The sequence below is a fragment of the Balaenoptera physalus genome, assembly GCF_965194825.1.
Source record: "Balaenoptera physalus genome assembly, chromosome: 7".
NCBI classification, from domain to species: domain Eukaryota; kingdom Metazoa; phylum Chordata; class Mammalia; order Artiodactyla; family Balaenopteridae; genus Balaenoptera; species Balaenoptera physalus.
The window spans coordinates 94416806-94538701 of NC_138886.1; the positions used below are offsets into that span (position 1 = coordinate 94416806).

The 121896-nt window shown below is 41.7% G+C and overlaps 2 pseudogenes across 2 annotated transcripts; one reads left to right on the plus strand and one right to left on the minus strand.

The window, feature by feature from the left end:
• The first annotated feature begins 7402 nt into the window (after window positions 1-7402).
• Window positions 7403-13852, plus strand: LOC309664499 (dendritic cell-specific transmembrane protein-like; annotated as a pseudogene). The gene is made up of 3 exons: window positions 7403-9079; window positions 12447-12753; window positions 13680-13852. The product of its transcript is annotated as a dendritic cell-specific transmembrane protein-like (transcript).
• Window positions 13853-42268: 28416 nt separating this feature from the next.
• Window positions 42269-120634, minus strand: LOC309664497 (dihydropyrimidinase-like; annotated as a pseudogene). The gene is made up of 8 exons: window positions 119418-120634; window positions 105524-105682; window positions 100025-100204; window positions 98545-98767; window positions 85000-85224; window positions 82775-82917; window positions 52413-52620; window positions 42269-42403 (listed from the first exon to the last, which is right to left on the minus strand). The product of its transcript is annotated as a dihydropyrimidinase-like (transcript).
• Window positions 120635-121896: the final 1262 nt, after the last annotated feature.

Below are 121896 nucleotides of genomic sequence, written 5' to 3' on the forward strand. Positions count from 1 at the left end.
TCTCCCTGCCCCGTGGTCTTTTTCTATCCCACTCTGCCCTTTCTCCAAATCCCCTTTAAAATGAGATTCCCATCAAGTCCTGAGGTCAATGAGAGGCTGATGTGTTAGACTAGGTTCCCACAGGGGATTAGCAGAGCGGGTCGGAGAAGCAGAGAAAGAGAACATCGGCAGTGGGGTTTATTTTCCCCCAGGCTGTCTGCAGACTGTATCTGGGCTTGTTGAGCATAAGCCACTGGCTTCTGCATGGGGAGCCGGGTCAGAAGGAGCAGGTCTCACTTACTGGAAATCTCAGGCTGTCAGACAAGGTGAGGGCTCCCCACTTGGGGAAGGAGGGAAGCAATAGGACCGCGTTGAGTTCCCTGTCCTCTGGGTCCTTCCCCAAAGAAGGCTGCATTGGTTTCTCCTGCACTTGCAAAAGCAATGATCCTGTGGGTTTCTGTTTGCCAGCGCCAGAGCGACACTGGTGACGTGCTTTTTCAATATCCCCCCAATCTTGAAGGCGCCCAGGCTGGGCCACTTTGGAGGCTCTAGTTATTATTGTCACAGCTGCTGACTGGGCCTTGTATCTGAAGCAAAGGATGCGTTCTTTGCACCTCGAGAGTTCATCTGCGCTCAAAGGAACCACAGGACAACACAGGAATGTTCATCGCCCTGACTCCCCAGCAACGTGGGCGAACAGGGCTCTGGGGCTGGGGCTGGGGGCTGGGAGCCTGTGTCCTCCGTGCCAGGGCTTTTGCTGCTGCCACTGACGTTTAGTACCCCCCGGGGAAAACAATCCAATCCACTGCCTATGCACCTCACAGCCGGCGTTTTGCTGGCGTGCGCAGGTTGATGGAGAAGCCTGGCCGCTTCTGTTTCCCATGGCAGCAGCTCAGCTCTGCGTGAAAGCAGATAAGTGTGGGCTCAGGCTGGATACACAGACCACACAGTTCTGCGTGGCTCCGCGCTTGGACCAGGAGCTTCTCATCACTGCCCCTGTTCCGTAACTCGTTCCCTCCCACCCAGCCACACAAAAACTCCTTTCATCCCGTGAAAGAGAGATGGGTCCTTGGTGATATTCTCCTGTGAACTGCAGCTGTGGTTTCCTGGCCCCGGGTTGTGGCGCAAACTGGAGTTTAGGGATAAAGGCAGAAAAGTGGTAATTATTCTTGGGATATTGCCATTGGTAAAAGCAAAAAAGCAGGTACACGGTCCTGGGGAGACACTGATGTTGAGATAAACATTACTGATAATGGAGGCACCGTAAAGAGAAACTGCAGGTTAAAGGGATCAGGTTAGCCTTTTAGCTGCTGCTGGAAGAAGCAATGGAGAGAGAGGGAAGGGCTCAATCCAGGAGAGCAAGAGAAGGGAATAAAATAGAGCTAGAGATCTTTGGGGAAAAAATATTCCCAAGGCATAGAGAAAAACCTTTATGCATGAGACTGGAATCTGGCCTACAGCATGATTTTAAAAGGTACCAGGGAATAAAAAGAGGGTAAAGTAATTCAGATGACTGGAGAAGGAGAAGGGGAGGAGGAAGGCCGGGCAGAGAGAAGAGGAGGAAGTCACGTGATGATTTCCCCAAACACCAAGGGTTGCAAACTGACAACCAGTAGCCAAAATCAGTGTCAGACTATTCAAAAATAATTTGAGCCAAACTTTTTTTTTTTTTTTTTTTTTTAATCAGGAGATGCTATCCAAAGAAAATTAGGTTTCTGGCTTCTCTTAAAAAAAAAAAAAAAATCAGAAAATCTGGTAACACTGGGTCTGTGTACAGCCTCGAAGAAAATCTGCTGGGCTGGACTCCTGCAACTTCAGCTGGGACATGGGCTCCCAGCCCCCCAGGACCCACTGCCCACACCCCTGCCCCCCAGGAAGTCTCTGTATCTCTTGATTTTCTTCACTCTTTTCAGAGCCTGTCTGACCCCTGCAGGCGTGTAAAGGCTCAGTGCTGCCCACACTGCCCTAATTTACCAGCAAAGGGAAAACCCCGACCCTAACCCCCAGCTCAGCAGAGAAGGTGGGGACCAACACTGAATGCTGCTCTCATCCCCTGACGCTGGGAGAGACGGTTCAGTTGAGAACGAATGCCTTGCAGCCTAGACCTCAGACCAGGATGGGCCCGACACCTGATGGAGATCTGTAGTCAGCTCTGGAGGGTTCAGTTAGGCTGTGCTGACAGAGGAGGTGGAGGACACCCCATGCAGATGACAACGCAAGGAGAGTTTATACCTACAGTGTTGAATGGCATTTCAGGATTCGCCCATAATTGGGATTCTGGGAATATATTTCAACCAAAATTAGAAGCAACTCTTTGAGGATCATGTTAAAGAGAGTCTGAGAAACTTGCCTGTTCTGAACCCTCAGTGCCACGTAAACATGGGTTAGAATCCTGGCTCTTCTACTTACTCGCTGTGTGACTTTGGACAAGTTATTAAACCTCTCTGAGCCTCAGTTTCCTCATCTAAAATGTATCTATATAATCATACAGAGCTACTGTGAAAATTAGGAATAATGTATTTTGGATGCCATAACAGTGGCCAGACGCTTGGTAACAACTTGGTAACTATTATCTATTATTATTACTATTTTGCTTGTCCACTTTTCTAATTATGTATTTTGTGATGCCTAAAGGCAAATTTGGTATGTGGGAAATTTTAACTCGGTTGCTTAGGAACTCTGGTAGGAATTTTAAAACAGGTTTCCTGAAGAGTCAGAAATGAGATGTTGATGTGATGGGAAATGTGTCACATTGTGGTAGAAAACTGGGGTCTCCCTCCCACTGCTGCCTCTAGTCTAGGACAGCCTCGGCCAGCCCAGTCGCCTCCTTGGATTTTCGTTTCCTCATCTGCGGAAACCAGCCGGCCAGGTGTTGCTCATCTAGAGCTGTGCCGTTCAGTAGATAGAAACCAGCCACGTGTGACTATTTAAATTTAAATGAATTAAAACTAAATAAAGTTAAAAATTCAACTCCTCAGTTGCACCAGCCCTCCGTGCTCAATTGTCACATCAGGCTAGTGCTGACCATGTTAGACAGCACAGATACAGAACGTTTCCATCACCGCTGAACGTGCTATCAGACAGTCCTGAATTCTAGAGATTGCTACACAGTGCCTGGTCGTCAGATGACCAGCATCAGTACCGCCTGGGACTTGTTAGGAAAGCAAACTCTCAGGTGCCAGTCTAGACCTTTGAAATCAAAATCTGCATTTTGACAAGACTCCCCCAGTGATAACATCCTCAAGTTTAAGAAGCTCTCACCTATAATATTTCTTCCAGCTCTAAAAGTAAAATTTAAGAATCTGGGTATCTGCCTGAAAAAGTCTTTGAGAAAGGAATAAATAACGAGCTTGTCCAAATCCTGATTCCCTGATTTTTCTAAAAGGAAAGAACTGGGGCCGTCTGGAGAAAGAAAGACCAGCAGAATGACTGCACCTCTGCAGGAGCGAGAGGATAGAAATCAACAGACATCTAAAGGCAACGTGTCAAACATTAGTGCTGGGAAGGCGGTGCAATCCAGCTCCTGCCTCTGAGCCTCTCATCGTTGGGACATTGAAGCCTTGCCTAAAGAGCCTCAGAGGAGGGACGTTCTCAATTTGCTGTGGCAGCAAAGAAACAAGAAGAAACGGGTTGCATTTCCTAGGCACCTTATCTCCAGGCCATCTTAACGTGCTTGCCAAAGCTTCCCTCCTTAAACCTCACCAGGAAGGAGCTCAGGCAGGTCTTTTATTCAAGTAGGGAAAATGAGGAACAAAGATTGGTGAAGAAATCAAGGCCACATTCAACAGTGAGAGGAAGGGCAGACTGGAACACCAGCCCTGAGCTTGTGGTCCAAACGCGCCTCTGTGGCTCGAGCTATAAAATAGGAGAGAAGGCATTTGGTCCTCTTGCTGCAGAAAGTTTTGATGTCTTTTGGTGACATGCTGTTTTCAGCACAAAAACAAAGGGGAATAATATTAGATCTGTTGCTTGTTAAGAAAACATGTGCCTCTTACAAGACAAAACTGCAGTAATATATCTTATTTGTTATTAGATTGTATTGCCGAAGGCTAAAATTTTAATGTATCCATAAATCTGTTTCTCACTTGCAGAGAAATCTCTTTATAAAGAACACACTGTACAAGGATGAAGGCAAGAGGAGGGGAAAATGAATCTAAAATCTGCATTATTAATTTTTTAGACAGCAAGCAACATGGTACCTCATAAAGGATATTAGAAAAAAATGAAACAGCTGGGATTTTTGATTTGCTGTAGAGAAAAATCTGCTGATTTGAGAAACATTCTTACAGGGTAAACTATTTTGATGCAAAAAAATGAGCAGATAGAAATGGATTTGTGATATACAAATCAGCTCTTAAACAGTCACTGACAGAAAGTGTGATGTGTTTCCAGCAGATACAGTAAGCTGAGCATCCTGTCACATAACCCAGAGCCGTGGAATCTGGGCGTGGCTCAGGGGACAGGGAGACCTGCTCTGAATTCTGCTGTGCCACCTACTCTCCGTGTGATCGCTGACACATTTCAGCAAGCACTCTAAGCCTCGGCGTCCACTGTGTGAAAAGCAACCTCCAGAGGCTTTAGGGAGGATGCAGAGAGATGCTATATATAAAGTGCTCCTAGGACATAATAGACAATTATTATCTATTAGTGTACCAATTACTCAGATAATGGTTTGGGGCCAAATCCAAACCCATACCGAAGAAAGCAAATGGGGACACACCTAGGAGGAGAGGCAGCACCTCCCAATTTGCTGTGGTGCTGGGCATCCTGCCCACTGTCCCCCTGCTCACGGCTGACTGATCAAGTCCTCCGACCCAGGCAATGAAGCAGGGCTGACTCGCACCAGCAAGGCTGGGGACAGTTCAGGAGCACAGGGGCTATCAGTGATTTCTGGGGCTCACAGAGGCATAGGAGTGGATTTGGTGCGCAGGAGTACTGCCAACCTCCAAATCAACCTCCAGTTCTGAAAGGCAGCAAGCTTGCAGGAAAAAAGAACTCTGTTCTTTTGCTGGTCCCCACTCTAATGTCCATTTCTTCCAATTTCCTTTCCTCCGGATGGAGTAAGACCGCCTTCTTAGGGAGGATCTCGAATCTTCTGTAAGGCCAGTCCCACATGGTAATGACCCTTCTTCAACACAATGTCTCCCTGTATCTCTTCTCTGCACTGAACTTTACCATTCAGATTATGTGCAGGAGCTGCAAGCCCTCTATATTATTGCTGAAGATACTTCCACAGGTTTGTTCCTAACCTGCCTATTTCCCCATCTCATTTCTGTCCTACATTGACCCCATTGCGCCCGAACCCAAAAAGAGAGCCATTTCTTCCCTTCAGGTTGCTCAGTTCATGCCCTCCCGCCAGTGACTGGATACCTTTCTCACATTACCAGTGTAATTCACTGGCTCAAACAGTATTAAGCTACTCCATAAATCCAGCCCCAAAATATTTGACGTGAGAAGGGATTTATTTGAGAGTGTTTAAAAACTGATCAATGTCTTCGTTAAAATTCCATACATAGGGTATAATGCTCATTAGATATTTTCATGTCAATTAAGATAGCTCAAATTTATTTTGTATCATCCCAAATGAACCCAAGGCTCTCTGAGTGCCTCACACACCTAAATCTGCATGACAGACAGGGCAGTAGCAGCCCCATAGCACCTTCACTTTTGTTATGCCAGATCTGGGAAAAAAGAAAAGATGATTAACTCGGTGACAAAATATTCTCATTTTCCTTGTAAGATTCTCAGGAGAGAACTGCACGCAGAGGGTAGGAGCAAGGGAGGGAAGGCAGAATGGTTACAGAGCTGAAAACAATGGCCTCAGTCCAATGCCACGTTTAAGTTTGGATGCCTTTGGTTTGCTTTCTTGTCTGTAAACTTAGGGCACAAGAAAAAATAGATGACTGTCAGAAAGTGATCTTATATAATGCAGTTTGTTGAAATTTCAGCCTGTCCATCAACCTAAGGTTTGTTTCAATTAATAAGACCCATGGCACAGGATTGCTGCTTTTATCAGTTAACAATCGCTGTGCAAAAAAGCAGCACAGATTTCAGGGGCTCAAAGTAAATAAGCATTTCTTATTGCTCAAGTATCTGTGATCAGCTGGTGGCTGGGGCCTGGCTGGCCTAGGATGCCCCATTTCACGTATCTGGCAGTTGACTGGCTATTGGCTGAGTTGATGGAATAGACTGGTCATGTTCCTCTTGTCATTCAGCAGCCCAACCTGGTATGACATGATGAATGACCCCACCCCCCGAGCCCCTACCAAAGATGTCCATGTCCTAATGCCCAGAACCTATGACTATGTTACCTTTCATGGTAAAAGAAACTCTACATATGTGCCTGAGTTAAGGACCTTGAGATGGAGAGATTACCCTGGATTACTTGGGTGGCCCCAGTATAGTCACAGGGGTCCTTTGAAGAGGGAGGCAGGAAGATCAGAGTCATGAGAGAAGATATAAGGATGGAAGCAGAGGTCAGAAAGAAAAGAAGATGCAACATTGCTCTCTTTGAGATGGAGGAGAGTCCACAAGCCAAGGAATATAGGTGGCCTTTAGAAGCTGGAAAAGGCAAGCAAATGGATTTTCCCCTAGAACCTCCAGCCCTCTGTAGCCCTCTGGACCAGTTTTAGACTTCTGACCTCTAGAACTGTGAGAGAATAAATATGTGTTTCTATAAGCCACTAAGTCTGTGGAAATTTGCTACAGCAGCAATAGAAGCTAATACACCTGGAGTTGTCAACAAGTTAGTAGTAGGGTTCCAAGAGAGGCAGGAGGGAATCATAGACTCAGGATAGGCATACTATTACTTCTGCCACATTCCATTGGCCGATGATGTCACAAGGCCATCCCAAATTCAAGGACTGGAGAAATAAACCCCACCATGTGATTCTATTTCTCTCACTTCTTGATGGGAGAAGCTGTAATGTCACTTTGCAAGGATGTGCAGAAACTGAGCAGGACCCTGTGGGGCCTCCCCAGGGACAGACCCCGTGTCCCCCACCTCTTGTTTGTAGAAAAGCTTTAGCCTCGTAGGCCTCCCCCTAAGTCCAAAGAGCAAATTTAATGAGAAAAGTGAGAAAATGCAGAAACAAAGGAAAAGAGTCAAGTAAGACAAAATAATAAGAGTTTAGCCATAACACAAAGTCAAGGACTTTTAGTGCCTCCTCAAGGCTGTAGATAATAACCTGAACCATATCCTTGAGGTGTTTTGCAGACATTAAAACCCTCACCAGGTGGAAGAAGTTAACTGCATGTGACAATAAGCATGTAGACCCCAGAGGGGTTGGAACCAGAGGTTGATGATGTTAATTCCCGAAACATCACACTGTTACCTCACCACCCACAATCAGAAGGATGTACCAAGCTGATCAGGCACCTGCAAGCCTCTCCCTCACCTTGCCTTTAACAACCCTTCCCCGAAAGCCACTGCGGAGTTCAGGTCTCTTTTTTTTAAACCGTGTTTTTTTAATTGAAGTGTAGTTAATTTACAGTGTTGTGTTAGCTTCAGGTGTACAGCAAAGTGACTCAGTTATGCATAAACATTTGTATATATATTCTTTTTCAGATTCTTTTCCATTATAGGTTATTACAAGACACTGAATATAGTTCCCTGTGCTGTAGAGTAGGTCCTTGTTGTTTACCTATTTTATACATAGCAGTTAATCCCAAAGTTTTAATTTAGCTCCCCCGCACCTCCCCATCTCGTTATCCCCTCTGGTAACCATAAGTTTGTTTTCTATGTCTGTGAATCTACTTCTGTTTTGTAAATAAACTCATTTATATTGAGTTCGGGTCTTTTGAACGCAAGCTGCCCGTTCTCCTTGCTTGGCCACACTGGGCACCACCTTGCAATAAACTCTGCACTTCCCTTCAGCACAATCCAGTGTCAGTGGATTGGTGGTGAGCGGGCCCAAGTTTGGTTTAGTAATAGTGTAGAGACTGAGAAGGGTAAGAAATTACGGCCATTTTTTGCAATCAATCTATCATCGTGCCCTTTACAAAGTGACAGAGGACATTTAAACGTAACATCTGACCCTGTTTCTCTTTCATTTCCAGGGACACAGGGAGCATGGGTGTCTGGGCCTCAGGCACCAATATCTTCCTCAGTCTTTGGAGGACGTATGTGTCTCCAAGGAGCCTTGGATGGATGGACTTCACCCAACATTTGGGCACTTGCTGTTTTGTTGCTTTCATTTCCGTGGGCCTCCTCTCTGGGGCCTTCTCCTGGCTTCTGTCCTCATTCGTAGTCTTCACCACCTCCTGGATGGTCACGTGTGCTCTGCTGTGCTGCTCCAAGCACGCACGGTGTTTCATTCTGCTCTTCTTCCTCTCGTGTGGCCTGCGTGAAGGCAGGAACGCTTTGATCACCGCTGGCACAGGGATAGTAATCTTTGGACACGTGGAAAATATTTTTCACAACTTTAAAGGTCTCCTGGACAGTATGACTTGCAACCTAAGGGCAAAGAGCTTTTCCATCCATTTTCCACTTTTGAAAAAATATATTGAAGCAATTCAGTGGATATACGGCCTTGCCACTCACCTAAGTCTATTTGATGACCTTGTTTCTTGGAACCAAACCCTGGAGGTCTCTCTTTTTAGTCCCAGCCAAGCCCTGGAGGCACAGCTCAATGACACTACAGACAGAGCCCTGCATGTCTTGTACCAGGTAGTGACGGCGACAGAGGTGTTGTCTTGCCTGGGGCGGCAGCTATATGCCCTCACAGGGCTTCTGCTGGTGCTACTGGGCACTGGCCTCTTCATGAGGCGATTTTGGGGCTCCTGTGGTTGGAAGTTTGAGAACATCTACATCACCAGACAATTTGTTCAGTTTGACGAGAGGGAGAGGCATGCACAGAGGCCCTGCGTCCTCCCACTGAATAAGCAGGAAAGGAAGAAGTATGTCATCATCCCATCTTTCTGGCTGACTCCTAAAGACAGGAAAAACCTGGGGCTGTTTTTCCTCCCGGTGCTTACCCATCTCTACATCTGGGTGTTGTTTGCAGCCATAGATTATCTGCTGTATTGGCTCATCTTCTCCGTCAGCAAACATTTCCAAAGCTTGCCAGGGCTTGAGGTTCACTTGCAGTTGCACAGAGAGGTAGGTGCTCGCAGGCCCGTCTCACTGTGTATCCCAGCTGTTTGCTGTGTGTTTGCAAAAGCTCGTGAACTTCCCAAGGCAGGGCAGTGGCTTATTCCCCTCTGGATCCTCAGTGCCTGGCACAAAGCCTGGCATGTAGGAAGAACACCCAAAATGTTGGTTAGATTGAGTTGAAACCCCAATGTTAGAGTATGAGAACACGCTGAACATTTTTGATCACTGTATTAGTTTCCTGTGGCAGCTGTACTGCAACAGAGGAGACCATGGTCTTTGTTCATCCCATCTTTTCTCTTTTCCATTTTTCCCTGTGGAAATTTATGATTATGTAGACATTTCAGAGGATCTGGATACTGTCAGATACTTGTCTTATTTGTTTTTAAACGTAGCGTTCTGCGCTAGGTGGAACGTGCACGTGTGTCTAGTGTGTGCCTCTGTGTGCATGTGCACACGTAGTGTGTGTAGTTGTGTGTGTGTACATGTGCACGTGTGTGTGTGTGTGTGTGTGTGAATGTCATGCGCGCTGGGTGGTGTGCACTAGCCTGGGCTGGTGAACATGCCATCTACTGTTTCCATATGTCTGATTTTTCCCTCCTCTTTATCGAGCCACAATAGACTGTGCCTCTGCTGGGGCAATCTCACAGGGGAAGAGCAGAAGGGGACCTGGAAACCCTCCTTTGAAAGCCCATTTGCTCCTGCTGCATCCACACTCTCCCTCCCCTTTTCTCCTGGCTCCGCAGGTACTGTCTGGCCCCTGCCCCGCCTAATCCTGGGCTGCTTCTCAGAGTTGATTACTCTGAGCCCTCTGCTTCCTCTGAAGTCTTCAGTTAATTACAAGGACCCCCCCCCCCCCCCCCCCCGTTGCTCTACATATCTGGAGGAGGGTGGATAATGGAAACAGTGTTTCAGATGAAAGCCAAACAAGATTTTCAGCCAGGCTTGATACGGGGCAGCGGCTGGTAAAAGGGCTTCTCTCCTCCTCTCCCCCATAGTGCATTCCCCTCCTGTAGTCCCTTTTTTGATCTTCCCCTCTCAGTTCTTCCTCTCCTTCTTTATCTTTTTGCTCCTCTCTCATCTATTTCTCTCTGAGCCAAAATCCATGCCTGTTTTGTGAATTCTCACTGTTTTAGATAGACGAGTGGAGAAAAGCAAGTCTGCCTTCCAAAAAAGGCCCAGAAGCTTTCCAATGACAATGTCCTGGCAAATACATCTTGGGGTGTTGCTGGGTCCTGGGGATGCAAAGTTGTCTAGACCGTGATGGCTGCCATCGAGGGGCTCACGTCCTGGCGGGGGAGGCCACCACGTATGCTCACAATGACAGCAGGGTGGTGGGCGCAGAACAGATGCGAGCGCGAGACTGCTGTGGGAGCTCGTCTCAAACTCTCTCCTGCCGAGCCTGGGAGGCTGTGCCACCAGCAGCCGGCTTCCATGTAACTGGCAGTGCCCTGCCCTTATCCCACGATGCCCTTGGAGGTTCCTGGTCTCTCCATTGCAGCAGATTTGCAAAGGAGAAGTCAAGCAAGAAAAGAAACATTGGCTCAAGGTTTCTCCCACTTTTATACAATTTTAAATAAAGAAGAAAAGTGGGAAACGACGTGAATAGACCTGGCTGGATGGGTGGACACTGTAAGTAAAAATAGCTACAGTCGCTACTTATTGAGCACCTACTATGTGCCCAGCACTGGTCTGCATTAACTTTTCAGGACTGTCTGATACCAGAGTGAATCTTCCATCCATTACTCCCTACCATCTTGGCAAATTGTCTACTTGAGAGAGGCAAACACATTTTAAAACATTGGGGTACCATTTAGTACATTGCTCGGTATTTTGAGAGTTTGTTACCCTCCACCAAGCCCGTACAAAAGTGTTGACAACCTTTCTGAAGCCCTGACTCCCAGCTGCAAAATCCCCAGTTAGATTCCTAGACTAAATAACTTCTTCCCAGACCGGACACCCGCTGCTTTCTTATTGCAGGATTTCTCATCACTGACTCAATCGATGTGTTTGTTTCTTCAACAGTATTGAAAAGAATGCATGCCTCTGCTCTGGGGACTGAAATCTCTCTATTTAATCGTAGGTGAACTGTCTTTTTAATAAGAGAAAAGGAGAGGCAACACAAATGCTTTCTAGTGCTTAGCCACAGTGCTGGGGAAATTGCAGATCTGACTTGACATTTGTGTAGAAGTCCCAGGTTTTGGAGTTTCCAGATTTTTCACAGGTATTGGGGTAAATCGAAGGTGCGCGGTGTTCTCTGGGTGTGACTGAGTTCTTTTCAGAAGTCATTTTCCTCCTCTGGGCCCCAGGGCTCTAGGGTGTTGGGGTGATAATAACTTACTAAGTACTCCAGTCTGTAACGTTAATGCTCCATCCCCAAGGTGCTTAATTTACACTGGGAGTAGTTTATTCATGGGCAGGATCTGGTCCATTAATTCCTGTTTTACCAAATGGGAAAACAAATCCACCAAGAGAGTATATGGCTTTCTCAGGTCAGGGAAAAGTAAGAGCTGAATCAGCACACACTTCTCTTGCTGGTGGCTTGGCTGGGTGGCTCAATGTCATCTGCCCTCTGGGTCAGCTTGTTGAGAGCAACTGGCTTATTCTCTTGCCTTCAAGCAGGAAGGAATGCGCCCCTCCTATCATCTAAGAGAGATGCGAAAATGTCCTATTTTGAGACCTCTATAAATAGGATTTTAGAGCCACTTTCAGTAAATATACTCTTCTTTGTATTCTTGCATCAAGAATAATTCCACCCCCCCACCCCCGCCACCTCAAGCTCTAGAAGGATGACTTAGAACATAATTTAATGCCTCCACATCTTTATCACCTTGTGGTCTGCTGACAAGGTGTTTGTTGAGATGGAGAGGCTATGACTGGGTCTTGAGGGGCTCTGCTACAAAAAAAACTTCTCCCCCAGTTAAGCGAAAACCACCTTTCATTAGTCCCACATGCTCTGAAGTGTAGAAATAGGTGTTCCATAAAAATGGGTTATGCGGTCAAAATTAATAGGAGAATCGTTGGCTGAAGTTAAGCGAATTTCTCTGCTTTCTTCTCAGCACCTTCAACAGTCTCATGGCCATCGTGACTCTCTAAAGAAAGGACAGAGCAAACAAACTTATCTGATATCCTTCTCTCAAGGAAATCTATATTTCCACAGTCCCACTTTGGAAAACTCTGCAGTGGCTACAACTAAAATTCATCCCTTCTCCTTTATTCCAATCATAGCACATAAAAGGAGCAGGGATAGCCCCTTCAGCCAAAGCTCCCTGCATATTTTAAGATAAATGTTACGTGCTACGGGGCAATATTGAGAAAGATAAGGACAGAGTATGAAAATGGCATGGATCTTGATGATTTTATTCTTTCATTTTAGAAACAAGAAGCTCAAGACATCATCCATGATTCTTCATTTAATATATCTGTTTGAACCCAGTTGCCTCCCTAAACCAAAGCTACTTCTGTCTAAGACCTGGATTCCTCTCAGTTTTATTCTTGTGATACTAGTGATGCTAGGACTGTTGTCCTCCATCCTGATGCAACTTAAAATCCTGGTGTCAGCATCCTTCTACCCAAGTGTGCAGAGGGAGCGCATCCGATACCTACATGCAAAGCTACTGAAGAAACGATCAAAGCAGCCAGTGGGAGAAGTAAAAAGGAAACTGAGTCTGTACTTCACAAAGGTAAAGCCAAAATAGGGTTATAACCTGTAATTAGGGAAATTTTGATTTTGAAGGGCAAATGGAATTTCAAAGCACTCTTCAACTTTACATTAGGGCTTATATCCCCAGCAACAGATAGGACACTGTTTTGGGGCGGGTGGGGGGGGGGTAGGATGGGTGGGCAGTGACGGGGAATGGATGTACATGGCTAACTCCAGAAGACTCTACAGCAATGACGGTCCAGAGGATTCTACAAGATAGCCTTCAAAACACTGATTTTTTAATTGAGTACATTCGGTCATATTGTAGAAAAGCTACTGGGAAGGCCCTAATGGCTGTTAAAGAACAATACCCAGTCAGAGTTACTTTACCGGGATAGATAAATAACAGAAGGGAAGTATCTACTACAGCTTGGTAAACGCCAAAGAATTTGCTCATCCTCCAGCATTAAAAAATATATATGATGAGATATATATATATGATATGTATATATTTATACATATATATGATAACATAATGACTTCCATACACATATAAAATGAACACTTGTCAAAGATTTTATTCAACGTATTAAAGACGGAACAGTAAGAAACTCCAACCAATTCAAAGAACGGTTTAAATCACACATGTATACAGGCCATCGTGAATACCAAAATGAATTTGCTTAATAGATACAAAACCGGCTTCTTCCACAAGGGAGGATGGGAGGATCAATTGTACTCTGCAGGGTGAAATTCATTTGCATGTTCATAGACAAGAATCATTTGCATTGTTGCCATCAGCTATCTACAACTTCCAGAACTGGAAAATACTTCATAGACAATGAGAGACCAAAATAATACCTAAGGATAAGCTTTTCTGGCCGTTTGAAAGTCTTGTGAAAAGTTTGTGTCAGTGGCATTTGAAATGACTCTAATGCTCATTCATCCAGCTTCGTGTCTTTTCAGATTCATTTCTGGCTTCCAGTCCTGAAAATGATTGGGAGGAAACAAATGGACATTGCCAGTGAAGAGAGCCCGTGAGAGGCCCCATGCAGCTCCTCAGCCACGCTGCTCCAGCAATTCTCCTTAAGTCTCCTGATGGTGACCCTTACTCATGCCCAGCAACAGAGAACTGCACTGCACGGTCCTTCAGCAGTTTGAGTTTGCAGCGCCAAGCTACTTTTTTCCATAAGGGCCAAAGGGCTACCAGATAAATTGTTGTGTTGTCTGTCTCACAAACAGGGCACATGATCTGGACTGTATCTCAGTGTAACACGACTAGAACCAGGCCCTTCGAGGAGAGTCTCAGCATAGAGTAATATTCAAAGAAAAAAACTGGAAAAAATCAAAATCTCTACTGCAGGCTCACAAACAAATATCAAGGAGAACATACATGTATGATGCCAGCAAAATATCTTTAAATGCTTCTGTCCCTTCTCTGCCCTTCTTAATATCCTTCATAGCTATTTCCTACCCACAACTGTCTGGCCTCCCCCTGCCCCTTTATTCAAGAACTCTTTCCAAAACCCATCTCCAGCAGCTCCTAATTTCTTCTCACCACCTGCTCTGCTCCTATCCTCTACTTTCCTGGATCTCTTTTGTTCTTCCTCTTCTACCAAGTCCTCTAGCCGCATTTATTTAGAGAACACATTTATTAAAATCATATGAGAGGCTTCCTACAATGTGCATCTTGGGCCTCTTTTTCACTATAATCGATGTACACTCTACAGTACAGGGGCCTATTTCCCCTATATTCAAAATACCTAAGAGGGAAAAAATACTGATTCTATTATCTCTAAAGTGCCAGAATGGGAAGAAATGAAGAAACATTAAAATTTTAAAACAATTTTTTAACTTTTCATTTTGAAAATGTTTCAGCCTTACAAAAAAGTTGCCAAATAGTAAGTACAGTGTTCCATTTACCCATCACCCCTCATCCCCGAACATTAACGTCTTACATAACCATAGCACAATTGTCAAAACCAGATAAATACACTGAAAAACGCACAATCTACAAAACTCATTGGATTTTCACCAATTGTCCCACTAATATCCCACTAATGTCCCAAGGGCTAGTCCTTGATCCAATCCAGGCTCATGCATTGCATTTGGCTGTCATGGTTCCTTAGGCTCTCGTCCAGTCAGGGACAGTTCCTCAGTCTGTCTTTCTTTTTTTTTCATGACCTTGACATTTCTGAGGAGTGCTGCCAGTTATTTTGTAAAATGTCCTTTGCTTTGCGTTTGTCTGATGCTTCCTTATAAGTAAACCCAGGTAATGGATTTTTGGGCAACAATACTACAGAAGCACTGACATGCTCTTCTCAATGCATGAGATCAGGGGTATGTGATGTTAATATGTCTCATTACTGGTAAGGTTACCTTTCTTCACTTAGTTAAGTAAGATGGGGTCCGCAGATTCTTCCACTGTTGAAGTTACTATTTTCCTTTTGGAATGAATAAGTATATTGTGGGAAATACCTTCAGACTATATAAACATCCGGTTTCTCATCATACATTTACCCTCTAATTTTAGCATCCATGGATGCAAAACTGTGCCAGCCAGTGATTTTCTATTTTAATAATATCTTCTACATTTTAAAATTGAAATTCTACACTCTCCCCAGAATGAACCATTTTTTTCAAAGACCAAATTTTGTTTTGGGCACCAGAGTAGGCATTTTACACATACAGTCTCATTTATGGTTCATGACAATCCTGTGAGGTAGGTAGTATTATTTCTATTTTATAGATGGGAAAACTCACCCTCAAAGACCCTGACTTAGCTGGCCTGGGCTGGGGCCTGGGCACTGGCACGTTTAAAGCTCCCGGGTGATTCTAATAGTTGGCCAGCACTGAGAACCATCATTCCAGGAAGTTTTACTGAATTGCAGGTCTTTCAACACAGGTCTTCAGTGGTGAAATTTCTCTAGCAGAAGGAGCCTACATTAGAAATCTGAGTCAGCATTTCCCAAAGTGTGTTCCTCAGACCACTAATCCCTTAGTTGTTCCATAAAAGAGTTCTATGATGTCAATAAATCCACACCATCTGCCTTCCAACCTTGAAGATTCATAATGCATGTTGGCATAATTTTAAAACTTTGAGAAACCCTATAATAAAGAAATCTCATTTAACCTTATTTCACCCAAAATTTTCTCTAATTATTAAACCATGGAACAATTTTACCTGTAATAACAGTTAACAGCACATAGGACCAGTTCTACAGCCCATACTCTGGTAAATACTGATATAACTGGCGTAACTTTCAACCAAAAAAGATCTGAGAAGGTGAAGATGAATTTTTAGTTTTGGCTTATTTAAATATTCTGATGATTTTATGCTTTACTGTGTTTTCTAAACAAAACAAAACTGTGTTTATTAAAATTATATATTAATAAACTAATACAATATGTGATTTTTTTTTTTTTACTCATTTTGCATTTATTCCTCCTACAGAGAAGGGATCTGCTCCACATTAACTAGGCAAAGAATCAACTGCTCAAGTTAGAATGCACCCTCTCACCATACACAAAAATGAACTCTAAATGACTTAAAGAATTAAACATAAGACATGACACCATAAAACTCCTAGACGAGATCATAGGCAAAACATTCTCTGACATAAATTGTACCAATGTTTTCTTAGGTCAGTCTCCCAAGGCAATAGAAATAAAAACAAAAATAAACAAATGGGACCTAATCAAACTTACAAGCTTTTGCATAGCAAAGGAAACCATAAACAAAACAAAAAGACAACCTACAGAATGGGAGAAAATATTTGCAAATGACAAGGGCTTGATTTACAAACAGCTCATACAACTCAACAACAAAAAAACAAACAACCCAATTGAAAAATGGGCAGAAGACCTAAATAGACATTTCTCCAAAGAAGAAATACGGATGGCCAACAGACACATGAAAAGATGCTCAATATCGTTAATTATTAGAGAAATGCAAATCAAAACTACAATGAGGTACCACCTCACACTGGTCAGAATGGCCATCATTAAAAAGTCTACAGATAACAAATGCTGGAGAGGGTGTGGAGAAAATGGAACTCTCCTACACTGTTGGTGGGAATATAAGTCGGTGCAGCTGCTATGGAAAATAGTATGGAAGTTCCTCAGAAAACTAAAAATAGAATTACCATATGATCCAGCAATCCTACTCCTGGGCATATATCCAGAGAAAACTATAATTCAAAAAGATACATGCATCCCTGTGTTCATAGAAGCACTATTTACAATAGCCAAGACATGGAAACAACCTAAATGTCTATCGACAGATGAATGGATAAAGATGTGGTACGTATATACAATGGAATACTACTCAGCCATAAAAAAGAATGAAATAATGCCATTTGCAGCAACATGAATGCAACTAGAGGTTATCATACTAAGTGAAGTAAGTCAGAAAGAGACAGACAAATACCATTTGATATCACTTGTATGTGGAATCTAAAATATGACACAAGTGAACCTATCTATGAAACAGAAACAGACTCACAGACGTAGAGAACAGACTGGTGGCTGCCAAGGGAGAGGGAGTTGGGGGAAGGATGGAGTGAGAGGTTGGGGTTAGCAGATGTAAGCTATTATGTATAAAATGGATAAACAACAAGGTCCTATTGTATAGCACAGAGAAGTATATTCAATATCCTATGATGAACCATAATGGAAATGACTATTAAAAAAAGAATGTGTATATATATGTAAAACTGAAGCACTTTGCTGTGCAGCAGAAATACATTATAAATCAACTATACTTCAATAAAAAGAATTCTTTTTAAATCAACTGCTCAAGTTTTAGAGAAAATTGGATCCTTTGGTCTTTCGAAATTCTATTAATTAACTAACTTACTTATTTACCTAAAAACATCACCAATATCTACAGGAAACATTTGAACAGGGCACACAGAAGGTGCTGGTGATGCCCAGACAGCTCGCCTTGGCCCCTGCCTTTGGGATGCTTCCAATCTAGTCAGGAAGACACACAGATGCTTAGACAAAAAATAACAACATGTGGTAGCTTTTGGTAAGTGCCAAGGGCACCGGGCAGGCAGTGCCTTGAGGGAATCATGGCCAGTTTCTCTGCCCTCGTCTATTACGAATGCCCAGTTTACCCCTCTTCTCTATGACAAGGGCACTGGAGGGGTTGGGAAAAGGGTCTTAATTTCCTTGAAACCAAACTACCTTTCTGAAGTAGCATAATCTCTGTTGTTTCTAATGGACCGTGACTTTGAACAGTTCTCGAGACTTCTAGAGAGTGACCTGCTGTCTTTATCTGTTAGGTATGCTTGCCCTTACTCTGAAGTGCTTGTCCCTATTGGAAGGACAGACTGGCAAAGAGGTGCTGTCACAAAAGGCAATTTTGATCTTGAAAACAAGATTTAGACTTACTCATTAGGGCCAATCTAATGTAGGGCATAAAATGTTTATTTAATTGCAGCTTACCCATGTTAGATTTAAACAAATGGTTAGTTAAATTTCTTGAGACATCTATTGCCAAGTGTGCTCTGTTAATCTTGTAGAGGAAGAAAGATATTGCCCCAGGTAATTTAATAGAACTTCTTTTTCACCTCTAATGTTAATGGCTTATAAAACAGTATCACATTATGGTCTAAGTCACTATTTCTCATCTAACGAATCTCAGCTTGGTGGCTGTATTTTGTTATAAGCGTCATTATGATGTCCTCATTGACTCCATATTTGTTGTCAGTTACGTTGCTCTTTGACAGGAAGGTACAATAATTCTAAACACCTTCATAGTAATAGATCTCTTTTACTGTTCTACTCAGGAAGTAAAACCTTGTCCTTCCTCTTAGATCCTATATCTGCTGCTTTCTCTGTTAGAACCTAATCAATCCTAATTATAATACGGGATATGTTGACATATTCACACATCATATATTTTGTCTTAATTCATCTAAGAGAAAGAAATAAAAATATCTTCTTTGTTTTTTTAATTTTTAAATTTAATTTTATTTATTTTTTTATACAGCAGGTTCTTATTAGTCATCAATTTTATACACATCAGTGTATACATGTGAATCCCAATCGCCCAATTCATCACACCACCATCCCCACCCCTCCACGGCTTTCCCCCCTTGGTGTCCATACGTTTGTTCTCTACATCTGTGTCTCAACTTCTGCCCTGCAAACCGGTTCATCTGTACCATTTTTCTAGGTTCCACATACATGCATTAATATACGATATTTGTTTTTCTCTTTCTGACTTACTTTACTCTGTATGACAGTCTCTAGATCCATCCACGTCTCTACAAATGACCCAATTTCGTTCCTTTTTATGGCTGAGTAATATTCCATTGTATATATGTACCACAACTTCTTTATCCATTCGGCTCTCGATGGGCATTTAGGTTGCTTCCATGACCTGGCTATTGTAAATAGTGCTACAATGAACATTGGGGTGCATGTGTCTTTTTGAAATATGGTTTTCTCTGGGTATATGCCCAGTAGTGGGATTGCTGGGTCATAAGGTAATTCTAGTTTTAGTTTTTTAAGGAACCTCCGTACTGTTCTCCATAGGGGCTGTATCAATTTACATTCCCATCAACAGTGCAAGAGGGTTCCCTTTTCTCCACACCCACTCCAGCATTTGTTGTTTGTAGATTTTCTGATGATGCCCATTCTAACTGGTGTGAGGTGATACCTCATTGTAGTTTTGATTTGCATTTCTCTAATAATTAGTGATGTTGAGCAGCTTTTCATGTGCTTCTTGGCCATCTGTATGTCTTCTTTGGAGAAATGTCTATTTAGGTCTTCTGCCCATTTTTGGATGGGGTTGTTTGTTTCTTTAATATTGAGCTGAATGAGCTGTTTATATATTTTGGAGATTAATCCTTTGTCCGTTGATTCGTTTGCAAATATTTTCTCCCATTCTGAGGGTTGTCTTTTCATCTTGTTTATGGTTTCCTTTGCTGTGCAAAAGCTTTTAAGTTTAATTAGGTCCCATTTCTTTATTTTTGTTTTTATTTCCATTACTCTAGGAGGTGGATCAAAAAAGATCTTGCTGTGATTTATGTCAAAGAGTGTTCTTCCTATGTTTTCCTCTAAGAGTTTGATAGTGTCCGGTCTTACATTTAGGTGTTTAATCCATTTTGAGTTTATTTTTGTGTATGGTGTTAGGGAGTGTTCCAATTTCATTCTTTTACATGGAGTTGTCCAGTTTTCCCAGCAGCACTTATTGAAGAGACTGTCTTTTCTCCATTGTATATCCTTGCCTCCTTTGTCATTGATTAGTTGACCATAGGTGCATGGGTCTATCTCTGGGCTTTCTATCCTGTTCTATTGATCTATATTTCTGTTTTTGTGCCAGTACCATGTTGTCTTGATTACTGTAGCTTTGTACTATAGTCTGAAGTCAGGGAGTCTGATTCCTCCAGCTCCACTTTTTTCCCTCAAGACTGCTTTGGCTATTCAGGGTCTTTTGTGTCTCCATACAAATTTTAAGATTTTTTGTTCTAGTTCTGTACAAAATGCCATTGGTAATTTGATAGGGATTGCATTGAATATGTAGATTACTTTGGGTAGTGTAGTCATTTTCAAAATATTGATTCTTCCAATCCAGGAACATGGTATATCTTTCCATCTGTTGGTATCATCTTTAATTACTTTCATCAGTGTCTTATAGTTTTCTGCATACAGGTCTTTTGTCTCCCTAGGTAGGTTTATTCCTAGGTATTTTATTCTTTTTGTTGCAGTGGTAAATGGGAGTGTTTCCTTCATTTCTCTTTCAGATTTTTCATCATTAGTGTATAGGAATGCAAGAGATTTCTGTGCATTCATTTTGTATCCTGCAACTTTACCAAATTCATTGTTTAGCTCTACTAGTATTCTGGTGGCATTTTTAGGATTCTCTATGTATAGTATCATGTCATCTGCAAACAGTGACAGTTTTACTTCTTTCTTTTCTTTACTTCTTCTTTTTCTTTGTCTTTAATTTTTGCCAGTTTGATTACTATGTGTCTCGGCGTGTTTCTCCTTGGGTTTATCCTGTATGGGACTCACTGCACTTCCTGGACTTGGGTGGCTATTTTGTTTCCCATGTTAGGGAAGTTTTCGACTATAATCTCTTCAAATATTTTCTCTGGTCCTTTCTTTCTCTCTTCTCCTTCTGGGACCCCTATAATGCGAATGTTGTTGTGTTTAATGTTGTCCCAGAGGTCTTGTAGGCTGTCTTCATTTCTTTGCATTCTTTTTTCTTTATTCTGTTCCACAGCAGTGAATTCCACCATTCTGTCTTCCAGGTCACTTATCCGTTCTTCTGCCTCAGTTATTCTGCTATTGATTCCTTCTAGTGTAGTTTTTATTTCAGTTATTGTATTGTTTATCTCTGTTTGTTTGTTCTTTAATTCTTCTAGGTCTTTGTTAAACATTTCTTGCATCTTTTCGAGCTTTGCCTCCATTCTTTTTCTGAGGTCCTGGATCATCTTCATTATCATTATTCTGAATTCTTTTTCTGGAAGGTTGTCTATCTCCACTTCATTTAGTTGTTTTTCTGGGGTTTTATCTTGTTCCTTCATCTGGTACATAGCCCTCTGCCTTTTCATCTTGTCTATCTTTCTGTGAATGTGGTTTTTGTTCCACAGGCTGCAGGATTGTAGTTCTTCTTGCTTCTTCTGTCTGCCCTCTGGTGGATCAAAATATCTTATTTCTGAGTGAGTAGGAACTAACTTTTTCACCCAAAGTCACTAATACTGACAAAGACCATTGAGGTCAATTATTTTATTATTATGATGTTATCATTATTATTATTCTTGCATTTAAAACAAAATAAGGTTTAATGATAAGGTTAACTCATTTACTTTAAGGAAGGATACACACTAGATTGAATCTGACATAAATGATTAGATTCACCAATCCCTCACACTGCCTCCAAGTAAAAAATGTTAAATGTTCTCAAAAAGATGTTGGGTACTACTTATTTAAAAGAAATCTTTAACATTACCCTAAGAGGATAATCATTAAGCCTATGGTCATGGAAGAGGTGGTGGTATGCATTTATATAAGTATTAATACAAAGTTCATACATCAGAGAATTTATAAGGTCAGTTTTTTAAAATATTGGGTTGGCCAAAAAGTTCGTTCAGTTTTAAGTAAAAATAAAAGACATTTTTCATTTTCACCAAGAACTTTATTGAACAATGTATTCATTAACCAAACGAAAATTTTGGCCAACCCAATATTACTTTGAAGGATGCCCAATATCTTTTTACATTTACAAAAGTGCTTACATAAATAAAACATTCCAAACTTGTTTTAAATTGTAAGCAAATTTGTTTAAAATTAATTAGTGTAGAGATTTATTAATAACTATATTTGGCAAAGTTAGTGGGGGAACCTCAAAAGATGAAAAAGCAGCTTTGAAAAGATTCCCATATAATTATGGTCAATGCATGCAGAGCTTTTGAAATGAGAACTTTGTTCTTTTAAATAAAATGACAAGTTAATTGTTTGTTCTTAATAATATATCATGGGGAACCACTCTATCTGTGAAGTTTAGTAAGCAAGAATTGAAGAGATGAATATAAAATATCTATTTGGACAAGCACCGATTAGCAAAGTCAGTCCATGAACTATTGCAGGAGAGCACAGGAAACACAAGGAGGGTAACCCATGATATTCATAAATTTATTACTCACATACACATTAGAAATCAATGCTGTGCTTGGTAGAGCTTATGCATAGCTCTTTAAGAGAGTTTTTTTTTTTTTTTTGGTTAAACAAATATTGTATTTTAAAATCACAATACAAGAAGAAAAAAGTCAATACAGATTCTGAAAATGAGCTTCACAGCGACTAGAAGGTGGCATGAATGAAAAAGCCAATGATTGTTGGTGAGATTGTGGAAGATTATTTTTCATATTTAGAGTTTTCTAATGTGCTATATTGTGGTATGTGATTAAGAAGCCAGACCTTCAGGCAGCAGCTTTTAAAGTATGCAGGTATATACAGTCCTATGGGACTGCAAGTGTATGCTTCGCTGGACACCATCTCGAGGTGTCCCCCGGGGAAGCAGTCCCCCAAATTGGGACTCCAGAGGAGTGTACAAACTCCTGTCTGTGAGCTCTAGCAAGGCAGAGGGAGAGCGCAAAGATGCCTTACACTAGCCTACCTTCCCTGAGAGCACATCGACGTCCATAGAGCCCTATAGGTGGGCCTGCACCTCGGACCGGAGGTCCAGGACCAGCAAAGAGGCTGCACTCGCAGAGAACCTGGGGAGGGTGCCTCAGACGGCTGTCTGCGCACTGCCCCAGGTGGCAGACCAAGAACCACCTTGCAGATTACCATACTCCCAGGGGACCCAAGGACGCCAGCCCCATTCGCCAACAGAGCCAGCCAATCAAGGAGTGGCTCCTGGGCGGCAGCCAGACGCATATAGAAGCTCCGCTCAGGCGACCCTGGCCCCCGGAGGCTGCGGAGGGAGAGCCACGATGGCAGCCGCCAGCCCCCACCCCTACCCCCAGAGCTCCAGCAAATGCCTGTCTGATCAGATGCCTGAGCCGAGGCCAACTCCAAGACCAGCACGTGGGCCTCTCCCCCTACAAGTCCCGGCACCCTGCATCCACGCTTTGCCCTGAGCTTTGGGGCTGGTGCATCCCAGTGCGAACCCTTTAAGAGCCCAGGTCCGTAGAGCCTTGTGGGGCTTGTGGACAGAGCCCCCGTTAGTTTTCAAAGCTAGATGTTTTGGGGGCCCGTCTCTCAGGTGCAGATCTTAAAAGTGGGAGGTGCCCAATGTGGGGTTTAAAGCTTTTGCTCCTCAGTGAGAAGCTGTGGGTGTCCACACAGGGGTCAAGGAGGAGGAGGAGAAGGAGGAGGAAGTGGGGTTTATGGCGAGATTGTATCCCAGCCTCTCCTACCGGGGGCTTCCGCGTGGACCTTCTCTCGTGCGCTGGATGCTAGGAGTGGCTCAGCCAGTTTTTAGGTTTCTTCCAGAGGAAATTGTTCCATGTGTAGTTGTAGACTGGGTGTGTCTGTGGGAGGAGGTGAGTTCAGGGTCCTTTTAGGTCCCCATCTTGAATGGGAAGCTTGTAAATCTCTTTTATTTTTTTTAACAGTCCTGATTGACTTTTTTTTTTAAATTTTTATTTTATATTGGAGTATAGTTGATTTACAATGTTGTATTAGTTTCAGGTGTACAGCAAAGCGATTCAGTTATGTATACACATATGTCCATTCTTTTTCAGATTCTTTTTCCACATAGGTTATTACAGAATATTACGTAGAGTTCCCTGTGCCATACAGTAGGTCCTTGTTGATTATTATTATTTTTTTTTTTTAAAGATTTATTGATTGATTGATTGCTTGCTATGTTGGGTCTTCGTTTCTGTGCTAGGGCTTTCTCTAGTTGCGGTGAGCGGGGGCCACTCTTCATCGCGGTGCGCGGGCCTCTCACTGTCGCGGCCTCTCTTGCTGCGGAGCACAGGCTCCAGAGGCGCAGGCTCAGTAGTTGTGGCTCATGGACCCAGTTGCTCTGCGGCATGTGGGATCTTCCCAGACCAGGGCTCGAACCTGTGTCCCCTGCATTAGCAGGCAGATTCTCAACCACTGCGCCACCAGGGAAGCCCCTTGTTGATTATTTATTTTATAAATATATAAACAGCTCATTCAGCTCAACATCAAAAAAGCAAACAACCCAATCAAAAAATGGACAGAAGATCTAAATAGACGTTTCTCCAAAGAAGACATACACACGGCCAAAAAGCACATGAAAAGATGCTCAGCATCACTAATTATCAGAGAAATGCAAATCAAAACTACAGTGAGGTTACCACCTCACACTGGTCAGAATGGCCATCATTAAAAAGTCTACATATAATAAATGCTGGAGTGGGTGTGGAGAAAAGGGAACCCTCCTACACTGTTGGTGGGAATATAAATTGGTACAGCCACTGTAGAGAACAGTCCGGAGGTTCCTTAAAAAACTAAAAATAGAGCTACCATATGACCCAGCAATCCCACTTCTGGGCATATATCTAGAGAAAACCATAATTCGAAAAAAGAATGCACCCCAATGTTCATTGCAGCACTATTTGCAAGAGCCAAAACATGGAAGCAACCTAAATGTCCATTGACAAAGGAATGGAGAAAGAAGATGTGGTACATATATATAAAGGAATACTACTCAGCCATAAATAAAGAATGAAATAATGCTATTTGCAGTAACATGGATGGACCTAGTGATTATAATACTAAGTGAAGGAAATCAGACAGAGAAAGACAAATACCATATGGTATCGCTTATATGTGGAATCTAAAAAAATGGTACAAATGAACTTATTTACAAAACAGAAACAGACTCACAGACATAGAAAAGAAACTATGGTTACCAAAGGGGAAATGTTGGGGTGGGGGAGGGATAAATTAGGAGTTTGGGATTAACATATACACCTTACTATATATAATTATTTTATTGAATTTATACTATGGGAGAGGAACTGGTTAATAAAATGAATGTGGGTTGAGTGTGGTTATATATGTATATTTAAAAGCCTGTTATATTAGGCTAATGTAAACCCTGTACAGTGGGGAGGAAAGATTTAAATTAATGCGTCTCTGAAACCACCAAACTCTCAGGGTACAAAGTACCTTTTGATTTTAATTGCTAATGGTTGCAGTGACATTTTTAAAAGTTGGAAAGGACAGGGAGATGAATAACAGGGTACAGGGGATAGTAGCCTTTTATGATCAAAATTTTGGGTGTCTATGAACCTCACTTTTTAGTCAAAAAGCAGAAGTTAGATTTGTATCTGAGGAAATTTTGCAAATGCAAATGAAAAGCAAAAAAAGCAATGAGAAAAATAAAAGAATAACTAAACACAGTAACTACAATTAAGGCAGAAAGTGTCTGCACTGCTTTACTGGACACTGAGGAAATACATAGTGCGGTGTGTGAGGTGCCCTCGCCCCCAGCCTCATTCAGCAAAGACAAGGAACAATGTATCCACTGATCACCGAGTGGAACTCAGGAAGAGGACAGGTTAGAGGACGTAAGGGAAGACCAGGAAGGACTAAGACAAAGATACGAACATCCATCCCTTCATGACCTTACAGAGTAGTGGTTCCCAGAGCTGATTAATCATCAGAATTATCTTCCGAGGTTACAAAATAATGTAAAATTATGGATTCCCAAACCTAAACCCAGATATACTAACTAGAGAGTCCTGGAAGGGTCCTGGGACTCTGTCTTCTAAGGGTCTTCACGGGCAATTCAGATGATTAGGCAAATTGGTAAACACTGCTTTAGAGAAGTGTAGCCAACTTTGGAGAGGAGGAATTGTTGGTTAAATAAAAACACATCTATGTGGTATCTATGTAATTAGTTGTGTGGACATATACATAAGACTTCCATTCTACAAGTTGCTGAAGGAGCTATTAAATCCATCAAGTTTAGCCAATAATGCAAAATGCTAATTGTCAAAAAATATACTCTTATGTTCTGCAGTCCAACTCCCCCACTTGTGTAAATGAGCACCCAAAGGAAAATAAAACCCATGATGGCATCATGAATTAGACAGTTGTAACCAGTATTTAACTATTTATCAAATATGATTTGGTATCTAATATTATTTTTTAATTCAACTCTTTCAATTTAAGGGATGGTATATCACATTTTGAAAAATAGAAGGTAACCTTGACTATGACAATCACACGGTACAGAAGAAAGAACAGAGATTTTTAGAATGGGGAAGGCTGGATTCAAACCTTAGTCCTGCTAATTATTAGTGACATGAACTTAGGCAACTTGGCTTTTATCTCTCTTAGCCTCAGTTTTCTTATTTATAAAATGGGGCTTAAAAGAGCAATCTGACAGCATCTTTTTGAGAATTAAATGGGGTGACACATAAAAAGTCTCCCCCAATGAGACAAATAAATGTTAGTTCTTTCCTTTCTCTTTCTTCTTTCCCATTCTTCCCTGCCAAACCCCACTTTATTCAACATTGACATTAGGGTCTGATACAAAAAGAATAAAAACAAAAAACAGAATTTCAACTAGACTTGATATACGATGGAAATTGACACAATTTTTTTGTGAAGGGACTGATAGTAAGTCTTTCAGGCTTTGCAGTCATGTGGGTCTGGTGCAACCCCCTCACCTCTGCCACTGTAGTGAGAAAGCAGCCATAGACAATCAGTAAAGGAATGAGCATGGCTGTGTTTCAATAAAACTTTATTTGCACAAAGAAGCAGCAAACTGGATCTGGTCTGCCTGAAACGCAGGAAGACTTTTCAGAAATCCATGAGTTGATGCAGGACATGATGCAATGCCAGAAAAAAAAGGGGGTGGGGGATCAAAATCCTTCGTTTTTTTCAAAGTTAGAAAAAAAAAATGGGATCAAAATCCCTCTTTTCCATCAACTAGCTGGATGACTTTGCAAAAGTCACTTCACCTTTCTGAACTGAATTTTCTCGTCTATAAAGATGAAGGAGCAGGGATACGGAATCTCCGAGGAAGCTGCCATCTCTTAAGGACTATGATTCTTCGGGAGACCACAGTCTCCTGGAGAGAATCACCAATAAACTGCCACCCAAGTTTCAGTATTTGATTTGTTTGTTCTTTTATGGTTGATCAATGAAGCATAAAGAATAACAGACGCTCTTGGGTCATAAGTATGATTCATTTGATGAAAGAGGGAAAAGATAACATTTGGTAAAAATAAATGTTTTCTCTCCAGACACAAAGAAGCAATCAGAATAGTTATTATATTCTAAATGTCATATGTAATTTCTTATGGTTTAAAGTCAGGCTGCAATGTCAGTTGCCTGAAGACCTGAAAATTGAAAGACTTTCTTTTTCAAAGCAAACAGTGCAGTCACTCTAAATGTGATATATTAATTAGAGAGTGAAAGAAATTGATCAAAATTCTTTTTCCAAAAGGAAACCATTGTAATGATTGTACACAAAGAATAGGAGTGCTATGTCTTGCAAGTCGAAATGCTAATACATACCAGAAAATAAATAATCCATTGTTTTAAAATATGATACAATGAAAGAAAAAGAATGTTGAGTTAGAAATTACAGGAACTGACTCCTAATTCTGGCTCTGCTATTAACTAGCTCAGCCAAGGCACTTCTGTCTCTTGAGTCAAATCAGTCCTTAGAAATCATAATAGCTATGATTTATTGAGCCCTTACTAGATACTAGATATTGTTTTTGGTGTATTATTTCCAGTAATCCTCACCAAAATTTCATGAGGGAAGTTCTGACGCTGTTGCTGTTTTGTAGGTGAAGAAACCAAGGCACAGAGAGGCTAAGTAACTTGTCTGCACTGTGTTCTGGAAACAATATTTGAGCATAGTTACTTTCTGCCATGCTGCCTCCTGCAGCATGGTTCTGACCTATTGTTGCCCAGCTCAGAGATTTGCATCATAGGTCCTGGGGAGTTAACATTCTCCCCATTGGGCATTCAAACTCCCCTCCAATCTGATCCCATCCTATTTTGCCACCTTATTTCTCACTCCGCTTCTGCCCCAACCTTCCCTTTAGTCAAAAAGCTCTTCCCACCTGGCTTGCGAAGAGTCGCCGGCATTCCCCCTTCACACCTTTGCTCTCTTGGACCTCCTCATTGCACGCTCCAATCTTCTCTACCCATTCACTTCCTCCCATTCTTCAAGTCCCGCCTCCTCAGGAAGTGAGCACTGTGGGAAGAGCACGGGTGGGAGTTAAGTGAATGGGGCCTTGTCCTGGCTTTGTCACCGACTCTGTGTGGGAACTGGGAAATGTCATTTAATCTCTCTGGGCCTCAATTTCACGATCGATTGAGTGTTGGACTCCATTTGAAATTTGCAAACGTATCAACTACTATTCTTTTAAGCAGTAAACCCCCCTTCCTCTAAGTCACCTTTTTTTAAACCTATATATTTTTATTTTGTATTTTTTATTATGGTAAAATATATATAACATAAAATTTGCCATTTTAACAATTTTTAAATGTACAGTTCAAAGCCTACAATGTATTTTTAAAATAGAAGTATAGTTGATTTTCCATGTTGTGTTAGTTTCAGGCGTACAGCAAAGTGATCCAGCTTTTGTTTTCAGATTATATTTCATTATAGGTTATTACAAGATATTAAATATAATTCCCTGTGCTATACAGTAAATCCTTGTTGTTTATCTAGTTTATGTCTAGTAGTTTGTATCTCTAACTCATTCTTTATATCACCAGTTCCTAACCCAACAAAGACAGAGGTGCCATGATTGAAAGAGAGGCTGATGACCTGAAGCCAGCTTCCCTTCCTCTCCTCCGTCTTGGCAGTTCCCCAAGCACCTGAGGGATCTGAAAACAAAGCAGGAGACCCCAGACTAACTTTAGTCATTCATGTACAACCTCCACCATTTTTTATCATATTAGCATAGTGCATGTTCTATCGTGTACTTAAATGTTCTTTAAGTCAACTCAACATTTTTACCTAAATAAGTTCATTCTAAAAGGAAACTTCAAAAGTCAGAAAGAGAAAGACGATTACCATATGATATCACTTATATGTGGAATCTAAAGTATGACACAAATGAATTTATCTATGAAACAGAAACAGACTCACAGACATAGAGAACAGACTTGTGGTTGCCGAGGGGGACAGGGCATGGGGAAGGGAAGGATTGGGAGTTTGGGACTAGCAGAGGCAACTATTATGTATAGAATGGATAAACGACAAGGTCCTACTGTGTAGCTCAGGGAACTATATTCGACATCCTGTGATAAACCATAACGGAAAAGAATATGAAAAAGAATGTATATCTATGTATAAATGAATCATTTGCTATACAGTAGAAATTAACACAACATTGTAAATCACCTATTCTTCAACAAAATAAATTTTTAAAAAACAAAAGGAAACTTTATAACACCACTGTAAATAGAAAAACAGTATCACCTTCCGTAAATAGAAAGTAACTTATATAAACATCATATATACATTAGTTATTATATACCCATATTTACATATATACATTAACATATACAATATATACATCTTATACATATATAAACTATACATACCACACACACAGACATACACACACACATTGAAAACAAAACAACATTATTACATTAACTCTAGCAAGATACTTGCCTGCCAAAGCCTGCAGCCTACTTTCTCTGTGTTAGCAGCTTGTAGAGCTCATGCCTAGGGGTTATCCCACTGAGGGGTGAGGGCCTGGGGTATTTAGACACCAAGTCCTACCAGTTCCTGATTGTGGGCCACTGCTGCTTCTGGGTGGTATTTATTCCCTGGTGCATCTGGCTTTCCTCAGTTATGAAAAAAGCCCCCAGTCAAAGAGATTTCAGAGTCTGGCCACTGGAGGACAGCGGGAACGCACAGAAGTGGTGAGGCCTGGGGGGGCCGGGGGTGAGGAGCAGGGCCTGCACACCGTCTGCAACAGTTCCATCTCCCCCTCAGTAAAGTGAGAAGGTTGCCTTCCATGATGGCTGAGCTCTCTGCTGACGTTCAAGGCCTGCCATTGTCATGATGTGGTTCTCATCCATAACGCATTGACAACGCTTTGCTTTCATCCCTGATTCCTTTTCTCCAATAAAATGCCTGTTCCTGGGGCAGGGATATTTATACAGCTAGATAATAGTTTTGCTGAAAAAATCAGCGTAATTCTCCAGCTAATCTACTGAAAAACTCTCATCACTGTACTTTGGAGTCCAAAAAAGTCATGGATCATTAATTCAGCTTTAATAAATGAATGATTTCTCTTTGAATGTCTGCCCCATTCAGCCATGAAATCCTAGACAACTTCCAGAAAGCTGTGGCCCAGAACACCTTGATACCACTCAGAAGACTATTTTTAAGAATGCCCTATGTGCAGTAGTCTTTACAGGGTTTTTTTTTTTCCTTCTCAAATGTTCTCTAGCTCGTGTAGATGACATTTATGCAACTCAGAGAAAGGCGCCTCAACAGGATTAGTCAGCAGCCAGTCCTCTGATGCAGCTTCTGTGATCTAGTTAAAAATAGGAAAAGAGGATGTAGTGCATAAGTCATCCCCATCGCGCAGTATGGGAGAACTGACCACATTTTTGGTTTCCACATCCTGTTGCTTTATCTAAAAATAGATGAAAAGTCTGTCCCTGACTTTTTGGACAAGACCTTAGCTTCTGTGACCTAGCCTCTCTAGTCCTCCTAGTGCCTGGATTTCTTTGCCGGGTTCTTTTCACCCCTGCCATTAACAGTCCCAACTCTGGCCTCGGCCTCGGGCTCAGGGCCTCTGCCTTTCCTCACCTCCCAGGGATGGCAGACTCCAGGGCCGGCAGGGGCCAGGTAGAGAATATAAGTTAGCAAAGCCGGCCAGGTAGATGGGCACACCCGCCTGGGCCTGCCTGCCTGCCTTCCTCATCTAAACAGAGGGCAGCTCTTCCTCCTTTCACATAGTTCCACTGACTTTTCCCAGAGCAGCTAGACAGCCAGAGTTTTAGGGGAGTTCACTTACTCTTTTTTCTTTTTTTAAGGCCTTTTATTATTTTTTAATTAATTTATTTTAATTTTTTATTAATTTTTATTGGAGTATAGTTGCTTTACAATGTTGTAGTTTCTGCTGCACAGCAAAGTGAATCAGCTATACGTATACATATATCCCCTCTTTTTTGGATTTCCTTCCCAGTTAGGTCACCACAGAGCACTGAGTAGAGATCCCTGTGCTGTACAGTAGGTTCTCATTAGTTATCTATTTTATACATAGTATTGTATATATATCAATCCCAATCTCCCAGTTCATCCCACACTCCCTTCCCCCCTTGGTATCCATACGTTTGTTCTCTCCATCTGTGTCTCTATTTCTGCTTTGCCACTAAGTTCATCTGTACCATTTTCTAGATTCCACATATATTGCTTACTTTTTTAAATGTTAGTAATCAATTAAAAAAATTTTTCTTTGGCTGCGCCATGTAGCTTGTGGGATCTTAGTTCCCAGGCCACAGCAGTGAAAGCACCAAATCCTAACCACTGGACCGCCAGGGAATTCCCAATAATCAATTCAAAAATTAATTTAAAAAAATAGAGTCGAGGTCAATCCATGAGCTGGTGGTTTGTGGCCTCTGCTCATACATTCTTTTTCGGGAACCGTGTTTGTTACCAGCTATAAAGCGGGGTTCTACAAAATCTACATGCTTCAGCCTAAAGCTTCCCACTTTCTTCCAGTCTTCTAATTTGGAAAGAATACAGGACGATGATAGGAGTCCTGGATTCTGACTTGGGCTCTGTCTGTCGCTGGCCGTAGGATTTTGGTTGAGTAGTTTCCCCTCTGTGGGCCTCAGGGTGACCCTTGGAGTCAATGAGTTTGAGAGCCCTACAAGCTCTATTAGCTCATGAGGCTGCTAGATCCCCATCCTCATCACCCTCTTTCTTGCCCATCTTAGTCTCAAAGATCAATTCCCCATCACGATCAGTGACCCAAATATTTTCCAGATTTTCTCAGCGTAGGAGTCAGTTTTATTTGTAATTCTGCTTCTATCCAACACCCAACCAATTCCCTTGCTGCACATCCTTTGAATCTCCTTTTTTTTTTCCAGTGTTAACTGCCAATATCATTTCCTTAGCAAACCATTGCATTTGCTCCCATCCCTACTCCAGCTTCTCCATCAAGCCTCAGCTCTAGAACTCTTTCTCCCAAAACAACAAACACAAAAATAATCTAAAAAGCAATTTGTGCGGAGCTTTTCCTTGGATGAGGATTTACAATGGTCACTTGTAATCCCCATTACTTATCACATCCAACCCCCAAGTTGCCTGCTGCCCTTGCAGATTAAGGAGTCAACTCAAGCAGTCATGTTTAATTCACTAGCTGGGCATGGAGGGAGGGTGCAAAGCTGAACATCATGGTCAGGGGTGTGTCTCTCAAGCAGCCTCTTATCAGGATGTTAGGCATTCATACTCCAGGAGGAGCTGTAAATATTTAGGCAGTAGCTCAAATATGATAGTCTAATATATTACGGCTAACAATGATACCAATGTCAGGGGAGGAAAAAATGTCTCTCTTTTTTTTCTCATATCCAAGAAACAAACTGGGCAAATTCCCATTTATCCTTGGGGGATTTGAACCTTGGAGGCAGGACAAAATTCTCAAGTTTCAAACTTCTTGCCTTTATTTAGTTTTCCAGTGGTGAATGTATTGGTTTCCTAGGACTGCTGTAACAAATGACCACAAATTGGAGGCCTTAAAACAACAGAAATGTACGCTCTCATAGTCTGGAGCCTGGAAGCTGAATTCAAGGCATTGGCGGGGCCATGTTTCCTCCAAAGTTTCTAGGAGAGAATCTTCCCTTGTCTCTTCTGCCTTCTGGTGGTAACTGGCAATTCTTCACATCCTTTGGCTTATGGCAACACAAGTCCAATTTCTGCCTCTGTCTTCACATGACCTTCATCCTTCTGTGTCCAATATTCTCCCTTCTTTTAAGAACAGCAGTCGTTGTATTCGGACCAAACCTAATCCAGTATAACCTCATCTTAATTTGACTACATTTGCAAAGACCGTATCTCCAAATAAGGTCACATTGGCGGATAATGGGGATTAGGACCTGAAGGTATTTTTGTGGGGGACACAATTCAACCCAGTACAGTAAACAACCAGCACAGACTTTCCCCTAAAAGAATCACCCCTTGTACGGTATGTCCGGCATGCATAACCAACCCTTTAGAAAATATCTTCTACTGGGTTATAGCATAGCTGCACGGTTAGGATGAACTTTACACATCCTCTGATGCATTCTAACTCTAAATGCAGGCGTGAAAAGGGCAGGAGAAAGCAGAATTGATTTTTTTTCCTTTTTTTTTAATTGAAGTATAGTAGATTTACAATGTTGTGTTAGTTTCCGGTACACAGCAAGTGATTCAGTTATATATATATTCTTTTTCAGATTCTTTTCTCATATTGGTTATTACAAAATATTGAGTGTAGTTCCTTGTGCTATATAGTAGGTCCTTCAGAACTGAATTTTATTTTCCTCTGCACAACCAGAGGGAAGTTGTTCTATGGAACTTGGAAGTATATCTTAGCCACAATAAATGTTCTGCTACACAGAGTCTCACTGAGCATTGAGGAAAAGATCTAAATGAAGGATCCCAGCAATACACTGAGCTGAGCCATGAGGGACCTTATAAGTGAGAGACACCAAATGTAGGAATCCATTTGGTGCTTTATGGGAAGGTAAGGAATGGTGAAAGGCCGCAAGTGAGGAACAGGATGAGCCGCTGGACCAAGGACAAGCCTACCCACACTGGTTACAAGTGGCAGGTGTGTGACAGACAGTTCTTCCAGCAGATGTGAAAATCCGCCTTGAAAAGAAAAGACGAGGTGATCCTGAACCGGCATTAGTGGGTCGCATCTGAGTGTTTCTTAAAATAGTTGACAGCTGAGAAAGAGACTAAGGTCAAGACACACTCTGTAAATTGACCAAGATGGATTCTAAGAACAGATTAGTTTGATCTTTCTTCATTAAGTGATGAAAACCATGTCGGGAGCCTTAAAACACAAATGGACTGGTCTAATAAAAGTGACACAATAAAATGAAATTAAATATGTACTGTGACTCTTGTGCCTACATTTTCTTGGGATGGTGTTCAGATCTTCTTCAGTACCAAGGGAGAGATGGCTGGTGGTCTGACCATGGCAGTGACCAGCAGGGGGCAGAGTCCGCAGATGTAGGTGAAAGTTTGAGAGCCATACATTACTTCAGGAGCCAGATGCTTCTCCTGGAGACTCTTTCCAGGGCTTTAAAATATGCATGGAGAAAAAAGTTTTGAAAAGGGTCAGTGAAAATAGCTGACAAGGGAACTTGTTTCTTGGCAAGGAAGTTGTGGAGAAAATTTATATTTCTAGTTGGAAAAAAAATCATGCCATAATGTGTTTAAGTGCAATTTTTAAAGTTAATTTTCTGAGAAGACAATGTTCCCTTAATGTAAGACATTCTATATCAGACAGGATGTAAACACGGCTGGGAACTGACAGGGTTAGAAATCTGAATAAGATACGGCAATGCCTGGTAATGAGAGGCAGGGTGAGTGTGGCATAACGAAGAAGCAAGTTGCCAAGGAAACAAGCCGCTAAGTGGAACGTGGCCATATCAAGCACACCTACCACGTAAAGAGAAGGGAAGGAGACACACTGGGTGGCCAAGAGTTCTCAGGAGGGACCGTTAGGGTGGTTCCACATGAACTATCTGGCACTAGAAAGAAAGCCAAAGGCTGTCAAAAGCCACCAGAGGGAGGAATAAAATTCAAAGCTTACTGGGTATTTTGAACTTGGCCTTATTCATTTGTCATTCATTTGTTGGTTCATTCCAACGAACACTGATCAAGTGCTTTCTGAACACCAGGCACTGTGCTAGGTAGTGAGGCTACAGAGAGCGATGAGACATAGTCCCAGGTCACAAGCAGCCTGCTGTCCCTAACTGCTCTCTGGGGGAGCAGGACCTAAACACTGTCCTCATGTCCCGCTCTTGGGAATCAAGCTTCTCTCTGCCTTGTAGCTCTGGTCCTAATCTAGGGTGTCTGCCAAGTCTCCTTCCTGACCAGGTAGCATCCTTGCCACCCTGCCTAGGATTCCAGCTCCTTCTGAACTGACCTTCTTGGCTTCCAACCCATCCCCATGGCAGGTCCTTACACCTCCTGGCAGCCTTCGCTGCCCAGATATCCGTGCGTTCGCTCTGAACTCCTCCCACCGCCTCCTGCTGAGCTTTCTCAGAACTTGCCTGGAGTGTCCAACTCCTTTCACCACGCTGGTCCCCCCAGCTCAGTGCATCTTCTCCATGGGTTCTTGAATGCAGTCCTAGCCTTCACTTGGCATGCCTGTTCTTGGCTCTGGCTTTTACATGTGACACTCAATAGGGATGGTACAGTGACTCACAGTAAATGCTCACATTCTAAGCTCTTCCCCAGCCCCATTCCTCTATATATCAGTGAACAAAACTTCCAGCTTCCTCCAGTGGGACCCAGCAACACTTCCTCCTTCTCTGTGGCCCCTGTTAAACATCTTGTTCAGTTCTCAGTTATTTTCTCCTTTTCTTGTCACCCTCCCCTTAAAAGTACCCTTCTGTAATTACAGTGATCTCACCAGGCTATTTTAAAATCTCCCATGGCCTTTATAATCTCTCTCATTCTGAATCTTCTTTTTACTACAAACCAGCTTTCCAGAGTAACTGACTTTTTGAGCCTGGCATTGATATTATCATCATATTATACTCATAGCACTCATAATGTTTTATTGTCCACAAACTTCATTCAGTTCAAAGCAGTAAAGTAAGCAGGGCAGGTATCATCATTTCCATTTCATAGATCAAGAAATGGAGGTTCAGAGAGGTTAAGTGACTTTCCCCAAGCCACACGTTGAGAAGTGATGAAAACCACCTTCTCATTCCAAATCTCAGGCTCCTTGCCCATGTCATGTGTCCTCTGGTGCATGAAGCATAACTTTTGGGGCTCTGAGTCTTTGCCCACACCCTTCCCATCTTAATCTAAGAATCTTTCCTTCTTAGTGTTAGACCATTGTCCTCCAAAGAATTTCAAGAAAAAGAAATACCAACTCATGCCTTCAATTTCCCCTCTTTCATTAGCTCCATGGCATAAAGGTAGATTCTAGGATCCTACAACTAAGATTCAGAAACCTTCATTTTTTCCTTCTTTGCCTACAAGAAAGAGGAGCAGGGGGGAGGAGGAGGAGGAGAAGGAAAAAACAACACAAAAACTACAACAAGAAAATCCTTTTTTCAGGAACTCCCTTGAAATCCCACCACTGCCAGCATAGTTCCACTCCTAAGAATCTTAGGAACTTTTTGACTCCTCTCCCTGTAACATTTTTATTATAAGCTCCCTGAGGGCTGTGTCTACATCTTCTTAACGTAAACCTCTCTCCCTCTCAGCAGACCTAGAGCCAGTAAATATTGATTGGAGGGGACGGGCCGTGCTCTTTTAGAAAAGAGAAAGCAAGCCGTCTTGTTACTAGAATTCCCCAGAGAAGAGAAGCCTTAAGAGCGAGTTGCATATAAGGTGTAAAGCAACTCAGAGTACTGTAAACCACTTAAGAAAAGAATGCAGGCCTTGGGAGGAGGGGGAGTGGAGAATAAAGAATTCCCAAATGTCTGCCTGCAGAGGGGTGAGCAGTCTCCTGGTGCGCGGATGGGAGGAGATGCCGTTGGAGTGGGTGGGGCGAGCGCTCACTCAGCCCCGCAGCCCAGTGAGGGCCGCACCTGCGCAGGATGAGGGTCGGTGACACGCCCGTCGGAATCTCGCTGGGTGATGAACAGGACAGGCACAAACACGGGGTTCGGGGGAGGTTCCAACACTGCTCTAGACACCTAATAATGATGCCGAAATCTCGGCCTCTGTGTACCGGTGCCTAAGCGCATCTTGGAGACAGAGTTTTGGGTGAAGTAGAAAAGAATAGCTTTACTGCTTTGCCAGGCAAAGGGGGACATCACAGGCTCAGGCCTCAAAAACCATGTGTCCCAACCTGGGAGGATTTGGTGAGGAGTTTTATAGCAATGATTTAGGGGCAGAGTTGCTGATAAGGATCAGGGTGTGTGCAGGGCCTGCACTCCTTTAATCTGGCCTCCGGTGGTCTCCCGATGAGCTTCTCTGGTTCCTTTGATCTGGCCTCAGGTGGTCTCCTCCCTTGTCTCTGCATCCCCTCCCTTCCCTGATTAGCAACTGTTCAAACCTGCCCTTTGGAAGGTCATGGAGGCTGGAGTCTATTCCCTACAAACAAGAAACAGGGGACACAGAAAGGCTTCCATGTCCAGGAGCCCCAATGGGTCCTGCTCTGCTTCAATAAGGGCCTAATAAATGTTATATTAATGATCTATTGTGCACATTTATAGAAATCATTAAAGAAAATGCCAAAGGTTCTGTGTTCTTGTGGAGACTACATCCTAGTCTAAGGCAAATACTGTTAATACTTCCTTACCCCAACAGCTTGTTTTGGAAAACTCCGTTGGCCCATAGAGCCACAATGGCCAGTCCCCAGTGAACCTCCACTGGCTGATGGCCCTGGCTGAGCCAACCTCTGCTTTTGCTGCGCTGTTCCTTTTCCTAGAATATACTTCCTTCTCTCCTCTGCCAGGTGTGACTGTCTTCATCAATAGGATTTTAAATCCTTTTCTTTCAGCGAGCCTTTCCAAATTCAGACGCTTTCCTTTAAATCCCCTCAGCCACGGTACATTAATTTCAATTCACCAAGCCCATCGTGAAGGTCTGCCCTGTGTAAATCATTGTGCTGGTGTTGTTTGGGGCACAAGCTGTTAAGAAACTGTCCCTGCCCTCAAGGAACTTTCAATCATAATGCAGTTGCAAATATTTTGTATAACAAATATAACATAGTTATTTTATCGTGTTAGATTATTGTATAGGCTGAGTTAAAATGTGGGCAAATATATTTCACAACTGGCCATTTAGATTTTTACAAACTCCCCTGACACGCTATGGATAGCTCCTGAGATAAATGCCGTCCTGACCCCTGAACACAAATAATGGTTTGCTGTAGTGTTGATTTTCATTCGTGAATTATTTCTCTCTTCTTCCTCCATCACCATAATCTTCTTTGTCTTCTCTTCCCAAGATGAATTCATTGAGCACTTCTTTGTGTTACTCACTGTACTGTTGAGGGACAGTGGCAGCCAAAACTGAGGGGTTTGGTTTGTATTCTATAAACAGTAGGTGTTTAATAAATGATAGATCCACTGCCTTTATTTCCTTTTAACTTGTCCGCAGATATTCTCCAAAAAGAAGGAAAGGGAGTGGGTTTGACACAAAGAAATCTAATGAATCTATTGGTGCCTTCAGGGGGGTTCGATAGTAGGTAAGTGAGAAAGAAGGCAAAAAAAGAGTAAAAGCAGGTGTAGGGGAGGGCCACAAGAAGAGGATGAATCTGACCTTCCATATCATCTCAGTTAATCCTTTCGCCTCTTCCCTGCCAAGGAAGTATTAGTAATTGTTCCCACCTTACCAGTAGGGAAACAGGCTCAGGAATGTCAAGCATCTAGATCACCTGGTTCAAATCCAGCTTTGTGATTTTAAAGGCAGTGACAGGCCGACACTCTTTCCCCCACAAGATGCTGTCTCCTCTCCAGTGGGCAGGCAAAGGGGAGAGAAAACACTGAGAGAAGAGGGTCCCAGGTGTAGCTGGTAGATGCTGCCATTGGGACCTGCTGGATCTACAGGCGTCACTTGAGAGCCAGGCTCTGCTCATCCCCCGTATTTCTCCTTGTGCCCCTGCTGACTGCTCACATGTGCCAGGACCCAGGGCCACCATGCCCACTGAGCCCTCCCCAGGCCCGTGCTAATCCCTCACCCTGTGCCTGCTCTCACTCCGCCCTTCCGGTCTTGGCTTCCATGCTCCTCCAGCTGCCAAAGGAGCTGGCATTACCAAGCCTGGTGAGCTTTGCCACAGAAGGAGAACAGTCAAGACTTCGGCAGTCTCTGGGCAGCACACTGTTTATTATTTCATCATGACACTATTAGCAGTAATCTTAGCTAGCCCATGCTGACCACACAGTAGGGGCTTTGTAACCCTCACAGCATCCTTGTGCATTAGGAAGATACTATTATTCTCATCTTATAAATGAAGACGCTGACGCTTAGTAAGATCAATTAAACTGCATGATAAAAAGGAGCTCAACTTCATTAGCACCCAAGAAAATGCAAATTAAACCTCCGATAAGATAACTTGGAAAAGAATCAAATTAGCAAAGTTAGTACGTTGGACAATATCTCATGTTGGTGAGAATCTGGAGCAACAGAAACTCTTCCACTCTGTTATGGAGGGCATACGTTTCCACTTTGGACAAGAATTTGCCAGTATCTAACTAAGGGGAGAATGCGCCCACCTTTGGACCCGTCAGTTCCACTCCCCTTCACTCAAGGCATATACGTTAGGGAAGCACTCAGTGAGCACAAGGAAATAGGTACAAAAACGCTTATAGCAGTGTTGTTTATGATAATGGAAACGACCTAAATGTCCATCAACAGGAACATGGGTAAATAGATTACGGTGTGGTCATACAAGGAAATACTGTATAGCAATAAAATGGATAACTAGAGCTAGACCTAGCAAAACAAATAACTCCCAAACATGTTGACTGCAAAAAAGCAGAAACCAAAGAATACGTACCAACAAACAAAGAAAAAACCAACACATACTATATAATGCTTTTATGAGATTTAACCACTACAAAACAATGCTTAGAGATATGTACACATATAGCAAATATATAAAAGATGTATTGTACATGGGAATAAAACACCAGATTCCAGACACTGGTTACCTTGGGGGAGGAAAGGGAAATGAATAGAGAAGCACACAGGGCTCTTCAGCTGTACTGGTAAAGTTTTCTATCTTAAACAGGATAATAGGTATATAAGTGTGATTATGTTAATTTTTTTGCTTTTGGTATGTTTTGATAAATTCATAATGTATTTTAATTTTAAGAATTGTTTAAGGCCTCACAACTAGGAAATAGAAGTTTAGATCCCACACTTTTTTGCTTCCCAGTACATCATACTGCCCATCAGAGGAAGGAGTGAATATTTAAAAAAAAAAAAAAAAAAAGCTACTAATTCCATCTAGTCTTTGGACAGACCTTGAGAATGCAATTGTTTAGTGACAAAGGGACCCTTACTTTGTATACCAGAGGCAATCCTGAAAAACAAGGTATTAAATATCAATAGCTTGAAATCATGTTTTTCCATTGCCTTATGTCATTTATTTAGAACTATGTTTCTACAAACATTTTCATGACAAAGCCTAAGGAAAGCAACAAAGGGATCCCCACATTCATTTCAAATGATTTTGTTCATGTAGAGTCCTAAGGCTATTTCATTCTCCCAAAGAGATCCATCAAATACCAGATAATGAGTCAGTAGTCTTCATTTAAAGCCCCTTTACACTAAAATACTCCACAAAATTTATCCTTATTTTGTTGAAAGTTCTCACTTAGTTCATCAGTATCAATTCAGGAACTTAGCAGGAACTCCTCCATGTCCTCTGATACTTATCCATTGAATGCCCATCAGTTGGTGCTCTGGTAGATGCTGGGGAAATAACAGTGGACCAGACAGCCCTGCCCTGAACGAGCTTTCAGTTTCCTGGGGGAGGCCAACAAGTAAAGCAGGTAGATATAGTACAGTTGGGTGTGGTGCTGTGATGGGGTACGTGGTGGCCTTGATATGGAGGAACAGAAAGTGGGACTTAACCCTATGGTGTTGGGTCTGGGGAAGCCTCTGAGTGAGGGTGATATTTAAGCTGAATTCTAAAGGATGAGTGAAAATTGGCTTCTAGATAAAAAAGTAATTTCATTCTTTCTTTTCAGAGGATTCAGTCATCTTATTGTCGAATTTTTTCATCAACCAAAGTGGAGGAGAAAAGTCGTATTTTAAGGTATCTCTTACCTGAGAAAAAAGACCTGTGATTCTTCCGTAGATGTATTTCATCATCCTTTTTACTGTGTGTTCAAAACGAATCACAACTGAGTAAACTAGATTCCTACCATCCTTTGTCAAAAGTGTGACTACACCCCAGATCTAAGTGAGTAAGTCGGGGCAGATGTGTCTGCAGTGAGAACATAATTGCCCTGATTTTACTGCATGTTTTAAAAATCCCTCTTGGCCTAGTTACCCAGGAGAAGGAATATAAACTCAGCTTCTCTGCACACCCAGAAGGTTCAGAGCACAGACCAGGAAGCACAGGGGCCGGAAGGTATCACTGCAGCATCTTTCAGCCACGTTGACTCAAAACAAAGCCATAGAGGCTAGTGAAATTGCAAAACTGGCAAAACATGTAGATTTCATGAAGTCAGTGGAAATGATGTTAGAGAAATGTTGAAATCACAGGAAAGCCATGGTGAAATAGGTACCTGGCAGAGCAGGACCAGAAAACAACTGGAAAAAAAACCCCCAAAAAACCCAGAAAAAGAAAATTGACAAGGATGATGATAATATGTGTTTCAAAAAGAAAGATTTGAATGTCAAAAGACTAAGAGAAAACTGATGAAGCACTCAAATGTTTTTTAAATGACCATATCTATATTATTCTAAAACTATGTGAAATAAGCTATCAAATAATTTTCCTGAAAAATTATACCCAAAGCAACATGATTCATTTTTCATTCCAAGTTCTAGAATATGGTTGCCTTTACAATACATAGATTCATTTCTTCCAGATAAAGTCCTAATCGGTTTATCAATTTTGACTATAAACTTGCACTCTCAGTTTTAAGTAGTGCCAACCTTCCTCAATAACAGCCTCCCTCTGTGTTACCAGCCTCTTGCTCATACTTGATTCTCTAGGCCTCTGTGCAATGTTTCCTGACGCCTCAGACAATAAACCTCCAGCTAGCCCAAGGCCTGCTTCAACCTGGAAGGCTCATCCAAGTGTTCTGCGTCAAGAGGTCTTTTATCAGCCTGCCCTTTGGCTGAACTGTCCTTGAGTCTGAGGTCACTTTGAAGTCTTTGACCTTGACCATGGACTCTTTAAACACTAAGGAAGAAAGAGATATGCTAATTCCATATGCTGTCAGGGAGGAAAACTTTCTCTGCCCACTATCCCTTACTGACAGCACCGGGTTCAGGAGGGGGCCTGTTTCCTGGTCCCATGTGTGGACTCTTCTGTTGTCCCTCTGGATTTCAGTGTGATGACTTCTCCCTTATAGGGTTCACGCTCCACGGGGGTAGGCGTGCAAGTCTGAAATAGAACATTTCATTTTTCTCTTGTGGCTTATTGACTTCTTGAATTCAAAGCTAAGTTCTGCTCCCTAAGTGAATTGTGAGACCAAAAATGAGCCTTGTGAATTTATCATGTGCCTCCCATGCCCTGCCCTTTCACAGAAATTCCCGGCGACCTCGGGTACCGGCATTGCCCCACTCTTTCACTGGGGTTGATCTGCATCAGACAAAGGCCCAGGGAACACTTCCTAACAATCATTCCTTCCAGTGCAACTTTCACTGGGGCCTCTGCCATATCCTCACACATTCTGTTCTATAACCACCTTACAGGCTTTTCCAACATTCTACCTTTCCTTGTAGTTTCAATTCTAGGTGTCTATATTCCCAGAGTGCTTTGTTGTACGTCTCCTAAGACTTTCAGCTTTTTGTTTCAGATTCTAGCAATCTGTGTGTGTGTTTCCTCATTTTCCTGATAGTCCCCGCTTGTAACAAGCCTTCTACAGAATCTCCCATCTGGAACTATACCTCTTTGGTGGCCAACTGTGTAGCAGAACCCTGGATTCAGCTAGAGTTAATTCAGTGCTTGAGCAGACTTTTGAAATCAGGACTTTCTAAACAAAGGGATTCATAAGAAGTAAGTAAATCCTACTGTTTGTCAATGTGGACACAAATTCACTGGCAAGTCAAGTAATTGTAAACCACAGTGGTTAAGGGCCTGGGCATGTTACTTAAAACTGTGCTTCAGCTATAAACTGGGGATCGTAATAGCTCCTAATTTATAGGGGGGTTGTGAGGATTAAATATATGTAAAGCATTTAGAATAATGCCTAGCATATAAAAGCTCTTAAAAAATAAATATGTGTGTGTGTACGTTTGTGTACATCTGTCTTATTTTGACCACCAAAACTAATATATTGTAGTGATCAACCGTGTGGGCTTTGGAGAAAGGTAGGTCTAAGTTTGAATTCTAGCTTTGCCATTTACTGGCTGTAGGAAACTGGCAAGTTAATAAGCTCCTCTGAGCCTACTCACTCACTTATGAAATGCAAGGAATAAAACCTACCTCACAGGCACATGAGATTTCCCAGATACAAAGCATTTCCTTCGTTCATTCAGTAGATATTTACTGAGCACACACAAGCCCCAGGTATTTTGCCAGGCACAGAGGATAAAGCAGAGAACAAGACAGAGACCGTGTCCCTACAGTGGAATTTGAAGCACACTGATCACTTAGTGACTAGGAAGACCCCTGCCCTCTGTGCACAAGTCCAAGCCTCTGTCCACTTTCTGTGTCTGGTTGGATGCTTTGCTGGACTTGCATCTTGGCTCGCTATCGACTCAGTCCTTTCCTTCGCCCTGGATCCTGCCATCACCTTGAACATCGACACGGGGTAATGAAGCACCAACTTCCCTTGGCTGCCACCCAGCCCCTGGACATTGTAGTTACCTGGAGCCAATCCACACCTGAAACTTTAAATTAATTTAATACCCCACTCTCTGACCACATCCCCCGTTTCAGGTCTTAGTCTCCATGTTTTTTCTTCTCCTGGTTTATTTTTCAAGCCCAACTATATGTATGTACTTAAACCTAATGTGACCATATAATTTATCATCCAAACTGGGACACTTCTGAGAGTGTAAAGGGTACTAAACGTAATTAACAGGTAAAATTCAGGACCATCCAAGCAAACCAGGATTTGTTTCCACTTTCCTTCAACCCTTCTCTTGCAGACAACGTAAAGAGTCTTGCTTTTCTCTTTTCCTGTTGGTATTTGCACTCGGCAAAACCCGTGGCATATTTCAGTTCAAGCATCAGCCTCTTCTGCAGCCCCTGGAGAAAGTGACACCAGTGGGCAGATATTTGTGCCACCTGCCTTTGTGCTGCATGTCCCTCATCAGCACCCCCATCTCCCTGTTCCAACAGTTCCTTCGAAACCTTTCTGTTTGTGGCTTTCATCTGTACTTGTTTGTCTCTCCTGGACTCCTTCCTGGGGACTGATGACCAATACCAGTGATTTAAGCGGGACCGTCAAGCCCGGGCACCCCCCTCCTCATTCAGGGGGTGGGCTTGCTCCACAAGCCGGCAGGTCCCTCGGAGGATCCCTTCCCTGAACCCAGCTGCAGGCTCAGGGGTGACTCAAACCAGGTGAAACGGCATCCTTCCAAGCATCCTTCTGCCAGGGCCATGCCTTCAACCATCATGGCATGCCCACCCTCTTTTTTTTAACCTAAATATCTCCAATGGATCTTCGGTAACTCAGCCCAGGCAATCATTAGCCCAGGGAGCTTTAGACCTCTCTGCCCCATCCAGTATCGTGCTTACCATTTTCTGTAATTATCTGTCTATCTCCTCCAGCAGACTCAGGGTTGGTCTATTGCTCTGTTTCTCCAAAACAAGTACTCAGTAAATACTTGATAAATTCCTATGAAGGGTGGAAGGATGCTGGTGGGAAGGAGATCCCTAGTTGAGCTCCTCTCCTCTTTGTGTCAGTTATCCTGGCCAGAGCTGACTCAGTTTCCCTCATCCTCTTTTGTTCTGCTTCAGCACTGATCTGCTCCCCAGGTTGCACCTGCCCTTTGCACTTGTCTAAGAATCCCTTTCCGGCTGCTCAGTCACTGTACTAGCAATGCCACGAGGCCCCTCTTAGCCTGGCTGGTCACTCTGGTCACACTGACCGTCAAATGTCTCTGACCTGACTGGCCAGGTCTCACGTGCAAACAGCCTTCCTCTTCATCTGCTGCTGAGGCTCGGGACGGGCAGGGACCGATTTCCCGCCAGGATGGCTGTGGGCTGTTAACCACTCCTGCCCACACCGCCACCTCAGACACAGACTGACCCTCTCTGGGGAGGCTTTTGCTGCCCCACACTTCACAGTCTTCCCCTTTATAGACAAGTTGACAGGAATCAAAGACAATTTAAGTTCTGGTCTCAAGCCTTGCAGTACTTTCAACCTTCTAATCTTTTCTTATCCTTAAATGTGGTTACATAAGCTCTTTAATGCTAGACCCAGGTCTTGTCCATCTTTGTACTGTCTATTGCCCCTGGCACTGTACTCTATATACATTTTAGAACCTCAGTAGATGTTCACGGTGACGAAATAGAAAGGTGATGGCACTCGTTCTGCAGAATGTTAAGCCTTCCCTGCATTATTCCAGAGTTCGGCTGCACATGTTTTCTAAGCAGACTTACCCTGCAGCTCTCAGGAAAAGTAGTCACGTGGCTTCTCTCTAGTGGCAAATGGCAAACTCCATCTCCAGTGTGACGTGCCCAGCCCTGACACGGGCATCAGCATCTGGTGCAACCAGTGTATAATGCTCAGAGCTTATCCTAGTGGTTGGGTCCAAAGTGGGCTTCTTTCCCAGGTATCCAGGATGAGTACAGTGATGACAGGGACACCATCCTGAGTTTCCCAACTACATGCATACCTATTTCTTTTTTTTTTTACTTATTTATTTATTTTTGGCTACGTTGGGTCTTCATTGCTGTATGCGGGCTTTCTCTAGTTGCGGCGAGCGGGGGCTGCTCTTCGTTTTGGTGCGCGGGCTTCTCATTGCAGTGGCTTCTCTTGTTGAGGAACACGGGCTCTAGGCGCGCGGGCTTTATAGTTGTGGCATGCAGGCTCAGTAGTTGTGGCTCGTGGGCTCTAGAGCACAGGCTCAGCAGTTGTGGTGCACGGGCTTAGTTGCTCCACGACATGTGGGATCTTCCCAGACCAGGGCTCGAACCCGTGTCCCCTGCATTGGCAGGCGGATTCCTAACCACTGCGCCACCAGGGAAGTCCCTGCATACCCACTTCTTAGAGGACATTAATGCAGCATAAAGCTCACAGGAAGACCAGGATGAAGTATCAGAGGGTTCTGGGTTGAACAAAGTAAGCAGGTCTCTTATCTTCTCCGTGTTCTCCTACTTTTCTTCTGATCTCACTGGTCAGCTTTCTCAGGCTCCTTGGCTGGCTCCTCCCCTCCACCTCTCCTCAGCCTCTGAAGGTTGGCAGCCCCAGAGCTCTTTCTCAAGTCCCCTTTCTTCTCTGTCTACAGTCTCTCTGGTGGCCTCAGACTTGTGTTTTTAAATAAATGTAGATGCCAGGATTCCTAAATTTTATGTCCAGCCCCAATGCCTCCCAATTTCCGGACTCCTTTATCCAAGTGGCTAACTGACCTCTTCACAGGGAGGTGTAATTAGCATCTCAAACAGAACTAGAACTTAAGCACCCACAAACTATAGTTGAAAGAGAAGTAGGATTAAAGCTCTTTGAGCCCAGGGACTGCTGTCTTAGTTACACCTATATCCCCAGCACCTGGAATATGGAATTGTATCTGGTGCTTAACAAACATTTGTTAAATGAAAGATTTCTTGACTGTAGGACTTTTAGAACTTTTTAGATGATATTGGGCAATAGAATCTCCTGAGGGTAGCATTATCTAAAATCACTTGAAAGCTTTCTTAAGGAGCACCTAAAAGAGACTAGGATCCTGAGCGCACACCTTTGGAAGACTGATCTGGGTGGGGACATCTTTTTCCCCCAGTACAGGCTGGCCAAAATTAGACGAGCACACCCCGCCAGCAGTTCTTCCCATCTTGGTGGGTTCACAATCAAATAGAAAGGTTTGAGGGTAAAACACTGTGAGAGGCTATCCTAAGTAAAACAGGAAACATGGATGGCACCTCACCCAGCAGGGTGCTGGTGGTTTACTTAGGTAGATGGGAGCTCAATTTGAGTTCATAGTACTTAATGATGATTGTCACTGTGATGAGTTTATAGACAAAAATGAGAATTATATCGCGATATGAAGTGCTATGAATAAATATTAATTGCAATCACTATACCCGCATGATTGCAGAAATGTTTTTGGTTAGCTGATCAGGGAAAAGAGGAAGCTTAAAATTGATAGAAAATTTACCTGTATTGTCTGCAGAGAGTAAAATGCTAGGATGCTAGATTTCTCTGAGATTTTTAAGACCATAGACAAGAATCCTGAACCCCAAGAAGTTACTAATACGATGTTGATCATGGAGGCTAAGATACTAAAATAGCGATAAAGACAACAGAACTTCCAAATACCAAACAGCAGACACTGACCTAACACCAAACGGTCCAAATGAGCAGCGACTCCCTGAGAATGAAATCCATTCCTGGCTGGTGAATTTAGAGGTAGGTATTCAGTACCTGGTGAACTTCAAGGTTCTTAGAGGTCCTCACAGGACTGAGCTCTCCAGGGGACTATGAATCACTAGATTCAACAGAGGTGATCTATAACATGGACATTTGCACTTTGATAATGTTTTACTATCCACCAAATGTTTCCATTTAATCCTCAAAATACCCTGTGAGCTATTTCTCAAGAACAATGTGAGCACATAATTGGTCATCAATAAGTATTTACTGGATGAACATTGAATGGTTAGATAAAACATGAAAAGAGAGTACTTACAAAGTCCCTGTATACAGTGATGTACTGGTAAATGTTGACAACCCACCTTCCCCTTTTCTCATCACTCCTAAAGCCCTGATTTATAGCACTTGCCTATTTCTGTTGTGTAAATGCTCTCACCATGGCTGATTTCAAGCTACTGACACCACTGAAGGAGGAGTTGGGAAGGGATACATAGAAGTGTCTCTCATAAGCCAAAATGAGCTGGCTCCAACATATGTATCGCCTTTTGCAATTACTAGCAATCAATCCGAGGAAATCAGAATTACATGGCAGCTGATGATATGAAATTATTTTCTCTGAGCTACCACATTGAGAAAGACATTGACAAACTGTTATTTCGGAAATGGAGAACACCCGTTTCAAGGACTAGATCAGCCATCCATTTAATTTTATCTTATCTAAAAGGCAAATTATGCTTATGGTTGCAAAGGCACAAGCCAGTTTAAAAGCTTTGGCAGCAGTATTCTGAAACCATGCATTACTCCATGAAGTTATCCCTGCTTCTCTAGAAAATGCAATGTGACCCTAATTTTCCAAAATAGATTGGGTTGCTTATTACTGAAAAAAGAGAAAAAGGGATGACTTGAAGAATGTCTGTGCTTCCAAATTTTGGTAAAAATTATAATACCCTAAACAAACAAAAATTCTAGGAATAATAAACCATTTGAGTTTAAAAAGTTTTTGTTTTTGTTTTTTTTGGTAAAGAATGAGTAGTATGTAAGTTGATTTTCTTCTTTCAAAATGTACTTGAACACCCAAGTTGCTGTTACCGTGGCCCTCCATGTGCACAGCTGGTTGAGTACATGGATAGAGAGGGCCAACAGTATAAGGGACTTGAGCAGCTGTGGGTTTTGGTATCTACAGATACTGAGCACCAAACCCTATGGATACCAAGGGGCCATGTCCTTTTTTTCCTTCCTCTTTTATTTTTCTTTCCTGAATCCCCCAACCCTCTTCCTTAAGTGACTTTTTATATTGAATTGAAATACGTATTTTATTATGTAATATTTATCAAATAAATTTTGAGGTTTCATCTTCTGATTTAAATTTTTTCCCTTAAGGATCCCCTGTTTAAATATTAAAATAAAGTAAACAATTCCCTGAAGCTGTCAAATTGCATTACAATGTCATTTCTGTCCTTTGAAATTCCTCACAATATCCGTTAACAGTGATAGCTGCACAGCATGATGCCAAGTTTCACTAAGTAATAAAATCGTGGATAAGAATCAAGTTCACAGACAACCCCACTGTTTGGGACGAGGCAAGAGGCAATCTTCTGTGTAAATTTATTTCAAGTCCTTTCTATGACCTCTGAAACTATAGTCTTTGCTCCTTCCATTTGCAATTTGTTTATTTATCAAACGCCTACTACATAGGAAGTACTGGGAATAAGGAAGTAAGTTCCTCAAAGAACTAAAATTCTAGCCAGGAGACCAGCTGAGTTCTGGGACTGACAAACACTGGCGTGTCTCTACAATCTGTGCTTTGGAGTCCAGAGTGGCAAGTGATTAATTTTCTTGGGAAGGATAACAGAAGAGCAGGAGAAATGGTATGGGCCTTTCCTGCTTGCCTTCAAACTCTTCTCCTCACTTACAAAGAAATCTGAATATTTCAAATGAAAACCAAAGTAAGAGCTCTAATTACCTCATGTGAATTTAAAATCTAGGATTCCTAACAACTCTTTTTAACTTTAGCGTAATATTTTCCTTCTATGAAATTATCTTCGCCTAATGGAGAGAAAAAAGGTCTGAAACATCTCCACACAGTCCCCCAACCTCATTTGATTCATTTTATTTGATACTTTTTCCACATCAACACTTTTTAAAATAATGCATTCCCCATGATTTGAGTTTCACAATCATTTTCTTCTCTTTTCTTGCTCTACAGAGGTCTCATGTACAGCGGGAATCAGAAAGGTCTTATCACACACCCTGGCTCTTACGTTTACTTACCGCTCAGCCCAGGTAAAGTTACTTAATCTTGCTGAGAGTCAGTTTCCTATTCTGTAAAATGGGGATGACAATATCTCCCACATGGCTTGTTGTGCAGGTTAGGTAAAATAATGAATATAAATTACACCAAATACAGTGCCTGGCAGATAGTAAGTGCTCAGAACAATATATTATAATGCAACTATTATTTATTGTTATTGTAAAAACAATAATGCACTAGAATACCTAAAAAGTTGGTATCAGAAGAAAATATTGAGAAACTAAAATAACTCACAAAATTGATAGTGAACTCCTAAAAAATGATGTTGGCATTAATTTTGCCAATAAAATACCCAACAACAATTTGAAAAGGAGAACTGATGAAGCCAGTCATTCGGTGATCTCGGCATATTTTCCCTACAAGAGGAAGACTTAGGCAAAGTCAGTCCTTTAAATACAGTCTGTCAGGGGTTCCCAGTTAGTCTAGTGTCCCTGCTGGTGGGCAACTGGTACTGACAGCCTGGAGCAGGCTGGTCCTGGATTCACTTCAAGTGTCACATGATTCATCACCCAGTTCTGTCGGTACTATCTCTCCTAAGTCAACGCTTATCTGTTCCTCCCTTGGATTACTACTACAAGTGTCATGAATAAACTAGCTGCCATCAAGGCCTCTCATTTAGATTTTTTCCCCAAACCTAGTTCAGAATAATTTATCTCCCATTAACTCATTTAACTCAATCTTTATGGTTTACGTTATATGGTTTATTGCTTAAGCATACAGCTTTTGTAGTCAGATAACCGGAGTTGATGTTTTGGTCCTGCCATATACTAGCTATGTGACATGACCAAGTTGTTTAATTTCCTGAAGCTTCAGTTTCCTAATACTTAAAGTGGGGAAAATAATACTCCCTCGCTCACAGGGTTGTTACAGTGACAGAGCCCCTAGCATTGTGCCTTGCCTTCAGTAAAAGCTCAGTAAATGTTAGTATTGCTGTTATTTACCATGTGATGTTTAGAAATACATGGAAACCTTATAGCCTCTACCTACCTGTCACCTGTCAGTGTCAATATTTACAAATTAACTCCCAGCAAAATAAATTGCAACCTTAAATATTTTGACTGAAATACAGTATATAAAGAATTGTGGCATCCTGAGAATTTAAAGCATTCTAGAGCACTTGTTTACTTAATCAAAGCTTTAGGAAGTGGTTAAAAAGGATGAATCTTATCTAACAAACTCTGAGAATCCACAAGCAAAAAATTTTCACAAGATATTAGAGGAGAAATCAGAGACTACAAGACCCAAACGAAATGAATCGGAAAACAGCCAGAGAACTTTGGAAAAAGAGAAGTATATTTTAAAATGGAAAGAAGACACAGAAGCCTTAGAACTAACCCAAGGGTTACAAATTCTAATGGCTACACAGCCGGTTTGGGAACATTAATGAGTGAAGCCTGTAGGTGAAAATCAGAAAGGCTGCCTCTGTAGGGCTTGGCCATCCAGCTCCGGCCTGTTCTTACCATGTGGGATTGAGGGCACACGGTGCCCCGCCTCTCTCCAAACCCAGCAATTTAGATGGTTTTAGTCTGAAAATTCTGATATATTACTGTATGTAGTGAAGTGAATTTTTAAAACTGTTTAAAACACTGCATGAGCTAAACAAACACTGGAAAATGCAAGACATATTAAAAGAACAAACACCTCTTTTTTAACAACTGGATTATAACAAAGACTTGGAGGCCTTTATTATAAATTCGGTCATCAAAGGCGGAAAGCAAAGAGACTGAACTGATGTTTATTGACCTCCTACTGGTGCCTTACGTTTTAAAATCTCATTTGACTCTTGCAATCTGTTGGGGAGAACACACTGTTGTCATTTTCCAGATGAGGAAACAGACCAAGGATGATAGAGAAACTTGCTCTTGGCCACACAGCTAGGAAAAGGGAAGCCAAGGTAGAATTCATATTTACCTTGACCTCAAACTCCGCCATTGCTCTGGTGGTCATTAGAATACACCTTGCAGACCTTCAACGACAGGGAGCTTGATGTTTCAAGGGACAGTAGTTGAGTTCGAACTCCATCCTTTTGTCCGTTTGAGGACATGCCTCCCACTGCTGTTCTCAGCCAATGACAGCACGCCACGTGGCTGGATGCAGGAGATGGCTCAAGGGCTGCTTGTAGGCCTTGCTCAACCTTTCTTGGTCTGTATAGTAGTCTAGGATGTTTCCACCACTTGCTTTTCTCCCTCTCTCCTTCACTGGGGCCAGGCTTGAACTGCAGGCTGAGGACTCTGCCAGCCTTTCCCGGGCTCCCACCCATTTTCTCTCCCAGGTGTTTAAAAAAGTCACACCTTTATCCATCTGGATGGCTGCTTCTCACAGGACCCTGACTAACAGCAATTGTCAAAAGGCCCACAGGGGCCCTACACTTGCCTGGGAAAACCTGACTTGGTCCCTTAGGAAACCTGATAGACACCAATCTTCAAAAGAAACTGCATCCATCCAATAATGACTTTTTTCTTTGACAGCTGTATTTGTTCATAAACTCTTCTAACACCCTGTGAATATGTTAACCAATTGTATGTGACAACGCCATCACCAGCATCCAGGAGCAAGTGACAATCCAGCCCGTGTTAACAGCCCACTTAGCCCCAACTCACCTGGTCCTGCTGCTTGATCCGTCTGTAAATATATTCAGCAAATGGTTTACGAGGAATAAACTTCCCGTCTCCTGCTGTGACATTGAAAACTCCAGCTTCATACACCACTTTGCCTCTTGAAATAGTCACCAGGGGCACCCCATGGCACACCATGCCCTCGAAGATGTTGAAGTTAACAGCCTGATGATGAGTTTTTGCCGAAATGGTCCTGACGTAAAAACAAAGATGTTCCCGATCATTACCAGCTCATTTGACAAATATGAAATATTAAAAGAATGACTTAGAAGAAAATTTAGCAACTCTATTAAGCCATAGCTTTATCACTGGAACAAGTGACTTTAAGAATAGAACATAGCATTAACATTTTATTGCAAAGTAATTACATTTTCTGAGAGAAAAACCCAGTAGATCACTCTTTACGGTGATTAATAAGGATGGAGCGAGTGGAAGAAGGGCATTGTCTCTCGTTTATAATTTTAAGTTATTTTTATGTATATGTTTAAAGAACAAAATATTAATTATAAAATATTTCAAACATAGATTAGTATGATGAACACACTGACTCAATACCCACTCCACACAATTTTAACTTTTGCAGACACAGTGGAGGTTTCCTCAATACCTCCCTGTCCCTCAAATTCCATCCCTGTCCCTCCCTTCCCAGAGGCAATCGTTAATTGGTAGTTATCGTATATGGTCTTTATTGTGTTGAGGTAGGTTCCCTCTATGCCCACTCTCTGGAGAGTTTTTTTTTTTTTATCATAAATAGGTATTGAATTTTGTCGAAAGCTTTTCCTGCATCTATTGAGATGATCATATGGTATTTATTCTTCAATTTGTTAATGTGGTGTATCACATTGACTGATTTGCGTATATTGAAGAATCCTTGCATCCTTGGGATAAATCCCACTTGATCATGGTGTATGATCCTTTTAATGTGTTGTTGGATTCTGTTTGCTAGTATTTTGTTGAGGATTTTTGCTTCTATATTCATCAGTGATACTGGTCAGTAATTTTCTTTTTTTGTAGTATCTTTGTCTGGTTTTGGTATCAGGGTGATGGTGGTCTTGTAGAATGAGTTTGGGAGTGTTCCTTCCTCTGCAATTTTTTGGAAGAGTTTGAGAAGGATGGGTGTTAGCTCTTCTCTAAATGTTTGATAGAATTCACCTGTGAAGTCATCTGGTCCTGGACTTTTGTTTGTTGGAAGATTTTTAATCACATTTTCAATTTTGTTACTTGTGATTGGTCTGTTCATACTTTCTATTTCTTCCTGGTTCAGTCTTGGAAGGTTATACCTTTCTAAGAATTTGTCCATTTCTTCCAGGTTGTCCATTTTATTGGAATAGAGTTGCTTGTAGTAGTCTCTTATGATGCTTATCCCACTACCGGGCATATACCCAGAGAAAACCATAATTCCAAAAGACACATGCGCCCCAATGTTCAATGCAGCACTATTTACAATAGTCAGGTTATGGAAGCAACCTAAATGCCCATTGACAGACGATAAAGAAGATGTGGTACATATATACAATGGAATATTACTCAGCCATAAAAAGGAACGAAATTGGGTCATTTGTAGAGACGTGGATGGACCTAGAGACTGTCATACAGAGTGAATGAAGTAAGTCAGAAAGAGAAAAACAAATATCATATATTAACGCATGTATGTGGAATCTAGAAAAATGGTACAGATGAACCGGTTTGCACGGCAGAAATAGAGACACAGATGCAGAGAACAAACGTATGGACACCAAGGGAAGAAAGCGGGGGTGGGAGGGGTGGTGGTGGTGGGATGAATTGGGAGATTGGGATTGACATATATACACTAATATGTATAAAATAGATAACTAATAAGAAACTGCTGTATAAAAAAGTAAATAAAACTTTAAAAAATTCAACATAGAAAAAATTATACCTTGAAAAGGAAAATTATATCTTGAATTTCTTTCCCTTGTCTGTGGCAAAACTGGAAATTTGAGGACAATAAAAATAACAAAATATGTTGAATATAACCTCAGCATATTTTGTCATGTATTTGCATAGTCATCAGTATTCTCAGTAGTTTATTAATACTTTTCAATCTTACACAGTATGAAATGACTTCTAAGCTGGATATTTGGAAATACTGGGTGTTCGCCTTTCCCTAAATCACATTAAATGGAAAAGGAAAAAGAAAATCTGGCAGCAGTGGATCAGACAAGCATACTCTGAAGTTTCTACAAGCGCTTGCTCTCAGGAATGGATTAAAGAAAAGTGCTTTGCTAAAAATCCCAAGGCTAGGTCAAAGGAATAGCAGCTAAAAGCTCCCCTGCAACCCTAATCTGGAGGGGCGGAGCTGGGAGACTCACTGTGGCGCCTCCAGTGGAAATGAACGACACAACGCTGACCTGGTCCTGGGTTCCAGAATCCTGTACCCAATTATCTGTTTGGTTTCCACTCCTTAACACATCCAAACAGAATTCTTGATTTTCCATGATGACTCCAGCCCACACACTCGAGTTTGCTCCTCCCTTGAGTTTCTCATCTCAGTAAATGACACCCCCAGCCACCTTTCCTCACTCCTCAAACCATCATCAAGCCTGTTGGTTCTACCTCCAAAAAAAAAATAAATCCCAAACCTGCCCATTTCTCTCCCCCTCCATCGCTCCCACCGAGTCCACGCCACCATCATCTCTCATCTGGACAACCCCCAACACCTCTTACTGGCCTCCATGTTTCCATTCTTACCTTCCTACACTCCTTACCACCCCCCCACAAAGCTGCTCAAATGATATTTTAAAAATGAACATCAGATCAGGTCACTTTTCTGCTTGAAACCCTCCAGTCTGTTCCCCAAGAGACAAATAACTGTAAAAAAGCCCAGGTAATAATAATCATGAAAAAGAATCTGCTCCCAATGAGAAATACCAGCATGGAAAAGAAAAAGATTTTCCTGTATGTCAGGTAGATACTTTATGACATTCTAGTTCATCTTTATGACACCTCTTCAAGGTAGAGAGTATTTTCTACACTTGACAAGTAAATAAATTCAGATTTAGAGAGGTTAAATAACTTGTCAAAGGACCTACGACTACTTTGATGAAACGGGAATCTTTTCATATTTTTTAAGTTAACATACAATAAAATTTACATTTTTAGTGTTAGTTCTATGACTGTTGACACCTGGATAGATTTGTTATCCTCACAACATTCAGGACACAAACAGTTCCATCGCCCCCCAAAACTCATACCATCCCTGTGTAGTCATAACCTCCCCCCACGCATAACTCCTGGAAATCCTTGATCTGTTCTCTATCTCCAGAGCAGTCTCTTTTCAAGAATGTCATGTAAATGGAATCATAGAGTATGTAACCTTTTGAAGCTGACTTCTTTCATTTGGCATAACTATTTTGAGATTTATCCAAGTTGTTGTGTGTATCAATAGGTCATTCCTTTTTAATTGCTGAGTAGTATTCCAATGTATGAATACACCACAGAGTGTTTATCCATTCACCTACTGAAGGACATTTGGGTTGTTTCCAGTTTTTGATGATTATGAATACAGATATTATAAAGATTCATGTATATGTTTGGTGTGAACGCTTTTCTTAGTGTAAATTCCCATGAGTGGCATCACTGGGTCCCATGGCCAGTGTATGCTGCACAAAAAGAGCTTTCAGTATCCTTAGGAACAAACTTACTGGTACAGAGAAACATTTAAAAGGTTAACAAATAGGAGGCAGGTACAAATACAACAACAATCATGTCAAACACTAAGGAGGAGGGAAGAGTACTGATCAAATAGTAAGTAATGTCATTAAAGTAGGAAAATGAATAAAATAGTTAAAGGGTTACTAGGTATAGAATGAGTTATGATAAGTTATGAGTTGGTGATGAAAGATACAAACTTAAAGAAAATAAGTCTAGGAAACAACATAGAGGAGATTTAGACCTTCAGGCTAGAGTGTCGTTTTATGACCATCACAATCTCTCTTCGATACTTCCATAGTCTGGGCTACTGCTTTCCTGCATATCACAGTTACACTGATGGCAGAAGCTCTTGGGCTTATACTGTACAGTGTTATATAAGCATGTCTGGACAGATGTATTAGTAAGGCTGCTATACAGAGAAAGTAAAATGCATAATAATTCATGCTGAAATGGTTATTTACATACAAGAATGGGAGGCAAAAAAGGGAAAACCCTAAGACATAAAACTTTATTTTTCCAAGCAGGAAGTTAAGAGTTACAGATGCTGTTAGGAAAATAATCTAACAGAAGAAATAAGTTCTATACACAAAAATTGCCATTACGATACCTAAACTTTTGAAAAACTGAAGCATAACAATTTCCCAGTGATTACTCAATGGAACATTGGGCTTCTGTGAAAGACTAGAAATAAGAATACACTGGGGAAGCAAAGAAAATGATAATTATATAATTTAAATGGAAAAAAAGTTACAGAAAGCATGGGAAAATACATATGCATGTGGACAAATGCAAAAGGAAATATACAAATTAAAGTGCTTGGGTGGCCTAGGAAAAAACAAATAAATATGAAAGCAAAAGATCTGTGACAACAAAATATCAAATCAGATTTCTCTGCCGCAGCCAAAACAAAGGCCATTTTTTTGACTTTCTCAGCATTGGGGTTAGCAAGAGAAAGAAGGCAATTAGGCAACATCTAAGTGATTCTCTATAATAAGGTATTATGTCAATGAGGTCAAATTAACACAAAATGTAAATTCTCGGCATTATCACCAGCAGCAAAAAGAATGTGCTTCCACTTTCACATTGGAAGGTGTCTGACAGGGTGTCATTCCTCACCCAACTTTTTCCTTCCAGCCAGAGCTGCGAGTCTCCAGTTCTTTAGGAACTTCCACACTTCTGAGTCTTCCTTTTCCCTGGGTGCCCTTCTCACTGCTCAGATATGCCCCCTCCCTGCCCCAAGACTCTGCTCAAAAATCCTGGTCCCATGTCAATCATATCTCAATAAAGCTGGAAAAGAAAAGAAGAGAAGAAAACAGAAGAGAAAAGAAAGGAAATGAAACAGAAACGAAAGGGAAGGGAAGGGAAGGGAAGGGAAGGGAAGGGAAGGGAAGGGAAGGGAAGGGAAGGGCCAGCTTCTGGTTCCTAGAAGCTGACCCTGACAACCCACGGCAAAACCTTGCATTTTCCTCTGTGTTGTAGCATTATCTGAACCAATTGTAATGATCTCTTGATAATTACAGTGTTTTGGAAATAACAGAACACTGACTTACATGGAATGTAAACATCCAGTCCTAAAGTTCTGCTGTGTACTTAGCATTTCTGGTGAACTGTACAAGCTCATTAGTAATAAATAAATAAATAAATAAAGGAACATTGTTATAATTATCATTCTTAGTTGTATCTTATCCAGTTAGATGAAACATTTGTTTATTGATACCTAAAAATACTTAGCAATACCAATATTATCAACACGATTAAGTCCGCAGCTAAGTACTATTACACCATGTCCTGGATGGTAATGCTCAAATACAGCTGTGTAAGAGTTTGCCCAAGGTTCATACAGCTTGATATTGAAGGAACCTCTGACAGGTTGGAATCACTGCCACTTTTTGAGCATACTGGTGTATCTGTAACCCCGTCATAAGAAGATGAAAAAAAGTGTGGTACATTTTCAATATTTGTTTTCAACAAAAAATAGAATGCAATATCATCATAAGGTTTATAAAATTATTACAAATGTATTTAACATCTATTCATTACTAGTGCTGTATGGGAGATGTGGTCCATTAGTGGAATGAACACAAGTTCAAAGTCACACAACTGCCTTTCTAAGGACACTTGCTGTTCCTTTGAACATGCTTCCTCCAAGGCAGAGGCCTTCTGTTCTAAGGCAGAAGCCAGAACATGCCTTCCCAGGCCCCTCTGCAGCTGGGGCCCGGTCATGTCGCCTGGTCTCCTCCAAAATGGTGCCCCAGCACCGTACTTTGCAGGGCAAGCTGGTGACTCAGGAAGCAGGTGCTGCAGGATCCATGTTGGTGAAGGTAGAGATGGGTCAATCCTGTTTTTCAGGCCAGCTGTGACAGGGGTTCAGCACTAGGGTCCAAGCCCTGCCTCAGGGAAGCGATCCATGGCAACTGAGCCCAGGGGCAGCGCTGGGGCTCTCTACTGCCCTATGGTAGGCCTGGGGCATTGGCCCTGGCTACACAGCCTCTCAGCCTGGTCTTCTGGCCCTCTTGGAGATCCTCTGAGTCACCCAGTTCTTTTAGTACATTCCTCTTTTGTTTAACCACCTAGCGCAGATTTCTCTTGGTTGCAGCTAAGAACCCTGCCTGATCCATCTTTTTCTTTCAACCATCTTAGAAGAAAGCAGAACACACGTCTGGGCTCTAACTAGAAGGGATTCAGTCAATGGGCTAACAGGTCACCGTCCTAAGGTTCAGCAACACTGTGAGATAAATTGGAGCAGGTGACATGGAGCTTTGCAGTGCATTTCAGCCACACACGTGATCCTATTCTGAGGGATGCAGTGTAGCAAGCTCTGTAGTTCCATCCCTTAGCATACACTCTCCCTTCTTCTGGTTTCAGCATTCCCCCAGTTTTTCTTTAAGAAACATCTCTCCCCCATTGGAGATATCTGGCAAGATGGTTAGGCATGGTGCCCTATTCTTCCCTAGCCAAGAGAGGGGGAACTGCATTGTTTCCCGGGAATTTGAATCTTTGGTAGAATGACAAAAAGAAATGTTTTTTTAAGGGATTGGAGGGTGCATCCCTGAACACAGAGCAATTCTGCTGCAGGCTGTCCAGGGCTGCCTTGGACTCTGTCCTTTCAAAGCCTGGAGCACTGACTATTCCTTTGATCTGTGGGCACCCCATGGCCTTCCCACAGAGTGTGGTTTTGCTCATCTGCGTGGAAGTTAGTTGCTATGGTTTGCAACCAAAGATGCTGACTGATGAAGACCTTGTCCTCTGGAGAGTAATTCCTGTAATGAAGAGCCCATGGATGTCTCCAAGGCACAGGTCAAAAGGTCTGCGACTCAAAAAGAAACCAGAAACTATTTTCCACCAAATCTGTCCACAGAACAGATGCGAATGTGGGGCGGTGCTCTGATTCCACTCATCAGTCAAACCAAAGAGCTGTGAGATTCATCAGCAAATAGTTTTCAAATTTAACAATATGACAGTCAGCTCAGGAGAGTAGAGAAATACCTTCTCTCTAATTACTGACTGGATGGCTAGGCTGTTGGCCTGTCCTGGTGGTGACAGGAAGGATAGGAATGATTAAAGCCTTCCCGTCTGCTAAGTGAAGCTGGGGTTCCTGGGCCATTAACTCTTCATTAGCAGATTCTCCGTGGTCACCCTGCCCCAAGGGAAAAGCTGCTCTTTGTCAAACTCGCTTTGAGCCTGTATCAAACGGGCACATTTCTCTGCAGAGGGGTGTCAAGGTTGTCTTACTGAGTCCCAATTATACACATCTCCAAGGCTCAAGCCCACAGGAAAGCGGAAGCCTTGAAGATAACATTAAGCTATTTTTCAACTGTGTCAATAACTTTGATACCACTCACATCACAGCTGCAGAAAAACATTCTGTCCCTTTGCAAATAGCTTCCTATCAAAGAGCTGCGTGCTCTTATAGATGAGAAAATCACTGAAGCAAAATAGCCTGTGGGAGACTGCCCGTGTGCATTCAAAGAGAACACTGGGGAAAGGAAGATAATTTCTTAAAACAATGTGGGTCTTCCTGACCCCAGAAAAATGACTTGTTTAGGTATTTTGTTATACTGCCTCCAACTCAGCCACTTTGTCCATGGCATGGATGGATCCTTACCAGGTTGCCATGAGAACCAAAAAAAAGGTTGAAAGAATCATATCAGGTCTATTAGTGGCTTCTTTAAAAATATACCTCATCTCTCTACACTGTGTTATATGACATCTTGTATATTCAACATGAAGGAATAGTAACCATTTAAAGCTTCCCAACAGCACCATGCAATAGACAAGGATGATGAGACACAAAAAGGTGAATAACTCACCCCATGTTACACAGCTAGTAAGTTCATGCAGCTCAGATGAGATAAAAGGCTGGGCTCTTAACCACTAGACAGTGTTGCCCCTTGAAAGCTCTATGAGAAGCTACTTGGAAAGCATGCAGTCAGTGAAAACATTCTTCATCCACCAGAAAACAAATGGGAAGCAGCTCGTTCCTTACTTCCTAGTGTTTCTTAGTCTGTCTTCTGTTTAGCGGCAAGGGATTTAGGATGCTATTAAAAATTCCTTAAACTGAAATTGGTCATTCTCCATGTGATCATGATGGAAAATATTTTTTTGACGTGTGCTCCCACTGTCTATTTCAGACTACTTCTTCTGTCAATTTCTTGGATGTGACAAGTTATATAAATGGGGAGCAAAGCAACCACATCTCTGGAAATGCTAAGTGGTGCTACTTCAAGTACATTCTCATTATTAAGCAAAGTTGCTGCTCACTGCACCCATCAATCTTCCATCCTCGATGCAGACTTCTGCACCGCCTCCCACAGAAGAGAAAATGGGAACTGCTTCAGCCACATTATTAAATCTAAATTGGACAATAACTTGGAACTCTACTGGTGCTACATGGACAACAAAACACTTAATACAGGTTCATAATAATGCTGCCCAAGCACTGACTTAAAGAAATAAACCCATCGGGCAAGCCGGCTATTTCGTCCTTGGAGTTATGTCATCCAGGTCATGGATGGTGGTGCAGACCATGGTTAGATAAACTGGATTTAGATTCTAGAAAGTTGACCTTGGAAATAGGTCTCACATCTTTCACCCCCTGTGCCTTGCACAGCACTGAGCAAATAGAAGGCATTTTAGATACATATTTGTTTATCTAAAAATAAGTTATTAGCAAATTTTGACATTACTACTTAACATAAATATTTCATGTTCCATATACTAGTTTTCAGAAAGTGGGGAATTAAAAATAATTTAGTGTCTTGAAGGAAGAGGAGCTGAATGGGAATCAGCAAAAGCTAGCATGATACTAGGATGTATGTCCTATGAATATTAAACAGATAAGTTCTTATAGGTGAGGTATGATTATTAGCTTTCGGAAGGTGAGGCTGTTGGCCTAACATATTGGTAAGAGTTAGAAATCACTTTCTGGGATGGGGTGTGGACTTGGTCTTGTAATTACATTGTCACCCTTCCTGGGAGGCTGCCTTGCCCTTGGCAAGATGACATTGTTTGACAGACTATCTAGGGGCACAACTTGGGCAGAAAAAGATGTGCGTTTTCTACACAGGAATACAATGGGTAAAATTCACACACTATCCTTCTTGCAAACCAGAGTCGGCCAGGTATTTATGATTATGTTCAGCTCTAATACCATATTTCAGGAAGAAAGAAGACTTACTGGACTATAAAGGGAAGTCAGTAGGGTTCTCAATAAAGGGATGGAAAAGAGAACGCTGGATCACGTAAATGTCTGGGGCACTTCTAAACTTTACTCTTTTTTTTTGAAACGAAAAAGATGACCTACTTTCCTTCCATCCCTGCTGAGGAAAATAAAAAGAGGTAGTGAGCAGAAATGCTGGCAGATGAAATGTAGTTTGACACTGGAAAATAACTTCGTGACAATCGGGAGTGAGGTGTGTTAGTGAAGAACAAGAGCAAAGTCTGCGGCCAGGAAAGAGATCCGTGGACACAGGCGGCCAATGAACTGTGTGAAATCCACCAGGATGGGCTACAGCACCTCCTCAAAAGTCAGAGAGAATTTCCGGCTCCGCAATCCTAAGAACAGAGCCCTGGCCTCCAGCATTCCCGAGAAAGTGATGAGGCAAACAGAACGTCACATGATTCTATTTCCAAGTCACTTCAATTAGGGGCCCAGCAAGTTCCAGGTGTGGTCAATGTCCATTAAGCTATATTCTGGGTTCTTCCATGTGCACGCCTCACCTAATCTCTCAAGCACTCATTATCTCCATTTAACAGACGAGGAAATGGAGACTGAGAGGGGTTGAGTAAATTGTCCGAGTTACACAGGAAGTATGCGGTCGGGAGGAAATAAACACGGGCAGGCTGAACCCCCATTCCACCCTCCTTCACCACACTCCACCATCCGTGAGCACCCCCTGCTCCAAGGATGAAAGCACTACATTCTTCACTCATTAAAAAGGTTACCAGAGACAACATGTTAACCGCTGGGCGGTAGGTATGCCTTCCTTCCCTGCCTTTTGGGGCAGCTGTAACTTTGCAGTGTTTAAGAGATTAGTCAACAAGTCAACCAGGCCTGCTCTGGATCCCAGCTCTGCCCTCTGCAGCTGTGTGATTTGAAGCAAATGAATAACCTCTCTGTACCCCTCAGTGTCTTCACCTCAAAACAGATAACCACGTGGATAATGACACCCAGGCCTCAGAGGGTGGAAGTGAAGCAGCGGCCAATGTGCAGCTCCAATTATCTGTGGGCTCATCTGGCGTGAGGAGCCACTGGGGCTGAGCCTGGGCCCAGTGTGTGTTTGGGCCCATGACCAAAGTTTGACATCCACGCCACACCAGCAAGGGCAGAGGCAACAAGAACAGGCACTGGTGTCACTCCGTCCACCCTGTCGGGCTCAGCTTGCGCTTGTGGTTCCACCTTGTCTCTGCACTTCCCACTGGACCTCCATCTTCCCCTCCCGATGGCCTGACCGCTGGACTTCAAGCTCCAGCATCAGATGCAAAGACAGCAGCCTTGCAGACACTGATCAACCAGCTCCTACAGTTGTGAAAGGTCAAATCATATATACATACATGTATGTGTATACCTATGTATATATACATGTGCACATATATCTACACATACACATATATGTATATATGCATGTGTGTATACATCTGTATCTGTATCGATATCTGTATCTCCAGGTGGTTCCACTTCTCTGTTTGAACCCTGACTGATATATCCTGGATGGGGTGCTTCTGGGATTGTTCCTTGCAGGCATCTATCTCTCTTTCCTTGTCTCTTGCTTTGACATTTTCACTTGCTTTTCTTACATTTGCTAATAGCACCTCAGTGGCTAAGAGCCATGGCCCAGCCATCTATGATGAACATGACAATAATAAATAATAATATTCAGTTGCAGCCTCTATTTCCTGCTTGCTTATTTGTCAAACCCTATGCTAACATCTTTTCACACATTATTTTATTTAATCCTTACAATCCAATGGAAGCAGGGTTTTTTAAATACCTATTTTATAAATGAAGAAATTGAGGCTCAGGGAAGCTGAGTAACTCACCTAAGATCATAAATAAGGTTCTGTGTGCCTCAAAAACAAAGCACTTAACCATCATGTATTGCCTCCCACTGTAAGTGATCCATCCAGAGCATGAGTCTGGAGCAAAATGCACATTTATATGAAATTTTACCCCATCTTCTTCCAGAAACACTAAAGCACCTTAAAAGGAAAACAATGTGAGGTAGGATAATTAAGGATAAAAACAGAGCAGAGAAACTCTAGAAAAGAAGCTGGTACCAGGCACCTGTGGGTAGTTGAATTTAAGTCTATATAGGAGATTAAACTCACTAGCATAAATTTCTATGCAAAACCTTTCCCACAAAATAGGCAACCAAAGAATGAATCAATTTTAAGGCATACTGTCATGTTTTATTTTAGACCTTGGGTACAATTTATTCTCATAATTGCCAGAAACCACAAGTGAGGCATGGACAGACTAGGAGGCTTGTCATATATTTAGGAATTAGAAATGCTCTTATATAAAAATAGAACAACAACTTGGGTCTTCTATCATACTGCTGAAAGCCATGCTTGGGTCACTAAACTCTTCTTGTCTCTGGTTTATCACTTAAATAAATGAGGTAGAATTACTAATTAGGCTTACAATGTTACCATAAAGAAAGTTAGGTTCTAAGAAATGAGCTTCCTAAGTCCAGAATGATAAGAACACTATTTCACAGCTCTGACCTACCAGCCATACACAACTCTATTTGCTTCCAGCTTGAGGCAAAAAAGAAAATGAAATGAAGTCAACTTGGTGGAACATTGTAGAAAATCTCTATCCATCTATGTGTTTATCTCATATTCCATTCATTTAACATGTATTTATTGATCACTACTCCATGCCACACACTGTTCTAGGCACTGGGGATGCAGCAGTGAATAAAACAGACAAAAATCCCGACGGGAACTGACCTCACACTCTAGTCAAGTCTATTTCTGAATTTGCAAGGACCTCTTTGTTATAAATATGACTCTAACATATGAACAAGGTCAATTTTTCAATAATAATAACATGCATATAGGTCCTTACAGTTTATGCAAAACACTTTCATGTAACTATAGCATTTATTTCTCAAAAGAACCTGGGGAGTTTGCAAGAAATAAGACAGACCCCTTTAAATGAAGAGACAAATAATAACACTTTACCAAATGAAAAATGAACAAAGGACATGAACCGATATTTCTTCATAAGGAAAAAAACCCAATGACTAATAAACATGGAAAAATATTCAACTTCCTTAGTGCTCAAATATATGCAATTTGTAGCTGAAAGGTAAAAATTTTTACCTGCAAAAGTAACAAAAATCAAAGGGAAAAAAAAAAGATTGTACCCAGAGTTGGTGAGGAACCATGAGGAGGTAACCACATACGCAGAGAACCCTTAAATGCATATACCCTTTGATATAGTAATTCTGCTCTTAGTAACTCATCCAATAGAAATAATCAAAAATTTGGATTTAAAATAGCAAAAGAAAAAAAAATTTTTTAAACTGTAAAAAGTAATCCAAGTTATAACTAAAATAAAGAAATTAGATAGAGACCCTTCTCTGGAGACCACTGCCCCACAGGGTCAGACATCCAACACTGATTAAAGGCCCTTTGCAATGTGACATCTAAGGGGCATTTTACCTAAATTGCAGGTACAACTGCACCCCACTGACACGCCAATCGCAAACTAAATGTGCAGAAGTGGATATGCATAAACAGGAGTGAAACTATGATTGACAAAACAAACTGGAATTCTGGAACTATTGTTGATTCGTCTAAGCTTTTTTTTTTTTTTTTTCTATAGGTTCTCACTTTATAAAAGTCATTTAGGGCTTCCCTGGTGGCGCAGTGGTTGAGAGTCTGCCTGCCAATGCAGGGGACACGGGTTCGAGCCCTGGTCTGGGAAGATCCCACATGCCGCGGAGCGACTAGGCCCGTGAGCCACAATTGCTGAGCCTGAGCGTCTGGAGGCTGTGCTCCGCAACAAGAGAGGCCGCGACAGTGAGAGGCCTGCGCACCGCGATGAAGAGTGGTCCCCGCTTGCCACAACTAGAGAAAGCCCTCGCACAGAAACGAAGACCCAACACAGCCAAAAATAATAAATAAATTAATTAATTAATTATTAAAAAAAAAAAAAAGTCATTTACTTTGACACCTCCCTGCTAGGTAGTAAATCTCTCGTGTCTTACCACTTTGTATGTGATAATGATAATGATATTAATATTGCTTAAAGTTTTACCATATGCCATGCACCACGTTGAAGGTATTATCTCCTTCCAACAAGGCCCAGAGCTTGGCACTATGATTAGCATATCTACATTACTGTGGGTCTGAGAGGAAACTGAGAATTGAAAAGGTAACTTGTCCAAGGTCATGCAGCTAGTATTTGAGATTTCAATCTAGTGACCCACTTCTGCTCTGAATCCCATGCCCCTTAACTACTGTGCCACACACCCTGACCTTTTACCTTATATTATAGTTATTTGAAGAGTTTTTTAAAAAATTTTATTTAATGTGTCCAATCAGGTCCTAAGTTATATAAGGGGAACACATTTCTCACTCAACTCTGAGTATGATATTTTGCACCCAGTTGGCACTCAATAAATGCTTGGGTCATAAATGAACAAAGCTGCAGTTGTTTTGAAGTCATTTCTGACTCCTTTACCTCATTCAATTTTCAATCTTTCTCCTGGTTGTTAGGAGAACTTTTCCTCCCTGGGGGAAAAATGTCTTAAACCAATTTTTTCCCCCCATTTTCCTTGCCATCATCTTGTTTGAGGCCTTATCCCCTCAAGCCAGACTCCACCAATAGCCTCCTGACCATGCTTCCAGACTCCAACCCATCCTGCCCACTCATAACCCTAAAATACTATTTAATCAAGGTTTCCCAACTGATGAGCCCGGATGCAAGATTGAAACTCTGAGATCCCAGGGTGACCAGGTGTGGGCAGAGCTCATAGGCTAGTCACCTTTGACCAAAAGTATTCTCCCAGGTGACAAGCAGTCATTGAGGATTTGTCTGGACATGAGACTTTCAGTGCTATGGGAAAACTGGGAAGGTTCCAGGCAAACCAGGACAAGTTGCTTTTGCTATATTCTCCTCCCAGTCTCCAAATCCCTTTCTCTTTAGTGCCGTGTACTCTACAAATAACCATTTTCCACTTATGCCATGTAAAAATAGGGAGGTACAGATTTAGATCAATTCAAATCCTCACACAAAGACATTCAATAGCTCGTGCTGCCGAAGAGAAAAATCTTCTGTACTCAAACTACCACTCAAAGCCCTTGGCAGTTTGGCCAGGACTAATCTTGTCTCCAGCTGCCTGCCACCTTGACCCCTCTGCCCAGCCTCCTGGGTCTCTTGATTGCCCACTGAATTATCTTTTCCATTTTCCCTCATTTATCCCTGACTTCTCCATCTGGAGGGCTTTACTGCCCCCGTCTACTTATCCAGAACCGTCCCCAAGGATTCAGCTAGGTCAAAGCCCTTTCCCAAGCCCAACCCAGTCTTCTGTGAAGGCTTGATGACCTCAACTCAGGACAATTATTTGGACCACTCATTGGTAGGAGTCAAGCACATGAGACCCTCCCCACTTCTTGAACTGATGTGTTGAGCGCTTCTAATTTTCCTCTTCCAAGAGTTATCTTATCCTTTCCCATGTTTATATCTTGTCTGTCCAACCAGAATGCAGCCTCTTTGATGGTAGGTGTTAAATCTTATATTTATGTCCCTCACAGCACTTAGCAACGCTATTTCTTATACAGAGTGAGCACGCAATAAATACATTTGTAGGTAACCGGTTAATATTTTCTCCTCCCATCCCCACCATGCGAGGAACTCAGCAACCCTTCCGCACAGATAAATGCTCCTATTTTCTGTGTGTGGCTAAACTGCCTTTTCATTTTTCTGCCTCCAGACTCTTAGCTTTCCTTAAATGCCTGGGTAGGAGAATAGAACCAAGAGCAAAGTATAAACATGTCCCTCCTTGGTGATTAAAAAAAAAAAAAAACGGGCAGAATCACATTGGGGTGGGGTGGGAGGAGGGGAGACAGGAAGGAAATATTATATCAGAAATGTAAAGAAACCACCGTTAAGAAATTTTGGAGAGACAGAGAGCATTCCAAATATAGGAAAAGAGATAGAGAAAAGGTAGGGAGCAAAGGGCTTCACAGAAAAGAAGAAAATAAATAAAATGAAGCTGTCTGTGTTAGAATGTGGCCAGAGACGCCTGCAGGAAGGCCTGGCACAGACGCCAAGCTCTGCGTGGAGGGGCAGCCTGCGTGACCCCCTCCAGAAGGCCGCCGGGGAGGTCGCTGCCCAGTCCCAATTACAGGACTGAAGGCAGGCACAGGGAACTGATGGAGATTTTCCTTCAGGCAGCATCATCTCGGCATAAAAAGCAAGACTGATCCATTTCTCTTCCAGCCAAAAAGAAATCAAGTTGGACAAAGGAAATTAGGCAATAGGTTTAATGTGACTCCAGCTGCCGCTGCAAAATCAACTTAATGTACCTTGACTCTCCTTCCCCAGCTCTCTCTGCTTTGCACAGCCCGCTCTTCTGGGAGGGCACCGAGTAGGTGTTCTGCAGGCACAGGAAACCTTTTAAATGGAAAATGTCCACTGTCCTCTGGTGTCCAAAGAATCCCCCAGCCAGCAGGATGTGCTGGGAAGTGATCCAGGAGCACTGGCAGATTTGCAGAGACCTATACGCCAAGTGCGCACTTGTCACCGAGGACAGAGCACGCAGTCTGCTGCCCTGCAGCCCAGCGAGGAAGCTCTGACCTTGGACTCAGGGATGCTCTGCTCAGCACCCCCAGCTCACCACTCTGCATAAACCTACATATATATACACATATATAGATGCGTATATATGTACATATAAACTTCATCTCAGTTTATACATGATAAAGTGGGGAAATCAGGGCCAACATGTATGTTTATGCAAAATATGTGAGGCTGTAACCAGAGGCCCTGATGAATAGGAAATCGTTATATCTGTGTTCATATGTCTTTGGTTGATGCTAATATTCTGTATCTCAGGGATTGGGGATGCAGTTAGAATAAGAAAATAGGTACAAAGCCAGGTGTACAGGTGGATATTTGCTGTGTCACCTCAGGGGACAGGAAGGGATCGGAAGCCCAAGTTGTCTAACCCCACTTCCTACCACCCACACCCCATCTCCACATTCCATCCCACTCTGTTAGTGACAGCGGATCCCTGGAATGTCAGGCTCGCAGCTCACAAAACAATGACTGCAGCCAAAAAGCAAAAGCCACCACCTCTCCACTAACCCTGCCCCTGCCAACCAAGTAAGGAGTGAGATTATGCCTCACTTTTGTTTTCAGCTGCCTACTGTGGTCTTTGACACATGGCAGGGGTCCAATATATGGTTCTTAATAACTGAACAAATGAATGTGGGACAAGATAAGAGGTAATAGAGACAAATGGATCGTTCTGCATTTACTTACAAAGAATCGAGCAATTTTATATCTTTCTACTGGCAAAAATTTGACAGCATTTGATGTCAAACAAATCAGGGACTAGACAGATGTCCTATAGAAACTCTCACACATGTATACAAGGATGTACACACTGTCTGAAACAGTGAAAGACTGGAAACAACCTAAATGTCCACCAGCATAGGAAGATATATAATCAATCATGCTATATTCATAAAATAGAATACGATACAGCAGTAGAAAGGAATGAAACACCTACACACATTTCGACATGGTTAGGTGCCAATAAACATAATATTGAGAAAGTTGCACAATAATATATATGGTACAATACAATCCATATAAAGCCAAAAATACACAAAATATATTTATTGTGTATATACTGTGCTTGGGAATGCACCTATATATATATATCGTACAAATAGGAAGAAATGCATGGGAGTAATAAACATCAAATCCAGGATTCAAGGTATTTATTGGGGGAGGGGAGGAGACGGGCTTGGGAAGGTTAATACACAAATGTTAACTGCATTATTCTTTGTGACTTCTGTTTATATTAAATATTGCATCTTTGAAGAATTATGGACACTGTAAATTACTATCTGCTCAAATGGACTTAAAAGTGTGAAACAAACAAACAAACAAACAAAAACCATTTAGCATAATCCTGTTATCTTAACATAAACACCAGAGAAGGCCCAATATGTTTTTATATTATTGACTGAATAAATTTGATATTAGAACTCCACGCAATTGCTCACATTTCACATTTTTAACCTACAAATGGCAATTTCATAAGGTACATCGCAGAAAAAAATGTCATAAAGGAAATGCAAAGTTCTGCATTTAGTTATAAAACCAATCAGCCTCACATGTTCTTGCTCTCGTGCTATGACGAGCAGAATCGGATCCAGTTCTGGGACTTGCATCTTTGTAGGATGTGGACAAGTGTGCGTCAAGAGAAGGGTGAGCAGTAGTGTGGTCAGGACATTGGGATTCTGCTATCATGGACCTAAGGATCCACTGAGGGATCTGAGGATGCTTATCTGGTGATGGGATGACTTATTGGAGCCAATGTCTTTCTTCAAATGTTTGACTGAATGAATGAATGAATGAACAATTATCTGAGAATGTAGATACATTCCTCATAGCTTCAGAGGCCAAACATGTTAGCAGCTGGAAGGAGGGAATTTTTAATGCAACCAAAGTAAGAACATCCTAACAATTACAACCATCCCAGGAAGGACTGAACAGTTTGGTTAGGTAGTTAAGTTTCCTAAAACTAGTACTAATCAAGCAGGGCTACAGAGAACTCTGTTTGGGGAGTTAATTGGACTTTGAGTTCCAAAGTCTTCTCTCACACTATGAGAACCAGTGCTTCTTAAATCTGAGTGAGGAACAGAATCCCCTGGGGGGCTTGTGAAAACACAGGTTGCTGGGCTCCACCCTCAGAGTTTCTGAGACAGCAGGCTCCGGGAGGTGCCTGAGAATTAGCATTTCTAATACATTCCCAGCTGATGCTGATGCTACTGGTCCAGGGACCACACTTTGAGAACCGCCCCCTTTTCTTTTTTTTTGGCCGCACCATGCAGCATGCGGGACCTTAGTTCCCCGATGAGGGATTGAACCCGTGCCCCCTGCACTGGGAGTGAGGAGTCTTAACCACCGGACTGCCAGGGAAGTCCCAAGAACCCCTGTTCTTAAAAAAAAAAAAAGTAAATTAGCTTACATTAAGGTTTTTTGTTTTTGTTTTGTTTTTTGAGCTTTGTTCAGGCCATTAGAAAAGACTGTGCTTCCCTAAATTACTCACTGCCTCCAAATAGACTTCCAATTGTGATCGCCCTCTAAAGAGAACAATGCATAGTAACTGATGCTTTCTCCAAAGGCCTTTGTAGGAAGTCGTGCTCTTTGCTGTGCTTTAAGAATATAAGGACACCGGGATTCTTTTCAGGTACTGATACGAAATTTCCCTCCATCCATTTTCATTCCATCTTCTGACCCCTCCATAACCAAGGGCCCATGTTTTTAAGATAACTGGCCAGAATTAGAAATGAGTCTGGGACCAAAACACAGAGTCGTTTAACCCACAAAAGGATCCAATCTGGCTTAAGCCACATTCATGGCCAGGCCAGGTCTGGCAATGTTACTGGCCACTGACTCTGGAACGTATCCTTGTCAAGTACTGCTTTGGGGAAGGAGAAGGAAGAAGTGCCAGAATTCTTTTTTTTTTCAACTCAGAGGGAAAAATGTAAAACCTCGATCTTGGACGTGTTTCCGAAGCAGATAAACAAAGCCCAACCAAAATTTTAAAATCACATTTGTTCACTGGCCCGAGACAATTAATATCTGGTTTAGTCACTCAATAAATAATTATTGAGCTGCTATATATTCCTGGCACTGTTTTGGTACCTAGGGATACAGCTGTAAATAAGACAGGCAAATGCCAAAGACAGAAAAATTTATAACATATGTCAGGTAGGAAGAAAAATATAGCAGGTTAGAAAAGCCTATGCGTTTCATACAACCACCTCCCCTTGGTGCTTATTTGTTACCCAAATCCTAATGCTTAAAATAAACTATGCTTACTCTGGCAAAGGCAAATTGTCAACGATAGAATATGGGTTACTGTGGTCTGTCCCTAAGCCGTTTTTCCTGTATCATTTGAAGAAAATTGCAGCTATTAGTAGTGAAGTCCTTGGAAATCATTTCTAGTTCACTTGAAAGGTTCAGCTGCATAAGAACATGTTTAAATAAACAACCTGGAATAAATAGTGGTTAAAATTTCACCCGTATGTAATCAGCAAGCTAGCTTTTTTCATGCATAGTCCAAAACTTTTTTTTTAAAGCAAATGTCTTCTGAAGGTCACAAAATGGATCTTAGGTGGTTTGTTGAAACTGTTTCACTGCAAATAATTTTTCAAAGGAGTCAGCTCTGGGGGCACATGAGTTCTGATTTAATCAGGTTATCTTAGCCTAAAGAATCCACTAAGCTCCTTAATTTTAGTCATTCTTGTTGCAAGTTGCAGATGTGTAAGAAACACAAGAGATGGAGCGTTACATGAAATATAATTTTAGTCCTGTTTGGTCTGAAGTAAGTCATTACTGCTTTTGAATCACAATTATAGTTAATAATAGCTCCCACTTATTTGATCAATTGATCATCTACTGACACTGACCACCTACTACTACTGAGCATCTACTGCACGCCAGGCACTACTGAACATTATGTACCACGCATTTCAGATATTTTGTTTTTTATTACATTTATTATACCAAGCATTTTACGTACACTATCTTAAACACAACAATGCTATCAGATAAACGTCAATCATCATCAACATCCCTATTTTACAAATAAACAGACTGAAATTCAGAAAAATTAAATAACATTCCCAAGGTCACATCCAGTTAGTATGTGGCAGACAGAGCAGGAATTGAACCCCAAAGCCTTTTTCTCTTTATGCTCTGGTTCTGCTCCTGCCCCCAGCAGCTGAGAAGGTGGGCTGGATTTTGTGTGGATTAGCAAAAGTCATTTATTCCTCAAGAAACTTTGCTATCATTTGCCAGAAAATTGTCAAAATTACTCTATAAATCTATGGTAACTACTATGTGGCGGGTCCTCGGATAGCTGTGCAAAAGCAGAGCCTTGGTCAACCTTCACCTGACGCCATGCTGCCCCCATGAACGTCTGCAAGACAACCCGGTGAAAAAGCATGGCATCAATCGTCTTCATTTCCAGCCACACACGTGGTACAAGGCCTGGGTCTCTCTCCCCTCCTCCCACATGACGTGATGGTGTGGGTTTGGGGACTGGGAGAGGAGAGAGTTATAAACAGTCTTAGAAACAGGCATTAAAAGCAGAGTTTTCAGGCTGACCAACATTTACAAGCAGAGACACGGTAGTTGTGTTTATGTGCCTGTGTGTGAGTGCGTGCTAGCATGTGTGTGTGCAAACGCTTCTTTTGAGAAGGAAGATGATAGTGTACAAGTTAGTTAAATGATACACGATGTGCAACTTCAAGGGAAAATGCTTAGTAGCTTCCGTGAAATAGTCACTGATAACATAGCTGTAATAATCAGCCACAGTCATCACTATTCACCAAAGGGCACCTTACTCCCTATTTCTTCTTTTTCCCCACGTCCCACACTCCCCACTAGCCAAGGATGAAATAGTCATTCTTCTCCTTTTCACACACAAGGCCCTCTCTAGAACTCAGAGGGGCACTTTCATTAAGCTGCAAGTCATTACTCTTCTCTGAATATAGTTAAATACATTTATCTCTATCTTCAATGAGAAAGGGAAGGAAATTAAGCAGGAAAGACAGCACAACGCCTTCAAGAATGGTGTATTCAAGGTCGAAGCCTGCCATAATTGAGTTAAAAATAATAAACGAAAATAACTGTGAGCAAAGTATGCCTGCTTTGCAAAATACAGTCCAGCCTAGAAGTCTTCATTAAATGTTCCAGTGCACACAGTGTGTTAGCTGTGTGTCTGTGTGCTTGAGATTCTGTGAGATACCCTACCGCTCACAAATAATGAAAAGGGACAGTTGCCATGGTAACTAAGTGCTATTTAATGAATGCAGAAGAACGGAAGCTCATAGGATAGTCTTCAATTGCCAGAACATGAGTTACTGCTGCTGCTATAGGCTTGCAAGTAACTCACATGCCATCTTCTCTAATAAGGTTTTTAACAAGTTGGCCAATTTGACTGGTCTCTGTATTTACCACCACATGATACCACAAGATTCTGTCTTGACACTACATGAAAATCATAATCCTGATTTTGTCCTCCTGACTCTAAGCTCCAAGATAGCCTACAGAAATGGGCCAAACATTTAGATAGGCAATGTGTCCTTAAATTTCAAGCTCTGACCCAAGTAGTGATGTGTTAGGGCACATACCTCTGTCACAAGCAATAGGCACTGGCTCAATGGGCCATCACACTGAATACAGCAGACTCTTTTTACTTCCAAAAAAGGTGAATGCTCCATATGCACCAAATGCAGTTTGTTTTGATTGTGCAATGACACAGAAGAGCTATTGCAGTTGATTTTTGCAGGAACTTTTTACAGGCTAGTAACGTCTTAGGTAACCTTTCAACAGGGTGTCCAAACCTTCTCTACAGACGCCCACTCCCAATCCTCTCTCAGCATCCAGCACCACATGTCAGATCCCTCACCCTGGAATCACCCGGCTTTTTATAAGTTTAAAAGAAAAAGAAACATGGCTGCACTGCCTGTCTTTCCCTTGATCTCCTTCAGCAACTTTAATGCAGTCCATTTTTAAGGTTACAGATTGTGTTGCAAGCATACTTCTACATGCCATTAATAAGTAATGAGAATTTTTAAAAAAAAAAAGGAAAACATCTATGTTCCATGAAGCCAAACATCATTAGCAAACGCATCCATCCTCCAAAGGCTGGCTTTTTCTTGCATAACCAGAAGCTCGAATGGCCTGGTTGGGGCCCTTGGCTCAATGTGGGCTGTGGGCGCCCCCTTCAGGCTCTGGGGTGAAATGCACATTGCTGTCATTTGACATACTAACGAGTTAGTCAGCAGGGCAATTAATTGCTTTTGCTAAAAACCTTTCAGGAAATTTCGAAGGAAAATTCTGTTCCAACTCTAATGTTGTGGTCAGACAGAAAGCCTTCACATCACCAGCCTTTAGCTAATATTAAAATTAGGTAAAATCAAAAGGAGTATCTTGCAAGAACAAAAAAACCTACAGATATATCGATTTGTTCATTGGATTAAATGACGCTTCTTCACTAGATAAGCTCTTTTTAAAATTGCCTGTGTCTGTAATGAACAAGATTAAAACTGGAGATAGGCAGCCCGCGACCTCCTCATCCTCCCACTCCCTTCCACAGCCTGAACCTGGTCTTCCTGCTTGTAATCCCCGGCCTTAGCTGCCTCCACCCAGACCCTGCTACCAATGCCTCAGTCTACCTCACCTCCATGTTTAGCCTTGACTCTCAGGGTCAGAAGCCTCATTTCCCCTCCTCTCTAATGTGACCCTAGGTCCTATGCCAACGACTGCACTAGTGCAAGAATGATCTTTCCTCGCTGGGCTTCCGTAGCATCTTGTTTCTGCCTCCCACTTGATACCCTTAACACATTCCTCCTGAGGCTGAGACCCTTTGACTTTCTCTCTTATCTCCTCTCCATAGACTGTCAGCTTCCCAAAGGCAGGGCCTGGCTCTTGTACAACCTTGATCCTCATGCCTGGCTCTCAGCGGTGCTCCTTGCTGACTGAATGAAAGAACCAGGAAGATAGCCCTCTGTTAACTTCATTTTCTTCTCTTATTTATTATAAGAGCTGCTTAAAAAGCTAATTGCGCCCCAACCTCAAAAATGAAGGGGACAGGGGCTTCCCTGGTGGCGCAGTGGTTGAGAATCTGTCTGCCAATGCAGGGGGCACGGGTTCCAGCCCTGGTCTGGGAAGATCCCACATGCCGCGGAACAACTGGGCCCGTGAGCCACAATTACTGAGCCTGCACGTCTGGAGCCTGTGCTCCGCAATAAGAGAGGTCGCGATAGTGAGAGGTCCGCGCACCGCGATGAAGAGTGGCCCCCGCTTGCCACAACTAGAGAAAGCCCTCGCACAGAAATGAAGACCCAACACAGCCATAAATAAATAAATTAATTAAATTAAATATGTATTAAAAAAAAAGACAAGTGAGAAAAAAAGAATTAAAAAAAAAAATGAAGGGGACACAAGGAAAAGAAGACCCGTGAAGCAGTTCTTTCTTCTTTCCTTAGAGAATCTTTTCTCCTTTATTCATCTTCATTTCAACAATTATTGATAATTTGCAATACGTTAAGTGTGAGAAAATGCTATTCTTCTTACTTTTCCTCTCACTATAACTGTCGTTGAATAAAATCTTTCCAATTTTCCTTTATGTCATTCCTTTACTTTTCCTCAGCTTTATTGAACTGTAATTGACATATAGCATTGTGTGAGTTTAACGTGTTGATTTTTTAAAAAAATTAATTAATTTATTTATTTATTTATGGCTGTGTTGGGTCTTCATTGCTGCGTGCGGGCTTTTTCTCTAGTTGCAGAGAGCGGGGGCTACTCTTGGTTGCGGTGCATGGGCTTCTCATTGCGGTGGCTTCTCTTGTTGCGGAGCACGGGCTCTAGGCGTGCGGGCTTCAGTAGTTGTGGCTCGCGGGCTCTAGAGCACAGGCTCAGTAGTTGTGGCGCACGGGCTTAGTTGCTCCGAGGCATGTGGGATCTTCCAGGACCAGGGCTCAAACCCGTGTCCCCTGCATTGGCAGGTGGACTCTTAACCACTGCCCCACCAGGGAAGTCCCTAATGTGTTGATCTGATACACACTTACATATTGCAAAATGATTACTGACAAAGCGCCTCCATCATGTCACATAATTACCATTTCTCTTTTGTGGTTAGAACATTTAAGATCTACTCTCTTAGCAACTTTCAAGTATATAATAGAGTTTATGCCACGTCTTAATCACATCAATCTTCCATGCAGTGTGGAACCTGTATCCTTCTCACTCACCCCTTCAACATTTATTGTGTTTCTACTCTGTGGTGAACTGGGTCAGACTCTGGGGATGTAGAATCAATTAAAACATAAAACTAGAGCATAATACCCCACTCCTTAAGTGTGGGCTGTGCATAGTGACTTCCTTCTAAAAGGTACAATATGGAAAGGGGAAGAAACGACTAATTGTACAGTGGAGAAAACGGATGCAGCTGATCCAGGTCAACAACGACAGTGAGAAGTCACGTTGATAGTAGGTACCCTTGAAAGGTTGTGATGAAAATAGTACTTTGCCTCTGTGGTCTTCCTCCCCAAACCCATAACCCCAGGCTAACATTGAGAGAAACGTCAAAACAAAAAAAAAGAAATAGACATTCTGCAAAATACCTGACCAGAATTCCTCAAAACTGTCAAGGTCATCAAAAATAAAGTCAGAAACATACAGAACAGACTTGTGGTTGTCAAGAGGGAGGGATGGAGTGGGAGGCTGGGATTAGCAGATGCCAAGTGTTATATACAGAATGGATAAACAACAAGGTCCTACTGTACAGCACAGGGAACTATATTCAGTATCCTGTGATAAACCATAATGGAAAAGAATATAAAAAAGAACATATATATATATATATATATATATATATATGTATGTGTGTATAACTGAATCACTTTGCTGTACAGAAGAAATTAACACATTGTACATCAACTGTACTTCAATAAAAATAAAAAAATAAAGTCAGAAAAATTCTCAGAGACCAAAGGAGCCTAAGGAAACATGACGACTAAATGTCATGTGGTGTCCTGGATGAGATCCTGGAATGGAAAAAGAATATTAGGCAAAAACTAAGAAAGTCTCAAAGTATGAACTCTAGTTAATACTAACCTATCAAAACTGGTTCATTCATTGTAGCAAATGTATCGGAGCAACGTAAGATAATCATAACGGAAACCCACTGTGGGGCATTTGGGAGTCTCTGTGCTAACTTTGCAACTTTTCTGTACATCTAAAACTATTCTGAAACAACACGTTTATTTTAAAAAATGGAATTAGACTTCAAGAATGTTAACGAGGGAGAAAGACAGTGAATAAAGGCTGTGACGCAGTGTGGTCGGTGGGCGTGCGGCATTCCAGAGAACGCAGTCTGCGAGGCGAGAAGAGGCAAACCCTCACGGAGGTGGGGGAGTGGCTGGAGACAGGGGGAAGCTATGGGTGACGTGCGGACAGTTAGCGAAGGCTTAAAACATTGTCTCGCACCAGACAGGTCCTCCTTGAGGTCATCAGCATAAATTTTGGCCAGGAACAGCCAGCTCAGATGAGCAACTTTCTCCTAACAAGCAGGCCAAGAGTAGAGACGGCTGGTGCTAGAGATCGACCTGGATAAGGGATCAGCATTCAGTTTCTGTCAAATTCTCTCTTTTGATATGAACTATGATAAATGCACTTTCTCCTTGTCCAAATATGTATTCCTTTTCAAAGGTGAGGGAGAAATGAAAACACTCAAACTATCCGGTCTAATTCCTAGCAAGGTGGAGAGCCATGGGAAGGCCATTCCCTGTGGATCTTCTTTTTAACCCTACACCTGGGTATCTCCAGCGGTACCAGCCTTAAGTCTCCTCTGCTGTTGTAAAGTCTGAGGACAACACCAGCTCAGGTGTAAAGCATTGTCTTCCTTAGACAACTGGACAAAGAAAAATGACCTGAACTCCAGGTTGTGAATAATTCACTTCCTTTACTTACCACATATATTGTTGCTTGGAGGATATTTATAGGCTGTGATTATGTCTCTTTGAGTCATGTTTTCAGACTATATCAATTTAGACCACTCTCTCACCAGTGTTAGCTACTGATTTCTATAACATTCTTTGTCCTCCTTTTCCTAGTCAGTTGTTTCAGAATAGCCCGTAATGATCCAGATGTTTAGTTCTTATTCTTTTTTAAGGTCTATATATTACCTGCTTAATTTCCTTCATTTCTAGCCTAAGAATAACTAACTTAAGGTCAAGCTAAAAAGCCTCTGTGCTTTTAAGTTTCTATCACTTTCGCTCATCGGTTCTCTAGTATTTCTTATATAATATCTTTCCTTCACTTTGTAACAGTAATGATATCAGAAAATTAAATATTTACATTTTTATATATGTGTCTTTTAGTTAAATGATACATACTGGCATGTGATTACTAGTGCTGAGTCTTCTCTATTGATGTCTGCTTATTGTGTATAACTAAGCGCTAAGCATAAAGAAAACCAGCACAGCCCAAGAGCCTGATGTGTAGATCCTGTTCCCAGCTCATCAGTGCCAAGCTGGAGAACCCAGGCATGTCATTTAAGGTCTCTGAGTGTCCGTCCACTCTCTCATCTGTAAAATGAGATATTAATCATTTTTATGCCTACTTCCGAAGGTTTTTGTTAGAATCTCATGAGAAATGCAAAAATGTTTTGTCACCTTAGAAAGTGTTACACAAAATTACTAAGGTTATTTTATATTTATCTAGTTTGGCTGGAGGCAGATGAACCACAGGGTTCTATTTCTCTGACTCTCGGAGACTTTTAAAAAACTGGAGACCTTTTTGATTTTCTTTTCTTGTTTTAATGTCCTTTTGAAACACACAGAAATATTATCTTTACTTGGGAGGATGTGTTGAAATGATCTAGCCCTCTTTGGATTTCTTTGACTTATATCTTGCTTCTCCAACCCTTTAAGAATTTTCTCTAAGCCACCGTCAGAATTTTTTACACTATGCTTATTCATCTTTTTCAGTGTGAAAACTGCAGAATGTGAGAAATGGGATAGAAGGGGTGGTTGAAGAGGAGGCTCCATAGAATAATGAATCTGGAAGAATACAGGCATACCTTGGAGATAGTGCAGGTTTGGTTCCAGAGCACTGTAATAAACTGAATATCATCATAGAGCAAGTCACATGAATTTTTTGGTTTCCCAGGGCATATAAAACTTATGTTTATACTATACTGTGTCTATTAAGTGTGCAGTAGCATTATGTCTAAAGAAACAATATACATACTTTAATGAAAAATTATTTTATTGCTAAAAAGTGCTAACCATCATCTGAGCCTTCGGCAAAGTCCTAATGTTTTTGCTGGTGGAGGGTCTTGCCTGAATGTTAATGGCTGCTGACTGACCAGAGTGGTGACTGCTGAAGATTGAGGTGGCAGTGGCAATTTCTTAAAATAAGACAACAATAAAGTTTGCCGCATCGATTGACTCTTCCTTTGACGAAAAAATTCTCTGTAGCATGCAATACTGTTTGATAGCATTTTACCTACAGCAGAACTTCTTTCAAAATCGGAGGTAATCCTCTCAAACCCTGCCTCTGCTTTATCAACTAAGTTTACAGGATATTCTAAATCCTTTGTTGTCATTTCAACACCTTCACAGCATCTTCATCAGGAGTAGATTTCATCTCAAGAAACTACTTTCTTTGCTCACACATGAGAAGCAACTTCTCATCCATGAAAGCTTTATTATGAGATTGCAACAATTCATTCACAACCTCAGGCCCCACTTCTATTTCTAGTTCTCTTGCTATTTCCACCACATCTGCAGTTACTTCCTCCACTGAAGTCTTGAACTCCTCAAAGTCATCCATGAGGGTTGGAATCAACTTCTTCCAAACTCCTGTGAATGTTGATACTTTGACCTCTTCCCATGAATCACGAATGTTCTTAATGGCATCTAGAATGGTGAATCCTTTCCAGAAGGTTTTCAACTGACTTTGCCCAGATCCATCAGAGGAATCACTATCTATGGTAGCTATAGCCTTATGAAATGTATTTCTTAAAAAATGAGACTTAAAAGTTGCAATTACTCCTGATTCATGAGCTGCAGAATGGGTGTTGGGTCAGCAGGCATGAAAACAACATGAATCTTGCTGTGCATCTCCATCAGAGCTCTTGGGTCACCAAGTGCATAGTCACTGAGCAGTCATATTTCAAAAGGAATCTTTTTTTCTGAGAAGTTGCTCTCATCAGCGGGGCTTAAAATATTCAGCAATATCCACAGATGTGCTGTCATCCAGGCTTTGTTGTTCCGTTTAGAGAGCACAGGCAGAGTAGATTTAGCATAATTCTTAAGGGCTCTAGGATTTTCAGAATGGTAAATGAGTACTAACTTCAACTTAAAGTTACCAGCTGCATTAGCCCCTAACAAAAGAGTCAGCCTGTCCTTTGAAGCTTTGAAGCCAGGCACTGACTTTTCCTCTCTAGCTGTGGAAGTCCTAGGTGGCATCTTCTACCGATATAAGGCTGTTTCATCTACATTGAAAACCTGTTGTGCAGTGTAGCCACCTTCATTAATGATCTTAGCTAGATCTTCTGGGTCACTTGCTGCGTTACCTTGTGCTTTTACGTTACGGAGATGACTTCTTTCCTGAAACCTCATGAGCCAACCTCTGCTAACTTCAAACTCTTCTTCTGCAGTTTCCTCACCTCTCTCAGCCTTCATAGAATGGAAGAGAGTTAAAGCTCTGGATTAGGCTTTGGTTTAAGGGAATGCTGTGGCTGGTTGGATCCTCTATCCAGACCACTAAAACTTTCTCCGTATCAGCAATAAGGCTGTTTCACTTTCTCATCATTCGTGTGTTCACTGGAGTAGCACCTTTAATTTCTTTCAATAACTTTTCTTTTGCATTCACAACTTGGCTAACTGTTGGGTGCAAGAGGCCTAGCTTTCAGCCTATCTCAGCTTTCAACTTGCCTTAATCATTTCTAGCTTTTGATTTAAAGTGAGAGACGTGAAACTGTTCCTTTCACTTGAACACTTAGAGGCCACTGTAGGGTTATTAACTGGCCGAATTTCAATATTGTTGTGTTTCAGGGAACAGGCAGGCCCAAGAAGAGGGAGAGAGACGGGGGAACAGCCGTTTGGTGGAGTAGTGAGAGCACACACAAGTTCACTGTCTTACAGGGGCTCAGTTCGTCCCCAAACAATTACAATAGTAACATCAAAGATCACTGATCGGACTTCCCTGGTGGTCCAGTGGTTAAGACTCCGTGCTCCCAACGCAGGGGGCCCAGGTTCGATCCCTGGTCAGGGAACTAGAGCCCGCATGCCACAACTAAAGATCCCACGTGCCACAGTGAAGATCCCATATGCTGCAACTAAGACCTGGCCCAACCAAATAAATAAATAAATTAATTAAAAAAAAAAAATCACTGATCACCACAACCAATGTAATAATAATGAAAAAGCTTGAAGTATTACAAGAATTACTAAAATATGATGCAGAGACACAAACTGAGCAAATGCTATTGGAAAACTGGTGCTGATAGACTTGCTCCATGCAGGTTTGCCACAAACTCTCACTTAGTTAAAAACATGGTATCTGTGAAGTGCAATAAGGTATGCCTACATAGACGTCCATTTACTACAACATAACCCTTAATAGACTTTGAATAAATGCCTATTCAGTAAGGGTAGAAGGTCTTATCGTATCCCTGTTTTCACACGTACACGTGCATGCACACACACACGCAATGTTAAAGTATGTGGGATTTTCTCCATTACAGCTGCAGAGTTTATGAAAAACAGAAATCAGGATGCAGGTGTTGTCTGTGCCAACATCCTATAAGGAGAAATTAACAAAGCTTCAGCTTCTATTGAATACTTTTCTGAATTGGTGCAATCAGCCAAACCTGCGATACTCACATAGAATTATGGAAATTGGAAACAAAAAGCCGGAGTCTACTGGGAATGACAGACTCAAGATGAGCTCAGCTGGAAAATTTGGCTAACTAAAAGTGACATCCTTTGTGCTGGAATTTTTCTATCTGGAAGCTGCAAGAAGGCTGTAATTATTTCGAGTTTTCAATGCAGCCCTTTTCAAACTAAGCCTTTCCTTTTCTTCATTGCTCTGCACCTTTCCTCCATGTGAACTCAGGTGTTTGCCAAGCACTGAAGTGGGACATTCATACTGGTTTTATACACACATGCATTTCCAGGGAATGGGAAGCAACACAACTTTTGCATTCTCTATGCCAAGGAAAACAAAAGAATGTTTGTACATCAAAACCTTTATCTTGTGCATAGGCTCAAAATACCTGAGCCTGGCTAAATAAATCACCTAATAAGAAATGGCTGATTAAGGCCAATGAAAATTTCTTTGCAAGTTAGTGCTTTGTCTCCATGGAGAAGCCAATACAAAAACTTAGACTTACCTTGTGGCTTTTGGGTCCCAAATCACAATGTCAGCATCTCAGCCCACAGCTATTCTTCCTTTTCTTGGATACAGATTAAAGATTTTAGCTGCATTTGTGCTGGTAACTGCCACGAACCAGTTTTCATCCATTTGGCCACTGTGCTGTAAAACAATTCAAGGAAGAAAATACATTTCTTTTCCTGATAAATGATAAAACACTAAAAATCTCCTGTCAATCAAAGTATAAGAATTTTCTCTCTTAGAACCAAATAAAACTGCATCGAATTTCTTATATCGTGAAGCCAAACACATCTGTGAATACTGATAAATCTTAAACAATCATAATGATAATGATGGGGATGAATGGGGTTATATATGGAAGCCTGAAGATAATTTTTCAAAAACCTATCAGCTTAACAAAACAGCTCCATTAATTTTTCCCATTCTTTCCAAAATCACACAGACAAGAGCTAAATATTGGTAACAATATTTCCAATTCTTGTTTGAAGTTTACTACCACCACCTACTACATTTATAATCTGGGCCTAAGATTTATGAGATGATCATGTAGACATTATATGGAATATTATAGAGTTAAAATAAGATAGACCTATAATTCAGGTGACAACGCTTTTAGAAATCAACTAAGAGGTTCAATTTTGTGCTACTGAAATTTACATGAACCAACAGTCATGGACAGTCTGCTATAAGAGATTTTAATATGGACAAACTTCAGTGGGATGTGATCCCTCTAAAATGATTTGTTTTTAAATGTTGAGAATTTATCCCTATGTACATTTACATGGCAAGAGCATCCTTAAGGTTTATTGAATTATCAAAGGGTCCCCATCTCATAAAAACATTAAGAACCATGTCCTGAAAGTAATTTTCCCCTAAATAAACCATCTGAATGTTTCAGAAAATAACATAGGCTCCTGTATATTATGAAGTATCTGATCACTTGAAAGCCATTTCTACACTTTATATATTATGAAAATCTGCTGTAATGAAGGTACTCATTGTAATTCACACAAGTTCAAAGTGAAAGGTTGGACTGTTATCAAGAAAGTCTAAGCAAAGAGAAAAAGAAGAAAAGTCATCTGGGATGCTTAGAATTAGGGTAGAGGTAGCAGGGGGTGGAGAGGACAATAGGTAGAAGATAGGGCTGTAGAGATGTTTTGAAGGTCCTTGCATGGAAATTAACTGTTCAAATATCATCCAATAAGTAATGCTGAAAATTAAAGGATTTTAGAGAGGAAAGTAGCATGAACAGACCCTGGTGTTTGAAAGGCAACTCTGGTCTTAGAGTATGGGATAGATTGTAGTAAGCCAGAGAGTGGAGGCAGGGGCACCAGCTGTGAGACTACTGCAATGGTCCAAACAAGACATGGGACTCAAAGTAGAATGGTGGACATGATGGTGGAAATAAGGAGGCATTTTGGAAATAAAATTGACAAGACCTGGTAAAATATTAGAGCTAGAAGTCAGGGGTATGTGTAAGGGATTCTGAGGTGTGAGATGTGATTAATGTGCCATTGAAGGGAGGGGTTCTGAGAGATGGGTGAGAATGGCATGACAATGGGGACCTCAGGTCTTACCAGGCAAGTCTCCACTGCTGATCTTTACAACTACACTTGCCAGCTGGCTGGATAAGCTAACATATGAACATTTAGCCATTTGATTCTTCTTCATCCTCAGGTAGAAAATTTTAAATCATGAAATTTTTTAAAAAATCTTTCTATATTTTGGATTATTATTCATGTAACCTCATACAGCAGTTTTTAAAACGTAATATCCAAAAGTTCTTTAAAAGGGATATCTACATTTTTCTATGAAAAGGAGGTATGAACGTAATAAAAATTCTTCATGTCCTTTCAATCATTCCAAGTATTTGTATCAGTGACACATAAGGAACTAGGATTCAAAAACATGGAAATCAAGTCGAAGTGCTATTACATTTCAAAGATTTCAAGAATAATCCTCTAGGTACCCAATCTAAATTTATCCCCTAATGTCTGCATCGTGGTGCAAAGCATCCTCTAAACCATGCAGAGAAGAAAATTGTTTTTCATTATTATCTTGGGGGATGGCATGGTGGTGCTGATACTGTTGTATTCCTAGTTTCCACTCTAGTGAAAACAATCAAAAAACTTCTCTATGAAGGCTTTTGCCACTCTGGTCCTAAAATGGGCCAGATTCTGGCTGAAAAATCAGGCAAAACAGACTGAATCCTGTGAAACTCACCACGCCTTTTTCCCATGTTACTGACATCCGGTCCTCAACACCATTCACTCCATTGGGAATCTTAGTAAAATCATCCTTCCCAAGAGCTTTCTGGCAGGTGTTGAAAGTGCAGTGGTCAGACCCTGTTATGGTTAGATCACCACTGTAAAAGAGAAACACACAAGAGCAATAGGGGTGAGTAGATAGAATATGTCAGGAGGAAGCTACCATAACCTTCCCTGGTCTCTGGACCCCATTCTCAACTGATAGTCAGAAAACTGCAATGGAGAATGAGCAGCTTTTTTCAAGTACATATTTCACCCATGCCTGTCTCTATTCCAGGAAACACTTTTGGAGAATAATACTCTTACATGAAGCATGATGAAGGATCGTGCTTGGGTCAGAAAAAGTGGGTTCTAGGCTCCATCACCTATTGGTTATATGACTATGAGTTTGTCCAATGCTCAGTTTCTCATCTAGAAATTGGTAATTATATATACTTGATGACAAGTATTCAGGATCACTGGCAATAACATAAGTGAACATTTCTTGTGAGTACAGAGCTACACAAAGATGAACCAGGGTGATTCACATGAACAGAGGCAGCCCCTGGCCACATGGCAATGTTGTGATGAGCAGAGGTGGGACACTGGCTGAGGATGTTGAGGTCACGAGCAACAGGAATTGTGCTTTGACCTGTGAGTCACCTCGGGGATGTAGAAGGCTGAAGGAGGTAGGAGCCTGAAAGGAAATGGCAAGTGAACTCTTGGACAGTCTGTGGTGAAAAGCTCTTTGTTAACCTGGATCTGAGTATCCGTGAATGGGGAATGTCTGAATGTCCACGAATGGTGTATTTCTCAAGAAAAAATGATCAAAATGTCTCCCAAAACAGCATCTGAAAATAGTTTGGATGGCCTTTCATGGGGATAACCTGCTCAGAGGGTAGGATTTTGCCTTTCACCTCTCCAGTGGCTCTGCCCTAGATCATCATCTCTTGTATCTATACAACAAGCACATCTGGTTCCTGGGTTATATCAGCATAGAAAAATATTCAAGACTATTCTGTACGATAAAAATGGGGCATATTGAAGAGACCTGGACCTAGGCAGCAAGAGATAGAAAAGACAACGAAAAAATCAGAGCAGAGGAAAATTTCAGTAAAAATGATCTGATTTCTCTGTGGCCAGGAGAGATTTTACACCACATCATAACACAATTAAGCCAATGCTTTTGGGTCTCCAGATGAAGGATTCCCCAGGGCCTGTGAGATCAAGTAGAACAGAAGACTGGGAGGTCAATGGAAGGTCCAGACCTCCATTTGCAGCAACATGGATGGACCTAGAGATTATCATACACTAAGTGAAGTAAGCCAGACAGAGAAAGAGAAATAGCATATGATATCGCTTATATGTGGAATCTAAAAAACAATGATACAAACGAACTTATTTACAAAACAGAAATAGACCCACAGACATAGAAAACAAACTTATGGTTACCAAAGGGGAAGGGAGGGAGGGATAAATTAGGAGCTTGGGATTAACAAATACACACTACTATATGTAAAACAGATAAACAACGAGGACCTACTGTATAGCACAGGGAACTATATTTAATATTTTGTAATAATCTATAAGGGAAAAGAATCTGAAAAAGAATATATATATATGTATATATGTGTATAACTGAATCACTTTGCGGTACACCTGAAACTAACACAGCATTGTAAATCAACTATATTTTAAGAGAATAAATAAAGATAAAACTTTTAAAAAAGATGAGGTTAAGGCTTATAGGATTAAGTAACTTCTGTACAGTTAAATTACATGCACTCAGCATAGATGGGGTGGAGAAGGTAGGGTCCGAATCCAGGCATTTTGACTTGAGTGGTCCTAACCTCTACACTATACTATCCTGATGACAATGATCATATGGTCATACGGAGTCCAACCACACTATATCTCTGTTGCAAGTAGATTGATCATCTTTGCACACCCTTAAGGTATAAACCTCCTCTAAAAACTTATGTTAAATAAAATAACACTCAGATAATAAAATTGTAGCCAGGAATGCATATTTATAAAATCATGCAAATGAGGCCATCAAAAGCACACTATGTTAGAAAAGTTAATAACTTGTAGTGAATTTGAATTTAAAATCAGGAGCCTATCTCTGATTAGGATTTGTCAGCATAATAGATTCTTTGGCACCAACCTGCTCATATCCAAGCAGTCATGAAGGAGAGTGCACAGAAAGGAGAAGCTGGCATCCCAATTACTTCACTCTAGTTAACCAGATGCCAGACTTTAGTTAAAATCCTGATACACAACTGAAATGCACTGATTTCCTCAGAGTCCTGACCGTGGATGGCCACCAGCTGCCTGAGTCATACTGAGTTGGAACGTAGCACCCTATTACCTCACAGATCATTTCTCCCCAAAATGAGCCATCTTCCTCCAGTGAGCCTAGGGATTTGAAAAACCCTGAAAGCAAGGCTGCTTGAAGCCTAACCAACTTTGCCTCTTATGTAACCTAGCATCAAACTACTGTTAATAAAAGTTCTCCTCCAAGAACTTAGCCACGGCTAATATCCTTCACTTTCACGATATACACACATTAGGTGAATCCCACCCCGTTTCTTACTGTCCTATTCCCAGAAAAGAGGAAATGCCGTTAGTATCTCCTTCTGGTGTACCGAACAAGAAACAATCACTTTTAACATGAACTAAGAGGTAATGCACTATTTACTGGAGAGATAACAGGACAGGCATGGTATTGTATTTGCAGGTACAAAGAGACCTTCCTATTCCAAGAGAACTTCTTATGGATGCTTGGACAATGAAAAACTCAGATTCTTGATCTGCAATCGCTTTACAAGTTGCCAACTCAGGATTTTTCCTGGTACTTCATTACAGAGGAAAGAGTCTAATCACATGTTCTGTTCAATCATTTGGCCCATCAAGGTGGTATGGGAATACAGTTCCAAAATTTCTACAATTTTAATAGCTCTCAGGAAAAATTAAAAGTGTCAGCATCTACCACGAGTTTGCCAGGACTCTTTTGAAACCAGATGACAGGTAATTTCCTTGGAAGGGCTTAGCACCTTTAAAATATGACGTGCCACTTTTTTGGTATATACAACAATCTCTTCGTTAACAGGGTTATTTTCAACTGTCTCCCTATTAATTATCTGTAAGTACTTAAAAAAATGAAAAAATAAAAAAGTAAAAATTTCTAACTATTCTTCCCTTAGAACCCACAATGGTTCTAAGACATTTTTCAAAGGACTAAACAGCATGCAAGCTGTAAAAAGGAAACAAGGGGCCTGGATAATACATCAATTGAAGAATCAAACTAGATTAATTCAGCATAATGGCGGGTTCTGTTAGATTTGGGCCAGAAATAAAGTAGTAATAAACATATCTAATGTATGTATAGCACTCTAGAGTTTGCAAATACAGCTTGAAGATCATATACCTTACTTGACCTTCATGGCAACCCAAACACTGATTTGACAGACAAAGAAACTGACACTCAATAAGACTAATTTGTCTATGACACAGGGGTAGTGAGTGGAACATTAGAATTAGAATCCTAGTATACTGATAACATACCATACATACGCAGTATGTTAGTAGGAAAAGTATCATTTTTCATTTCTTGGTAAAGAGCATGTATTTTTAAAAGTCAACCATAAGATCTGTGGACATGGTTAAGCAATTTTCCAATTTCACTTACTGGTTTGATTTGCTACACTTAACAGGTTAGTAATGAAAAGTCCTAAATCTGTCCTAGTCTGATACTCTCCTGATTACATTCGAGACCAGACGATTTCAGCAACTCCTGGGAGACAGTACATATCCATCATTAATATCCTCCCACTGTCTCAGCAAGTTTCACATTATGTTGTATCCTGTCTCCCCATACGTGTTCTCTCCTTCTTTCTCCATCCTTTAGCTCAAAACCAAAAAAGAGTCTTCACTTATGATGCAATCTCCCAGTTAAAGGAGTTCCGCTCTCTGAGACATTGTTACGACTTCCAAATAGTGAAACATGTCAAAGCAACCAAAACTACGCCCCATCCCTGACCAGACAGCCCATTGTTTATTAGATGAAAGTGACAGAGCAGATGTCAACATCTTGTCTGAATTTGGGAGCAGCATGTAATCAAGTCATGGGATCTTTTAGAAAAGGTTGAAAGATGCAGAGAAGCTGGCATAGGTGCCCAGGAGTGGAAGCACTGCCTGCCAAACAGAAGGCCAAACGCTTTTATAAAAATTATTTCTCCCAGCTAGAAGGATAAAGTAGAACCTTCCTGGGCTTTGCTTGCATTCAAAATATTACACTTACAAAGAAAGAAAATAATTGAGAAGGAAAATATGTAGAAGCAGCATAATAAAGTAGCTCACACAGATTTAGGTTCAAATCCTGATCTTGCTTTTAGTTGGTGACCTTGTGCATGATAAGTCATTGCTCTTGGTCTCAGTTTTTCTCATCTATGAAATGGGATCATAAAGTCCCTCTAGTGTGGCAATTTTGTGAGGATCAAACAACTTAACGTATACGAAAATACCTAGCATCTTCCTGGGATCCTGCAGTCACTTCATGTTATGAGCTGAATTGTGTCCCTTGTCAAAATTCACATGTTAAAGTCCTAACCCCCAGTATCTCAGAATGTGACTGTATTTGGAGATAGGGCGCTTTAAAGAGGTAATTAGGTTAAAATGAGGTCATTAGAAGTGAGCCCTCATTCAATACGACTGGGGTCCTTATAAGGAGAGGAAATCTGGACACACACACACACACACAGAGGGAAGACAACGTGAAGACACAGGGAGGAGACAGCCCTTCCAAGCCAAGGAGAGAGGTCTGGAGCGCACGCATCCTTCCTTCAGTGCCCACAGGAAAACCAATGTTGCCAACACTTAGGTCTTGAACTTCTAGCCTCCAGGACTGTAAGAAAATTAATTTCCGTTGTTTTAAGCCACCCAGTCTGTGGTACTTTGTTAGAGCAGCAAACAAATACATTCTACAAATGTTAGTTTCCTTATGGTTACACAATTCTTTTTTTTTTTTTTAATCTTTTAAAATGGGCAGTCTTGAACTGCTTTGCAGTTGGACATAAGGTAAATCATCTTGTTCTAAATTTAAAGGACAAGGGATGTTCGGATGTTCATGCACAAGAGAGAAAAAAGGAAGCCTGAGATTCAAATCCACCTTAACTCGGGCACACATCAACCCTTTCTTAGGAAAAGCACTGGTTACCAAGCATCAGCTCATAGTACTTGCGTGAGATTTGGTTTTCTCTCTTCAGCACCAACAAGCAGGGGGCAGTGTGACCACATGGGCAGAGAGTGGCCTCTGTGTGGCCCTTTTTCCCTGTTAGTCCCCAAATACAAAAGAAATACGCTGTGGGGGGGGGTGGGGCAGAGTTTAAATAAAATGGAAAATAGGACATCTAAACCTCTCTGTAAGAGAAGTTTATATTTTACAGCAATAAAGCCTAGAAAATAAAGCTTTCTACAACATGGAAAACCAAAACCAAAGCAAAGCAAAGCAAACAAAAACCCCCAACCATCATGTAGCCCAGTTCACTGTGAGCTACCTGAGAACCAAAGTTATCTTAATCATTTTTGCAAATCCAATGCCAAGAGCACAGTGCCAAGCATATATTAGATGTCCAATAACTTGGTTTTTTATGAAAAGCATAAAGAAAACATTTTATTAATAAGTTCAAGTGAGAGTCATATTTATCCCCTAAAGACACAAATATGGATATAAAATAGAATTAGCTTTATTAAGGTAAATTAAAACAAGTTAAACAGGGAACTAAAAAAAAGTACTGAAAATTTCAGTCATTAATTGGTAAACAAATTTATTATAACAGATATACACCAAAGAGAGCATCAAGTAAGTTGCTGGGAGAAATCGCCACCATTCTAAGCAAAGCACCAGAAAAGTAATGAATCCATATGCATGCAAGTTTTACTGGGAGGTGGGAAGGAGAGGTGAACAATATGTTTTTTTAAACATTATTAATTCCATATGTCAATACACGGCAGAAAAGGAACATCGATACCCAAAGCTACTCAAACCAAAGTAAAAAATACCTCTGCCACTGAAACAAATGACATATATTGACACATATACTATTTGGACAAAGACTAGAGTACAGTGAGTGAGAGAGGTCTGAGAGTGGTAGGTGGGAACTTGTATATGAGATACAATTTCAGCTGGTTTGTCCAACTTTATACTGGGGGTATGGAGCAAGGGAGGGGGGATTCTGCTTCTGGAAGAAAAGGATAACACCCTAGGGACAGCCTTCTGATTCCTTTGCCTCATTTTTTGCAAAAGTGGCTTCTCACAGTAAAGATGGGAACTAACCTAGTTACTCAACTTAGATTAACTGAGACTTGAAATAAGCATGAAATTGAAATTCCTTGCAAACGGTCAAAGGCAACTCAGCTTTCCATGGCTTGCATGTGAAAGCTTTCTTCTTTTCCCTGTAACCTGCTTTTCACTTTTTATTGCAGGTGCTGAATGCTAAAAGGAAATATCATGGTAGGGAAACCGCAGGCTTTGAAAGAAAGCTGATGGACTGAACATGCATTCCCGTCTCTTGCTTCCCAGTTCACATCAAACCCTGGTGAAGATGTACAACAGATGAACAAAATCCAAAACTGTGCTGAGAATAAAAAGAGGAACCATGGCCGACCAGAGGTTATGACAGATTGTAGGAAGACAGAAAGCTGATGGGATGGCAATGCTTCTAAAGGAAAGTAGAAGCAGCTACAGCTTGAACTCAAACGAGCAGAAGGGTCATGACAGACATTCCTCCTGGTGTGGGGAAGGGGATGAGTTGGGGCAGTTAGCCCTCATCCCACCCTCTGCCTGGGGAACAAAGCTTTCTAAGGTGGTGCTGATGCTACAGAGTGAAGCTCACCTGAAAACCGAAGCTCACCAGTGACCACGCCCCATTTACATTCACAAAGTTCATAGTCTCATTGTTGCTGCTCTCATTTGGGGGCGGGGCCTGCTCAACAGCAGAGGGAATCCACACCAGCTCCTTACTCTAATCACCTGAACTGTCCAGTCATGAATACAGACAGCCCAAGATCACCAGACACTTCAAGAAAAAACAAACAACATAAAAAGAAGGGCCAAGATGTTTAAAAAAAAAACTGAAAAATTGACTCAGCAAGAAACAAAGATAATCCAGGAAACAGAATTAAAAAAAAAAAAAAAAATCTCTGTTAGTATTCTAATGAGGTCAAAAAGATCTCATCTATTGAAGGAAAAAAATTTAAAAGTAAGCAACTGTAGGAAAAAAAAAGAGCTATCAGAGAACAAGTGTTTTCTTGGAAATAAATATATCATTACCAAAATTAAAGTTTATTAGAAGGAAAGAAGAAGTAAACAAAATCCTTTCCTAAAATACAGAGCAAAAAGCAGGTTTTTTTAAAGGTGAAAGTAGTTAAAGGACATGGAGGCTTAGTTCAAGAGGTCTTATACTGGAGTTCCAAGAGAGGAACAGAGAAAATTAATATGAAGGAAATAATAGAAGAAAAAATTTCAGAATCAAAGATCAGCCTTCAGGGGCTTCCCTGGTGGCGCAGTGGTTAAGAATCTGCCTGCCAATGCAGGGGACACGGGTTCGAGCCCTGGTCTGGGAAGATCCCACATGCCACGGAGCAACTAAGCCCGTGAGCCACAACTACTGAGCCTGCGCGTCTGGAGCCTGTGCTCCGCAACGGGAGAGGCCGCGACAGTGAGAGGCCCGTGCACCGCGATGAAGAGTGGCCCCGGCTTGCTGCAACTAGAGAAAGCCCTCACACAGAAACGAAGACCCAACACAGCCAAAAATAAATAAATAAAAAAAAAAAAAAAAAAAAAAAAGATCAGCCTTCAGATTAAACAGACATCTGAACATGAAGGTGAATTTTTAAAAATCCTACTGCTAAACATAGTCTTAATATAATTTCTGGAAGTCTAAAATGAAGAGGAAATATAAAAATCTTCCGGATGGTGAAAAAAGTGACAAACGGACATGAATTTTATTGGCATTTGTCTATGTATCAGTAACACTAGACGCCAGAAGAGAATGAAATGGTGCCCTTATAATTCACAAGGAAGTAATTCTGAACCTAGAATTCTATGTCCATTCAAGTTGCAAACAAGCTTGAGGACAAAGAATCAGAAAATTTACCTTCTAACACTCTTCCTTTAAAACTCACATGAGAGGGACTTCCCTGGTGGTCCAGTGGTTAAGAATCTGCCTTCCAGCACAGGGGACACAGGGAACTAAGATCCCACATGCTGCAGGGCAACTAAGCCCCGATGCAGCGAAATAACTCACTAAATAAATATTTTTTTAAAAAATCACATGAGAGGGGCTTCCCTGGTGGCGCAGTGGTTGAGAATCTGCCTGCCAATGCAGGGGACATGGGTTCGAGCCCTGGTCTGGGAAGATCCCACATGCCGCAGAGCAACTGGGCCCATGAGCCACAACTACTGAGCCTGAGCGTCTGGAGCCTCTGCTCTGCAACAAGAGAGGCCCACGCGCCGCGATGAAGAGGGGCCCCCACTTGCCGCAACTGGAGAAAGCCCTCGTACAGAAACGAAGACCCAACACAGCCAAAAATAAAAATAATAAATAAATAATAAATACAAAATTTAAAAACAAAAACATAAAATCTGGAAAAAAGTTGAACACCTATATATCCACTGCAGACTTTACAATTAGTATTAAAAAAAAAAAAATTACATGAGAATCTTCACAGTAATTCAAGGAAAGGGGAGAGATGGGATCCAAGAAACAGTATATCCAACCTAGGATTCTGTGAAAAGAAATCCAAGGATGGCATCTCTACAGCTTGGAAAGTATAAAAATAAAGCAGAAAGCCAAAAGATTCTCCTCCTAAAAAAATATCTCTGCAAGAAGAGCTGATTCATTTCAATAGAAGCTGATTCCATTCAATAGAAGGTATGAGGTAGAAGCTAGAAAATCTTCATGATATAGAAGGTGTACATGTTTCTTTTCTGAACCTATATTCAAAAGAGCTAACTGGAAAAATTCCAAGCCCAAAAAAACTTTACAAGACAATAATGGTCTAAATATGTAGCCAATTAAAATAAGGCATGCCGTTAATCTTATGGGAGTGTAGGAAAGGAAACCCACTTCACCTTGACACTTGGCGATGGCCTCTCCAAGAGTTAAATGACATTAGCTTTCACTCTCAAGTTAGTGATATAAATTCCTCTGAGGTTCTCTTCTCCTGAATTGTTTCTACCAAGAAGAATATTTCCACAATCTTACTTTATAACAGTTCTAAATTTTAGACCTAACCTATAGACAAAGCTTGAAAGACCTGATTCTAGTTCTAAAGCCAACTGAAAATGCGGTAACTCCTGTCCATGTAAAAATAATAATACGGCTGAAAGAAGTCGGGAGGGGGCAGAGAGGGTGATGCTGGGCCTCTCAATTCCTTCTCAGCCTAGTAGAGAATAAAGAGATACCACACACAAAAAATAGCCAAAATACATAAATTTAAGTAATATTACCTGAAGTGAACATTTACTACTAACAAAACTCAGGAGGTGAGAGGTAAGATTTATGTAGGCTAGACTGTTCTTTTTTCATCACTCAGAGTCAAGTGATACTGTCAAAAATTTATAAGTCACTACTTACAAATTTATGGTTTAGAAATTTGAAGGAAACCACCAAAAAAACAGACATGGTTAAAAATTGCTAGTTCCAAGGACTGAGCTGAGAGAGATAGAAGATGTTTACTCTTCACTTAATAGATTCTTGACCATTTCCATTTCTGGAATGTTTTCTCCTTTTAACAATGATAAAAAAATAACAAAATGATGGCAATATTTTAAATAAATCTGTTAAAAATGTAAGGCCAATAAACAAAACCAATTAAGTATAAACTTGGTATCTGCATTTCCCAACTCTGTAAACTGATTTCTTCTGGAACAGGGTGGAGGGTAATAAAAAATGTGGGCTTTGGAGTTGGATAGACTTGAATTTCAGGTTTAGCACGTACTAGTAAAGTGATCATGGGCTTAATTTACCAAACTTTTCCAAGCCTCAATTTCATCAGTCACAAAACAGTGAAAAAATTTAGCTTGAAGCATTGTTATGACAATTTAAAAAAAGATTGTATATTACAATGCATTGATGAGATAATCTATAATAAAACTTGAAATGAGATAAAGGATATATTAAAATATGTGCCAAGCACATATTAAGCACTCAACAAAGTTAGCTGTTATAATCATTAACCCTCAGGTCGCTATCTTTGGGGTATATAGTTGGCAATTCAACAATAAAATCCAAGGTAATAAGAGCATTGTATTGCTAGGCAACTACAATAGAGACAGTTACTAATCGGGTATCTTTTGTGCCTCCTGGGGCAGTGAGTCTCAAATTCAATACGCATAGGAATCACCTGGGGTTCTGGTTATAAGGGCACATTCTGATTCAGTGCATCTGCGATGAGGTCCAAGGACCTGCATCGCTAACGAGCTCTCACGGGATGTCAGCACTGTGTTCCAGGGACCACACTCTGAGTGGCAAGGCCCTAGATGATGGAATGGGCTGGCAAAGGTATCTACAGATGTTCATATTACAAATCTATAAGGCTGAATTTTTTCTTCTTTAAACAAGATAACAATGAATAGATGTATCTTGCTCTTTTATGTTCAGAAACTACGTTAGATGATAAATGCATACAGAGTAGAGGGATCTTCTATAAAAGGTCAGTGTGTCCACCAGCTCTTGTCACTCTGTACTCCCCATGGATCTGCCCTTGGATTGGCTGATGCAGTCACCATGTGAATGGATTGACACTGCTTGACCACCTGTGAGAGGTCACATGCCAGCGATGGAACAATCTCTCGTGCTAATTTATTCTGGACCTCTGCTGCCTCGGAAAATTGCGCGTTAGAGTATTTTCACAAGTGTTATTACGGTAAATCATTTGGGCTGACATTTTAAGTATTTCATGTTTACAACCCCTTTGCAAAGGGATTTAGCAACGTCCAAAAAGTAGATATGCACTTGCCCTTTGAACCATTTCCAGGTTCTCATTTCTAGGACTCTACCCTGAGGCTACCCTTTTGTGGGAGACAGAATAATGGTGCCCCAAAGATGTCCATGTCCTAATCCCCATAGCCTGTGAATATGTTAACCCTACTTGGCAGAAGGGACTTCACCGATGTGAGTAAATTAAGGATCTTGAGATAGGGAGATTATCCTGAATTAATTAGGTGGGTTCAATGTCATCCAAGGACCCTTAAAGTAGAAGAGAGAGATCAGAATAATGCGATGTTCTCCATCCACCATTGCTGGCTGTGAAGATGGAGGAAGGGAGACAGGAACAAAGGAATGTAGGTGGTCTCTAGAAGCTAGAGAAGCCAAGGAAGGGCATACCCCCTAGAGCCTCCAGAAGGAACACAGCCCTGCTAACACCTTGCTTCCAGCCAAGTGTGACCGACTGCAGACTTCCGACCTCCAGAGCTATAAGATAACAAATGTGTGTTGTTTTAAGCCATTAGGTTTGCTGTAATTTGTTACAGCAGTAATAGGAGACTAATACACCTTCCACAAATATGAAATAGCATAGGCATAGGACATCACTGTGGTTCTATTTGTAACAGCTAAAGATTGGAAACGACCCAAATATCCATAATTAGAGACTAGTTGAACAAATACAGTGGCATGCTCTGCACCTGTAAACAAGAATGAGGAAGCTCTCTATACCTAATATGAGCTGACCTTTAGGACATATTTTCAAGTAGGAAAAAACAAGATACAGAACACTATGGATTTTACCTTTCAAGTAGGAAAGAAAGAGAAATAAAAATATAGATATGTTCCTTTTTCATAAAGAGAAACACTACAGGGTAGGCCAGAAATAAATTAATAAAAATAATTACTTATGGGGTATGTGATGAAGAAGCTAGGGAAGGAAGCAAGATATCCCTGAGAATATATCTTTTAATATATCACTTTGACTTTTGGGCCAGGTACACGTTTTACATATTCAAAATATAAAATTATATTTAAAAATAATTTAAAATAAAATTAAAATATTCATATTTAATTTTAATAGTTTTCTGCCTACGATTTACATTCTAAAACCTTCCCTAGACTTACTCCGCTGCTAATGGAATTCTATCCCAATGCAAAATAAATACTCTAATCGAGAAACTGTTTCCTGACACAACTGGCAAAATCACAGATTGCTGGTGGGTTAAGATTGACCATTTCTGCTGATTTTGCTGTTTGTTAAACCATATTCTGACATTACGGACCTAACTGACAGGCTATGGGACACACGGTACACCACTTGCAAAGCAAATAGAGAAAACCAATTTCATAGAGCTAGCAACGGCGCCATCTGGTGGCAAAACCTAAAGCTATAACTTAAAATTGAAGTACAGATTCTTTTTGAAGTGGTATGCTCTTTTATACTGAAATTATACTATATGTGGGGAAAAAAAGCAACCAGAAATGGCTGGTAGTAAGACCTTATTAACTCCTGTGTGAAACTGAGGTGACTCTTAGTACACGATACTGATATATTACATTTAAAAATGCATTTAGCTTGCACAAAATCCTTATTGAAACTCAAGCAACAAGAAGCAATTTTGAAAAAAATTATTTTAGTGTCAATTATAGACATGCCAAATCTATTTTCATAGTTTTTAAGATCCATGTTATAAAAATGCAGCCAGTTTCAGTTTAAAAAACAAATAGCCAGGATGATTTACACAACGATTTCTGATTATCCAGGTTCCTAAAAGGGAGAGATAGAAACCAGTACCACATCCCAGAAGGGTCTAAAGTACTGAATAAAACACACCTCATTTGTTTTTCATTCTTCCTTTCCCAGTACTGGCCAATAATAAAATTATTTCCATGTTCAATTCTTATCAAAAATAGGAGATTTTCTCTTTCTTTTAAGATGACTGTTTACATATAAAATTACACTATAGAAGTGAGGCAATTAAGCAATTTGGAGTAAACATAACTTTGCTTTAAAAATCTTAAAATAATTGTCATAAAAACACTATTTGGATAATTGCTTCAATCGCGCCAACAACCAAGTTGCTGTGAGACGAATCAATTCGATTCAAAAGAAATTTGTGGAGCACCTACTGTGTGCCCTGCCTGACCCTGATTCAGGTACTGGAAGGGCTAGCGGAGGTGCCTAAGAGCCAGGGAAGCTTCTGTAAAGTTCACTGGAGAGTTGGCAGTTAGTGGTGTGAAGGGCGGGGCTTGCGGTTGAAGAGGGCAGAAACAGACAGACGTGTAAGACTGCGAGAACACAGAAAGGATGCTAATAAAAAGGGAGGAAGAATCGTTGGGATTGGGATTGACATATATACACCAATATGTATAAAATAGATAACCAATAGGAACCTGCTGTATAAAAAAATAAAATTCAAAGATTCAAAATAAAAAAGAAAGAAAAGTTGTGGAAATTCATGGGCAACTTTCTGATAAGCAAAAGCAGGGGTTGGCGTTATTTTACCTTACTCTTCAGCTAACAGTACTAGTTGTAAGCGAGGCTACAGTTCGGGAATTACCATCCCTCCTGGCATCTGCTATCACCCTTGCTGCGGACTTGCTCATCACGTGCACGACGCACAGAGGGCAGTTCACGGCGCCAGCTATGGTGACGGCTCTCAGCGTGGCCTCTGCCTCCACCGCTTCTGGGCGGCTCAGCTCATGGCCCTCGGGACCCGTTAGCCCCAAAGCCAACATCTTCTTCGCTCCCTAAAAAAGGCAGCAGGAACATGCACACCGGTGAGAAAGGTTTACTAACGACAACTCCCATAATTTTGTTGTGAAACGAATGCACTGCCAGGCTTTTATTTTAGATCTAATAGGTATAGGTGTGTGTGACTGTGGCATAGACAGTGTGTGTTTTGGGTAAAAATAATCTACTACTCTCAAAGCATGTGTTAATTTTTCATATACATATTTCACAATCAAAATATTTTGATTGAAAAGGTGACAAAGATAATGAGGTCTGTTCTAATTACAGTCTTTGAAAAGTAGTGTCCATATTTAAGACTTTTTATTGGTTCAGAACAAAATATAATAAAACAAAGTATTCTAGTCCCCCATATTATATCCTTGATGAAGCGACTCATGCTATTATGTAATTAGTTCTACGTTTTACTGATTCATTCTCTTCACTGCCTCCTCCCCCAATCCACGGAGTGATATTAGACCAGTATTTCCTCTCTCCAAAAGTGTTATTCCTTCCTTACAAAAAAGGCAGGAAGTCAAGACTCAGAGTGTCAAAATCACTCGCCTGGTGTCACACAGCTAGGACGCGGAGGAGTCCAGTTTAAACCTGGTGTGTTTGAGCTTACAGCTCATGCTTTCCTCTTATCAGCCCCCCTGCCCACCACACCCCCCCCATCCTGGCCATGGGGCCTCCATCTCACTGACTTTAATGGGAAGTGAGCCCAGGGAGAGAGAAAGATCAGCTAACATAAAGGGTAAGAGACAGCTCTTTAAATCTTGCAGATGGTGTACCCTTCGGGCATTAATAATGGAACTAACATGAGAAATATCATCTAGATTCCTCCACAGCACATTTTAATACCCAGTTTCTGAAAAGAATGGGGCTTTAAACAGCTACCTAATGCACTGCTTTAGTCATCAGATTTCACCGATGTCCACACTTTGGCATTCTGAACCAGCAGCTTGAGCTACCTAAAAAAAAAAAAATGCTAGGGACTCAAAGAAAAATATTTGTGTTTTTAGAATAAACCTTGTCTGAGATCTAATAACTGATTTGAAAAAGGGAACTCCTCATTCCAATACATATACCACCTGCAAAAAACTCAGAGCCAGGCAGCAAGTAATTCAAGTCACGTGTTTCCAAGCCACATAAAATTAGTTTCTGAATTTCCTTTCTTCCAATCCATTAAAAGAATTTACCTACATGGGGCCAGTCATCCTCACCTTAAGTTATGGCCATTTTCATTTCTGTGGAAGTTCTGGAAGGCAGTTACTTACCTCTGCAATTAGGTCTCCATTTTCTGCATGAACTTGAGCAATTGCTCCAATTTCCTTGCACCGAGAGAAGACCTTGTACAGCTCCCCATCTCTCAGCATGTACAGATCTTTATAGGCCATAAACATCTTGAAGGAGTTCACACCTTTATCTTGGGTAAGGATTTTCATTTCTTCTTTAACCTAAAAGGGCACAAAAACCACAACAAAATGTCACTCTTTAATTTAAAGATAATATCAGCATTCTCCAAAATCTTGCATTCAGAAGAAAATGAAGTAAAATAAGGACATCAGTTGAACTCCAGAAAAATGTAATTAAGGTCTTGATCTTTCCCCTAGGTTAGACCTCATTTCATGTGATGAATTGCTGTTGCTACGATACTTTTATTTTTTTATTTTTTTAAAATTATTTATTTATTTTGGCTGCACTGGGTCTTAGTTGCAGCAGGCGGGATCTTTAGTTGCGGCATGTGGGATCTAGTTCCCTGACCAGGGATCGAACCCAGGCCCCCTGCATTGGGAGTGCAGAGTCTTAGCCACTGGACCACCAGGGAAGTCCCTACGATACTTTTAAATCATGAAAGAGTTAATAGTATTTCCCCCAAATACTTCATTGTTATACTTGATGAAATTCTCAGCATCTATCTCCTGATGAGAAGAAATTATTCTAGAACATGAAAACAAAGCCACTGGCAGCAACAGAAGCAATTGTGTCTCTAGAAGGAATCAGAGCTAATGCGAAGTAAGGGTTTGGGGTCAAATCTGAAACCTACAGGATGAGTTCAGAGATGAAGGTAGTGGAAGATGCAGACTGAGCCACTGGCAGCTCCTGGGAGTTGAGCGACTCTGGACCTGTCAGAAGCCTCAGGAGCCTTCTGGGTTGCCAACTAAAAGGTTCTGATCACCGATTCCAATGTGTGGAGGTGGGGAGGTTCCCCACCCTCACCAAGCAGCTCTCCAGACACCAGCAGGGGGGTATCCTACAATTAAACTCAATTTTCACACTATCTACCTGCACCAGGTAGACTGCACTGGATTCCACAAGTTAAGCGTTCAGTGCTATGGGGTGTCCAGGTTGTTACCTGCACTTCTGACCAACTGGCTATAAGTCAGAGCTTCCCACAACCCCCTCCATGGGTTCGATTAATTTGCTAAAGCGGTTCACAGAACTCAGAGAAACATTTTACTTACTGGATCACCAGTTTATGATACAAGGAAACGATAAAGGATATAGATGAACATCTGGATGGAAGAGGTACGTCACAGGGCAAGGAATGGCGAAAGGGCACGGGGCTTGAATGCCCTCTCTGAGAGCGCCACTCTCCCCAAATCTCCATTTGCTCACCATCCTGGAAGCTCTCCAAATCCTATCCTTTTAGGTTGTTGCGGAGGCTCAATTACACAGGCATGATTGATTAAAGCATTGGCCATTGGCAACTGATCCAGACTCCAGCCCCTCTGCCCTCCCCGGAGGTCAGCTGGCTGGGACTGACATTTTCAACCCTCTAATAATACAGTTGGCTCCTGGGTCAATCAGCCCCCATCTTTAGGTGCGGTCTAAAAATCACCTCTTTAACATAATAAAAGACACTTTTGTTGTTCTCATCACTTAGGAAATTCCAGGGGTTTTAGGAGCTCTGTGCAGGAAATGGGAACGAAGACCAGACATGCATTTCTTATTATAAATCGTAACATCACACCAACGGTAAGGGACAAGTTCAGATCAAAACTAGCTTAGTAATTGCCCTTGCAGGTCCAATTCTAGTCTCATCAAAGACTAAAAACTTCAAAGGAAAAGTCAGAAGACTTGATCAAATAAAATTGCTTGAATTTCTACATGTTAAAACAAAAACCCACACACACATACAAATAAATATATATATATAACATAAAATATAAAACAAAAATATACAACAAAACATAAAAATGTATAACAGACATAGGATTATAGCTTTTAGTTAATAAAAAATTTAAAAAGAGTTATTGCTGTTTCTACTTGATAAGAAAAACCCTAACATTCTAGGTAAAAAATGTTACAGTTCAAACAGTATATACAAATGACTAATAAACATGGAAAAAATGTTAACCTTCCTACTGATTAAAAAGTACAAAATAGGGACTTCCCTGGTGGCACAGTGGTTAGGAATCCGCCTGCCAATGCAGGGGACATGGGTTCGATCCGGGAAGATCCCACGTGCCGCGGAGCAACTAAGCAGGTGCACCACAACTGCTGAGCCTGTGCTCTAGAGCTCGTGAGCCACAACTACTGAGCCTGCGTGCCACAACTACCGAAGCCCGCGTGCCTAGAGTCCGTGCTCCACAACAGGAGAAGCCACTGCAATGAGAAGCCCACAGACAGCAATGAAGAGTAGCCCCTGCTCGCCAGAAGTAGAGAAAGCCCGCGTGCAGCAACGAAGACCCGACGCAGCCATAAATAAATAAATTAATTTATTTTTTAAAACAACGCAACTTTTCCCTACTGAATCAGTAACGTTTTAAAAATGACAATATCACATATTAAGTTACTCACTTCCATCACTATTTATTCCTTTACTAATTTTCCTTACTTTCCTCCATGGCGCTTTATCACCTGGCATATAATATAGTTACTTGTTGATGGCCTGCCTCCTCCTCTAGAATTTCCACCCCATAAGAGCAGGGCCTTTGTACAGTTTGTCCCTTGCTATATCCTAGAAGAGTGCCTGGTCCATAGTGGCCACTCAATAGCTTTTTGTTGGATGAATAAATGCATGAAAAGGAACGGCAAACACCAAAATGTTGAGAGTGGTCATCACTGAAATGATGGAATGGGTTCCAAGGTACATTAAGTGACAACAGCAAAGGTAGGACTTGGGATAGTGTGCCTCATTTTTTTAAGCTTCAAGTTCATATTTTCTACCATGAGTCTCTTATTTTTTATAGTCAGAAAAAAAATGCTTTAAACATTGTTGGAATATTCACACGATGGGGTTCCCAAAGGGAATTATAATCTGCATTGCTCAGATGAAATACCTATTACTCCCTGAGTAGAAGAGCCTTTCTGAAGGTGACCTCGTTAAACGTCCCTGTCATCCACATCCATACCCATGGGTAAGTCTCACTATACTGTATTGCTCTCGCACCATCAGCACCACCTGGGAGCTTGTTAGAAATGCAGAATCTCAGGCCCTGCCCCAGACCTACTGCTATGGGTTGACTGTGTCCCCCCAGATTCATATGTTGAAGTCCTAACCCCCAGTACCAAATGTGACCTCACTTGTGTAAAAAATTAATAAATAGAAACCTCAATTAAGCGGATGTCGGGAGACCAGAAGGGGGAGCTCTCACACCTGCATATCAACACAGGGGAAAAAAAAAAAAAAAAAGACTCCTTTCTTAGCAAGGGCTCAGCCAATGAAAAGTCACGGGCTCTTTGTTTACTACAGCCCTCCCAGCTTCCTTTCCCCCTCTATGAAAGCCTGCTCCTTCCCTTGCCCTGCGGGGACTTGCACGTGGCTGGCCAAGCTTGCAGACCCTGAACTGCAATTCTCTGCTGATCCCAAATAAACCCATCTTTGCTGGAGAAATACCCAGCAGTCTATTTGTTTCAGGTCAACATTTGGAAATAGGGGCATTGCAGATGTAATTAATTAAGATGAGGTCAGGGCTTCTCTGGTGGCACAGTGGTTGAGAATCTGCCTGCCAATGCAGGGGACACGGGTTCGTGCCCTGGTCTGGGAAGATCCCACATGCCACGGAGCAACTGGGCCCGTGAGCCACAATTACTGAGCCTGTGCGTCTGGAGCCTGTGCCCCGCAACAAGAGAGGCCGCGACAGTGAGAGGCCCGCGCACCGCGATGAAGAGTGGCCCCCACTCGCCGCAACTAGAGAAAGTCCTCGCACAGAAACGGAGACCCAACACACCCAAAAATAAATAAAAATAAATAAATTAAAAAAAAAAAAACCTTTAAAAAAAAAAAAGATGAGGTCAGCAGGGTGGACCACAATCCAATAAGATTGGTGTCTTTAGTAAAAGGGGAAATTTAGACACACACACACACACACACACACACACAACATCATGTAAAGATGATGGCAGAAATTCAGGTGATGCTCCTACAAATCAAACAATACCAGAGATTGTCAGGAAACCACCAGAAGCTGGTGAGAGGCATGAAAGAGATTCTTCCTCACAGCCCTCAGAAGGAACCAACACGGCCAACACCTTGATCTCAGACTTTTAGCCTCCGGAACTGTGAGACAGTACACTTCTGTTGTTTCAGCCACCCAATTTGTAGTTCTTTGTTACAGCGGCCCTAGCAAACTAATACACTTACTGAACATAATCTGTGCTTTAACAATATTCACCAGGTAATCATTTGCATATTAAAGTGTGAGAAACGCTGGTAAGGGCAAACATCTTCACCTTTGCTCTATCTTATAAAACAAGAGAGGGAGGAAAGGAGGAAGCGAGAAGGGAAAGAAGGAAGGGAGATAGAGAGGAAGGATGGGAGGGAGGGAGGGAAGAAGGAAGGTAGGAAGGTAGGAAGACCCTAAAAGCACGAAAGAGATAAGATGCCTCAGTTAGAATGGCGTTTCTGGGGAAAAATTAACTTTTTCTCTGGACTATAAACCTTGCTAGTATGTTTGCTGAACTATCTGTTAAAGACTGATTACTTGTTTTATATTAACTTGGTGTCTACAGTCCAAATTTGGGAAGGAAGGAGGGACATAAGTTACATGGTAACTTCAAATAAAGTCATCCCGTGAGCCCTTTCTGGCAAAACGAGTTCTGAATTAAGTTCAATGTGGAAAAACATGTTATTGATTTAAACCACAAGTAAAAGTTTCTTCCAAAGTACACATACATGTTTTCACGGGAAAAAAAATAAACATATTTTAACATCTCTCAAAACTGTCTTTTCTGTCTGAATCATGTTATCATTTCTGCCATGACCTAAATAATTAGCAGATACGGAAGGTTGTGTAAGCTCTGTTTTGAAATGCTTTGACCAGGTGTTGATGTTCGCAGAGCACCAGGTTAGTGCACAGCTGGGAGAAGGCCTTGAACACATTCCCAGTCTGTCGCTTCCTTGGTTTTTTCCCAGATATTAAAAACATTTCTAACTAAAGTTCTGATCTGTGGGAAAAGACTGCTTAAAAGCGTCCTGTATTGTTGAAGTTGAGAAGTCCAGTACTTTTAAAAATTACATTTAAAGTATTTACAATTCATGAGTTAAATATTAGGAAAGTCTTTTGTGAATGAGTATAAGGGATTTATCCTACCACCTTCATATGCTTTAAAATTTTTTTTAGTTTTCTAAATTGATAATACCTCACATGATTCAAAATTCAAACAGTACAAAAGAGTATGCAATGAAAAGTCTTCCCTCCAATTCTGACCTCCAGGAAGCAACCAACATCACCAGCTTCTTATGTTTTGACATTGCCTGTTCCTTGATCTTTGCACAGAGCAAGGACTAAAGGGCTAAATGGAAGAAACTGGACCCCCCAGTGGTTCACCTGCTCACTCCACCATGTCACCGCCACATGAAGGCTGTAGTCACAGCAGACTTTGGGATCAGCCCAGCTTCGCCAGGTCTCGAAGGCCTCGATGAGGGAGTGGCCTTTGTGAGGAATGGCGAAATCAAGGATCATGGTGGTGCCTCCTGCCAGGGCAGCCTGGAATCACAAGAGAGTTTCAACAGGTTAGCCAACAGTTTTCTAGTTGAGTCATTTATCTCCTTGAACAACATGCATTTGCAAGCACTCGGGCAAACTTGATGGGTCCAGGAAATTGCACAAAGATGCTGCCTGTTTAAAAGATCTAGAGAGACATGAATAGATGTCCCATAAATTAAAGTTTGAAGTATTCAAAGAGCTGGAATTGCTTCTGCAAAAAGAATGACACGTCTGATGAAATGAAAATGGCTTTGACCAAAGAAAATAGTGAAGGCTGTAAAGAAAAACCAAAATGGAAAAACAGAGACGATTCAAACATTTTTCTTCTCAAGAAAACATCATTGTACAATCCATTTCATTAGAATCAATCTTGGTGAACTGTATCTCTAACTACACTGTGTTCCACACAGAATCCTGGGAGACTCACGTGATTCCCACCTCTCCTTCATTCTCCACAACCAACTGGTGACTCCTTAATTCTCAGCTGTCCCCTCTAATCCATCTCCAATGCTCTGGTCTTAGTGTCACCCCTCAGCTTGATCTTTATGTCCCCAATTTTGCTCTTACTTCCTCCAATGCAAACCCCTTTTTGCAATTAGGGGGAAATTCCAAAGCACAGATGGGGCCCCTTGACTCCAAGACTTAAAACTGAATGCTTCTCACTGCCTCTGGAATAGCGTTTAATCTTTTTAACATGATCTACAAGGCCCTGCGCGATCTGCCTCGAAGCTTCTATTTTCCCTGGCATGTTACACTATGTTACATTACAACTGGATTAAAAACTATTAAGTTATTAAATCACGTCTTTGACTAATTACTGGCTTTGATTTTATTTAAACTAAGATTAAAAGATGGTTAAATGTGGTTTTAACTGCTGTGTTCAGACAATGTAGGTGAAAAAAAAAAACATAGGCAGGGATATACTAGTGCACTGGTTAAGGGCACCGACCAAAGAGGCTTATTGGTTCCAGGGCACAGCTCAGATTCAGCACTTATCAGCTATGGTACTCTGAGCAATTCCTTAACCACTTCCTTCCCTCCTTCCTTCCTTCCTTCCTTCCGTCCTTCCTCCTTCCCTTCCTTCCTTAATTCGTTCCTTCCTTCTTTCCTTGTACAGTATTGTTCTGTACATTCTGCACATTTGATCCCCAGAACTTATTCACCTTATAACTGGAAGTCTGTGTCCTTTGATCAACAGCTCCCCATTCCCCCCATGCGCCCCGTCCCCAGCCCCTGGCAACCACCATTCTACTCTTGGTTTCTCTGAGTTTGGTTTTTTTAGATTTCACATATAAGTGAGATCATGTAATATTTGGGTTTCTCTGTCTGCCTTATTTCACTTAGCACAATGTCCTCAAGGTCCATCCACTTTGTCACAAATGGCAGGATTTCCCTCTTTCTGGATAATATTCCATTGTACACATACACCATATTTCCTTTATCCACTCATTCACAGATGGACACGTTAATTTATTTATATCTTGACTATTGTGAATAATCCTGCAATGAACGTGGGAGTGTAGACAGCAATTTCTTAACCTCTGTGTGCCTTTGATTCCTAACCTGTAAAGTGAGGACAATAATTGTACCTGAACCATAGGGTTGTTGGGAGGATTAAACTGGGGTGACGTATATAAAGTGCTTAATACCGTGTTTGACTCACGGTAAGTGCTTCATAAGCTTCAGCCCACAATGAGTGATGAGCCTTTGCACCACTGCTTTAGAATCAGGCATTTCCCCACTTTTCATACATTGACTCATCTCACCACCAGAAACATGGTCATGTTACAACAAAGAAGGGAGTGCCACCAGCTTCCCTCCCAGGTCTGCACCCCTGTCACCTTCCCCCCCACTCACAGGCCCCCAGACATGCCGAGTGCTCCCAAGGTCCCAGCTGCTACATGAGCTCTATTTTCTAGCTCCTTGTTCTTGCTTACTTCAATGGATTTTTATTTGTCCTTAAGTCACTTGGTCCCACTCCAACTCTTTTTGCTCTCAGAAATCTCACTATTTATACAGGATCCTGTACTTTATCTTTCGATAACAATTGCCTTATGCATGGCAAAACAATGCATATTTGCATTTCTTAAGAAATCCCTATTGGTATAATGACAATACCAGAAAAAATCCCTTAGGCTCTATATTTTTATTCGAATGCAGATTAACCTTCTCACCTTCTTCCTTCTAAAATGTCTTCTGACAGATATCCCTTGAGGCTGAAGGGCATTTTTCTAATAGAAAGTGCTGTTAATTAAAGTGTTGGAAGAAAGTACTTTTTTAGTGTCTACTGAACTAGAAAATCAAGCTTAAAGAGCAATTCTTTCCATATTAAATGTCTATCACATGCAGGATGTGGGGAAACTAGATACAGTGCTGGTAGAAATATAAATAAAATGATGCAGCCACTTTGGAAAAGAGTTTGGCAGTTCCTCAGAGAGTTACCATATGACCCATCAATTCCACTCCTAAGTATATACCCAAAAGAAATGAAAACATGTCCACACAAAAACTTGTACACAAATATTCAGAGCAGCATTATCCATAATAATCAAAAAGTGGAAACAACCCAAATGCCCATCTACTGATGAATGGATAAACAAAATGTGGTATATTCATACAATGGAATATTATTTGGCCATAAAAAGGAATGAGGTTCTGATTCACTTGCTACAACTTGAATGAACCTTGAAAATATGATGCTAAGTGAAAGAATCTAGTCACAAAAGATCACATATCATATGATTCCATTTATATGAAATGTCCAGAAGAGATAAATCCATAGACAGTAAGTAGAATAGTGGTTGCCTGGAGCCAGGGGGGTTGGGGAAAGTTGGGGTGATAGCTAAAGGGTATGGGCTTCTTTCTGGGGAGATAAAAATGTTCTAAAATTGATTGTGGTGATGGTTGCACAGCTCTGTGAATATACTAAAGAACATTAAACTGTACACTCTAAATGGCTAACTGGTATTGTATATCAATTACATCTTCATAAAATTATTACCAAAAAAATGTCTACCCAAGTAAGCCATTACAGGGAGTGAGTGGGCTGTTACACACAATGCAATGAAAAGTCTTCCCTCCAATTCTGACTTCCAGGAAGCAACCAACATCACCAGTTTCTTGTGTTTTGACACTGTCCATTTCTTGATCTGCCCATTTCTTGATCTTGTACAGAGCAAGGACTAAGGGACTAAATGGAAGAAACTGGACCCCCCAGTGGTTCACCTGGTCACTGCACCATGTGACACACTAATAATCAGACACACACAAATAATCAGACCGTCTAGAGGGGGAGACAGAAACATGCACAAACAATTATAATCAAATAATCAGATGGTAATAATAGGTAGCAAGTACACTTCCATAGTAAATGTGGTATAGGAATTGCTAAAGGGAAGTTAAAATTGCTAAGCTCCCTAGAAGAGGAAAAGACTCCTGGGAATTCAGAGGAAGGAAACAGATCAGAGGAAGCTGGGATTTGAATTAGCATTAGGACATAAATGTGCAGTTGCCGATAAGGATAATAGTATCTAACTTGTAGTGAGTGCTTATTATGTGCCAGGAACTATTCTGATGTCCTAAGTGTTTTAACCATCTCATCAGCTCTGCAGCAGGTCGTATTGTTAACCCCTTTTCAGGGTTGAGGAAACTGAGAACAGCACCATGAAATAACTCCCCACATCTCACAGCTAGAGAGTAACAAAGGCAAGATTGGACGCAGGTCATTGGGCTCCAGAGCCAGTGCTTTCAGTAACAGTTGACAGCAGGGGAGAAACTCTGAGAAAAGGGTCCGTGAGGAAGCATCAGCAGAAAAGTGGTAAAGGGCAGAATCTACATGCAAAAGAGAAACAGACTCACAGATAGAGAACACAAACTTGTGGTTATCAAAGGAGAGAAGGAAGATGGGGAGGGACAAATAAGAAGTATGGGATTAAGAGATACAAACAACTATGTATAGAACAGATAAGCAACAAGGATATACTGTACAGGACAGGGAATTATACCCATTATCTTGTAATAGCCTATAATGGCGTATAATCTGCAAAAACACTGACTCACTATGCTGTACACCTGAAACCAACATACTACTCTAAACCAACTGTACTTTAAAAAAAGATGACTGGGATGTGTGAAGCAATGGTTCCCAGAGGGCAAGGCAGTGGCTGGCTGGCTGCGGGGGTGACGGGAGTCCAGGAGCTGATTTTGGCTGGAGTGACTGAGAGGTGGCAGATGAGGGGACAGAGGAGGGCAGCCGATCTGGTCTTTGGAGGGAGCATGAATTCTGCGGAGAGCACCCTGAGCATGAGGTGCTCAGGCACATGTCCACTCTGTGTGTTTGCAGACAGAGAAACGCAGCCCCGAGCACAAGAGCACTCAAACGCAGGAGAAAGATGTGGCAGTCACCTTGCAGAGGAGGCCAGAGGGGTCCCAAGGTCAGGGGAAATAACCAGAGAGACAGAGACGCCATGGCAACATGCTCCAGAACATACCAACCCTTAGCAAGAAAACAAAACAGGTCTGAGCCAGTGGCTGTTTCTGGGTGGAGTGACTACAGATCCTTTTAATTTTCCTCTAGTTCAATTTTATTTTCAGTAGTTGCTACATTTTCTATAACAAAGCCTAACTTTCAAAAGAAGAAAAAAATAAAGATTTTACATATATGTGATACAAATCCAGGTATGCATGCATATGCCATATAAATTAAGTAGTTCAACTTCGATGGGCCTCTTATGAGACTGAAGATGTGATGGTCAAATGGCCACTTTTTTTTTTTCTTTTTAAACTACAGCAAATTGAAATTCCTGGGGCTATCATTTAAAAGCCCATAAATAAGGATTTATCACAAATGCTCTATCTCCCTAATGAACAGTAAAGGAGCAACCACTTGTCTTCTTTGGTTTCTTCTTGTTCTGTTTCTCCTCCCTAATTTCCTCCTTCTCCTCACCCTCAAAATGGGAACAGATCTAGAAAAACTATAGTGCCTGGGACAGGACAGCCTGGGCCAATCCTAGGCAATGGATTGAAAACGGAACCTGTCTTTTTCCAAACCCCTGGGGCTTTATCCATCCACCTGCCGCAGGGATCCTGGCTGCTACCCTGGGACCTGGCAAACAGTGGCCGGACAGTCAGCGCCCCAGCCTCCTTGGAACCTCTTTCTTCCTCCTGCCTCTTCCGTTCTCTCTGGTTATCCAGGGTCCCTTGGCTGCCCAAAGTTATCTCAAATCCCTATTATTTCAAGATCTGAAACGTTGCCTTCTTTCCACTGGATCCAGGGAGCCACGTGCCAGAGCTGCAGTTCTATAATCCCAATTAGAGGGGACACCAGGAGCTGTGAAGGAGACCTGCCCCTCCCGGGAAGTATCTGCCTCTTGAAAGAAGAGCTTGTTCAAATGCCCAGTCCTGGGTTAAGCATCTTACACACGTTAGCTCATTGAACGAAGCCTTGCTACAGTCCTGAGAGGTAGAAATTGCTTTTCTTATTCTACAGTTGACGATAATGAGGCTCAGAGAGGTCAAATGACTCTCCAGGGTCTCACAGCTGGTAAATCCTCATTGGGAACATGGAGGAGGATACAGCTTTGAGCAGGAGGTCTTACATTCAGCCTACTCTGGGCCTCAACCCTATGCAGGCCATTCCCCCTTATCCCATCTTCCATTTAGTGTGATCTGACTTCCAGCCTGTTGCCCCAGGTCATCAGTGAATCATTACTTGGAGAAAGGCATAGGTTGGTAAAATGAATCAAGCATTTAGGAAACCCAAAGCCATACCAAAACAAAACAAGTCCCATCAAATTATAAATTGTAAATTCACAAATGAGACGCAACTTCATTAAGCTCATGTGATGTTCATCACTGCGACACCTGCCATTGAAATAATGCGCCCCTAGAAGAGTTACAAGGAAAGGCCCATATCAGTGCTTCTTGGCCTCCACACACTTGTTAGCCATGGGATAATTAACTTTATCCAGCAAACCAACTCAGCAGAACATCTCATTCCTAGCTCACCTTGGATATTTTCAGTATTCATTGAATTGCTTTTAACATCAGATGCGTCTAGATTCACTTCACAAAATGTTCACCAGGATCAACATTTGAAGAATGAAGAGAGTTTAGGGGAGGGAGAACCAGTAAAGGGTGAAAATTTCTTTCATATTTTTATATAAAACCTAATTGTTTCCTTTGTATTTATTGCTGATTGACTTCTCCTTTATTTGTCAGGTAGCCAAACAAAATGCCTTTGCCTTTTCTAATCTTGGCTCATAAATCAGTTCTTTCAGCTCCTAATTACTTTGGCTGTTCTCCCTTGAAAACCTTCCAATTTGTCTAAAACCTTGTCTTGAGGGGAAAAGAGCATGTGCTGTCTTACGTGAAAACGTGATAGAACATAAATTGGGATAAACTCTTAACCAACAGTGGGGTCATAATATGACAGAACACAAGACTTTATTTAAGACTGTATTAGGTTGTAAATCATTATTGAAAGCATCCCAAGGATTTTCTTTCCTTTTATGGGGTCACTGAATTTTCATTTCTAAGCTCATCCTAGAACAAGTGACTTTGTTTCCCTAAAATTTATCAGAGGACCTGCTCGACCCAAATAAAACAAAAAGAAATCCAACAGTACATTTGAGCCTTAGGGAGAAAAACACGTGGCTGAATTTTCAGACTTCTCATAGTCACTAAGACTTATGAGAACAAACTTCATGATCCCAGTTTACGTTCCAACTCTAGAAGCATATCCAGCTTTGTAAAGATGTCCTCCACAGTGCCTCTCCACACTCCTTGCCTCCCCAAATGTGAAATATTCATCACACCATCACCCATCCCACTGTGCAAACCACAGACTCAAGAGGCACCCTTGACGTCTACCTGTTCCCTTCCTTACATCCCCAAATCCAATCCATCAGCAACCTATCCCTTCCCCTACATACTCCATGAGTCTCCATACTTCCTGCGTCTGCACCTCCGTTGCCCTGTGCCACCCTCATCTTCTGACTAGACTAGACCAGTTAGTCTGGGCCACTTCCAATCTGTTATTGACTTCCCTCTGCTCTCACGATGAAGAAAACAATTATTACACAGCCCATAAAGCCCTGCATGATCTGAGTTCCTTTCCACCTCGGAGAGACAAGTCACCCATACTCTTCTCTCCCTGTCCCCTCTCTACCTAGTCCAGCGACTCTTAACCCTGGCTGCACACTGGCATGGTCTAGGGAACTTTTATCCTGCCCCCCAGAGATTCTGATTTAGCTGATGTAGTTTCATCTCCATAGGCCCTGTGCCTGTTACAGTGCCTAGTACATAAATACTCTTTAAATGTTTAAGGAAGAAAGGAAGAGAGGCCAATGAATGTCTCCCAGAAATTATGAGATGGAAGAATTAAGATGGTTCACTTTTCCAACAGCAAAGTGGGAAAGCTGCGCAAGTTGCATATTCATGTGAAATTTTGTTTCTCAAAAATATTGCTAGCCCTGGCTGTGCGGTTTCTGAAATCCTTCTATGAAAATGTTACTGTAGAATGTAGACTCTGAGCACACTTGAAAGCTGAATGCTCAGTTTTGTCCCAAGCCCATTACCTCATCAGCGTTAACGAGGACTTTTAACAAAACAGAATTATAGCCTATTTCTATATCTATGCCTCCAATAATTTCCTGTTTTTATAAAAAGATTATGGTTTGTTTTATTTTAAGCTTTTACGTGTGAACAGATCCTCAGGGCTCAGGAACGCATGACTCTCACTATAACATGAAATTCCTCTATTAGATGCAATGAAGCATAACAGAAAAATTGCAGTGTCCTCCCTCAACTGTCACTTGACATCTGAGAAAAAGCACAGAACGGTGTTGAGGAGAAGGCTCTGGGGAGTTGCTGAGGCTCACCTATTGGAAATGCAGCCCAGCGATGCCAGCAATTATAAATGGTTACTAAACACAAGGGGAAATGCCAGATCAAAAATTGTTCACTCAAAAATAGTCACAAATTGTCCAAGTTAAGTCTACAAGTCCAAAAGTCCACTGTATATAATTTATTATTAAAGCCAAGATAAATTAGAACCCCATATACCTCCAGTCTGTCTGCCATTGCAAGCAAAGACCACAGTTTTCATCTCTATAACCCCAACCATAATGCCTGGCTCGTAGTGGGTTCCCAAGAACTATTTGTTGACTGAATTCACGGAACATAACTATCAACTTGAAAATTCCTTAGCTTAAGGTTATTCCATATTAGACGGCAGTGACAAGGTCCAGAATGTGCCACCGCGGCATAAAAATCATTTTGAGCTGAAGGCATTTGAGAATAGGCTTTTTTTCCTGAACTCCCTTAGCTGCCTAAAAGCAGAGCTTTTCAAAAGAACTGAATTGTCATAAATGCCTTTCCAGGAAGATGACTCTTACCACCTGAGACTAGAAGCCTGCACTGCACCTAAATAGACCTCGTCATGAACTATCGTATCTCCATCTATTCCCCTAAGAACCCACTGGTCTTTCCTAAAAGTCATTTGCTTTTCCATAAGTGCCCTTCTTCCCCTCCCCTTCCCTTGTTAAGGTGATATAGAAGCACCAAATTCTAACTGCCTCCTTGAAGCACATTTTTCTGTGAACTTGCACTGCATGTACATGAATTTTAAAAATCTGTCTTTTCTCTTGTGAATCTGTCTTTTGTCAGTTTAATTTGTGGGCCCCCAAAAACTGAACATAAGAGGTTAGAGGAAAAATGTTTCTTTCCCGACAGCAACGTCAAGGAAACCTTGAATCCTGACTACCCCTGTCAGACACTGAAGGCATGCAGTCCAGATAAATGAGGGAGAAAACAAGCAGTGGAAGTGAAAAGCCTGCAAAACTCAAGTATGAAAACTGAAAGAAGGCAAGTCCCAGATTCTGTAAAATTCAGTGAAAGGATTCCTAACACACAATACCTTCAATAGGCCGAAAGCCCTATTTAATGTCAAGTGGTTGCAAATTAATCTTTGAGGTGGTTTTATTTTCTTCCTCTGATTAGTGCAAAGATTAACTTTGTAATCAGTAAATAGCCACTGAAGGAAATGACAGAATTATACACTCTTACAGCTGGAACATGGAAGTTATTAACACAAGAATGTTCAAAGCTCAGCCTTGCAAGCAATTAAAGAAATGCTTGTTTAAAAACATTACGAAATTCTATGTTTTTCCTATTAAATTAGCATAGATTTTTAAAAAGTCAATATCCACAATTAGCTAGGATGCAGTGAGATGGGAATTAGGATGTACTGCTGTGAGGGGGGCATAAATTGAAAGGCAATTTGGATGTATGTTAGACTCCTTTAGGATGGATCTAACACTCACTGGCCCAGGCATTTCACCCTGAGGGGTGATTTCTCCGTCAATCATCAGGAATCTGAGTGATGAATTACGTCACAACATTGTTATGCACAAGCCAAAAAAAGCTGGAAACCACCAAAATGTCCAACACGAACAAGATGAGAGTGGAGCTGTTAACAGTTGGGGAAACAGAGGATGAAAAATGGGTCGAGCACTTGAAGTTTGAGGCGCCTGTGGGACATTCATTGTCGATGGGCAGAAATGGAAGCCTGATGCGGAAGAGATACAAGACCAGAGAGAAAGATCTGGGACTTAGCCTCGGAGATGTCAACAGGCCACAGAAATCACGTTCTCTGACAACAGTGAAGGCCGTGGGGGAAAGGTTTAACGAACAAGGTTGATTCCAAAGTGTACGCACCAGTTAGTAGAAGGAAAAATGTTTATATGTGCCCCCAAAAAGAAAAATCTGAAAGGAAAATGTTAAAAGCAAAATGCTGAAATTATAGATGATTTATATATTATTTTTCTTTATACTCTTCTGTATTTTCCTTTTTTAAAAAAAAAAAAGCAGTGTCTTCATTCAACTATGTATGATCAGCGAATATAATGCTCCAGCATTTTCCTGAATGATAAATATATGTATTTTTCATTACTTAGAAAAAAAATTTAATCCGAGATGTTCTAACTATTGCCTTGTTTTACAGATTCGGAAATGCTGACAACACCAGTAGAGGAAGTGACTTGCCCAAGGTCATGCAGTCAGCATGCACAGCTTCTGAAAACCATCCTGGAGCGCCAGCAAGAAACAAAATAAGGGATTTGGTTTGTAACCAAGCTCTCTGAATCACAGCTCTTCTACCAGGTGAGGAAGCTCTATAAATACAACCATAAATATGTGCTTAATCATGTACCTTCCACTGCCTTATTATAAGTAATCACCTCCATGGCATTTTACCAAAATGTTCCAGAGCAAAGTATAATTTTCTCTCTTGATAATTTTGAGGACTTTTTGTCCTTTACAAAAAAAAGTGTTCTGCATTTTCTCAATTAAAAAAAAAAAAAAAAAAAAAAGATCCTTTTGCCAGCTACTGATGCTGCCAGGTTTTCAATGTGAGTCCACCCACGCCAAGCTGTATCTATGTCTGAATACAAATACGTATATTTGAAGACTGGCCAAGTCCTTTTAATTCATTCTCTTATCACAGGATGTAGTAAAAGCAAAGTCGTATTTCCTTCAAGTTTATCTAATTTTCAATACCCATTTGAATAAAAAAGTCCCACTGTCTTTCACGATGGATACTGAATTACTGCAAGACCACTGTACATCCAGTCTAGACCAACAAAATGAAATATGATTTCTTTAAAGCAGAACGCTATTTCCATTACTTATATCAGATGGAAAGCTTTTACCTGTAATTAACTAAATCAATTATAAGCTTTAAACCTACCTCTGACACGAATTAGATTTCCAAAATATGTAACCTTTGGTTGACCTATATTTCATTTTTAAAACTGGGGTCCATCACAATCTAGTGATCAATACATAGACCACCACAAATAGTATCCCTTCTGTTTGTCAGATATTATAAATGATTAGCATTATGCTTGCAGGAAGCACACAGCTATTGGTCTAACCTTTGGGGGCCCATCTCCTGAAAGCATGATATATCGTTCTTACTTTATGGCTTTCTGTACTTAAGGTACCCATTTCTGTAGCCTTAGGGATGATGTGGCTATAAATGCACGTATAAATGTCTCACAAACCCACACCATGACATGTGTATTTATTTTGACAACCTTAACTGCCTCCAGTGTCGGGAAGGTAAAGAAGGGCTAGTGTATTTCTGAAAGATGACTTTGCTCTGTCTTTGACAAAAGACTTCTCACAGTAACACACACCTTACATTTACAGCTTTTTCATCTACCTACTGCCATTCTGACGAATCTAAACATTAGACTTTTTTTCAATCATCATTTCAGAAAGGAAGAGAACCTAGTAGGTAAGAGCTCTAGGGATGGCAGGCAGTCCTGAATTTGAAGAGCCACTCTACCACTTACCAGGTGTGCGACCTTGGGCAAGTGACTTAAGTTTCAGTTTCTTCAATTGCGAAGAGTAGACAATGGCACCTGGGATTGTTGGAAGACAATGCACAGTTTAGCACAGTGTCTAGTACATAGCACGGACTTGATAAAGTAAATGTTACTTAACAGTATTCATAAGATGTTTTTCAAGTTTGGTATATAGTATGATGAGCATTTACAAAAGACTTCTTTGTCCCTGTTTCCCCAAACCAGAAACTCCATCAACATTGCCTTGGGAATTATCGTGAAGACTCTAGAAAAGAGGACAAAATAACTCCACAATGCCCTTCTTTCAGAACTCAGGCCAGTACTTTAATGCTCATGTTTATCTGTATTTACCTGGCTGGTTCCATTTTACGGAGCCTCATCTGTTTGGGGGATGGGGATGTCCTGGGATTCAACCAACCAATTTTGCAGTAGACTTTTGCAACTTGGCCCTTTTGTGAGTACTGTTTAATGTTCCACGTGAATTTAGTCTTTGCTAAATCTTTGACCTTATCTCGGACCATATCATTTTCCGCTTGTGATCCTAAGCTCATGAAAAACATGTTTTCCTTTAATGTTTTGACAACCTTTAAGTACAGAAACGCCTACAGAATCAACTGGTGAGTAAGTTCTTTCAAATGGTGAGAACAGACTATATATATATATATATATATATATATATATATATATGCTACAAAAACCTGCCTTCTAAGTATGGAACCGTAAATCTCTCCACACTGGAATCCCAGAATGGCCAAGAACAGATAGAAAACTAAGAACCACCTCCCAGGGTCTTGGGGCATGCACAGATAAACTTGAGAATGAGAAGGAATGTCCTGCCCTGGCAACATTCTAACCCCTCTTCTTGGCTGCTTCATCTGGAACCCTGATCAGAGAAAGGGAAATAATGAGGGGGAATAACGCTAGTGGGTCTGGTGACTGATGGTCAGCCATAGCAGCAGGTCCCCACTTGGCAAACGGGGGTGTCAATGGAATGCCCTGCCATCAGCAATGCACTTAGTGAATGACGAGTCTGTGATAACAGAAAGTGCCTGTACTATAATTGAATACAACAGGTTACAAAACTTTTGTAATACAGGTACACACATTCATACACACATGCACAATACAACCTCAATTATGTAAAATAAAGCATATGAAAACCATAAAGACAATACACCAAAACATGGGTTGTCACTGACTGGGAGATTATGGGTAATACTTTTCCTCTTTCTACTTTCCTATTATTTTTTTCCAATTGTCTATAATCGTGTATTGCTTGGATATCTAAAAAAACGTATTTTAAATGTCAACATAAATTCAATGAAATTTAGCAAATTTCACGTTTTAGCAAGAGAGAAAAATAAATACTCTTCAAAACAGATAACGATCCTTCCTACAAACGACTTTGACCATTGGCCTAATGATAAAGGTTGATAATTAGTAAATAGGAGGACGCTTTGCAAATGTTGGCGTCAGCAGCCTGCCCCAGACCCCTCTCTCTGGGTCAGAGGGTTCTTTTTTCTGTGAAACATTCTGGTCTATCCTAGAGGGCTGGGGAACGTGGAGGGAGAGAGGTGTAAGGAGAGTAAAACGGTTAGAAATCGGTTGGGTAACGGATATATCCTCAAAACTGCTCTGAAAGTGTTTGCAGCCTGTACCTGCACTAAACAGCCCGATCTGTTTCACACACACCAGGGCGTGGCCCACGAGGAAAAACCCGCGCATCCGTGAGTGACATTTTAGACCTTAAGGGTATCGATACTTCCACTTTGCAAGGAACCGTTGCTCCTTTGGCTTGGCCAAAGCCGGGCTGATGCCACCGAGGAGGGCCACCTAGAAGAAGGAAGCTCAGCGTGGGCGCCTTGACCCCGCTCGGGTCTCCGCGGCTCGCTCCCGCCCCCTCAGGCCCCCGGGGCTCGCTCCCGCCCCCTCAGGCCCCCGCGCCTCGCTCCCGCCCCCTCAGGCCGCCGCGCCACGCTCCCGCCCCCTCAGGCCGCCGCGGCTCGCTCCCGCCCCCTCAGGCCGCCGCGCCTCGCTCCCGCCCCCTCAGGCCGCCGCGCCTCGTTCCCGCCGCCTCAGGCCGCCGCGGCTCGCTCCCGCCCCCTCAGGCCCCCGCGCCTCGCTCCCGCCCCCTCAGGCCGCCGCGGCTCGCTCCCGCCCCCTCAGGCCGCCGCGCCTCGCTCCCGCCCCCTCAGGCCCCGGCGCCTCGCTCCCGCCCCCTCAGGCCGCCGCGCCTCGCTCCCGCCCCCTCAGGCCCCCGCGCAACGCCGGCGCGAGCCGGCCCGGCCAGACCCCGGGGGGCAGCCTCAGAGGCGGCTGAGGACTCGGCGGGCATCCCGGGGTGCAGGGCGCGGCGAGGCGGGTACCTTGGTGCCCTGGTAGAAGTCGTCCACGGACCGCGAGCCCATGAAGGGGAACTCCATGTGCGTGTCGATGCCGCCGGGCAAGACCAGCTTGCCGGCGGCGTCTAGGACCCGCAGCCCGGCCGGCGCGTCCCCGGGCGGCAGCAGGTCGCGCCCCAGCGCCCGCACCAGACCGTCCTCCACCAGCACGTCGGCCACCTGCGAGGAGTCGTCGTTGACCACGCGCCCACCGCGTATCAGGAGCCGCGACGGCGCCGCCATGGCGAGGGGCGCACACGCTGCGGAGCCGCCCTCCTTCCGGCGGCACGGGGCGGGCGCTCTGGCGGGGCTCCGGGTTTATCAAGGACCCGCTGCGAGGGGGTGGGGGAGGAGCGGCTCCACCCCCGGGGGGCTGGGCCTGCGCGAAAGGCTGGGGCGGGCGCAGAGGTCAGCGGGGGTCTGACCTGAAAGTTCCGCCGACCTGAATCCAGGTGTACGTCCAGACCCTGGATGTACACCGAGATTTTTTCCCTTCCAGTCATTGGAAGGGAAAAATCTTGGAGGCACTTTTAAAGACGAGGGACGTTTGTTTTCCTTTCTAAGAAAAGGCACTTTGGGGAAAGAAATCCACCTCATTTCTTCCCTTTATGAAGAGTGTGTCTGTACCAAAATGCAGAGAGACAGGCAGAGAGAGAGAGGAAGGGAGGGAGACAGACAGACACCACCAGCAGCAATGAAAATACCCACGCCCCGAAGAACCACTTGATCTGGATTTCCTTTTAAATATTCTTAACTATGTGAGGAACAAAGATAAATGACATTCTCGTCGTCAAGGAGCTAAGAGCCAACAGTGACACACATACATATTTCAATGGATAACAATAAAGAAACCAGAAAATTCTACCTTCGAGAGAGGCTAAAGATACGAGTTTAGAGGAAAGGGGGAGTTTATTTCTGCCTTGAAGGAAATTAGATATGGAAGATTCACAAAGAGGTATCTGAAGCAGGACGCAGAGGACGTGGACATGGAGAGAGGAGGGGTGAGAAGAGGGACGATGCTCTGGGTGAGGGAACAGCTGGATAAAGGCACCAAGAAGGTGATGGCAAGTTGAGTGTGACCTCCACGTGGTCAAGCTGAGGGGATAGGGTTGGACAGCTGTGGACCACCCCCTTCCTCCCAGGTGAGAAGGATGAAGAGAAGACAGAGGAGGAGCCGTGAGAGAGAAGGGAGCTCGGGGAGCCCTGCGTGGGGGAAGACGGCAGTGCGGGATTTCAAGAGCACCGAGATCGAATGCCGCAGGAAGCGTGGGGAGCGTGGTGGACGCATGCTGCTGCATCGTCTATTCTCTTCCTCGTTCTGCCAACAGTCACTGGAGTTTCTTTAGCAGGAAATCCTCCCCGTGCATTCTCAGAACACTCGCCTGGGTGGAACTGATGGGACCTCCGGCTCTGGGACTGATCTGCTTATCTAAGCACTTCCAATCACAGCAGGAAGTCCTCACGGCCACGGTGATGTGTTCGGGGATGACACGGGTCCCAAGAAGACTACCTGTGCTCAGTGAGAGCTGATCCTAACTTGTGTTAGGTTGAGCAGATGAGGGGCTTTCTCTTTCCTGCTGGACTTGAATCCTGGAGGGAGTAAAAGACAACAAGGGACTAGTCCTGTGAACAGAGCCAACACAGAGAACAGGAAGGAGAGATGGAGAGGAACTGGGTTCTCATGACACCGTTGGTGCTCCTGGAACCAGCCATGCCTGATGTCCCCTCTTTCAGACTCTCCAGTGTTTGCTTCAGCTGGTTTACTTTGGTTCTTTTGTCCTTTTCAACCATCAACTGACAGAGGATGGGAAGGTACTTTGAGTTTGGGGAGTAGGTGGTCGGTCACATGTGACCTCGGAGATGGCATTTTTAATAGTGGAATGCAAGGTGTTATTATTATCAAATTTCCTCAAGTCTCAGATCACACAAACCGCAAAATGATTAAAAATTAGGAAACATCAATAAAGTGCCATAGATTTGGCTGTCAAGCCAGGAATAAGAAGCCCAAGAAGGTTATGCAATTATTGTCCAAAGACCATTGTGTAAAGATGAAAAGAATAATAATAAATATGCAACTCTGCCAAGCTACACACATAACAGCACTCTAGGAAAGTAAGATTGGGTGTCAGGGTGGTTGTGACATCCTTTCTGAAGCTCAGATGATGATTTCAAAGGTTTCTTTATCTCAGACACTTTATATCACAAAATGCCCTGTAACACAATGCAGCATAAACTCTCCACATTTAATTAACTCAAACTTGATCAGAAGAGGGGATTTGTAGAATGTCACTGAGGCAGAAGGAAATAGCTCATTGAGATTCACTGACCGCACAGAAGAGAGTGTTGGGTAAGTTTAAGGAGAAAAGCCAGCTCGCAGAAAGAAGGTGTCTTCCCCCTTTCTGGCCACCACTGTCCAGACGCTGGGCATGTCTAGATGCCGGATGTCGTCCACCAGCTTGCCGGG